Here is a 143791-nt window from a genome sequence, read left to right on the forward strand (position 1 = left end):
GCTCTCTCTGCCCAGGTCCAGGTCTTCAGAGAAACTAGAGGCCCCCGACTCTGCTACAGAGTAGACCACCCCTCCCCTACTTCCCACTGCTTGCCCACAGATGCGTCCCACATGCCCCAACCGGATCTTCTGTGGCCACGCCCCTTTCCTCCCATCCTTGTCTTCATGCTTCTTCTTCACCATGGCCCCCTCATGCACCTCCCCGACTTGTCCCAATACTGCCCCCCAAGACAGGGCACCTCAGATCATCTCTCTCCCTCAGCAAGTGTGTGCACATGTGCACACTCAGTTGTGTCTCTTTGCAACCCTGTGGATCGTAGCCCACCAGGCTCCTCTGTCCATGGGATTCTCCAGGTAAGAATACTGGAGTGGGTTGCCATTTCCTTCTTCAGGGGATCTTTCTGACCCAAGGATCAAACAAGGGTCTCCAGGGTCTTCTGCCTGCATTGCAGGCAGTCTTTATCATCTGAGCCACCAGAGAAGACCCTGACATGTAGATAGCTATATTTTCTAAGCCCCTGGGGTTTGACCATGGACACAATGTCTGGAGAGGTACTGGCTGGGACCCGCTGCATTTGAGCCATGTCACACACCCACAGACACCTGCTCTGAGCAGCATCCTGGGAGGCTCAGCTCACCTCCGAGAAAAAAGGAGAGAGCTGAGCCATTGTCACCCAGCAAAAGCACTGCCAAGTTCTTCTGTCATTCAGGGCTTAGAGAGGCTACCAGGGCACCAGTGTTCCCAGAAAGGGTTTGGGTGTGAATAGAAAGGGTTGCTCTGCAGACTCCTTGGGGCACCAAGCAACTCAAGGTGGTTCCTGGGTGGGGACTGTCTTGGGGAGCTCAGGAACGCAGAAGTTTAGGATCATGAAGAGCCTCAGATATAATGGGATTCAGTCCTGCTGCCATGCTCGAGGTTAGAGGGAAGTCCTGTTATTGAAGAATGAGACTCTTCTCAGATCCACAAGGAAGACACGGGGACCAGCTTTCTTCGTGGGAGGGTCCGCCTTGTCCATGCTACCCTCAGTGAGCACTCCTGGCCTCTTTGTTGGGAGAACCAGGGGGGTCAGAGTCTCTGCCCTCTCAGCCTGAGAGTCCCTGGGGATGAGGGGTTGTTGAGGAATCCCTTCCTCCATCAGACTCAGCCCCAGCTGCTGTTTGCCCAACTGTCAGCCTTGTCCTGGGCATCCTCCCCCCACCACTCCCTGGCCCCACTCCAGCTGGGTCCTTAATGAAGAGGGTCCACACAGACACCAGGCAGCTGCTGGTGGGACGAGCATCCTCTTGTGGACAGAGCCAGCCCTTGCAGTCACCACGGTATTTCCCACCTTGTTCTATGGAATTTCACAGAAGAGGGTTGTTCTAAGTCCCCACAGTAACTCCCTCACCCCTTCCTTGCCCCGGCTTCTTGACTACCCAGTCTTGCCAAATATTTCGCGTGTGGTCGCTTGAGTAATGTCCAACTCTTTGCAACCCTATGGATTGTAGCCTGCAAGGCTCCTCTGTCCTCCATGGGGTTCTCCAGGCAAGAATACTGGAGAGAACTGCCATTAATTCCTCCAGCAGATCTTCCCTGGGATCCAACTCAAGTCTCTTACGTCTCCTGAATTGGCAGGCAAGTGCTTTACCACTAGCCCCACCTGGGATGTCCAATATTGCCAAATATTGGGTTGGCCCAAAAGTTCATTCGGTTTGGCCAACCCAATACTTAGGAACCAAGCCAAAAGATATTAGACTCTCAGGGGTAGTCCCTGGATCTCCCTTGGGTCCCTGGTATCCCTGATGAGCGCCCGTGGTGCTAAGCCGAAGTGTTAGACTTAAGGTAAGAGGTTTTGATCTACCACTTCCTGCCTCAGCCAAGTTATTTATTTTCTGAGCCTCAGTTTCTCCATATGTAAAATAGGGCAAATCCCAGGTTCATTTATGTGAGGATCCCATGCAGCTCCTGGTGGCTCAGACGGTAAAGAATGTCCCTGCAATGCAGGAGACCCTGGTTCGATCCCTGGGTTGGGAAGATCTCCTGGAGAAGGGAATGGCAATCCACTCCAGTATGCTTGCCTGGACAGTACCACAGACAGGGGAGCCTGGCAGGCTACAGTCCGTGGGGTCACAAAGAGTTGGACATGACTGAGTGACTGACACTCTCAACACTTTCCCAGGCAGCTGAGCCCAATAATTGTCTTCTCCCTTCCCTCCTCTCACACCTCAGGGATCCTAAGAGCTGTTTATGCAGGCTCCCCTGTGGCGCTGTTCCTGGATCTGTCACCAGCCTTCCTGGCTGATTCTTTGGCTTCCTGTAAGTAACAGCAGCCACCACCTGTGGGGAGTCTGTGATTGGTCAGACACCAGGCCACTTGCTTATTTTCTGCTCTCATTGACTCAGAGATGGAACAATCAAAGCTTGGGGTAGTGGTGTGCCTGGCGCCGAACATCTCCCTGGGGCAGAATGCTAAGTCAGAGTTCTCCCGAACAATAGTAGTCCTTTCAACACGCAGCCCCAATATGAGTTCATTGGCTGCTAGGCTCTGAGGTTTTCTGAGAAAACCCTGTCACAGGGTTCCTCCTACCCAGTCAACCCAAAGCCAGAGACCAAGAGCAATGGTTTATTGAGTCATATGGCAATGGTGGGTTGTCTTTTAAAAAAGAAAGAAGCTTCAAGGAGAGAAGCCGGACATGGCAGGGAAACGACACTGAGAGGAAAGGGGTAGTTTGACTTAAGCTGAGGCTCATTTACAGTATTTACAGTCAGGCCTGGTGGGGGCGGGGGTGGGAGCTGTGGGGCCCAGAGAGGGAACTGTAGGCGGGTTTGTGTCAGGGTCTCTCAGTAGCTGTGGGTTTGGCAGGGCTGTTGGGAGCAGAAGGCAGGGTCCCCAGTTACATGCCTGGTTCTACTCTGGGCAGGGCTGCACCCCACCCCCCAGAGCCTAGGGCGGGGTGGGAGGGGTGCTTTGGAATGTCTGTCTCCAGCTGTAATGGGCTGGTCTGGCTGCCAAGGAGAGGGGTGGATTCTCCACTGCGGGGGAGCTCCTGGGATGGAATTGGTACATTCACAGCAGCAGGTAAGGGGAAGGCAGGCGGCTGACCACCTTGACCACCGGGTGGAGCTCCTGGTTGGCTGGACCCAGGGTTGAGCCCGTGACCAGGAGGGACGAGCAGGAAGAGCCAAGCAAGCTGCATAGAGAAGGTGGTGCCTCTCAGGGTGGCAGTGGGGGTAAGCCTGCGCACCCACTGTGGCTGCAGGCTGGGCAGAAGTGCTCACAGCCCATGGCCATTAGAGCGTGTCGACAGTGGAGCCACAGAGGCGCCTCTGTGCGCCCCAGAGCCCGCTGTGGGCCCCAAGGGCCATCTCTCTCCAGCTCTCTTGTCCACATTTCTCCTCCGATTCTGTCTCTTTGGAATGGGACAGTCTGTCCCCCTGGGACTCTTGTCCCTCATTAAGGAGTCCCGGAGGACCAGAGGCGTCTCCTCCACCATCGTCCTGTCTCTCATGGTTCACTGAATCACCCACACAGGGAGGGAGCCGCAGTGCTGGATTTGTGGTTATTTTTCATGTAATAAATAAAGATTCCTTTGTGTGACTCTCGGGGGCCTGTCCCAGGCTGAGTCCTCCCGTGGCTCGGTCGCTCCCACTGTCCCCATGGCAACTACAGATGGTCAAAGGCCGTGGCGGTGGTGGGCGGTGCACTCGGCCTTGATGTGGAACTGTAATAATATGGGGAACCTGGATAAGTTCAAAAAAAAAAAAAAAAAGAACAACAACACTGCCGGTCAGAAGAAAAAAATTGCACCATAGCCTCCCCCTGCCTCTGCTAACCTTTAAGACAGCGTGAGTTAATCATTGATCCCTCTGGCCTATCTGATCATCAAAGATTAACTCCTCTCTGGCCCTTATTTCCTCCTTCTCTAGGCTCACCTTTGAGTTTCTGGCCAGAAGGAGAACAGTGGCTTCTTGCCCCTCCCCTCCCCACGATTCCTTTGACCTTCAGCACCCTTGCATTGAGAGAGGGCAAGAAAGAGAAGTTACGCCTGGAGCCCTGAAGAATCAAGTACTGACTGGGGGATCGCTGGGTGTTCCCCGGCCTTGCCCAAAAGGCACAAGATCAGAGGATCTTAGGAACCAGCGGGGATGGAAAGCTGACTGCTCAAGGGATATGTGGATTTGAGAGCCTCCTCCAGGCTGCTCTGCACACCCACAGGATGGACAGCCAGGGGAAGTTCCATGGGGAGGGCACAGCTCTATGCTCTCATCTTTCTGAGCTGAACTGGACAAAAGGGTGGCTTGAACTCACATGGCAAACAGAGCTCAAGTCAGTCAGCTTCCTAGTCATTCCTGGAACATGAGGAGGTAACAGGAGGAGAGAGGGGGGATCTTGGGAATGGAGACCCTTGGGGTCAGCTGCACTGTGCTACGGCTTCTACAGGCTCAGGTTTGCTCCCAAACCCTCCAGGTCACCCCTTCATGGAGACTCCAGTGGGATCCCTCACATTCATTTATGGGGCTTGGTTTCCTGATTTCCTTGGTTTCTCAACCCAACCCCGGCCCAGGGGAAGAGGGGCCGATGAGAAGCCCTGCAGTCCAGTTCACTATCTAGACCTCCATACTGAAGGCTGCTGCCCACATCTCAAGCCAAATATCAGGAATATGGTGGAACAGAGGGTCTCTGTGTAAGGGCTTTGGGGCTGAATCAAGAGTATTTTCGAGCCACTTAGATGGTTAATGAGAGCGACAGGATGGCACTGTTTGCAATCAGCACGCTCCCCAGCAGGAGGGTTGCTGGCACTCCCCTAGGCACCCTCCAAGATGTGGAGGGGCACAGACACGTGCCCTCCCCGTGGAACTTTCTTAGCCTGTCCATCCTGCAGAGATGTCCCCTCCACCCCCGCCCTCCCAAAGCCTGAGCCCTGAATCTTACACAAAACAAAGATTTAACAGACATGGCCTCAGGACAGAGAAGTGAGTGATGCCCAGAAGTCTCCCCTCCGCCTCTCCCCCCAGACAACTTGGTACCCTGCCTTTCCCTGACCTGCTCGGATTATGAATAACACCTGTCTCTCCAGGCCCTCCATCGAACTGGGGATTCCCAGCTCTCAGACCACTTTGGTCCAACCTAGCACCTCCACCCACCCCGAACAGTGGAGGGCCTGTGACAGTCCCAAAGGCAAACTTACTCAGTAAGCTGGAGTTGGGGAAGCGCCAGGCCTCGCTGTAGGAGGAGTAGGGGGTGTGGCCGTAGGCGTTGCCAGAGTATTCGCTTCCTGTGGGAGGCACACAGTGAGAGACCCATGAGGTGGATTCACAGCCTGAGGGCTGGGTCTGGGGGATGAGGGTCTGCAGGGTGGACACAGCAAGCCCTGGGGGACAGACGGGGCCAGGGCAGGGACAGTGGGAGCTCAGGAGACCCCTCCAAGAGCCCTTTGGAGGCCCCTCCGTCTGCATTCCTTTGGGGGGCAGTGCCTTTTCCGTCAGGGACTGGGGGTACCGCCCTGACACGACAGCTCTCACAGGAACCCCAGGAGGTAGATGTTATTATGATGCCTGTTTTCCAGATGAGGAAACAGAGACTTGGGGATCTGTAGCTCACACAGCTGCAGGGTTTGGTGGAATTTGAAAGCTGTGCTGTGACTCCAGGTTCCAGGTTCTAACCATTTCTGCTGCTGCCTGGACCTTCTGTAGAAAGGTCTTTCCAGGAGGGGTCAATGTGAGTGACAGAGGTTAGAGGTCAAGGAAGAACTCAAGGGAGTATAAACTGTGCTGTTGTTGTTTAATCACTAAATCGTGTCTGACTCTTGCGACCCCATGGACTGCAGTCTGCCAGGCTTCTCAGCCCATAGGATTTTCCAGGCAAGAATACTGGAGTGGGTTGCTGTTTCTTTCCCCAGGGGATCTTCCCAACCCACGTCTCCTGTATTGGCAGGCGGGTTCTTTGTAGCCTCCTTCAATATGCTTTGTTACAGAGGGGAGAGAGAGAGAGAGAGAGAGAGAGTGTGTGTGTGTGTGTGTGTGTGTGTGGTTGGGGATGGGTGCAGAGGATGAAAGGCAGAAAAGGGGAGGGGCCTGGAGAGCATGTGGGGCCTGAGACTTCCTCTGAAGAGACTCTTGTCCCATCTCAAACCTGCCACTTGAAGAAAACTCAGCACACGACTTACACAAAGCAAATCAGATCACCTGTTTCTGTGAGTGGATTCTTGGCCTCACTAGAATTACTTACCAAAGAAATGACTTAAGAATTCCCTTAAATAACAAAGCAGACCACCGCAATTACTGCTGGAACTCAGACGGAGCTTACGGTTGGCAAAGCACTTTCCCACACTCGATGTTCCTTTACTCTCACAACTGGGAGGCGCCCATCAATAACGCCAATTTATAGAAGAGGAAACTGGAGTGCAGCGTGAGTAAGGAGTTAGCCTCAATCCCACAGATGGGAAATGGCAAAGGAGAAGTTGACCTGAGAGGTCTTCACTCGAAATTCCAGATCATCCATTTATGCACTTGGGAGACAGTTCCATCCACAAAGCCAGGTTTCCACCAATCCTGAACTCCAATGAATGTCCACACCGCCTTCCAGAATCTCATCTGCTGTTACAAGTCAAGTGCCTTCTTTGGCTCCTGAACTCATTCCCAGACTCTGGGAGTGGGGCTCGAAGCTGCCTGGCTCTGGAGCTGGCCTGCCTGGAGCCAAATCTCTGTGCCCCACTTCCGAGTTGTGCAACCTTGGACAAGTCACTGAGCTGCTCTGAGCCTTAGTTTCCTCATCTGTCAAATGGGGCAGATTATTGCCCCTATCTCATGGGGTTGTGGGGAGGATTCAATTTGATAACATACATCAAATGTTTATGGCACCACTCTTGGAACAGAAGAAGCAGGCAAGGAATGCCAGCGTTTATGATTTCCCCATTAGGCAGGCACAAAAATAAAGCTCACCAGAGCCCCGCATCCATCATCCAACCAGTGTTAAAGCCTGAGTTGGGGTCAGTGGGTGCTGATTTCCTGCCAGAGAGGTAGGCAATTACACAGGAGGAATGGAAGCGAGGAGGAAGAGCCTGAAGGAGAGGAAGGCTTCTGGGTCCTTGTCCAGGGCATTAGTGACAGGCAGTAACACAGGAAGTTCATTAGGGGCAGGGATTAATCTAACACAGGTCAGATGAACAACAAATACATGGAAGAAGAGAAAGGAGGGAGGAAAAAAAGCAAAGGGATTAAAAAGAGAAAGAAAGAAACTAAGAAATGACCTCATCCAACCATTCGTTTCAGAAATGAAGAAACTGCTGCCCAGAGAGGGAAAGACATTGCCCCAGGCCACATGCTCCCTTAGAACCTTCTAGGACCCCGGCCTCTGGTACCTACTCCAGTGCTCTTTCTTGTATTCACAATGTGATCTGCTTTGTGTACTGCTGGTGTACCCCACTCCTCGGTTTCAGTGCATCCTTGAAGAAAGCCAATTATACCTTAGCAATGCTCTCAGGCCTTGACCCTACCCCAGCCAATGCCAACCTCAGCCAGCTCCAAAGGACAGGAAGAAATGTGGAAAATCCACCGTATTTGCCCCTCACTGTGTCGCTTATTCATGCATTCACTCACTCGCTTGCTTGTTCATTAATCCAGCACACACTTGCAGGGTACCTATGTGCTCTTGTCACACAGTAGTGGAGGAGAGGATGGGGCTGAGGAGGTGGTACACCCCTAGGTGCAGCATCCTTTCACCATCAGGTCCGTCATCCCACCTTCATCCACGGCAGATGAAATGTCCTTGCTCTCACGAGAGGCCAACCTGTCCTCTTTGCTCTGCATCCTACCCCACTCATCTTTCCATGGATTGGGCCCTCATAATTTACCCCTTCTCTTCACTCTTTGTCAACATCTCCCTTTCCAATTCATCATTCCCCTAGTCAGCCAACAGGCTCTGCTATTTTCTCTTTTAAAAATCCTCTTCTTAGCCCACATTTCTCTGCAGCTCACAGCCCTTCTCTGCTCCATGGTCTCTGCCCTCACCTCCTCATCCCCCCTCCAGTCAGGCCAACGCTGATCCCTTCAAATCCCTACCACCTCTACCCTGATCACTCCAAAGGTCACTTGGCTGACTCTGATTCAGTTCATCACTCCCTCCCTGCCTTTGGGTTTCATGGTGCCAAGTCCCCTGGTTTGCCACCTAACCCACTGGCCTTTCCTGCTCTCTTACCTTGTTGGTTCCTTCTCTGCTATATCTCTAAATGTTGAAGGACCCCAGAGCTTGGTTTGTGAGCCTTCTGTGATTTTCCATCCACATCCTCTTTCTGGTGACCTTGCATAATCCCTTAAGCATTAAATAACAGTTCTGCAGAATGGCTGAAATGTATGTCCTAGTCTTTCCCAACTATAGATATACATCATGTGCCTACTGATGTATTAAACTGGTTATCTAGGAGGTGTCTCAATCCTAATATGGCCCAGTAGAATCCTTGACTTCCATATGCCAAATACTCTACCATTTCCTCTTCTGCTCTCACATACATACTTGCCACCACCACCCATGCCTTTTCCCAAACTTCAAACTTATCCTTGTTTCCTCTGTCATTAAACCCCTATGGCCAATTCACTAGTAAGTGCTATTGGCTCCACCACCAAAATACATTACACCCTCAATGTCTCTCTTCTCCTCCTTCCCTGCTACTTACCTGGCGCACGCCATTGTCATGTCCTGTATCAACCACTGCAACTGTCCCTCCCCTAAGTGGTCTCTAGGTATCCTCTTCTGGCCATCTACCATCTGATTTCCCAGTGACCCAGGTAGTCTTAAAATTTGACCCCCCCCCCCCCACCACCACTACCAATATCTCTTCATTGTGTAGTGCTTTTCACACTCACTCGCTGTTCTCAGTTATACTCACACTCTTCCCATGTGTGATCATGCTACACTACTAGTTCCTACCTTGGGGCCTTTGCACTTGCTGTTCTTTTGGGCTGGGGATGGCCTGCCCCAGTTTATCACTTGGCTGACCACTCTGAACACCTTCTCAGAGAGGCCTCTCCTGATCACCCAATCTAAAGTAGTTATCTTCTCTCCCTGCGGCTCTCCATTACATCATCCCATTTTATTGTCTGAACCAGAGTTTATCGCTATCTGAAATTATCTTGTTGATTCATTCGTTGACTTGTTTACTATACTTTTTTCTCCACTGTTAGACTGTAAGCTCCATAAACAGATGGACCTGGCTTGGTCACTGCATCCCATACCAGAGAATCTCAACTCCTATTTGTTAAGTGAAAAGTGGTAAATGGATGCAAGGACGCAAGGATGGTTGAAAGGGTGGGTGACAGAAGTATGGATAATGGATAAAAGAAAGGACAGATGTATGAAAAGGTGCATGGAAGGATGAATAGAGGGATAAAAGGTTGAATAGATGAACTAAAGGATGGATGGATGATGAAAGACAGATGAATGGATGGGAGAAAGGATGGGTGAAGAAAAGATGAATAGAAGGTTGAATTGACAGAAGAATGGATGAATGAATTGAATTATGGATGGATGAATGGAAAGATGGGTGAATAGATGAATGGATGGATGCATGAATAGAAAAATGGGTAGATGGATGGAAGAAAGGATGGATAATGGAAAGATGAATAGAAGACTGAATGACAGACTGATGGAAGGATGGATAAGAATATGCATGGATATACGGGGAAAATGTGTGAAAGATGAATGTATGGAAAGATGGAGAGATAGATGGGTGTATCATTCTATTGGAGTTGTTGTTCAGCTCCAAAACTGCTAAGAGGGCCATTAACAGTATTAACAGGGCAGGAACAGCAACAGCAACAATTAGAAGGGAAAACAGAAGATGAATAGACAAGAGAAATCTGTGCCCTGGTCTTATTCCTGTGTCGCTCTCTTATAGCTCATGTGGTTACTTCTGATATGATGGGAGGCAGCGTGGTGTAGCAGAAAGAATGCAAGATTTGAAAATCAAAACAATAGTGTGTGAACAACCCAGCCACTTAGTATGATTATGATTATGATCCCCAAGCACACCACTTTGCTTTTCTAAGCTTGGTTCCTTATCTACATAAACCTAAGATTATATCAATGCTCCAGTCTTATGGTGAGGATTCAATGAGAAATAAACTTATACCTACGAATGGCCAGGCACCCAGAAAATGCAAACAAATGATCTCTTCTGTCCTTCTCTGACTGAAGACCCCACTAGCATGCCTTGCTGAGAGCATTTTGTATCTATCTCGAACGCAGTTAGGTGCTCAATGAAAGTTTGATTTTAATGGAAGAAACCCCCTTCAATCAATCAGGAGATTGTAACCACTGGTAAGAAATGGACAAATACTTTTCTACCAAAAAAATTCCTTAAGAATTCATTTGCACCACCGAGTTACTAGGAACTAAGGGATGCGTTTAAATAACATTGCATTTTATAAAAACTAATTTGCATGAAACTTACTGGGTGCCCATCCACCTTGCCAGGCAAACCCCCTCTTGGAATTCACTTGTGGTCCACGGTGTACTTGTGTTATTATTATTTCTTTTTTCTGCAACACCCACTCAGGATGAGGTCTTTAGAGAAACCACCTGGGAGACTTTGATGAGAGGCCCGAGCCTCCCAGCTACCTCACAGGTCACACTCTGAGCCCCAGGAACCCTGTGCCCTGGGCCTGCCCCCGGGAAATGATTCATAATTAAGAGAAAAGCCCTGGGCTTTCTGTCTCTTCCTCCTCCTCTAAGCAGGCGGCAGGGAAAGGTGGAGAGGTTGGAAGGGGTATGGGGGCACTGACTGGAGCCTGGGATTGTGATTGAGAGGCCCCATTATCCACACTCTTAAAAAAATAACCGAATCTTTTCCTTTTTTATCTTGACCAATCTCATTTCACGCTCCAGAAGAGGAAGGGAGGGAGGGAGGGAGTCTGGGGCCAGGAGGGAGAGAGGAGTCAGTATTCTGTATTTTCAACGCTGCATTAAGCACATCGCCACGGTAACCAGGCAGCAACAAGTGCCAGCTCAGCGGGTTCCCAGGGAGCCCAGAGTCTCCTTCCCTCCCTCCCTCCTCCGTCCCCTCCCTCTGCCCAGGAGCGCCCGGCCCACCTGCCTCGCACAGGGCGCCCACAGTGGGTGGCTGGTAAAGAATAACCCCTGCTGGCGGGGGAGGGGAAGCAGGCCTGGGTGAAGGCCTTGAGTCTCTGGAGTCAGAGGCAGGTAGGCTGGTGGGGAGAAGCGGGGTCACAGATGCCCTGATTCAGAGCCCCTTTCAGAAGCTCCGGGTCCTCAGACCTCTCTGGGCAGTGCAAATGGCTCTGAAAGTGTCAGCTGCTCAGTCAGGTCTGTCTGACTCTTTGCAATCCTATGCACTGTAGCCCTCTAGGCTCCTCTGTCCATCGAATTCTGGAGTGGGTAGCCATTCCCTTCTCCACATAGGGATTGAACCCAGGTCTCCTGCATTGCAGGCAGATTCTTTACCATCTGAACCACCAGGGACCCTATGCATATGGCTCCATCCTATCCATTCTGAGGTTCTCCCTGTAGGGTTCCTAAAAGAATGAGATGCACCCAGAGAAACTCCCATTGTTCTCACTTGTCCAGACCTTGATACCCCAGGTCACTGCTGGGTGATGATCATCCTGTCAGACAAAGAGACCCCCAGGACTGTTGGGGAGGATTCCAGGACTGTCCAAGTGATGATGGAGACATACTCCCTGCTCATCTCACACTCTAGTACCTTTGGAATACTCAAGCCATGGGTCCTGACTGTGCATGGTTGAATAAATGTGAGGTGTGAAGAAGGATATTTCAACCATCTTCATCGCCATCATCACCAACACCATTCACACTCATATTTTTCAGAAAGGGTAAACCAGGATTCATTAGAGGTAAATGGGAGACCACAGGGTGCTTAAGAGCTGGGCTTAGGTTTACCTCCATTGTTCTAATGGCTCCCAGATGACTCCCTATGAAGGCTTACTGAATCACTGGAAGAAATAGCAGAGCTCTGATTTGAATGTTAGTCTGTCTCAGCCTCTCCCTTTGCATCATGATGGGAAATAGGGAGCCTTTGGGAAGAAGGGGGCTGAGCTGGAGGGAGAGTTAAGGGGCCAGGACTGCACTGGAGTTTTTTCTCCAGGTGTTTACAAGGAGCTGCATCCCTTGGTCCATCCTTCAGTGTCCTTCAGAAAGTCTATGCATGGGGCACATCCTACCTCTTGTACCCTCTTGCTCCACCTGTGGCCACCACTTCCTCTTTACAATGTTTCCCCTCCTGCCCAGCCCCACCCCTTACCTGCCACCATGCCTGCGATGGCAGAAGAGGCATAGCTGCCCTGTCCACTGGTGGGGATGTGGGGTGGGTATCCAGGCAGTGTGGGGCCCACCATCTCTCGCCCTGAAAAAATACAGCAAAGCATTATCAGGCAGGCCACTGTGGGCTCCTGTACTTACTGTCTTGCTCCGCGGAGGCTCTGCAAACCTGCCCTCTGCCACTCCCACTCTCTCCCAAGCCATTCTCTGGACTTACTTCCTCCCTCCCCTCTCCTTCTCTGTGCCCAAGCTCCTCTCTACTCAGTGGGCCTTCACCAGGCCACGGGCTCCACCATGTAGTGGTGGGGGGCTGGCTATTACAGGCCTCTATTATTCCCTATCCTCCAATTATTTTATTGACAAGAATCTTAGTCATCCATAATGATGTCATGGTACTGGAAGGAGGCTGGAGGCTATGTCTTCTAGGTCTTTGTGGTCCCCTGTGGCATTCGCATAGCAGCCAGCACAGTGGGCCGAAATAAACACATTAGAGGCCACTGGCCACTGGCCACCCTTTCAGCCCCAGCTCCCAGGAGAACCAAGGTCAAGGCCCTGTGAAGGGATGGCAAAGAGGCGGCTGGTTGGCCCATCACTGTCCTTTTCTGAACCTGTGGCAGACATTGTTAATCAATCACCACACTCTGCCTCTGAGCCAGAATGGGGTTTCTGCTCCTCAACCTGGCCTTGCGGGTGGATATAACATATCAGAGCTGCAAGGGACATGAAACATGTTGCCTATTCCTGACCTGGAAAGGACATGTGGGTTGACAGGCAGTGTTTACACAAGCCTGAACCACTGACATCTATCCATGCCATTCCTGAAAAGAACTATTTTCAGCAAAACAGACAAGTATCCCTCTCTTTGTTTATCTATAATTTGTGGGAAATCTGCTGGCCTTGGTGACACGGAGGCTGCTCTGTGAGGTTCTGAAGTTCTGGCTCTGCCTCTCCTCTCTCAGTCAAGCCTTCCCATTCTGGAGACCCCATTTAACATGTTGATTTCTCTCCATCCACACCACGTACCAACAACCACAATCCTCCCCCTACCCGTGTCCCTTCTTTCATGGCCCCCTATCTGGAAGGCCCACAAGATCGTCCCTCACCCAAGGATTCTTGACCAGGTGAAAAGACATCCCAATCTGCCCAGATATGAATACTGTCCCAGCATATATACAAAGAATGCACATTTCACTCTCTTTGCTCTCAAAACACCCCGTTTGATGATGAAATTATCTGGTTGTCTGAGTTCTTGGTGATGTTTATAAGGTAGATAGGAGGTTTGCCAACCTCATCCCCGTTGACACTTGGGGCCAGATAATTCTCCGTGGCGGGGAGTGGGGGGTGAGGGGAGGCTGTCTTGTGCATTACAGGATGTTGGACAGCATCCCTGGGGTCTACCCTCTAGATGCCAGTAAGTTCCCACCCAGTGCGACAACCTGGAATGTCTCCAGATATAGTCACATGACGCCAGGGTGGCAAAATCACCTCTGAATGAGAACCACTGGATTAGATTATCACCATTTTATCAAAATGCCTTTGCTTCTTTCCGCACTGGGGGCTGCCTTTTCTCCTAGGACTCACATGGATTCCCTGTGAGCCTCTGTCACCAGGTTACCAAGTCCACCCCACCACGGCACTGTTTGCCCAATTTTCCCTCCATCAGTCCCCCACCCCCACCCCTGGGGTTCTTCTTGTGTCAGACCCTCTAGGGGGTGCCTACCAACACTGGAAGAGAAGGTACCTCTCACGGAACCCTGTAAGTTGTCAATACAGCAGTAACTGCCTCCTTACCTCTATTTCTAGAGACTCCTTGAAGACAATTCATTCATTTGACAAATATTGATTAATCCTGATATCCTGGGCACTTTAAGAAGCATTTGGGGATATAGCAGTAAGCAAGAATGTAAATTAGCAAGGCTAGGCGCTAAGTCAAGGGAGGATAGACTGGGAGGGGTACTGGAGCCAAGCCTGGGGGGCTCAACAGACAAGACCAGGCCTCCTGGACTTCCACCCTTCCTCTAGGGGGAAGAGTCCAGAAATCGGAGGACTTCAGTCCTCATTCTGCTTCTAGAACTAATTTTCCAAGTGCCCTTAGACCAGCCACCTACATGCCCCAAGCCTCAGCTTCTTCACATGTAAAATGGGAAAAAAAATAAATAAAAAAATGAAAGTAGCCATACACACCTTATTACTATTACCATCATGTTATCAGCATCATTCAGAGTCAATTTCATGCCACAGGTGCACACTGATTCATGCAATGGACACATTCTATAAATTATTACATGCCAAGGGAAACCTTACAGAATAAATCTTATTGGAAAGGGCTATCGGTGTTCATGATTCAAAGCTGTGTGACTGTTTTGGTAAAAATGAACACCACTCCCTAAGTTCCTAATTTGTTTTGAGCATACTGTCTGGCAGTGGTTGGTGCTGGACCAAACAGAGTGGAACCCGCTGGAATTTGACAGATGCGTTCAGTTCACTTGACACAGGCCTGAACCAACGAGGGCTTGGCAACACAGGTGAGAGAAGAGGAGCTTCAGTATAATGAGAAGGAGAGGGGGACACAGGTAGAAAATTGGATCTTTCTTCAAAAAAGACTGCAATACCAGCAGCTCTCAGACTCAGCCCCTTCGACCCTTGGATGAAGCCCCTGGTACTACAGCCCACGAGAGGCAAGGAGCGGCATGAAGTCCATGTGGGCAGATCGAGGACAGAGGGTGGATGGGACATGAGTAGGAGCGTGATGGAAGAGGGTGATGGCTAATTCAGCCCTGAAGCCTTTTCCCTCTCCTATTCCCTCCCTACTTCCAAGAGATGGACAGACAGACATCTGGGTCTAGATTATGGCCAGGGAGGACAGTATTTAATTTCCCTGGCCTGCATCTTCTCATTTGTCTTATGAAGAGCTCAGTTAGATGAGAGATTGTACACTGGGTTCACCTAAACCAATATTCGATTGGTAGGGGGCTTCCTGTTGCACTGCTGAGAAGGATTCTGAAGCTGCTCTGCTATGACTGGGGTTGGGGGTGAGTATTGGCTCTCAGACCACCTATTAGCTGTTATTGGCCTAGTGCTCTCTGGGGCTCCCTGTGGTCCCACATTTCCTCTTCTCATGTTACTCTCATCTTGTCCTTTTCCATCACCAGGTCCTGCTGCTTCTTAAGCTCTACAGCTCAGGGGGAAAGAGCACCAGGACACAAGCTCTCCTTAAGACACAATTTAATTTAGTCACAGTTGCCCCCCTCAGTCCCATCCCATGAGAACTAGCCACTAAAATGCTCTTGGAAATTGAATTTCATCAGCTTTACTCCCTTGTATTCTGTGATTTTTAATCTTCATTTCTTCTCAGTCACCTAATTTTCTCCCAGTGGGACAGAGGTATCTGAGTCAGATGCTGGAGCGTCAACTCCTGGAGGCTTCCTCCCCTGAAACTTGGCCCCCTTGAAAAGCCGGCTGAGACTGTCTTCAGGACACCCTTCACCCTCAACTTCTCTGTTAGTCCCCAGGAAAGAGTGAAAGTGTTAGTGGCTCAGTCATGTCTGACTCCTTGCGACCCCATGGACTGTAGCCCACCAGGCTCCTCTCTCCATGGGATTTCCCAGGCAAGAATACTGGAGAGGGTTGCCATTCCTTTCTCCAAGGGATCTTTCCAACCCAGTGTTTGAACCTGTGTCTCCTGCATTGCAGGCAGATTCTTTACCACTAATGCTACCTGGGAGGCCCCAGGACTCTGCTTCAATTCCTTAAATATTCGGTTTCTTCCCCCAAAGCCAAGAACTTTACAACCTTCTTAGAAATGAAACTACAGAAGCCATAAGGTGGAGGAATGCCTTCACAGCCTATTTTCTGGACTTGATTTTTAAGGCTCTTCACCATAAGTTTATCTTTGGTTTGTAATTCCATCTCTCCTGCACTCAAATATATTTTCAAAATAGTTCTGTTTTTAAGAAGCTCATGTAGGACTTCCTCGGTGGTCCAGTGGATAAGAATTTACCTGCCAATACAGGGGACATGGGTTCAATCCCTGGTCTGGGAAGATTCCACATACCTTGGAGCAGCTAAGCATGTGCACCACAACTACTGAGCCTATGTTCTAGGGCCAGCAAGCTGCAGCTACTGAAGCCTGTGTGCCTACAGCTCCACCACAAGAGGAGCCACCGCAATGAGAAGCCAGAATCACAACCAGAGAGAGTAGTCCCCACTCTCCCCAACTAGAGAAATCACATGCACAGTGACAAAGATCCCGCACAGCCGCACAAAAAAAATAAATTATATATACACACATATATGTATATATATGAAAAGAAGCTGATGTAGACAAAGCTGCATATTAAATGACTGGGAAGTCGGGTTCTGCAAGAAAACACTAGCATCTCAGAAATGCTGGTAAATATCCTACGTATCGGTAGAGGCCAGCGTCAGAAAACCAGGACTTGGGGGAATTCTGAGGGTAGAGGTGATTTCAGACCATTTATCGGCTCCTTTGATGTCCGCCCTCTATGTGACCTCTTTTCAACTCCTTATCTCGCTCTGATAGCAAGGAGAATTTATGGCAATCCAGAAATCTCTTTGGCAGGATTAAATATAATTTTGCACAGAAGGATGGAGGCGGGTAACGGACTCTTTGATGATAAAGCCAAAGTCAGGGCTTCCTCAACAGCTGAGCTGGAGTCAGCCAGGGAAAAGACAGGACAAGGACAGCATCAATATTGCTCTCGGTCAGTGTGCTGGGACCCTAGACAGGGGCATCTGGGAGGAGAATTTAGGGGCAATCCTCCTGTCTCCCAAACCCTGAGATTTCTTCTTTCTTGGCTAATTAGGGAGAAGCTGAGACCCAGAAAAACCATCCTGAACATCGCATTAGCAGAGACTGTGCTGGGGAGAACTTGACCTGGTGGAGACTGAGGCAGGCAAACACCTGGTGGGAGGTGGTAGGCAGGGTCCAGTCCATAGGTAGCTACTCAGAGGAGGAGAGCTGGGGAGGGCATTCAGAGAGGTGATGACTATGGAATGAAAATTTACCTAGTCCTTCATCCTCTCCCCTGTCTGCAGCATCATTACCTTGCATTAATTTGGTCTTGGCTTTCTTTTTATTCTTCTAAATCAATCTCTTGCTCCCCTGGATAGGTTTCCAGCCCCCAGACTCTTGATATCATTCCCTTCCTTTTTTTTTTTTTTGGCCATGGTGCCCATGGCTTATGGGGTCTTAGTTTCCTGACCAGGGATTGAACCTGGGCCCACAGCAGTGAAATTGTGGAGTCCTAATCACTGGATCTTCAAGGAAGTCTCAAATTACTCCCTTCCTAATCTGGTTTCATCCTACCCCATCTCCCCAGTCTGCTCACTCTGGCTCAGCCACGTGGTAGACATTTAGGTTCAATCTTGACTGGATGTTGCAAGGGGACAGTCTTTCAGGAGCTCCAGGCCACCACCTGGGCTCAGCGTGGACACTAGCCATCCTGAACCCCTGTGCTGAGTCACAGGGCAGGCCCAGTTCTGTAGACTGTGGCCTTGACTTGCTTCCTGCTCTCAGTAACCATCTAGACCAAGCCTCTCCAAACCTGGGCCCTGCTTGCTCTTCCCAGAGCCCCTGCCTCTGTGCTGCCTCTTCTACCCTTAGGCTGGGCTCCACAGCCTTCACGGGGGTCACACCCTCCACATCAGCCTCACCAGGGTCTGTCTCTGGGGGCCCCCCGCCTGAATGACCACTGCGTGTCTGCTGCCTGCTGCTTTGCCCCATGCAAGGATGACCTCCCAGTCCTGCATGGACAATGGACACAGGGCATGTCCGTTAAACTAAGAGCTCGTAGAAGTTGGAAGCATCACCCCTGATTTGATCACATGTTGTCTGGAGGTGCGTGAAGCCCTTAAGGGAGGGGAGAAAGTAGGGGTGGGGTTTGAGGGTAGGGACTCTGCACTGGGCTGTTTCAACCACACTTCACACCAATGCCCAGGTCTGTGCTCTGACATATCTGCTTCCCACTGCCCGGGGTCCTTCTTGCTCCTCTCTGGCTGATCCTGCACAGCCTCTTCACAATTCCCAGTAAGTGAAGAACTGCTCCCCCACACCACATGCTTCACCCACACCATCATCCCTTACCTGCCTCTTCTCAGCCCTCCTGGCCATCGCCCACCAGATACACAGGCAGGCAGTGGTGCCCAGTGACTGGGCCCCTCCCCCACACACATTGAATTTAAGTCTCTCCGACTCTCCCCCTCCTCTCTCCCCTCCTAACCCTGTCCCATTTTCTCTGGCTGACATCACTTCATTCAGCTCACAGACTTTTCTTCTTTAATCACTTTGGTCAAAACAAATGACCCATCTCCGCTGACTTCACCCTCTTTTGAAATTCTGCACTGAGTCAACACTTTCCTCCTTGCTTCATCACTGCCTCTCTGCCCACACGCTGGGCTTCCTTTATGAACCCTCTACCTCTGTGCCCACCTCCTCAAAGAGGTCCTCCTTCATTAGACACGGGGATGCACAGAGGGGGAAAAAAACGTCCTAGGTGCCAGACAGACATAAAATGTAGAGACAGTTATAAGGAAGGGTCAATAGACTTGAATAAGATGACCTTGAGGTCCCTCTGGGTGGACAGAGGTCTGGTTCTTATGATGCAGTGATTTTCAAGTGCAAGGGCTTTCCCTGGGCAGAGCCCCTACTTCAGACAGAGCAGCTCTTCATTTGTCTGGTCTGGATACTTGGCTTCTTTCAAACTTTCCATTTCAAGAGTGTTGTGAGACCCAGCAAGCTTGAAAACCACTGGTCCAGAAGGGCTGGCCCACTCCTGGTTTCTTCCCTGGGTCCTGGTTCAATGCCTTGGACCCACTTCTGAAATAGTCTCATCTCTGTGGCCGTCTTTCAAATATCTGGAAACTGTTATCAGGCTCTGTTCCCTCCCTCACTCCACCTCTGCCCTTCTCCCTGCCTAGCCAAACACCTCTGACTTTTTCAGCCACTGCTCAGACTTTGCCTGGACGGGCCAATGTCCTTCTGCCCGGGAGATTCAGCTCTGCTGGGATCTGATCCACAGGGCGAACGCAGGGTGACATGTCACCATGTTCCTATTCAGGGATTTTGGCTGGGTCTTTCTCCCTGGGCCTGTTGCCCATCAGTGTAAGGAGAGATTTGAACTAAATGTCCCTAAGGTGCTTCCAGACTTCAGTTGGATGAGGGTTTTGATGAAAAGTCCCTGCTTCCCCTTCTCTTGAGTTGGTGAGTCACTCTGCCTGAGTTTCCTCCAAGAGAGACACTTAAGCTAGGGACACAAGAGTTACACTATGGGGACCCAATTGGGACTGACCCTCCATCCTTAGAAATTTGATCCAGAATTTGGCCCCCAAAGCCAAAGCCTTTCTCCCTCCAGAGTTTTCTTTTTTTCTTCTTTTGCATTTTTTTTACCCAGACCAAGGGTTTGGGGCTTTACTGAGTCTGGCTCCTGGTCTTAGGGTTCTGGCACTTTCATGGGGCTTTGGGTCAAGGTTTTGGAAATCCACCAGGCACCCCCACTTTCAAGCACCCCCCAGAGTACCTGCCCCTCCCATGGCCTGACTTTGCAGGCATGGAGGACCGCATCTTGGCGCCTCCAAAAGTGGTCGGAGGAATGAGGGAAGAGGATGATGGTGGAGAGGACTCGGGAAGAGAGTAGGGGCTAGACCCAAAGTAGGGAACTGGCGGCCGGCCGTGAGGACTCCCCCTCCCGCCCCCCGCGATGGCTGCAAGACCCGGGACCTCCCTGTCGTACCTGAGAGGAGGGCCTGGCCCGTGAACTGCCCGTACACGGAGGCAGCATGGGGAAAGGCATTGAAGGGCGGGACCGAGGCACCGGCTGGGACCCCGGAGCCGACTTGCTGCAGATCCAAAAAGGCGGAGCTAGATAAAGAGGAAGGGGTGGAGCTAGAACTGGACACCTCGGGGGTTTCCTGCTTTATGGCGAAGGGTGAATGAGGATCTGCCGGAGGGAGGGAGACAACAAGGAGAGAGGGGTGTGAGATGATGGGGCGGGAACATGCACAAACCAAGCCATGAGATGCGGGAGGGGCGGGGCGGCGAGGCGCGGGCGGGCTCCTCCCTGAGGCGGGGCGCGGGGAGTGGGCGGGGCTACGCGGTGTCACTCAGGTTGGGGGAGGAGGTGAGAGGGCACTTCTGTCTCCCTGCTGTGCCTCTGTGAGTGTAGACGCAGGTCGCGTGTGCCCCGCGCTGCGGGGCAGGCGGAGAAAGGGCCGAGGACAGAAGGCGAGACCCTCTCGACCCACCTGCTGACCGGCCAGCAGAGTCCCCTCTCCTCTTCAGGCCCAGGGCCCTAACACCTTCCTCCTCTCCACCAGCCAGCTCTGCCCGCCAGCCGGCTCCCGCATGGCCCAGGAGATTCTGGGCATCGTACCTGCCACCACGGGGTAGGTCTGATGAGTCGAGAGGTTGCGCCCCAAGGGTGTATTGGAGGGGGTCAGGGTGGCCTTCCCGTCGTCCAGGGCGCTGTTGAGCAAGGGCAGCGGGTAAAGACCCTGGGGAACAAGAAGAAGTGAGCGCACAGAGGCTGTGGGCGGCAGGCTCTCCTTTTAAAGCCCCCCCACCCCCGCCAGCCGGCTCCCCCTAGAAAATACCTGCTTCCTCTGTCCCCTCTTCCCGCTCACTCGCTCAGTCTTGACTCCACTTAGTCTGTTTAATCAGTTCTTATTCTCTGACTTACAGCCCTTCTGTTTTTCTCCCAGTTCTAGGGGCAGAACTCGCCCTCCGCGGCAGCTCTGGAATTCAAGGCTGGCTGGTGGCAACAGCGCCAGACACAGAAGAGAGTGGGTCCTTCCAAGGACCACACCCTGGCTGGATGCTGGGCCCCTTCCGGGTTTCCTCATCCTGTCTGGGCCCACGGAGGGCAAGATGCAGGGCTGGGGCAGTTAGCACGTGGGACTGTTCAGGGTGCTTTCCTCCTTTCATTAAAATATTCTCCAGATGGGAAATGGAGGCACAGAGCTGGTCAAGACACTTCTCACACTCCCACAGAAGTCACACTCCCCTGGTCTGACTTCAGGACCTATGTTCTCACCACTGCTCTGCAGTGGATAACATCATGACCACATCTTACATGTAAAGACAGCAGGCATTAGACATTGCCTGTGTTATCCTGATCCATTTCTCCCAACAGCCCTGTGACGTAGGCAAGCAATATTATGTCTGAGATGCTGAGAGCCTGAAGACCAGAGAGGTGAATGTCCTAGGTGAGTATGAAGTGGAGTCTAAATTGAGGACATCTGATCCTGACCCCTGCGCTCTCTCCTTCAGTAAAAGGACAGACCTGACACCTAAGCAAAATAGGTAGACTTCTTCCCTCTCTCTCCATATCCAAGCAAACATAAATGTGCACATTAAGCTTGAAGATGATATTTGTGGTTACTTTTGTTTAAAAATTCTTTATCAAGTACCCCCGGGGGTTTTCATTTTAGACTTCACTGAGCCTCCCCTGACATGAGTGGGCCATCTCCTCCAATGCTTCTTCCAAGAAGAACTTGTTCAATTAAAGGCAAGGGTACATCACCCCTCATCATGATACCCTCCCATCAGGCCACGAAACAGCACACACCTCTGCTCCCCACATGTGGATCACACATGTCACTAATATGCTCTGTGAACCGGTGTGCAAAAACCAAAATCAAGGCTTGTGCTCCATGGTTATATAACAGCTCTCTAAAGGCAATCGCTTTCAACGATTTGAGCTGGGTTCTCCAAGGAGCCACAGCAGTTTCTGGTTGCATGCCAGGCACTTATGGAAGTTGCAGTCAACTCTGGAGACCACAAGGGCACCATTATCCTGTAGCAGCAATTACTGACTAAATGGCACTCTGGTTCTACACCTTCTGAGGGAGCTTCCTGCTTCTAGTCAGGGTAGAGTTACTTAGAGCCTGGTTTCATGAAATTTAACAAAATGCCTGATTTCTAGGAAATGTAAGAAAAGTTTAAAATGTTTTGTGGACATGTTGATCTGATATAAAACACCTCCTCAAAATCCTGGTGGTGTTAGTCATGTCCAACATTCTTCGACCCTATGGACTGTAGCTCACCAGGCTCTCTCAGCACGGAATTCTCCAGGCAAGAATACTGCAGTTGGTTGCCCTTCCCTTCTCCAGGGGCTCTTCCTGACCTAGGGATTGAACCCAAGTCTCCTGTATTGCAGACAGATTCTTTGTCATCTGAGCCACCAGGGAGGTGAAAGTTGCTTAGTTGTGTCTGACTGTTTGTGACCCTCCAGGCCAGAGTACTGGAGTGGGTAGTTGCTGCTCCCTTCTCCAGGGGATCTTCCCAACCCAGGGATTGAACCCAGGTCTCCCGCATTGCAGGCAGATTCTTTACCAGCTGAGCCACAAGGGAAGCAAGCCACCAGGGAAGCCCCACCTCAAAATCCTATAGCTCTCCAAAATCTAACAATTCAGTGAAAAACAAACCTATAAATCAGACATTTCAGTAATGTTACCCCAAATGCCTTAAACATCTCAAGGATGATTGGATTTCTTATTGGGGTGGGATTTGAATTGGGGTGCAGAGGACACAATTCCTCAGGACTTGGACAAGTTTGAGCTCTTGTTCTGCAATCACCAGCTTAGTAGCTTTAGTCTCCTTGACCTCTCTGAGCCTTGGTTTTCTCACCTGTGTAACAGGCATAATAGATCTTCTTTACAAGGCTGATGCAAGGATTAAAGGAGATTTTATATACCTACATTAAACACCTAGCACAAAATGCCTAGTAACAAACATTCAATAAACAGCTACTTTAGAGTTATGTGAAGGGTCACAAGCTGCCCAGTTCTTGAGGCTCTGTCATCATAATATTCACATTGTGTTGATCTGTTCCTTGATGCACTTGTGAAATAGAGGAACAAGAGCTTTGCAGACTCCTAACTGTGCCTGGTAGTAAAAAAGCAACCAGAAATGAGCCCACAGAAATGTTTATGTTGAATGCTTTGCCCTTTGTTGATTTTACAGAAAAGATGGCCATGCTTTTGCCCCATCCTGAGGTCAGGTGTGAGGAACTGTGCTTCTCTCTCAGCTTCCCAGACCAGAGGCCCTTTCCTTGCCCAGCAAGAGGACACTGGGGTGTTCCTTTGGCAGCACTGGCAGCTGTGGGAAAGGCAAGGAGCCCCAGGCACAGGCTGGGTCCTCCCTGTCCTTCCACATCGAGCAGGGGAATGAATGAGGGAGGGAGTGATTGGCTGAGCAAGGCACTCAATCAGTAATGGTCATTACTGAACCTCCATCTCCTCAACTGTAGGATGAAGGAGTAGAGTAGTTGCATGGTTTTTAAGTTCTCTTTTTCCAGTCTTCAAATAAGAACTCACATAGGAGCACCATATTTAAAACAGGTGACAGTGGACCAGTCTGAATGAAACCAGGGCCTAGAGGTCTGAGCTCCACAAACTTTCACTTCTGTCAGCCCTCTCCACCCTCCTTGGCCCTAGTCCTCTCCAGGCAAATGAAAGACTGGACTGAACGGGCCCTGTGGGTCCTCTGGCTCAAGACTCTCCATTTGCATGATCCCCTATGTATGTATGCCAGTTTGGAGTAGGGTCTTGGGACGCCTTATAATCAAGCAAGGTCCCGCAGAGGGGTAGGGGAGCTCAGGAGTGGTTCTGCACAACCCAGTGGGTCTCAGCAGCAAGGTTTCTCTACCAGGACACTGAGCTGTGTGGGGTCCATATCTCATAGCAGGTTCCCGGCAGACCTACCCCTGTGGCCCCATTCCCCTCCTGCCCAGTCAACCCCGGCCTGGGGTGCCATGTGCTGACTCGTGGCTGATCGCCCTGCCCTCTCCCCAGGTCTGCTGACGGCCAGCCTTCTCTGAAGCCCTCCTGGTTGTCACAGCCCAGGCTGATAAAATCGCTGACGCAGATTGCCTGCCCAGCTGCGTTGTTGGCAAGGGCCCAGCCGCCTAGACGGTCACTGGCAGTGGTTCAGCCGGTGACTGGCATCGTCACCACTGTCCTGCTCAGATCTTAAAGGTACACGGGCTTGCCTCACTCCTGGCTCAGATGACACCTTGAGCTGAGAGGGATGAGCAGTAGAGAAAATCTTCAGCTGATTGATGTTGTTGGGTTAGGGGATGGGGAAGACACTGAGACTGTGGTGTTGACAGAAGATAATTAACAGAGGTGCAGAGTTATTTTTTGGCTCCTGGAGACACTTTGGACATCTCTGCCAGTTTTTCATAGAAGCCAACCCCTGATAAGCCATTTCACCTGTCCCGAACACTGGGAATAAAACTTTGCTTGTAGCTTGCATTTCTCGGGCTGCATTTCTCATTGCATTTACTCAGTCTACCTTTATTAAGCATCTGTTAGAGGGGCACAATGGGAGATGCTGGAGGTAAAAAAGATGCCTTGAGATGCTGCCCTGTGCTCAAGAAATGTGCTGTATCTTGACATCTCTGTCCGCTAGGCAGTGACACTACCCCATGAGTTCTGGGGGGCGGCCCCTCCCACCCCGGACATGCAGAAGTCTGGGAGAGTGAAAATGAAGCGTGTCTGAGGGGCAGGGAAGAATTCATGGACCAGGTGAGGCTTGAGCTGAGTCATACTAGCCGAGCAGTACTTTTCCAGGCAGAGAAGTGGGAGGAAGGCATTCAGCGAGGAGGGCACACCGTGTGCCGGGGCAGAGAGGTGTGAACAAGAGGAGCGAGAGCATGGCAGGCACAGGGGTGGGGAGGCGTGAGTGGCGTGAGGCGGGGCTGGAGGTGCTGGTGGAGGTCATGCTGTAAAGGCTGGAGCTGCGACTTTATTGCTGTAGGACCTGACCCTGCTATCTGGGGGAGACACTGTGGCAGGGGGATGGCACGGTTGGTTGCATTGCTCTAAGCTCAGAGGCTACAAGTGAGGGAAGGCAGGGGGCTGGAAGGATGAGCAGGAAGATGCTGCTAGCGTCTGGTGAAATAATGCCCATGACGGCCTTGGAGCTGCTGGAAGCATGTGCCCTGGGCCCATCAAGCAACTTCTAGTTGCTTCTAGAATTGCCAGTTGATTAGGGAGCTTTCAGAGACCATGTCTTGCTCTGCCCTCCTCCCTCCCTCCCAACTGTCTGCTCGCCTCCCGTGCCCAGCTGGCCCCTCACCTGCTCGCCTTTGGTGTGGCTGGGGGAGGCGTAGGCCTCCGGGTAGTGCTGCCGATCAAAGGGGCATTCAAGCGACTCGAGGTGGTGCTGGCTGAAGGTGTCCGTGCGGAGGTGTTTGCGGGGCCCGCTGCTGCTGCTCTGGGAGTCAATGCTCAGCCGGCAGCTGTCCTGGTCACCTGGCAGGCATCCCCCGGCAGGGAGAAAGCTTTCAGGGGGCTTGTCGACCCATTGCCCAGGCCAGAGTGGGGAAGCAGACTCAATTGGGAAGAGGGAAGAGCAAGACTTCCGGGTGGCTTAGAGACAATCCACAAAGTCCTGGGCCTAAGGGGGTCTCTGTCTCATCAGTAGTAGTAGTATTAGTCACTCAGTCATGTCTGACTCTTTGTGACACCATGGATTGTAGCCCACCAGGCTCCTCTGTTCATGGGATTCTCCAGGCAAAAATAATGAAGTGGGTAGCTGTGCCCTCCTCCAGGGGATCTTCCTGACCCAGGGATCAAACCTATGTCTCCTGCATTGCAGGCAGATTTTTTACCACCTGAGCCACCAGAGAAGCCCTGTCTTAGCAGTTGCCCTCCTGCACCCCCAACCTACCCTCTGGTCCCCCCAGCACTCACTGTCATCCATCTTCCTCTTGCTGTCGCTGCCAGGCTGGGCGATCCCCAGGAGCCCATTGATGGAATAAGTAGAACCCAGAGAGTCCGACTGTGGAGATTCTGGGGGCGTCACAGCTGAGCTGGGGACTGCAGTGGGGCAAGACAGAGGGTCAGGATGTGGGCCTGACACCCCTCAGAGCCCCTGACACCACCACAGAGGAGTCAGGGGCCCTGCCTACTGGTGCCAGGGTTCTGGCTTGTGTTGTTTCCAGCCCTAAACATTTCAGAGAATCTTCCCTGGGATTCCAGCCAGGTTTGGGCTCAGTTCGAACATATGGGTATGTCTGTGTGGACATGTTTGTGTGCAACTCTGTGTGTGTACATGGATGGGAGTGTGTATGCAAGGGGCAGAGTGTGACTGTGGGACCCTCGGCACTCACTCAGCGTGTGTCCTGGGCTCAGGGACTTGGTGGCCACGCAGCTGTCCATGGGAAGGTTGAATGGCTGCTGCACTTTAGTCCGGATGATTCTGTAAGGAAGAGAAGAAAAGCCCTTATAGCAGAAGGAGACAGGGCTTCCGGCTGCCCCAGCTCCATCCACCTTTTTGAGATCCCACTTGAGTATCTATAGACATTCAGCCCAAACTCAGCTCATTGTTCTTTTAGTTGCTAAATTGCAACTGACTCTTTGCAACCCCGTGGACTGTAGCCCACCAGGCTCCTCTGTCCATGGGATTTTCCAAGCAAGAATACTACAGTGAGTTGCCATTTCCTCCTCCAGGGAATCTTCCTGATGCAGGGATCGAACTTGAATCTCCTGCATTGCAGGTGGATTCTTTACCCACTGAGCCATCCGGAAAGCCCCAAACTCAACCTGTCCACACTCAAACCCACGACCTTACTCCTCACGCCTGGTCCTTCCCACTGTTCCCATTCCATGATTAGCCCACCGGTCACTCAAGGCAGAAGTACAGGTGGGTCTCAGTATCTGCCTCCCTCCCTCCTCCATTGAGCCGTCATCAGGTTTGGTAGATTTGACCTCTTAACTCTCTTCAGCATTGATCCCTCTCTGCATCTCACTGCCACCACTAAACTCTACCTCCAGGGTCACTCACTGGCCCACTCGTATCTGCTCTTGACCCTTTCTAATCTTTTCTTTCTATTGCAGCCAGACTGGACTTTCTGAAATGCAAGTCAGTCTCATGGTTAACATCTCGTGCTAAGGTTCTTGCCACTGCTTATAGGTGAGAGGTAAGAATACGTAGCATGACCCCCGGCCTCTGAGGGGCAAACAGACTTTATTCACATCTCCACCTCAGTCTACCTTGTGCTCTCCCCTTCCCTTTACCTGCTGGCTTTCTTTTCAGCTTTTCTTTTCTTTTTGGCCATGCGGCTTGTGGGATCTTAGTTTCCCAACCAGGGATCCAACTCAGGCCCTCAGAAGTGAAAGTGCAGAGTCTTAACCACTGGACTGCCAGGGACTTCCCTCTTTCAGCTTCTTGTATAAGATCTTATTAGCCACAGGGCCCTTGCACATGCTCTCTCAAGCTCCTTTCACTCCCCCTTTCACCTAGGTAACTCTTATTTGTTACTTCTTACTTGGGACATCTTTTCATAACCTCCCTAAACCAAGCCACCTGACACCAGCTCAATACCCTCATATTTTTCTCCCTAGCCAGACTTAGAACTGCGTGGACATCAATTAGGACTTGGTTAGTGTCTGTTTTCCTACTGGACTGTAAGTGCCACACAGACAAGACTTGTGCATCTCCATGGGGTACATGTGTGCTAAGTCATTTCAGTTGTGTCCAACTCTGCAACCCGACAGACTGTATGTTCCTCTGTCCATGGGAGTTCCAGGCAAGAACACTAGAGTGGGTTGCCATTTCCTACTCCAGCCTTAGGGCCTACACATGAGTAAAGTATGTGTGAATGAATGAGTGAGTGAATAACTGACTGAGGTGGTGACTGAATGACTAAACAAATGAGTGGATGCTTGAATGAGGTCCAGGTTAGGGGTCTTGTGTCTCATGCAGGAAAGGCTTGATTCAAGAAGTTTCTTTTATTGAATGAAAGAGGATGTGGTATGTGGGGAAGGAAACTGCGAGAGTACAGCCCTGGGGAGGGGGATACGTTGAGGTGGGAGTGGGGATGCTATAGAGGTATGGTACCTACCCTGGGCCCAGGGCACTTCCAGCCTGACTCTTCAGCATGCAGCCCCCTCCAAGGTTCTGTTCCACTCAAGTCAGGTCTCCATCACGATTCCCCCAAAGCCCAGGGACCCCAGTCCCCGGCTGCGGTGTCCGTCTCACCTGTTGATGGAGCTGACACTGGGCACAGTGTCGTTGTCACACACACCCTCAGCCAGGAGCCGGTCCCGGATCTCCCAGGCGAACATGGTTGGGTTCTGCCGCTTGTAGTCCCCGATCTTCTCCACCACCTTGGGGGTGGCCACCTTAGGCTTTGAGCCCCCTATCACTCCAGGCCGGATGCTGCCAGTCTCGTAGTACCTACTCCAATAGAGAACCCCAAAGAAGTACCCAGTAAGCAGGTGGGGATCTTTGGGCAGCAAATTAGCCAGAGGCTCTCGTTCCCCTCTGAGGCTGCTTGGGGAAGGGCCTGAGGGGGTGAATGGTGACCCCCAAGGGTGGTCTCTGGCACCATGTTCCTGTCACTGCCTGTTTCCCTTGCATGGGTAGGTTTATGCTGCTGCTGAACCAGAACGCTCTTCAAAAGGCCTCACCCTGGGATGCCTGGTTTCTCTCTTTCCTGTCATCCCTCTGCACCTGAACACCTTCAGGAAACACCTTATGGAGCACAAAAGATCCCCCTTCTAAGAAAGGACATTTTGAGTGTGCTGTGTGTGTATATACAGGCTCAAGGTGGTGGCCGTTTGCTCCATCCAGTTTTCCTTGGCCGAAGCATGACTGACTGTTCTTGACCATCCTGGTTCTACCCCTCCTTCCCCAGAAAGCCAGCTGGGGTCATTGGGCCTTCTGCCCTGACTTTCTGGTTTCACCTTTGTTCTCCTTAAAACCCCTCCAACCCCCCTCCACCCCACCCCACAGCCCCGGCCACTGGTTTTCCACCAGGTTACATGGTTCAGGTTGAAGCTGGTCCTCATGGACTCTGGAACGCCAGCCTGGCTTGGAGCCCTGGCCATGTCCAGCTCCCTAAGCTAAGCCAGCTCTCTCGGGGTCTCCCCACGCCCCATCCCCCATCCCCCAACCAGCTGCTTAGGCAGATCAGTGACCTGTGTCAGGATAGCCTACCTCTCCTCCTTGGGGAAACTCTGGTCTCTTCTGTCATGAAATAAAACCTCTTTAATATTCCCTTTTGGGTGTCACCATCCACTAGCACTCAGCCCCTCTTGGGGTGCTGCACCCACCTGGGAAACCCCTCTCCTGACCCCAGGAGACCCGGGGACCACAATTTTCCCTGATGACTCCCACCAGGGAGGCAGGGCTTCCCACGTTTAATTATAGGCCTTGACCTCTTTGAACCAGAACTCCTCCTGAATCTCACTTATGGGTTGGGTAAGGGAGACACTGAACTGACACAAAGCCCAGAAAACCCTGCACATGGGCACTTCCACTGGAGTGGCCCTCCAGGCTGGACTATGCTTTGCTGCTCCTGGTCCCTCCTGAGCCTTTAAGTTAACAGTTCTTAACTCTGGCTGCAGAAAATTAGAATCTTAGGGCTTAACACTATACCCAAACTTGGGCTCATTCCCCTGAAGTTCTGCCTTAACTGGTGTGGGCCGGGGCTTAGACATCCATTTATTTTCTAAATTAAGATTCCCCAGATGACTCTACTGTGCAGCCAGGGCTGTGAACTGCTGCTCCGGAGTTGGCGTTCGTAAGCGTCACCTAGTCATCTCCTAAAAATCACGGTGTCCGGATCTGGCTCCCAGAGAGGGTGCTGCAATGGGCCTGGTCTGGGCCTTAGGATCTGCATTTCATCAAAACACCCCAGTGCTTCTGTTGCAAGTGCTCTGGGAGTTACAGTTCGAGAAGCACAAACTCAGACATCCCTCATGCTGGAGCAAGACCTCAGGAGCCACCTCTGATTGCGTGTCCCCTCCCTGTTGTTGTTGCTGTTCAGTCGCTCAGTCGTGTCCGACTCTTTGCGACTCCAAGGACCGCGGCATGCTAGGCTTCCCTGTCCTTCACCACTCTCAGAGTTTGCTCAAACTCGTGTCCATCCCTTGGTCTCAGCAGGGGGAAATCCTTTTGGGAAGATTCTTCTGCTTTAGGAACAAAGAAGCCTATAGAAACCAGGACATGGGGCAGAAGAGACCACGAGGGAGGGAGAAAGGAAAGGAAGGAGAAATGGATGAGGGAGGAAGGAAGAGCAGGAAACACACACAGACGAGCAGCAGATGGGCGAGGCCCGGAAGCCCTACCACATCCTGTTCAGATCCTGGAACCCAGGCCGGACACCGGAGTGGACCCGAGTCCCTGGGAGGGAAGGGGGTAGGGGTAAATTTTGTGCTTACCTGCCAAGGATCTTGCTGACACAGCCATGGCTGACACGGAGCTGGCGGGAGATGTCGCAAGGCCTCACGCCCTGGTGGGCTAGGTCCACGATGCGCTGACGCACCACTTCAGGCAGGGGTCTGCCATTCACAAAGGCCCCTCCCAGCTGGTTCAGCCCTCCGTGGCCTGAAAGACAGTAATCCGGGGGGACTGCTGTCAGGGCCACCAGGCAGAGAATCAGCCGGCATATGGGCCTTGGCTGTTGAGAGCCCCTAAACTTGAGCTCTGTTGGTCACATCCCCTGGGGATCCTGCTGTACCCCTCTGCTTCCCGCCTCTGAGTGGGGGCTAGCTCAGGGTGGCAGGGGCAGGGATGTATGATGCCACTGAGGGGCACATTCTGGGGACCTTTTGTGTCTGCTCAGCATTCTTTCATGGGCTTCCCAGAGGGCTCAACAGATAAAGAATCCACCTGCGATGACGATACACAGGAGACACAGGTTCAATCTCTGGATCAGGAAGATTCCCCTGGAAGAGGAAATGGCAACCCCCTCCAGTATTCTTGCCTGGAGAATTCCATGGACAGAGGAGCCTGGCAGGCTACAGTCCATGAAGTTGCAGAGTCAGACATGACAGAGTATACACACGGTCTCCTCTCAGACCCTCAGCACCTCACTCCAAATGACAATCCCACCATCTTCCTCTACCCTCTGGAAAGTATCTAAAGAGTTGAAGATTCAGGTTCTGTCTTCCTACTCTGACGCTGAGCTGTGTGATCTTGGGGAAATCTCCATGTTTTCTCTGCGTCTCTGTTCATCTCTAAAATGAGGGCATGGGACGAAGAAATCAGTGGTATTTAAGTTTCTTATTCTCATTCTTCTTTTGAACTATAGAGCTAGATTTCTTAAGCACAAAGACAATGAGAAACCCAGACTCAAAAGAATAAAAGCAGAGCTTCTCTGGTTGATCTAGGATAGAGCAGGCCTTGTCCTTGGGCTTCCAACTTGAGCTCTGTTCGGAGCACTGAGAGGCAGGCAGAGGCCTCACTGGCCCATGTTCTGGGGCTTCCAGGACTGACGTGCCAGGCAGTGGGCAGTGGTACAGAATGTGGACACACTGTGATGTGCGCCTGTCTCCTTAGGTGCCTTCCTGACTTGGCCTCTACCCTCCAGCCCCAGCCTGTGTTTCATTCTGAGCCCATCCACCTATTCTCAATGCATATTTATTGAGTACCTACTATGTGGCAGGCACTGTACCAGCCCTCCCAATGTTGAGTTGGATAAGGTAGATGTGATTCCTGTACTTGCCTCATGGGGTTCAAGTGAAGAGTTAGACCAGCTCGTGGCCATATGGCATGGCCACATCTGGGACATCAGAAGTGGACCTGAGCCAGGACTGGAATTTGGACATGAAAGGGGTTATGGGAACCCTTGGAGGGGACCAAGCCCAGGCTCAGGGGACCAGAGAAAGGTTCCTGGTATTGGTATTGGTTTAGTTGCTAAGTCCTGTCTGACTCTTGCAACCCCATGGACTATAGCCTGCCAGGATCCTCTGACCATGGGACTATCCAGGCAAGAATACTGGAGTGGGTTGCCATTTCCTTCTCCAAGGGATCTTCCTGACCCAGGAATCGAACCCAGGTATCCTGCATTGCAGGCAGATTCTTTACTGACTGAGCTATGAGGGAAGCCCTATAAGAGTTCCTGGAGAAGTCTAAACTGAGGCTGAAGATAAAGAGGCGTCAGACTAGAGAAGGAGATGAGGAAGAAAACTGTTCCAGGTAGTGAGAACAGCATGTACAAAGGCTTATAGGTGAGAAGGCATCTGTTAGATTTATTAACATACTCAATTCTCTAAAATCCCTAGATTCTGGGTGGGCGAGCTTCAGGCCCGAGGTCTTCCTTTGGCCAAGGAGGAGACCAGGGCTTAGAGAGTTACAGTGAGCATTCATGTGACTGATGTGACTCAGCCTGCATGATGGGGGGTCAAGATCTAACCAGGAACAAATGCTCCTGTTGGGGCTGCTGGGAGAGCCCTGTTCTGTGGCCAGAACAGATCCTGGAAACTTGGCCTTGGCCCTACAGTCCCACGCTAGAGATGCCATGGTCCCAGCATGATGATGTGGTGATCTGGCTAGGATGGCAGAGCCCCGGGGTGGGAGTCAGGGGGAACAGGTGGGCGGGTGAGGAGGAAGAGCCATTGCCAGGCCTCCTGTGTCAGCCCGTTAAGGACAATTTATGGCTGAGGGCTGGACGTGCCTCTGCTAGGCACACTGTGCTCATTACTGCCCACTGACTTAGCACATTCAGAACTGCCTTGCAATGACCCCTCAGGGGCTCAAGCTGTCTTCAGCAGAGCGGTCAATGTCTGTTTTTTTTAAGAGGCTACAAGTGCCTCTGGCCTGGGCACTGAGTCAGGAGGAAAAGCCCGCTAGCCAAACACCTGGCAGGAAGGACGCTATGATCCATCTCCCTAGTGGAGGCCACTGGGTGACCTTGGACACTGCTTCCACCTAGAACTGCTTCCAGTTCTAGGCAACTTGCCCTAGCCAGTGTTTCCACCAGGGCCAGGAAGACATCCCAGTGCTCAGCAAAGGGGCCTGAGCCCGCTTTGGAGAGGGCTGACTTCTCACTGGCCACAGGCAGTCCTGGAGAGTGGCTCAGCCTTTCCACCCTCACTCCATTCCTGAGGCTTTTGGCTCTTCTGGGTCCAGACACTGAACACAAGGGGGCACCAGAGAGCCACCCAAAGGGACAAGACTTTGAGCAGCTCATCTTTGTCCCCATTTTCCAGAACTTAAGACTGCCAAGCCATCTAGGAGCTTAGGTGTCCATGCTAGGCCCACTACATCTGAAAGCTAGCGTTCCTACAGGTGGAAGTCTTCACCCCTAGAAAGGCAATTGGTTAAAAAAAATCAAAGGCTATTTTTTTGGTAGCATGAATTGGGAATTGTGCCTTAAAAACAAACCTATCCTGTTTCTCCGTTGAAGCTGTGGGGGATCACTGTCCTAAATCTTCCTGAAGGGCTTGTTGATCGATATCCTTAGAGACTCAAACTCTCTGGAACCCGCTGGAAGGGTTATTTACTAGATCAGCTGGCATCTGTGTGAAAGGGAAGATGTACTCATATCTCTGGCTCTTAAACTGTGAAGTCCTTGGTGATTTATTTCATTTTATTGACTTCTGAGTTCTTTATATTACCGTGCAAAGGGTGTTGGGCTAGATACCTGTGTTGACTCTGCCTATTTTAATTTCTTTTTTCAGTAGTTTCTTTTATTCTGAAAAATTGCTTGAATTCTTTTGAAATATTCTTTAAATTTCCTTCTGAAGAGTAGTTTCTTCCCCCCCCCCCAGGCTTATTATTATTAATTTGTTTATCCCTTCATGTATACAGTATTTTACCATCTAGTCATTTTTTAAATATAGTAGGTCCTTGTTTGTTACCTATTTTATTTATTTACTTTTTTGGCCACGCTGCATGGCACGTGGAATCTTAGTTCCCCAACCAGGAATCAAACCCACACCCCCTTCACTGGGAGCACAGAGTCTTAGTCACTGGCATACCAGAGAAGTCCCTAGTTACCTATTTTAGATATAGCAGTGTGTACATGTCAATCCTAAACTCCCAATCTATCCCTACCCCCTTACCTCCTTGGTAACCATAAGTTTTTTCTCTAAGCCTGTGAATCTGTATTTGCTTTGTAAATAAGTTCATTTGTATCAATTTTTTAGGTTCTGCATATAAGCAAAATCATATGATATTGTCTTTCTTGCCATATGTTTTTTATACATTTTTTAAGGGTTACGCTTCATTTACTGCCTGTTTTAATTTTATGATTTGAGAAAGTTGGGTTTTTTTTTCCAAGCATATTGTTTCTATCCACTTAAGAGCTAAACAAAACGTCCTGCAGTGTCTGATGCTGACTTCAGGTGATGGCTGGTAAAGAAAATTTCAGAGAAAGACTAACTGCATGTACACCCCCCACCTCAGCCCCATCTTCTTAGAATAATGGTTTTTATTGTTTGTATATTACAGTTTTCATCTCTTTTGATCTCAACACATATATACCAAGTGGGAATATGCTTAGTCTTGAAGTCTTGTCTGACTCTTTGTGACCCCATGGACTGTAACACACCAGACTCCTCTGTCCATGGAATTTTCCAGGCAAGAATACTGGAGTCTGTTGCCATTTCCTCCTCCAGGGAGTCTTCCTGACCCAGAGATGGAAACTGTGTCCCTTGTGTCTCCTGCATTGGCAGGTGAATTCTTTACCCACTGAGCCACCTGGGAAGCCCATATATACCAAGTAGTGAGTATAAATCAGAACACTGGGAAAGTCACCTTGAACAAGACAGGAAAGCTGGCCCTCGAGGAACTTTCAATCTTTGGAGAGATGCAGTCAGATAAATTGAACTTCCCTGGTGGCTCAGATAGTAAAGAATCTGCCTGCAATGCAGGAGACCTGGGTTCAATCCCTGGGTAGGGAAGATCCCCTGGAGAAGGGAATGGCTAGCCACTCCAGTACTCTTCCCTGGAAAATCCCATGGACAGAGGAGCCTGGTGGCTACAGTCCATGGGGTGGTAAAGAGTCGGACACAACTGAGTGACTAACACACATGCAATCAGATAAATTTGGAAGCATCATGTTAAGAGAGAGGTTTTTAGGAAGAGGTAAGTCAGATGCCAGAGGAGCCCTAAGTGGTCAGAGGGAAGCTGTAGCACAGAATGACTGGGAGGTAACCAAGAGAAGAAGCTTCCATAGGAAGAAAATCCACACACAAGGCTTTGGTGCTGTCAAGACATGGAAAAACATTTACTATAGCTGTCGGAGAGGCAGGGTGGAGGGTGTGGAAAGAGCCTGCTGGCTGCAAATGGAGACAGGCCTTATGGTTTGAGGTTTGGAGCCGAGTCCTGGTCACCCAAAGGCTTTTGTCCCTCCTGTGTCCGGTGTGGGGGAGTGGACGCCTTTGGGCGAGTCACCACCAGACTAGCAGCCTAGAGGTGGGCGTATCCTTCCTTCCTGCCCCAGGGCTACCCATCATTGCTGACCACCTGTCCATGTGGTTGTGGACCAGGTGGGCTCTCAGGCCGGAAGCCAGGAATGAGTAGGAGCCCCTGGTTGGGCGGGGGTGGGAGGTGGGGAAGGTATGACCCAGGAAGAGGTTTGAGGCTTCCTGAACAAAGGCCCTTTGTTGGTCTGGAGGTCGTGGGGGTGGAGGAAGAAGATAAGACAGCCTGGCTGGACATAAGTGGGTTCTGACTGTGAGATCCTCAGACAAAGGGATGCCAACTTGCCTGGGGACAGAGAACTCTGAGCCTATAGTGAGGGGACAGAGCTCTACAAAGTTCTGGGTGAAGCCTGTGGTCCAGAAATGTATACTTGGAAAAGTGACCATTTGGAGAGATCTGAGGACTTTCTTTTGTCATTCTTCACTCCTTAACAGGGCTCTGAGGAGTAAGGATGGTAGGAGGAAAAGAGAAGGGGCTTCCCAGGTGGCACTAGTGGTAAAGATTCCACTTGTCAATGCAGGAGACACAAGGGACATGGGTTCCATCCCTGGGTCAGGAAGATCCCCTGGAGTAGAAAATGGCAACCCACTCCAGTATTCTTGCCTGAAAAATTCCACGGACAGAGGAACCTGGCAGGTTACAGTTCATGGGGTTGCAAAGAGTCACACATGCATGAGGACAAGAGAAAAGTCATTGCCCCATATTTCTGTTACATGCACAGATACTCAGACCCTTGAGATGTAGGATAATTTCCCTGTGCCCCACAATCTTTTTTCAATTTTGATTTAATTTTTCTTGGCCACGCCACATGCACAGAATGTGGGTTCTTAGTTCCCAGACCAGGGATTGAACCCATTCCACTGGAGTGGAAGCGCAGTTTTAACCACTGGACCGCCAGGGAAGTCCCTGAGCCCCATAGCCCAAGTCTTAGTCACAGCACTTCTTGCACTGGACAGTACCTTGATCTGTTTAGATTCTTTTATGAGCTCTCAAGGACAGGAATCCTGTCTCTGTCTACCTAGCACCTGTTACAAAAGTTTAATTAACACTTTGGTAAATACACGTGGCAGAAAAATGCTTTACAAATGTGTGGGGGGCTGTTGTGATGGTTGGTGAGTGAGTCTTACATTCCCCACTGTAAGACCCCCAAGTCCCATGGTTGGGTACTTTCCCCGCTTTATGTTCTATTTAATTTCTCACATTGCTGCCTAGCCCGAAAGCGAGAATGGTTCGATGTATTGTGCTGTGAAAATTTCCACTTGACTATCTGGAGATTTTTGTTTCAGCCTAAAAGAACTGTCAAGATGAGCATATGAGCCTTGGAAGGACTACAGTGGAGGGTGCATCGGCTGCTTTCGGGTGTCCTGTAAGTCTCGCTGTACCCACCTGTCCTCCCCAAGGCATGGGTCCCCAGCCTCTAGGATCTAATGAGTGATGATCTGAGGTGGAGTTGATGCGACAATAATAGAAATAAAGTGCACAATGAATGTAATGCACTTGAATCATCCCAAGACCACCCCCTTACCCTCCACTCTGTAGTTTAATTGTCTTCCAGGAAGCAGGTCCCTGGTGCCAAAGAGGTTGCGGACCATAGCCTCAAGCATGGTGGCCATGCTAGAGTTACCCAGTCTCTGACCATCTCAGCCGCATGATGTTGTCTCCCCAGCACACTCACCTGCGGGCCTGTTCCTGCTGTAACCTCGCAGCTGTTCCCTTAGGCTCCATGCCTTTCTGGCACAGAAAGGAGTAAAGACCAGGACCTCTGCCTCAAATCACTGCCAAGGGAGACGCTCCAGGGCCGTGGAGACCTGGTGTTCCAACCTCTTGTCCCACCTTCCACCCTAAGTCTACATGCTGAGTCCCTCCGGTATCTATGAGGTTTAGGTTACCTGGGCACATTAGGCCCTTGGACTACAACAAGGGGCCAGTATGCTGAGAAGCAGCAGTGTGCATCTGGTTTTACCCTGGACTTGCTGCGTGACCTTGGTCTCTGTGCCTTGCACTCCTTCTCCCAAGGGTGACCAGAGAAGAGAGACAGTAGGTTGGTAAGGCTGCTGCTTGTTCCTCTCATCCATCTCTCACTGGTTCCTTCCACCTGTGCCACAACTCTGTCCGTCAGCCTCCTATGTCTTTGTCTTTATATTAATTGTGCGTTCTTAGTTGCTCAGTGGTGTCTGACTCTTTGCAACCCCATGGACTATAGCCTGCCAGATTCTTCTGTCCATGGGAATTCTCCAGGCAAGAATTCTGGAATGGATTGCCATGCTCTCCTCCAGAGGATCTTCACAACCCAGGAATCGAACCCAGGTCTCCCGCATTGCAGGCAGATTCTTTACTGTCTGAGCCACCAGGGGAGCCCAAGGAAGAAGTAACTAACTTTATATTACGTCTCCCTTTTTTTTTTAACCAGGCCCATCCCTTGGACCTGCAAACAACTAAATTCATCTATGCTGCCTCCCCAGCATCTGCTTACAAAACAAAACCAAACCTCCCCTCGACTAGGAAACCTCTCTTTCTTATTGATGTCAACCAGATTTCTCAACAAGTGGTCATACTTGGCTGTTCCTATGTCCTTCCCTTCATCCCTTGCTATTCAGGGATCACACCGTGATATGCCTTATCCTTAGCAGGTGCTCAGATGCTAGGAAGTTGGTGGATGGTGTGTGCTGAGTTATCCCTCTTAAAGAGTCTTCTATGACAAGGCTTGGCACTTGGTCCCGGTTACTTGTGTTTCTCTTTAATGGGGTTCTCTTCCCTGCTTTGTTCTATGTTATCTACTTTTTTTCAGGCTTCACTGAGGTCTCAGTGATGCCTCACTGTACACCATCATCCTTGGTGATCCCACCCTCTCTCCTTTTACCTTCTAACCCTGTACTGATGGGATCCAGGCATCCAGCTATCTTCAGTCCAGATCTCTCCCCCATTAAAAAAAATAATTTTTAAAATTTATTTTTGACCACACTGGGTCTTCGTTGTGCTGTGTGGGCTTTTCCTTAGTTGCAGCAAGCAGGAGCTACTTTCTGGTTGCTGTGAAAGGACTCATTGCAGTGGCTTCTCTTGTGGCAGAGCTCGGGCTCTTGGGCATGTGGGCTTCTGTGGTTGTGGCTTCTGGACTCTAGAGTGCAGGCTCAGTAGTTGTGGCTCACAGACTTAGTTGCTCCACAGCATGTGGGATCTTCCCAGATCAGAGATCAAACCCATGTCTCCTGCATTGGCAGGCAGATTCTTTACCACTGAGCCACCAGGGAAGTCCTTCCCCCATGTTTATATTCAAATTGCTATCAGAAATTTCTGGGTGACAGAGGCACCTCCTCTAAGACTGTCTGGGTTGGTCACATTACCACCCGCCATGCAAGCATAAAACCTGACCTTCAGCTTCATCAGAGGCCAGCTTCTACCATACTGTCTGCATTACACGCTCAGAGACCTTGTATGTGACCTTGGAGCTCAGTGTGTCCTCCTGTCTTGGGGCCTTTGCACACGATATTCCCTCTCCCTGGCTTCTTCTTTTTTAAAAAATATGTATTTCTTTATTTCGTTGTGTCTGATCTTAGTTGCATCATGCAGGATCTTTTATTGAGATGTGTGGACTCTCTAGTTGTGGCTCAAAGGCTCCAGAGTGGTAGGCTCAGTAGTTATGTCCATGGGCTCTCTTGCTCTGATGCATGTGGGATCTTAGTTCCCTGACCATGGATCAAACCCATGCCCCCTGCATTGCAAGGCAGTTTCTTAACCACGGACCACAAGGGAAGTCCTTGCCTGGCTTCTTTGTCTCTGAAACCCTAATCTCTAATGTAATCCTTGATGCACAGTAGGTACCCAATAAATGCTGGTTGAGTTCATTCCTGGAAGGAAGGAAAGAGGGAGGAAAGAAGGGAGGGAGGGAAGAGAGGGAGGCAGGAAAGAAAGCAGGCCCAAAGCAAGCTGAGTGAAGCCCACACATTCTTTGCTTTCAGCAGAACTCTGTCTCTTTCAATGACACATACTCTTAGACATGAGTTGTTTTAAACAGGAGGCCCAGACATCATGACACAGGAGAAGAGAGGTCTGCCTTCCTTCTGCAGGAACCATGGGATGAATGCAAGGGCCTTTCAGTTGGCTTTCACATCCAACCTTCAAGGTCATCATTAAGGTGTGACACTTGTCAGGCTTACACCTTTGCAGGGAGCATAATGGCTCACACACACCCTTGTCGTTTGGGCAGGACAATTCTGTGAGATAAATATTCCTGTCATCAGTTTACACCAATAAGAAGACTGTCACCAACTCAAGACTTTGGGTTCCAAATTGGGAGGCCTTTTTTCCCTAACCCTGGCCATAGAGGGCTATGGAAAATGATGAGTGGTTTACAATGCTGGTGGGGAGATTTCTACATGCACCAAAGGAAAGAGCCACAAGACCTGGCTCCAGCTAGGAGGACCACAGTTTGATAGTAAAAACCTCCTCTCCTGGGAACTGGGACATCCCTGACTCAGAGACCCACTTGATAAGTTTGTGACTCAGGGCTGTGGGGTGATATTACCCTTGATGTCTGTCCATAAAAAAGAACCTGGTTCCCCAGACCTCATAGCCAAGGAGTTCAGCACTGTGTTTTGGGTTCAAGGCCAAGGATATGACCAAGGCAGTCCTGGGATCCTGTTTCCTCTGACCTCCTCTGGCATTAAGTACGGCATCAGTCAGGAGCTGATCATAAAACACAAATCTGTTTCTAGGTATTTCAGCAGAGGTGCTTGAATAGAGGGACCTGTTTATCTAGGTGGTTGGAAGCTTGTAAGAACAGAGAGGAGCACTGGGATAACCTTGAGACAGTAACTGTGGGAAGATGCCCCCATTCCTAGGACCAGGGTAAAAATGGAAGAGGTTGGACTTATCAGAACCTTGACACTTTAAGGACGGGCCAAGGGGACTGGGCTCGGACCTCCAAGGTGATGGTAACTCTTGGCTGCCGCTCGTCCATCTGAGGGGCACAGGAGGCAGGGTTCCTGGAGAGTTTGTCTCTGGATCACCTGCTGCTGGTGAGGCATGCTGACAAGAACCACATGCAATAAGAGGAAAGCCCTGTCTCATCCTTCAGCTTTTTAGCCCTTCTGTGTGGCACGCTTATCAGTCCTTCATAGAAGCCCAAACTATAAGAAATTTGCAAATCTGTCCTCTTGCTCAGATGAGTGGGGTGAGGTTCATTGATTCATTTATTTTCATCCACTGAAGCTGTATAGGGTAGAGGTTAGAAGAGCAAGCTCAGGAGAGAGACTGCCTACATACAAAGCCCTGTTCCTCCTCTGATTTTGGCATGAGCTTCACCTCTCTCTGCCTCTCTTCCTAGGCGTGCTGTGTGATCTACATAGTGTTGCGTGCTATACACGATGCGTGTATAGCACTCAAAAACATTCTCCATTATCATCTGACCATCACTGCTCCCAGGCCAGGCATGGCTCCAAGCTCCGGGGATGTACAGGGATTAAGACAGGCGGATCTTCACCCTCTTGGAGGTTATAATTTTATGGGAATAGTTTTAATTTAATGAACTTATTTCTCTGCAGGTGACAAAGCTCTCGCACCCCATCTACCCCATCTTCCTGCCTGGATCAGTTTCTGCTTTTCCTCCTTCAAAATCCTGAGTGATGAGCAAAAGGTGAGGTTGTAGAATTCCCTGAGGGACAGGAAGTTATCCCAGCTCCTCTCTCCCCTCTTGGGTTCCCTGGCTGGGTGGTTAGTCACTGATTTCTGGGCTTATTCTTGTGATTCCTTCTCCTAGCCTATTGGCCACTGTCCCTCCTGTGGGGCCTTCATGCACTTTAATGCAGCCCAAGAGGCCCCCGGGTTGTAAGGTCATGAGGACCAGCTCCCAGCCCCCTACACTCTGATGTTTTGGCAGATCTGAGGGTCTCCCAGAGCCCTTGGAATGAGAGGTAAGAGGTCTGGCTTCCTCGGATGCTCTTGCCTTAGATCAGCCCAGAGGTGGGAGGGTGTAGCCCTGTTCTTTCATCTCCAACAGGGAGAGAGGACTGGGAGGGGTGGAGGGAGGGAGACAGAGGGAGGATAAAGAGGATCCCCTGTATTAGTCTCTAACTGGGAAAGAACTAAGCTTGGCTGGTATTTTACCAAGATTTTCTTAAAAGAATAAGAAAGAGGGGAAGGAGAAAGGGAGGATGGGCTACTTTCAGTATTCACCGCCCTCCCCCTAGAGTCAAACCTAGACAAACCTAGTTTAGTTCAGTTCGGTAGGTCAGTCGTGTCCGACTCTGCGACCCCGTGAATCGCATCACGCCAGGCCTCCCTGTCCATCACCAACTGCCGGAGTTCACTTAGACTCACGTCCATCGAGTCGGTGATGCCATCCAGCCATCTCATCCTCTGTCGTCCCCTTCTCCTCCTGCCCCCAATCCCTCCCAGCATCAGGGTCTTTTCCAATGAGTCAACTCTTCACATGAGGTGGCCAAAGTCCTGGAGTTTCAGCTTTTAGTATTAGTCCTTCCAATGAACACCCAGGACTACGTCAAGGCTATATATTGTCACCCTGCTTATTTAACTTATACACAGTACATCATGAGAAACACGGGGCTGGAAGAAGCACAAGCTGGAATCAAGATTGCCGGGAGAAATATCAATAACCTCAGATAGGCAGATGATACCACCCTTATGGCAGAAAGTGAAGAGGAACTAAAAAGCCTCTTGATGAAAGTGAAAGAGGAGAGTGAAGAAGTTGGCTTAAACCTCAACATTCAGAAAACGAAGATCATGGCATCTGGTCCCATCACTTCATGGGAAAGAGATGGGGAAACAGTGGAAACAGTGTCAGACTTTATTTTGGGGGGCTCCAAAATCACTGCAGATGGTGACTGCAGCCATGAAATTAAAAGACGCTTACTCCTTGGAAGGAGAGTTATGACCAACTTAGATAGCACATTAAAAAGCAGAGACAAACCTAGAGAGTGTATTAAAAAGCAGAGATACCACTTTGCCAACAAAGGTCTATATAGTCAAAGCTATAGTTTCTCCAGTAGTCATGTATGTACCTGAGAGTTGGACCATAAGGAAGGCTGAGTGCCAAAGAATTGATGCTTTCAAACTGTGGTGCTGGAGAAGACTCTTGAGAGTCCTTGAACAGCAAGCAGATCCAACCAGTCTATCCTAAAGGATATCAACCCTGAATACCATTGGAAGGACTGATGCTAAAGCTGAAGCTCCAATACTTTGGCCACTGATGTGAAGAGCCAACTCATTGGAAAAGACCCCCATGCTGGGAAAGATTGAGGGCAGGAGGACAAGGGGATGACAGATGACGAGATGGTTGGATGGCATTATTGACTAAATGGACAGGAGTTTGAGCAACCTCTGGGCGATAGTGAGGGACAGGGAAGCCTGGCATGCTTCAGTCCATGGGGTTGCAAAGAGTCAGGTACAACTGAGCTGAACAACACAGACTGAACAACAACCCCCGCCAAGAATCAATGCTTAGGAATAAGACTGACAGCCAGGGGAGTGAGAAGGGCTCACTCTGGAGCCAGGCTGAGCTCTCTATGTGCATCTTCTCATCCAGTTCTCATAACAGCACATGATCCCCATTTTACAGATGAAGAGGTGTGAGCAGAGACTGTCTGTAACTTGCCCAAGGGTGCATCGTTACCAAAGGGCAGAACTGAGACTCCAGCTGAGGGCTCCCAGGTGCCCCTGGCACTGCCCCTGGCAGCGTGTGGCCATTCCAGATGGACAGTCAGAACTTTCCCTGCAGGCGAATGTGTCTTCACATCACCTGCCAAGCATGGGTGCATGGCAAAGCCCACTTCAGAAGCCTCTCTGGGTTTTTATGCTGTTGAGGTTGAATTTTTCCTTTTTTACAAGTTTTCTTTAGCCAGAGAATGAACCAAATTCCATTATATTTCCCCCCTCTTCCACACTGGTTTGTCCTCCTCCATGTCTTGATTGCCATCCACCTCCACTCCCTTTCTGCCCCCAGTCCTTCCTACGCAGGTTTTTATTCCTCTGTCCTCAGTCTTCTCCCATTGTCTTGCTAGTTTTTCTTTCCATCCCTTGCTGATGGCCTCTGCTCCTCTCAGCCCCTTCCCTGCCCCAGTTCCCTCCACTCCTGTCCAAGATGACAGACTCCTCCCCTGCACCTCTCCCCCAACTCATTCATGCCCAGTTTTCCCTTCTCTCTACCTTCCCCCCTCCCCTTGCTCTTCTGGCTGATTCCCCCTCCCTGAGCTGTCTTGTCTTTATTGCCTGCATGACTGCCCTGGTTCTCTAGCCCATCTTCCCCTCAAAGGCATTCGAAGCTCTGCTGTTATTCTTGTATTAGCATTGAACCCATTAAAGCTAATTTGTTTGCCCTAATCTCCATTTATTTTTCCCTAGTTGATATTAGATTTCCCTTTCTATTGCTCCAGCATGATTTTCTCTTTGTCTTCCTAATGGTCCACACACCACCCCCCCTTCTTCTATTAATCTGGTTGGCTTCACTGTGTGGTTTCAAGGCCTTTCTCCGCCTCCCCCAGCCCTGAGATTAACCCTGTCACCTCTCTCCCAGGAAGGGACCCAGGGCTTGGATTTCCAGGGATGGAGCTCCTGTAAATGTCAGATAACATCTTGTTGTTATCATTTAGTTGCTAAGTCATGTCTGCCTCTTTTGAGACCTCTATGGACTATAGCCTGACAGATTCTTCTGTCTATGGGATTTCCCAAGCAAGAATACTTGTGTGGGTTGCCATTTTCTGTTCCAGGGGATCTTCCTCACCCAGGGATTGAATCCAGATCTCCTGCATCACAGGTGGATTCTTTACCCCTGAGCCACCAGGCAAGCCCCCTAAATGACCTCTAAGCTCCCTCAAAAAAGTATTTGATGAGAGTTCCTGCCTTGTCCTGAAGCCTGTCTGGAAAGCTCAAGAATGTGGGATCTGGAGAACTGGAGGCAAGTAGAATGCAATAGGCTGTTCTGAGCCCTGAAAGATCACCCAGCCCAAGGGTTTCCTGGCTATCTTCCCCTCTGGGGCTGTCTCAAGTTTTCTGGAAGCCTCTGCAAGCTTCTCAGATCCCATAGATTTGTTGTTACTGGTGTTCAGTCTCTCAGTTGTGTCCAACTCCCTGCGACGCCACAGATTACAGCATGCCAGGCTTCCCTGTCCTTCACCATCTCCTGGAGTTTGCTCACACTCACGTCCACTGAGTCGATGATGCTAGAAGCCAAACAGCACTGGGCCACTTTCTCCCTGTGATTAATATTGGGCATTGTCTCTCCTCCATCCTTGTTTCCCAAGCTGGGGACACATTCCTTCCCCTTCCTGAAGAGCGGAAGCTTCCTCTCTGTGGATGTGGCTTTGGGGTGGCTAAAACATACCCTGCACCCTGGCCATCATGTTACCAAGGACAGAGGACTGCCTGGACCACCTCTCAGAAGCCTTCCCTATCCCCTACCCTCTTCCCCTCTGACTGCCCTGGTCCACAGCCCTCCATCTAAGTCTCATTATTGGCCTTTCTTGGGGCCAGGGCTCTGCCTGACCCCTGGACACCTAGCTCCTGGAGGACAGGTATAGTGTCCTATCCGACCATCTAAGCTTGCATCACAGGAAGAAGACTGGTGCTTTCCACCCTGGTTGCCTGCTAGAGTATCTGGGGTATTCAGAAACTTTCCATCCCCGTCAGTTCAACCAGAATCTCTTGGCACAATGTCCGTATTTTTAAAAAAGTTCGTCTGGCAATTGCCCAAAGTTTTGTTTTGTTTTGTTTTTGCCCAGAGTTTATATCCACTCAGTAGATGGTCAATAAATATTTATTGAAAGCATGAATTTATGGATTAAACACAAACTTCTGGTGAGAGGCTGCAAATGGAACTTGCCGGTACTTGCTGGTGGTTGCCTAGAGGTCATTGTCAGCTCCTTCCTTCCCACTGAGCCTCTTAGATGCCTCCAGATCCCTGGAATCGCACACCTGGGGCTGCAGTGGGAAGGACCAGGGCCTCTGCATTTCGGAGAGTGGGCACACTCGAGGCAGGCATGTCGGCACTCACTGATCCCACCCGTAGGAGCCCAGCATCTGTACCAGTCACTGTGCTGTGCCCTCAACTCCCCCTGGGGTCAGGGGCTTACGGATATTAATGCTGTTTTTCTTTTAGTAGTTCTATATTAAAGCAGTTTTCAGTTCATTAGATTTCAATTCAACGAAAGCCCACTCTATGCCTAATAATATTCCAGGCTGTGTGTATGTGGGGAGATGGTTTCTGAGTAGAAGACACAGTTCTTGCCCTTGAGAAACTTACAGGTTCATCATCCCTGATACCCAAAAGAACCTTAAAGATTTAAAATCTGTTCACAAGCACTGTCTCCTTTAATTCTTTTTATAACCCTGTGGAAAACCTGTGGTGGGGTGTATGCGTACATTTCTCTGTGAGTGTGTGTGTCTGTGTGGCTGTCTGTGCTCCTGTGTATGTCTGTATGAGTGTGTGAGTGTGGCTGTTTGTATCCCTATGTGTTTATATGAGCGTGTGTGTCCCTCGGTATATATGAATGTGTGTGTATATGTGGCTGTGTTTTTTTTTTTTAATGTGGCTGTGTTCTTGTGTGTGTGTATATGAGTGTGTGGGGGTGTGTCTGTGTCCCTGTGTGTATATATGTGTATGTGTGTGTGGCTGTTCATGTCTGTGTGTATGTGGCTGTTTGTGTTCCTGTGTGTTTATATGAGTGTGTGTATTCCTTGGTTTGTATGAATGGGTGTGTGTGTGTGTGTCTATTCTTGCCCTTGTGTGTGTGTATATGAATGTGTGTGGGTGAGTCTATGTCCCTGTGTGTATATATGTGTATGTGTTTGTGGCTGTTCATGCCCATGTATGTGTAGTTGTTTGTATCCCTGTGTGTATGTATAAGTGTGTGAGTGTATGTCTGTGTCCCTATGTGCACGTGTGTGCGTGTCTGTGTCCACGTGTATGTGTATGAGTCTGTGTGGGTGTGATTGTTTGTGTCCCTGTGTGTGTATGAGTGTGTGTCTGTGTGTGTGGCTGTTTGTGTCCCTATGTGTACGTATGTGTGTGTGTGGCTGTTTATATCCCTATGTGTATGTGTGTGTATGTGTGTGGCTGTTCATGTACGTGTGTGTGTGGCTGTTTGTATTCCTGTGTGTGTGTGGTGTGTGCAGGTGACTGTTTCTGTCCCTGTGTGTATATATAAGTGTGTGGGATTGTGTCTGTGTCCCTGTGTGTGTGTGTGTGTGACTTGGTTGTGGGAGCAGGAGAGGTCTTGGCTGCCCTGAGGAGTCAAACAGGTTGGAACAAATGAAGAACAATGGCTCTTGTGAGTCTGACACATTGAGCAAAATCTGTGACAAAACTGCGTATCTGTGGCTTCCACACCTGTCAACAGCTGGTTCCCCAGAATCAGAAGCTGCAGCAAAGTGGATTACACACTCGACAAGACTGCCTGAGGAGACAGGAAGGCACAGGGGGCAGACTCAGCCTGCAGGTTGTGGTTTCAGGGAGGAAACAGGAGGGGCGCTGAGAACTTGGAGACCAGGGTCGCGCCGGCTCTGGGGCCCTCCTGTCTGCACTTCGGTTTCCTCATCTGGCTTGAAAGGCACAGATCATCTCCACTGTCCTTTTAGTCCTGACATCCACAACTGCAAGACTGCAGGCCTGAGAATAGAGGCCAGGAACTATTAATACTAGAGGCGCGGGGGCAGAGAGAGCTCTGTGGGGGGGCTTTGGGCAAGTTTTCCATGGGAGAAACTCCCATAGGTGGCCCTGAGGCCACCTGTGGGAAGATGAAGGGAGAGGCACACAGTGGGCCCTCAGGCTGCTCATGATCTGAGTGATGGCAGACAAAGATGCTCTGCTGACCAACGATGGAGGGGGACATGCGCGAGTGCCAGGCTGTGGGCCACATCTGAGAGGGTCCCCAGCCAGGAAGGGGAGGTCACCGGCCTGATGCCACAGACTCACTTCATGGCAGAGCCCAGGCAGGACTCACGTTTTCTGAACCATGTTCCCATTCACTACAGCCCAGGGGGCCCTGTGGGATTTCAGCACCATCTCAACTGGGCCATCTTGGCCGACAGTGAAGGAAGATGGCAGTGCAGATGACGCACAATGTATTCTGAGCCCAGGCACACCCTGGAAGAGTCCTGGTCCTTTTACCAGTTTGCTTGTCACTTGATTTTCTTCTGTGGGGAAACCGAGTCTTGAAGCTCTTATCCATGGGTTTTGAGTTTGGGAAGTAGAATCTCTTCCTCCATGGGATTACGGAGCTTTGAGCAACAAGAAATCCCCTCAAGAACAGGTGTCACTTCTCCTCCCTTCTTTTGTTAGTGTTATATTTGTTTGTTTATTTACTTAGGCTGTGCTGGGTCTTCATTGCTACATGCAGGCTTTCTTTGGTAGTGGTGAGTGGGGGCTACTCTCAAGTTGGGGTGCACGGGCTTCTCATTGCAGTGGTTTCTCTGGTTGTGCAGCACAGGCTCTAGGGCGTGAAGGCTCAGTACTTGTGACACACCAGCCTAGTTGCCCCATGGAATGTAGAATCTTCCCGGACCAGGGGTTGAACCTGTGTCCTCTGCATTGGCAAGCAGATTCTCAACCACTGGACCACCAGAGAAGTCCACTTCTCTCTCAGTCAGTCCCAAACCAGGGCTTCTACAGCTGGTATCACTCAAACCCAAAGAAGCTAAAGTGGGGACTGAGCTAGACCTACCACCAGCAACACTCAGACTGTTACACATTGAACTGTGCTCCCCCAAAACTCACACGTGGATGTCCTAAGCCCCAGAATTTCAGAATGTGACCTTATACGGAAATAGGGTCTCTGTAGATGATCAAGTTAAGGTGAAGTCATCAGGGTGAGCCCTAATTCACTGTGGCCACATCCTTTCAAAAGGGGAAATTTGGACATAGAGAGAGAGAGACATGGGGAGAATGCCATGAGAAGATCAGAGTGATGCTGTTGCAAGCCAAGGAACACCAACCATGGCCAGCACATCACCAGACACTAGAGGAGCAACACAGAACAGATTCTCCCTCTCAGCCCTCAGATGAAACCAACCCTGCCAACATCTTGACCTCAGACCTCCAGCCTCCAGAACCGTGAGACCATACACGTCTGTTGTGAAGTCCCTAGTTTGTGGTACTTTGTTACAGCAGGTCCAGCAAACACACACACAGATCAACAAGATTCGAGCTCTGAACAGACACAGCAGGCTTGGGGAAGCCCCCTTGTAGTTGAGGACACCACCTTGGATATTAAGGAGGTGGCACAAGCAGTAAAGAGCTCACTTGTCAATGCAGGAGACATAAGATATGTGGGTTCAATCCATGGCTCAGGAAGACCCCCTGGAGGAGGGCATGGATACCTTCTCCAGTATTCTGGTCTGGAGAATCCCCTGGACAGAGGAACCTGGCGGGCTACAGTCCATGGGATTTCCAAGAGTCGACTCGACTGAAGAGACTTAGCACACACAGTTAAGAGCAAAACTGAGACTGCACCTGAGTCTGACCCACTGCTGTCCATATCCAGATGGGAGATCTCCCAGGAGAGGAGTTGCCAGCACACAGAAGGACTGACTGTCTCTTCAGAAGGCTGGCATGAGAGGCTCCACATGGGATTAACTTCCAGTTGGGACTTGTGGTGGGCTGACTCCAGATCACTGGTTCCCTGATGCTGATCTACAGTGGCAACATGGGAAGAGAGTGAAGCAGGTAGATTCCAGGGCACCACACTGGGTAACAGAGCCCCAGGAGCCTCTGATGCTAAACTAGAGACCACACTTGAGAAATATTTGTAGAAACCAAAAGGGTTTTCAAAAGGGTTCTTTCATTTAGCAAATATTTATTAAGCATCTAGCATATATCTTGCTTATTTAGTCACTAAGTCATATCCAGCTCCTTTGGGACCCCATGGGTTGTAGCCTGCCAGGCTCCTTTGTTCATGGAATTTTTCAGGCAAGAATACTGGAGTAGGTGGCCATTTTGTCCTCCAGGGGATCTTACAACTCAGGGATCGAACCCATGTCTACTGCATTGGCAGGCGGATTCTTTATCGCTGAGCCTCCTAGGAAGCCCCCACCTCAGTCCTATAGTAGCCACTTACTATAAAGAACAATAGGAGAGTAATCACCGTAATATCATGTGAAAAGATCAAGTATATTTCAGATTGGGAAAACTTCATTGAGAACTTCAGATGCACACCTTAGGTCAACTAGGAAGACAACGAAGCATGTTATAAGAGAATTATGTGACAACTACCATCATGAAACTATATGGAATCCTCACTCCCTATATGATTTTAAGAAAATGCTGGGGATGCAGAGACAACTTAAAGAGATCATATTCTAGCTCAGAGGCAGGTGAAGTGGGCAGTCAGACAGGGTGGTCACTAAATGTGAGGGTATCAGAGAGGGAGGGTCTGGTTTGAGGAAGTCTTGTTGTTGAGTTGCCAAGTCATGTCTGACTCTTTTGGGACCCTATGGACTGTACCCGCCAGGCTACTCTGTCCACAGGATTTTCCAGACAAGAATACTGGAGTGGGTTGCCATTTCCTCCACCAGGGGATCTTCCCAACCCAGGGATCGAACCTGCATTCCTGTGTTGCAGGCTGATCTTTTACCACTGAGCCACCCAGGAAGCCCAAGGAAGTCTTGGGTTGGCCAAAAAGCTTGTTTGGGTTTTTCTGTAACATGGAAAAAACCGAGCAAACTTTTTGACCAACCCCAAAGAACTTGAACAGGGCATTGTGAAGGGGAGTAAGGGGGTGGGGACAAAGTTCCAGGCAGCCGCCACTGACTGGGCAAAGGCACATTGGTGGCAATGTACATGGTGTATTTTGGAAACAAAGGCTAGTTGGCTGAAACATGAGTTTGCATACGGAAATAGTGGGAAATAGGGTCAGAGGGGTGAGATCAAAGCTTCTCGGATTGTTCACCAGTGGTTTGCCCACAAATGCCTGTTAATGACTGGATGCAAAAGAAGAGTTAGCAGGACTCGAAGATGAATTTGGAAAATCACCAGACTCAGATTCTCTGTAACAGGACTGGAAAAGGAGGAAAACCAGAACATTTTGATAATGTGAATCATCTAGTGATCACAGACCATTGCCAAGCTGTTCCACTTAATAAAAATACCACAAAGCCCAAAGAAGACCGAGTAAGTGGGTATGTGGCTCTAACAAGAGAACTAAAAGGAATTTGGAAATCAGCAACAAGAGAAATGTGAAGTCCAGCTAGCAGAGGATGGCAGTTTCTATGCACAAGTGAAAAGCTCCCCACCCCCCATGCATATTGAGTGCACTTGACTCAGGCTTGGTGATGGCAGGGTTAGAGTGAACTCCTTCATCTGGCCCCTCTCGTCCAAGCCCCACACCGTCTGTCTGAACCCACCTGTCTTGCCATTGCTGTCTGCTATGGGCAGGGCTGACCCCGAGTCCTGGAACCTGCCCACACTCCTAGGACATCACATCTCTGCTCCCACTGGTCCCTCCTGAGTCCCTGGTGGATTTCTGCCCCTGTCTCAGGAAAGGCTCCCACCCGCCATCCACTCACAGCCCAGCATGCCACCATCTCCTAGCTCAGCATTTTGTGCCTCTCTGGACTGAAACCCTCACTCTCTCTCCATGCTGTGGCTAAAAGTCCAGTTTGCTTTCCTCTCTAGAATGTCAGCATAAATGCAGAAGCATGGTTCTTGAGCCCTGTAATCCCATAGCTAAACTCCATGCCTGCCATACTGAAGGACTCAGTGGATGTTTACTTACTGAGCTGAATATTAATGATGCCCTTTGAGACAGGAGTGAGAACTCCAGGCTTCTGTGGCTGGGAATGTAGGTTTGGGGAGAGCACATCATAAGAACTGGGAGTAACTGAGCATGATTGGTGGGGGTGAGGTGAGACACATGTGCCAGGCACTGCCCGGCAGGTACAGGCTTGCCAGGGAGTCAGAGTCAGAGACGAAGGGACTACAGATCCACCCTTAGAAGCTACAATAAAACCTGGAGTGATGCAGGCACAGCATCCACAGGGAGACCCACTTAGAAGTGAAAGAGGCCAGGAGGAGCAGAGACAGGTGTGTCATAGGAGTAGAGGGCAGGGAACAGAAGCACCTCTGGAGGGGGGACAAAGTGGTCCGTGCATCTGAAAGGAAGAAAAATATATCATGATTTCTATGGCTGGTGTCATGGGCTGAATGTTTGTGCCCATCCAAATTCATATGTTGATGACCTAACCCCTAATATAATATTTTTAGGTGGAGGCTTCTGGAAGATGATTAAGATCAGAAGAAGTTGTGAGGGTGGATGGCTCATTATGGGATTAGTGCCCTTGTAAGAGGAGGAAGAGACACCAGAACTCTCTCTCTTCAGTCTCCTGCACTGAGGAAAACCCATACGAAGACACAGCAAGAAGGCAGCCATCTGCAAACTGGGAAGAGCGCCCTTATCAGAACCTGACCATGCTGGCACTTCCCCCTAGACTTCCAGCCTCTAGAGCTTGAGAAATAGATGTCTGTTGTTTAAGCCACATAGTCTGTGGCATTTTGACATCAAAGCCCAGGCTGACTAAGACAGGTGACTGGGATGGAAAGGTCAGAGGTGACAGGATCTTCAGAGAAAATCTTGAGCGAAGGTGACACGGCTCTAGGTGTATGCAAGGGAAGCTGAGAATGAGACAAAGGAGCAACTGCTCAAGGTGTGATGGGCGAACAGACGCAGGCAGCTGAGTGCCAGGAGACCCCAATCCAGTAGCCTGCCTTTTCTGTGTATGTCCTTATGGTCCACAGAGTGACTGGGTTCCTTAAATGACTGATACATACGTGCTATATTATACCAAGTACCTGGAAAGAAGGGGGTTTCTAAGGGAAAGTAAAGATGAGAGGAAGGGGCACATCTTTTCTTTAGATGGTGGCAATGTAAATTCCCCATTGATGTGCTCAGGATGCTTTCTGACACAGGCATGGGGACCTCATCATTTCACAGAATTGGGGTCACTATGTGGATGTCAGACAACACCAGTCTCATATTGACCTCAGCTGTTCCCGAGGGATGGGGCATCTGGAGGGTCCCACACAGTGTTCTCCCAGGAACACCACAGCTAACTCAACCTAGCGAAATTAGAACATGCTGCTAAATCAACTCCTGGCTTCCCAGGTAGTAGAGAACCTGCCTGCCAATGCAGGAGACATGGGCTCAATCCCTGTGTCAGGAAGATCCCCTAGAGAAGTAAATAGCAACCCACTCCAGTACTCTTGCCTGGGAAATCCTATGGACAGAGGAGCCTGGCAGGCTAAGTCCATGAGGTCGCAGAGTCAGACAAGACTTGAGTGACTAAGTACACATACATGCTAAATCAACTCCTAGGACTTAAGAAAAGTGTGAGGTAGTGGCCACTCAGATCAGATCAGATCAGTCGCTCAGTCCTGTCCGACTCTTTGCGACCCCATGAATCGCAGCACGCCAGGCCTCCCTGTCCATCACCAACTCCCAGAGTTCACTCAGACTCACGTCCATTGAGTCAGTGATGCCATCTAACCATCTCATCCTCTGTCATCCCCTTCTCCTCCTGCCCCCAATCCCTCCCAGCATCAGAGTCTTTTCCAGTGAGTCAACTCTTCACATGAGGTGGCCAAAGTACTGGAGTTTCAGCTTTAGCATCATTCCTTCCAAAGAAATCCCAGGGCTGATCTCCTTCAGAATGGACTGGTTGGATCTCCTTGCAGTCCAAGGGACTCTCAAGAGTCTTCTCCAACACCACAGTTCAAAAGAATCAATTCTTCAGCGCTCAGCCTTCTTCACAGTCCAACTCTCACATCCAAACATGACCACAAGAAAAACCATAGCCTTGACTAGACGAACCTTTGTTGGCAAAGTAATGTCTCTGCTTTTGAATATGCTATCTGGGTTGGTCATAACTTTCCTTCCATGAACAGTGGCCACTAGAGAGGAAAAAAAATACTCCTTTAACTCAAAGGTATTTTATCCATAATTGTAGTTTTTCCTGCCACCATTACTCATTACTCATCATATCCACAAGTGGGTACCTCTGCCCACTCCGCAGGGAAACATTGTTTGAGAATCACTGATTTATGGAAGTTATACAAATGTTTGTTGATCAAATGCATGAAATATTTCCGATGTACCACATTGTTTGTAATGACGGGTTCCTGTGGTGCTGCAACAAGCATGGTGTGGTGCTGTGCGTCCACGAGACTGTGGTTCCCGCTCACGTTGCACCTGCTAGTTTAGTGCACAGGGCATGTGTGTTCCTAAGGTTCCAGGGCGGGGCTCCCAGGGATTCTGAGCAAGGACATTCTCGCTGTCTGAGCCGAGGAGCCCACCAGGGACAGTCTTCCGCCAGCTGTCTTCCATGTTGTCATCCTTGGGGAAGCAAGAGGTCAGATTCTTGAACAGGCAAGTCCAAGTCCTGCTGCTGTTGCTCACAATCTTGGTAACCCTTTCCCCACTTGGGCAGAGTCACCATGAACCCCAGAGCCTGAGTATTTCCAGCAGCTCTGACGCTGGCCAGACAATCAACCTGTGCCAATGACTGACTGCCCTTGGGTCTTATTTGAAAACAAGGTCTCTGCAGGGCTCCACAGCCACAGATGTCCCATAATCTAAGTTGTGTGGGGGGGCTGGCAGAGGTCATGACTGGACAGTAGAGTTTCTCTGCTCAGACTTCAAACCACAGATTTCAAGAACATGGAGTTTACAAGTCAGTAACTGCAGGCTAGACTGACCAGAATTGATGCTCAACATACTGCAGGCTCCCTGGACCTCTTGGAACCTCACTTTCTTCACTGTGTCTAGAATCATGCACTCAGTCAGTTCTCATCAATTGCTCCCGTAATTTCACAACCACGTCTCTTGGGGTCTCTGACAGCAGAGATTTCTTTGGCCGTCATTTTTATCACTCCCAAACCAAGGAAAGTGTTCTGTGCACACACATGTGTTTATGTGTATGAAAGGGTGAGTCTTGTATGCATGCATGAATGTGAGAGTACTTGTCACCCATGTGTGTAAGAGTGTAGGTATAACTGGGTAGGTGTGTGTATCATAGACTGTGGACCAGGGTGATGACAGCCAGGAATCCAGGGTACAGAATTTAAGAAGGCACTTGCTCTCAGGGCTGATTCTGTCCTTTAACGAGCCCAAGAGTGGGGCCTCCTTAAATTTTGCACTTTGCATGCTTTGGTGACTCACTCTAGTCTCAGCCTTGGTTGTGTGATGTGTCTGTATGTGTGAGTCTCTGTACATTGGTGTGTATGGGAACATGTGTATGCGTGTGCATACATGTGGGTGTGAGTATGAGTATATATGTGTGCACTTGTGTCTGTCTTGGCAGCTGTCACTGGGCTTTGCCCATCCAGTCAGAAACTAGGGGGCCCCTTCTTCTCATTCCCCTGGGTCAGCCTTCACTCTACCCCATGCCACCCTTCAAAAGGGAGCACCATATCACGAGAGTCCCAGTTATAGACATGGAGCCATTCCTCTGCCACTAACCTATGTCATCTGGGACATGGCATAGTTGTCTGACCTCAGTTTCCTTGTCGGTAAAATGGGGCAACAGGGCCTCACCCTCCTGGCCTTGAACAACTCTGGTCTAGGTAGCCAGTTTGATGGAACAGAACCTACAAGGCTTCTGTGACATGCCATCCTCAAGTCTAGAAGGAGAGAGGTATAGAAACAGACATTCTTATACAAAGTAGGCTGCGAAACCTGCCATAAAAATAAGGTACTAAAGGTGTTGGGGAGAAGGAGAGGAACCGTGGAAGGCTCTAGGGAGAGGTGACATTTGAGCAGCATGGGTTGAGGATCGCTGAGATGTATGTATCATGGATGTGAGGTCCAGCAGGCCCCCCAGCTGCCCACTGAGGCAGGAATCATGGGTCTGCTTCACTGGTGAGGGGCTCCTGAGGTCACACAGGTGCCCACGGTCTGAAAGGGGATTCAGACCACATATGCTGAGCCTCCAAGGACCTGTATCTTTGGCCACCTCCATCCAGGGGGAAGGGGCTTCCCTGGTGGCTCAGACAGTAAAGAATCTGCCTGCATTACAGGAGACCTGGGTTCGATCTCTGGGTTGGGAAGATTCTCTGGAGAAGGGAATGACAATCCATTCCAGTATTCTTGCCTAGAGAATCCCATGGACAGAGGATCTGGCAGACTACAGTCCATGGAGTCACAAAGAGTTAGACACAACTGAGTGACTAACACACACACACAAAACATCCAGGGTAAAGTGGTTCCCAGGCCTCTATGCAGGGCAGACTGATGAACACACAGAAAACAGTCTGTAAACAATAGAAGGCTGTGTGCAATCGTGTGTACACGGTAGGACAGTGAGTGACTTCCCGGGAGGTGGGGACAGAGAGCAGCGTAGGCAGGGGCTCACCACGCTCCTGCCTAAGCTTTCCTGGGGAGATGGACACCTTCCAGCCAAGCCGACCAGTCAGACTCCGAGGAAAGCAACTGTGATGAAGCAATCGGTGGCAACTGTGTGGCTCCAGGAAGACTCTAGAGAGGGTGACACTCAACAAGAGGGTGAACCCCAAGACCCAGAGCATGTCTGTTCCAGTTGGGGCACCATCCAGACAACTCTGAGGCCAGCAGGAGATGAGCGGCTTGTGGGATCTCTGGGGTGTTATCATATCTGGTGATGCAGGAGACCCCGGTTCCATCTCTGGGTTGGGAAGATTCTCTGGAGAAAGGAATGGCTTACCCACTCCAGTATTCTTACCTGGAAAATTTCATGGTCGGAGGAGCCTGGTGGGCTACAGTCCATGGGGTTGCAAAGAGTCGGACACAACTGAGCGACTGACACTTTCACTTTCATATCACCAGAGAACACAGGGACTGGAAGGACCCAGGTCTTGTCACTCTGCCCAAAGGGAGATGTCTCATAAAATCTGCAAATCTCTGAACACACGGGGGTTAAGCATTAGATGTGTCCAGCAAAGTTCTGATCTGGTCCACGCTGTTTGCACCTACAATTCTGCAACATTTTGCTACAAGCTGGCCAGGCACACAGAGCCCCAGTGTAGACCGTCATGGAGTTGACTGATGCAACACAGCCTCACATGCTGCCTTTCTTGAACAGTGACTTCTCCAGAGATCAATCAGACTCCAGAAGGCCAGATGAGGTTTATCTGTTATCAGCAACCACATGATTGTGCTGGGGTGGCTATTGGCGATAAATGACCTTTGGTGCTCCCACTGCTTGGGTTCTTAGTTTGCAATTCTCGTCCAGACACTGAATTGTTTTGTCTGATTATTTTCAGCCCTGGTACTGTGTGTTTGACCCCTTTGACAGGGAATCACAAGACTTTAGCTCCCTGCCCCGAGATGGTGCCTCTCACCCCTGTCATTTGCCTGGACTACCCTGGCACTGGGTGCCACCAGCAACGGCATGATGCTTTGCATGTGGCAGGTAGCATCCACAAGGGCTTGTGAAATTGGATGAAAGTTCTGACCTTCAGATTCCAGCTTGACCTCAGTGCCTCTCCTGCCCCAACATCCTCCCTCCCCCAGCCTCTTCCTCCAATTGGAAGTCACAGCCAGCTGCCCCAAGGACTTGTCAGGAAATCACCCCATTCCTGCCATCTCCACTTTGACAGTCATCAAGAACAATCTCAGGTTCAAGAGAAAGAGCACAACAGAGCTGGAGTCAGAAATATCTTGCTTAGCTAATTCCAGACTTTTAAATGTCAACCAGGGTTTGCTATGGTGCCAAAGCTGGATTACTATTACACAAAGTAGGAAAATATCAGACAGAAGGTAGGGGTGGGGCTGGAGACAAGGAGAAAGAAAACAGAAGATTCATGGATTCTTTTTTTTTTTTTTAACGTATGGTTCTGGATCAATTAGGAATCAGGACTCAAGGTATGCAGGAGATGTGGGTTCTATCTGGGTCAGGAAAATCCCCCTGAGGAGGGCATGGCAACCCACTTCACTATTCTTGCCTGGAGAATCCCATGGACAGAGGAGCCTGGCGGGCTACAGTTCACGGATTTGCAGAGTTGGACAGAACTGAAGCAACTGAGCGTGCACACACGCACTCAAAGCACATCTCCCTTTGGTCCTATCTCAGCTACACACACATCACAGATGCACGCTCACTCTAGTTCATCCTTTTTCTAAGGCCAATTCTACCAAAACCCTAGAATGTTCTGGATGCCAATATAAAGTCCACAGACAGCCCATTCTATCATGAACCTGCTGCTTCCCCGATGATTGGGTTTTCTGGTAAAAGGAAACAAGGACTTCTTTTTCAGAGTGGATTGGGGTAGCAGCTGATCATAGCCACAGGCCTCTGAGTCAGCATTTTTCATGAATCCTTTCATTTAATCCAACACCCCTAGACTGAAGGTCTATGATTTTGTCCAAGTAGAATATTAACATGTCTGTCCTAAATCTTTTTTTTCCCCTTAATTTATTTTTATTATTTCTGGCTGTGCTGGCTCTTCATTGCTGCGCCGGTTTTTCTCTAGTTGTGACAAGCAGGAGCTACTCTTCAGTTGCGGTGCTGGGGCTTCTCCTCTTGCAGAGCACAGGCTCTCGGGTACGTGGGCTCAGTAGTTTCAGCTCCCAGGTTCTACAAGGCAGGCTCAATAGTTAAGGCACACGGGCTTAGTTGCTCTGTGGAATGTGGGATCTTCCTGGACTAGGGATCGAACCTGTGTCTCCCGCACTAGAAGGTGACTCTTTACCACTGAGCCACCAGGGAAGCCCTGTCCTAAATCTTAACTGGAGCAAAATTTTGACACAGGGTTTCGAGTTACACACAGAGAGTTTCACAGGAAATGCTAAAACAGTGTCATGTTTGAGCATCTGTCCTGGAGAATTTGGGGGGACTCTTCTCCCCGGGTACCCATGTATTGGAATGGGAAAATTCTTGAGTAGTTGCTATGTGCCAGGTGAGGAAACTGGTTTCACTTTCAGTGTTTCCTAGAAATCCTGCAATATGCCTGTCTTTTATACAGAGGAAACTCGTCCCCAGGGAGACAACTGACTTGCCTAAAATCACACAGCAAGAAAGCAGCAGGGTCAGGCTCACGGGCAAAGCCTCTGAGGAGGCACCCCCAACCGCCTACAGAGATGGAGAGGCGTTCATTCACAGGACCTGGCTTCACCGTGACTTCAAAAGTCCTTCGCCCTCTTGACACCTCACAGCTGCCCCTGAATTGATCTGAGGAATAATAGTTCTCTCAGAGAAGCTAAGGAATCAAAATGCAACACACACAGTGGGCCCTGGGTGTGTGCAAACATGCAGTTCATACGATGACAGCAGATTAAGCTGTTTGTCCCTCAAATGCGTCACCCAACCAGCTCCTGACCACTCTGCTATGTGGGCCTGACAGTACAATACATCCCAGTGGACTAATTAGCACTAACGACTCAGGTCACTCCAAGGCCACTTAGGGAAACAAGTGCAGAAGAGAACACGGAGGAGTGCTGGAGCTGAGGACAGGAGAAAAAAGGAACAGAGTTAGAAAGGAAGGGGGGGTCCATCCATGTCTCTGCAAAAGGCACAATTCGTAGAAGACTGTCACACAGAGTAAAGTAAGTCAGAAAGAGAAAAACAAATATTGTACATTAACACACACATGTGGAATCTAGAAAAATGGTAGAGATGATCTTATTTGCAAAGCAGAAATAGAGACACAGACATAGAGAACAAGCGTATGGAAACCAAGGGGAAAGGGCTGGGTGGGATGAGTTGGGAGATCTGCGATTGACATATATACACTGCCATGTATAAAACAGATAACTAATGAGTACTTACTGTATAGCACAGGGAACCCTACTCAATGCTCTGTGGTGACCTGAATGCGAAGGAAATCCAAAAAAGAGGGGATATATGGATAGGTATGGCTGATTCACCTGACTGTATAGCCGAAATGAACACAACATTGTCAAGCAACTATACTCCAATAAAAATTTAAAAAAGGAAGAGAGGGAAGAAGTAGTTTTCTCTCTCCATGTCTTTCTCTGCTTAAATCAAAGATGGGTCTGCTTCTGAGAAATGCAATCAGCCAGGAGCTGGGCAGTTGCATTCCACAGCAAAAAGGGACAAAACAACTCCCTTTCCAGCTCCTGGTACAAGTGGAACCTTGGCTGAAGCTCCAAAGGAGCAGATGACTTAATTTTGAACTCTTGAGTGAGAGGAACCCTCAGAAGCAGAAGAGGGAATGAACCTAAACTTAGGGAAATAAGATCTGGTATCTTAGGGGCTCCCCACTTGCTGCCCGTGGAGAGGGCACCCAGCAACCATCCCTGACTTTGTGGTTTGGTCTTCCCAGTAATTCTGAACCTGTGTCCATCATTTCCACTAATCTATTAGTCTCTGAAATGTAGCCAAGCAGGCAGGCCCAGTGGGGTTTGGAGATGCCAAGGGAGCAAGTTCCTTGATGGTCTACAATTTATGGAGGTACTTGTGTGAGTGTTAGTCATTCAGTCGTGTCTGACTCTTTGCAAGTCCATGGACTGTAGCCCGCTAAGCTCCTCTGTCCCTGGAATTCTCCAGGCAAGAATACTGGAGTGGGTTCTCATTCCCTTCTCCAGGGTATCTTCCTGACTCAGGGATCAAACCCGGGTCTCCTGCATTGCAGGCAGATTCTTTACCACTAGTGCCACCTGGGAAGCCCAAAGGGTCATGCTCTAGGTGAGACTTCAATTCACAACCTTGGCATTGCTCTGCATGTACTGCTGTATAAGTACCGTGCGTTAACAGATTGCACCGCTGGAGCTCTGAGGTTCTCGTGGGTAGCCGCTTTTTTTTTTTTTTTTTGATGCAGGTGGAAACATGGCAGCACTGGAGGGGATGTGTTAAAAGAAAGCTCCCTCTCTCTGCTTTTCCTGAGTGGCTGACCATCTTCTTCCTCCTCACAGGACCTCCAGGAGGGACATCCAGATAGGGACCACCGCCCCCATTTTGCAGATGGGAAGACTGAGAATAGTCTGTTTTAACTGAGTTGGAGCTTTAGGGACAGAGATAAGGAAACCAAGCCAACAGACTGATGGTTCTATCTGTCTCTATTGGTAAGAATCCTTGAGCCTCCTGACCCAAGATGCTGGCCTAAGTTCCCTATAGAGTTGCAGGCGTGAAGCCATCTAGTGATGCGGGGAGTTTTGATGAGCTGGACTTCGAGAAAGAAGGCAGTGGAAAGGGAGTTGCAGACACATCAGCCTCACTGAGCACGAATGCTCCTCTCTTCTGTAAAAATGTCCATAACACACCTGCCTGGTGGCTCCTGAGAATTAAACGAGATGATGGATATGCTCTCTCCCAGCAGAATTCCACACCTGTAATAGCCCTCAGAGATAAAATAATCAGAACTTGCATTTACCAAGGGCTCACTAAGTGCCACGACGTGCTCAGCACTGTGTGGTGCATCTCTTTCTTTGGATGTGAATGAGGCATGGGCAGAGCTGCCGCGGCTGTGGGCAGGCTGTGCGGAGCCTTGATGATCCTTGGCATTTTCCATGGGATTCAGGACCTCAGGAGGATCCTCCAGCATTAACACAGAAACAAGACCCACGTGTCACTGGAGGATCCCTGAATTTTCCTCCCTTTGATCTGAGACATGCCACGGCAAGGAGACACTGGTGTGTACCCAGGCCCTTTGTCCTTCGTGGGGAAGAAGCCCCAAAGTAAAGCCCATACTCAGTGACCAACGGTGGTTTAAAACAGAAACCTTTCTACCACGATTTTTCTGATCCATAGTGCCGGTAAGAGACATTTGCTCATGTGGCCCACCTGACCAAGGGAGGGGTCTGGAGGGGTTTTAAGAAACCCCCAAAGACTTGTCAGCCCTGACTCTGGACCTCAGTGACTAAACATAACACAACATGTTTAGTCGCTCAGTCGTGTCCGACTCTGCAATCCCAAGGACTGTAGCCCACCAGGCTCCTCTGTCCGTGGGATTCTCCAGGCAGGAATACTGGAGTGGGTTGCCATTTCCCTCTCCAGGGGATCTTCTGGACCTAGGAATCGAAGCTGGATTTCCTGCATTGACAGGTGGGTTCTTTACCACTGAGCCACCAGGGACGACCCAGTATATAATTAAGACCACAGATAAATAAGGAATTGTGGATGCTCCTGCCCACTCCACCGTGATCCAGAAATTCTATCCTAGGGTCACTCACCATGGACTGGAGGAACCGAGATTCCCTTGGGAGGGTGAAGTTTTCAGGAACCAGGAGACCTTTGGACTGTGCTTTCTATACTCTTTCTTCCAAAAAAGAAACACCTAGCACCTCTGTTGGAAGCAGGCATCGAACCTACTTCCTAGGCAGAATGTCTTTTTAACTCCGTTTCCAAAAGAACCTGAGCCAAGGTATTCTAGAAAGAATCCTCCCCACCAAAGAGCTCTGAGTGGGAGGCTGCATCCTCCTCTATTTTGACGGAGCTTTACACCCCCAAATTGTATCTCTGAAGGGAGTGAAGGCTCCTGGGGGCTGAGACACAGTCTTTCGCCCAATCTCAACTAAAACAAAAGCAAACTGTAGCCTGGAATGGGAGGGGCACGTTCCCCTCTCCCCTCCTTTTAAAATCATCTCCCCCCCCCCCCCCCGCCTTAAATGAAATTGTGTCTTTTATCTCTTTGTGTACTCAGAACCTCGGAGCTCAAAGCTTTCTCAGCGCAACTGAGAAGTCAGTACCTCTTGGATTGATAAATAGAGCAGCTTTAAAATGCTTAGAACTGAAGACAGACCAACTGTGGCGAGAGAAAGTAAACACATCCCCGCATCAGTCAACCCTAGCAAGCTCCTCGCTGAGATTACAAACTGCAGTTCCTGCCTGAGCTGGTGAGGATGCTGGAACAGACTGGGGTGGGGTTGCGGTGGGCAGAGCCACAGAGCAGCCTCCTCTGCTTCTTAGTCATGTCCCAAAGGAGATGGGTCACCTGGGAGTCCTCTCAGGACCCGGTTTGGATGTTCCCAAGCAGAGCCGGCTCTGCCAGCTGGTTTCATGCCCAAAAATGTCCCAAGAGAAAAAGGAACCCCACTTCCTTCTTTTGATCTCAAGGAGTTTCTCTTCCTTACCCCTACTCTCTCTGTGTGCAGGTGAAATTCGCCAGTGAGAGAACTGGAATTTTTCACAAAATAGACTGTGATTGCTACATAATTTGATATGAATATTTGAGGAACTTTTCCCATGAAAAATCCATACTTTAAACACTCTCCCCCCAAACATACACACACAAATTGTTTTTATGAGAACCAATTAATAAATGCTAATTCATCCAGGCATATCTCCACTAAATTACTCTTTCATTTAATTGCAGGGGAATTTTCCATTACTAAACTCTCCCTTGCTGATTTTTTTTGCATTATTTATACATTATTTCAGTTTCACTAATAGTGAGGTTGGTATGCGATATTATCTGCTGTTTGTAAGTTTTAAATTTCTTTTCATTTAACATGTTTCCTCATTCTTGTCGCTCCACGTAATCTGGGAGAAACATCATTAAAAGCAGACAAGATTTTAAACATAAATGATGGAAACAGGCACTGGCTGAACAGAACCTGACAGGACAGTATCTTGTCTGATGAAACTGCTCTGATTTCAGGCACGCATGGGTGTCCGGGAGCGTGTGTCTCCACTTTGGATTAATGTGGAAATGTTTTCCTATGTCAGTGAGTCACAAGTCAATCCACGGAAAAGATTGTGGGTTCAGAACTAGGAACAATCTCAGGAGCTTTAATAATAAAAATAAACAACACTTAAATCTTTTTATAAGCCACCAGAGCACAATGTCTCTTTTCTTGCTTCCTTTTCGTGGGCACCAAATCCAAACTTTGGTATCTAGACACCCCAAATTCAGACCAGCCACTCCCCAAAGATCCTGCCTTTTTATGCATGAAAAAGTGGGGGTTCTGGTGATGGTGAGGGGTTAGGGACTGTGGTTGAGATCATATTCAAAAGGACGTGTTTTAAAGTAGAATTTTGATTTCCTTATACTGAATGGCAAAGTTTCCAAGTACCTGGCCACCTTCATTTCTGAAATGAGTTCTTTCTTTTTCCTCTCCAATCACCTTCTTCCCTTCTAGGCTCCCCTCCCTCATTGTCTCCTTTCAGTGTCTTTCTTTTTCTCTTTAGTCTCTCCCTTCTTTTTCTTTCACACGAACACATTCTAGAGGATGTGAATGATTAAACTGTTTACTCCAAGGTTTGAGGTTTAGGTATGAAAAGTCATGTCACCGTAAGTAAAGTTTCACCTTTATACCCAACTCTATCAATAATTACAGAGCAAGGATGACGGTTAGTAAATCTTTCTTACAATTTGCTCTTACAAAAATGATACCATTTATTCTGAGTGTACTGAACTCCCTTGATCTTACTTTTCACAAAAATTAATTACAAAGCTGAGTAACCTCCAAAATGAAGTCAGTATATAAAGGGATGTATATTCCTGGGAAAAGGCATACACATAAAACACATGCCATATTAAAATTCAAGATTCGAGGCCGTAAATAGAAAGTTTTGACATGTAGTTATAATGGTAGGTGTTCTCCTCTGAACCAAAATATCTCTTAATAATTAAATTTCTGAGATTGATTTTTTTTCCCCTCCACTTCCTTTGTGCTCTTCAGTAAAATTAGGTACAGTCCTTTTGGGTATAGACTGATAAAATTAATTAACTTTCCTTCCACCCCGAAAATGTCCCAAATAAATGCTTCCAATAGACATCAAAAAAGTGTCAATTAGAAATAATTACTTCTTATCAATCAGTGGGGCAATTAAAGTGACAAAGCTTGAAAAGATACTTATCTTAAAACTAATTCACAAGGTAGCTAAATTATCTCCTAATTAACTTGCATGGAGGAGGGTTGGAGGATGGACCATCTCCAAACAAAGATGAATTGAGGAACCCCAATACCTCTTTATGTTCCTCAAGACCTTTTCTCATCCCTAGACCTTATTTTCAACCCAGGCAAGAAACCTGGGAAGAAAACAGTTTCTTGGCTTCCTTTGCTCCTTTTTAAAACCGAGAGGAGGGTATGGGGGGCTTTCCATCTGTGATCTAAGGAAGTTAGAGAAACGCTATTTCCTTAATGGAAAGTCGCATCTTCTTGAATAATATATTTTCAGGAGTTGGGGGAAGAGGATTTCTGAAAAGTTACTGTGCATAACTTTTAATAACAACCTGCTTGCTTTTTTTTTTTTACTGAGCCCTCTTCCTCACGCATGTAGTACTGTTTACATTCTAATACTTATGTGGCATCTTTTACTCTTTAAAGAAAAGTTCTTGCTCAGGATCTCTGTTCCTTGATGCTACAAAACTCCCGGTGGATTTTACGGACCGTTCATCCCATCGCTGACCATCGGCAAATCAGACTCATTCACTCTTCGCTCTCCACATCCCTTCAGAATAAAACAGTAGGGAGGAAAAAGGAAATTTTAAAGATCCCTCTGCGAAGCAAGATCAGCCGGGGGTGAGCCGCAGTGGCGGGGGCGGCAGAGGCCGCGCAAAACTTTTCTCAGCGCGTTTCGTTTTATCTGAAAAGGTGCGCTGGGCCTCGCTCCCGCGAAAACGTCCCGCCGGCCGCCTTCGCCCCATTTTGCTCCAGGGAAAAGCTTCAAGAAGGCTTCTCCAGGCAAAGTCCAGGCAGAGCCATGAACTCAGAAAGGGAGAAAGAAGGAAATCTCTAAGACCAATGAGGGAAATGGGCTTATAAAAAACTGGAGGGCTCAGCTTGTGAATTTAGCTCTAAATACAGACAATGGTGTCAAGTGATTAGAAAGACGGAGGGTCTCTCACTCAGATTTACCTAGAGAGGATTTGGAAAAGAAACAGGGGACAGCCTTGAATCTTTTGAGCTATGCTTTAAACAATTTTCTTCTGTTTCATTAGCATTAAATTAAACTATAGGAGAAAGCCTTTCTCCCTCTCTCAGATTTATTTTTTTTTATTCGTTTTGGGGAGAGGATTGAAGAAGTCCCCTCTAGACAGAGAATATACTTCCGTCCCAGGCCCCGCCTGCGATAGGGGCGAAACCGCTCCCTCCCCAAACCCAAGGGCGATTGCTTCCGAGCTAATGGAAAAGCAGGGTCTCCTCATCTGGGTTTGGGGCTGATTAAAAATAAAGTAAAAATAAATTGTGCCCTTTCTTCTTTCCCTCTTGATTTCCATGTATTCTAACGAGCGCTTCCGTAATGACAATCAGTAGTGAAAACAAAATCCAGCCAACCCGAGGGACCGCGATATCGTCATTTCTCACGCAGCGACAGAGAGGAAAAGGTCTGGTCCAGGACTGTAAATTCGAGGACCGAGAGAGAGCACCCACTCTTATCATCGCCAGAGCGGTCAGGGGAGGGTCGGCGGTGGCTTAAGGGTTGGGTAGAAAGAAACCCGGAGCGGAGCAGAAGCTGAGGAACCAGCCTGGCGTGGGATCTGGCACCTGACGCCGCGCCGCGCGCTCGGCTTGGGAGACCAGTCCTGATTCCGAGGCGAGGGTGACGTGTGTCGTTATACCCGCATTAGGCTAAAGACTAACAGACCAAAACCTGGTCCTGATCCCAGAAAGTGGTCAAGGAGCTTTTGTGACGCCTGGGCGCTGAGTAAGGAGAGCCAGGCGCTCCGCTGGGTCTCCTGGCTCGCCGACCCCGCCGCTCCCGGGAGCATTGGTGAGATTTCCACTCCGCTCCCCCGAAGGCCGGGCGCCCGCAGAGCGGGGCCAGGACCGCGGTGGCCTCGCTCACCTCCGGGCACCGGGATTGGGAGGGAGCGTGCTGCTGACTCAGTCTCCGGTGGTGGAGCGAACCCGAAAGAGAAACCTTCGGGCGTTCACCGGGGTCCCCGCGCCTGTGCCGGTGGATCCTCCGCCTCCAGTCCCGGAGCAGCGCGGCGCTCTGGGCTAAATTGAGATCTCAGCCGCGCGCAGCGCCCGATGCGACCCTCCTTATTATAACAAATGTCCCGCTTGCCGAGCGGGACTTCATATTCGCCGAGAATTCATCTGAAATATTGATTTCCTTTCACTCCACCGGCCCAAATCGATAGCGTTGCGCCCTGGCCCCATAAATCGCCTTCCCCGCGGCTGGCCCGGCTCCATCCATCACCGCGGGCCGGGCCGTGACTCCGGCTCGCTGTCCACACTTGCTGAGCGCCCGGCGGGCCATGCCCACTGTGCCGACCAGCCCCAGCCCTGCGGCTCCTTCCTGGCACAGACCACCCCGACCTTAGCCCGGAGGTCGCGGAGAGTCGGCGCCGCGGCTATGGACCCCGAGCGCTTTTGAAGGCCGTGGACCCGGATGCCGGTGGGGAGCGGGATTCGGCCCGCGGAGGGCTCAGTCCTCGCCCGGCCGGATGCCCCGCACGCGGGTCCCCTTCTGACCGGTGTTGAGCAAGGAGTCCGATAGCCCTCCAGTGCGCTCACGGCTCCCGGGCCCCGGACCGCGGGCTCCTCTCGTGTGGGCTGGAGAGGTGCGCGGGGCTCAGGGTCCCGCCCGGGGAGCCTCAGGAGACAGCTGCGCGCACCCGGGGACGAGGGCTTAGAGGTCGGGAGCAGGGGAGCTGCAAGTCCAGCAGGGGCGCGGCGTAGGGCCTGAGAGCGCGCAGGATGGCCACTCTGACGGGCCAGGCGAAAGGCGGATGGGACACGAAGGACACTCCTCTGACCCCACGGAGAGCTCCTCGCCCCTCACGGTGGTCCGCAGAAACCCAGGCCTGGGGAGGTCGGTTCCGCCGGGCCGAGGGGGGACCTCAGGGCCCAAGAGAGTGGCGAGGCGGCCGCTGCGGAGAGCCAGGCCCGAGGCGTTCCCAGCTGCGCCCCCACGCAAGGGGTCCAGTGAGCCGCGAGCCCCACCGACCCGAGCGCACGCACGGACGCACAGCGACGCGGGGGCTCCGGGGGTCCCCGGCCACGCCGCGTTCTTACCGGATCTAATGGAGTTGTGAGGCATCCCGGAGAGTCGCTCGCAGCCCGCCGAGGGCTCAGGGCTTCCTCACGCAGGTCCGCGCCGCGCCTGCCGCCACGCCGCTGCCCTGCACAGACCCGGGGCACGGGTATGAGACTCCGGCCCTCCGCCTTAGACCTCCTCCCCAGGCCTTACCCCAAGGCTTTCATCGTCAGGCAGGGGTCGCAGGATTTTCAGGCGAAGAGTGGCCAACCTCAGGCCGGCCTAACCCATGCGCCCGTCCGGAAGAGCCGGCGTTGGGGTCCGCTGGGCAGCGCCAAACTCTAACCCGCTGCCCTCCTCTCGGCTGCCCCAGCCTCATCCAGTTTAACTTGAGAGAGAAAAGGCTGCTGGGCTTCCTGGGACCCTTTCCCTTCTCGAATCACCCCTGTCTCCCACTCAGCTTTCAGCCAACCCCTGGGCGGCATACCTGGCCGGCCGGCCACAGGCCCTCACTGCCCGGGTCCGCCCTCGAGGGTGCCCTGGACCCCGTGTCTCTCCTCCTTCCGAAGTTTGTTCCCATCCACCCGGCATCGCCGACCGGTTTTATCCCGCCAGGGCCCGGAGAGATGGGTCTGGAGAGGCTCGCAGGCCTCCGATTGGCTGGCTGGGTGCGGGAAGGGGAGGATTTTGCAAGGGGGACATGGCTGAGTGGACTCAGGAGTTAGAAACATTCGCTGGAGCTTCTGTTTCCAGTGGAGAGAGGAGAGAGAAGCAGCTGAGCCCTAACTCAGCAGGCCTGGAAAGATCTGAGGAGTGTGCGATGGAGGCTTTAGAGCTTGAGGACAGGGGTCTCTGGGAACCTCTGGGGCCAGTGAAGCCCGCCACCTTTCTTGCTCCCTGAGGAATTTGAACTTGGGGGAAGAGTTCAGAGGACAGGCCTAGTTGAGGGCCTAGATTGCCTAGATTACAACTCAACCTGGAAGTATGTTAGAAAGGGACAGGGTGAGCTGACCTTTGACTTGTCTGCAGGAATCAGCAGCCTCAGGGGAGCAGGGGTAAGAAGGGTTGGATAAGAAGGGCTCTCTGGGTGGAAATGAGAAGCCCTTGGTGGGGGCGAAAACTTCCTCCCCTTCATTGCTCTCCTCTTCTGTTGAGGAAGCAGATACAGGGATGGCTGTGTGGGTGAACCAATGTCCTACAGCGCCAGCGGGGTGCTCCCACACTCAGGCCTGCTCTGGACTCAGGGTTACAGCTGGGGGGAGAGTGATGCTTGTAACTGGGAAGGGCTGCTCTGGGATGCAGAGGCCAGAGCCACTGGGGTGAGAGGGAAGGGATGAGGCAGAGAAAACAGGGGTAATGCAGGAGTGTGTGTGCACGTGTTTGAATAGCACACACACACGCACACACATACACACACACACACCCCACAAAAGCTTTCAGGTTAATCCATTTCCTCCTCCTGCCCAGCCTTGCTTTTTCTGGATTTAGCAGAAATGAATCATTCTATGAATAGAAAAAGAGTATGTATGTCCTGAAATGGATCCTCCACCCCTACATGTGACTTGAAACAAAAAACAATTGGTGCTTTATTGTTTTAAGTGCTTCTCGAAAATTGTTACTTAAGATTGTTCTGTGGTTTCACAATGTTCAGATATTCTGCTTCTGTAGTCAGACCTCCCCCTAAATCCACTCTCACCCTAGAGAGAGAGAGAAAAGAAGGGTGTCGGGATGAAAGTGGACCTGGGTATAGGTCCCACAGACCCCTCTGCCTTGCCTCGGCCAGTTTGCTGCTCTGGTGCCTGCCCTGTTGTCTGTAGGGGAGCTGTGGAGTGTGGAGGCCTCTCAGAGACTGTCCGCCCAAGCTCCTCTCCTGCCTGGGGTTGGGGGAGGGCAGTGCTCCATCCAGGGTGAGCCTGACAAGCCCTCACCCAAACAGTTCTGCAAACCTCAGAAGATCTGTCCAGGCCGAGGGGCTGACAGGTACCAATAACCTTAAAAATGCACGTATTCAGTCTTGCCAATGCTTTCCTCCTGTTCAGCAAAACAAAGCCCCTTCTCCCTCTCTGCTTTTAGAAAAATTTCTCAGAGGACAAAAACAGCAAGTTATTGAAACATTCAGGTCCCAGTTGTGAGTTTGTGTTTTAAAAAATTCATTTTAATATGACAACTTAATCTGCATATCTGCACACCTGAGAACAGCCCGTCCTCAGACTGGGATGACAGTGGGTTACCAGGAGGAGGCACCACGGACGAGTTCTTCCAAAGCCAAGAGCCAGCAGGCAGTGAGAACACAGTGAGCTCCTTTGCCTCTGGGTCTGGTTCTGCTTTCTAATTACAATGGGAAATAAGGCTTGGGTTCCCTGCTACTTTCTAATTCTTTTCAACCAAGGCCAAGGAAATGGTTATTAACCAGTATCCTGACTTTTTGCAAAATGAAGAAGCTGAAAAAATATATATATATATACATATATAATTTTCCCAGATGGTGCAGTGGTGAAGAATCCACCTGTTAATGCAAAAGATGCAGGAGATGCAAGACTTGGATTTGATCCCTGGGTCAGGAAGTTCCCCTGGAGGAGGAAATGGCAACCCACTCCATTATTCTTGCCTGGAAAATTCCATGGACAGAGGGGCCTAGAGGTCTATAAACCACATGGTCACAAAGAGTCAGATGCAACGGTGCATGCATGCCATTTGCTCTACAAAGTTTGTGTGTGTGTATATATATATATATATATATATATATATATATATATATATAATTATATACATATAATTTTTTAAATGGCTTTTATCACAGTTTTTTCTCAAACAGGAAAATTCCATGATCCTTTTAGCTAAGCATGAACATCTCAAGCCTTCCTTTGATGTAATTACAATTTCCAAATAAATTTAGCATGCTGACTAAGATGCTCAGAGCAATGGAAAATTTAGGACATTGTTTCAAAACCCAACACCTTCTCCTGCCCTTCTCAGATTTGATGTCCATAAGCCTTTCACACCGAGACTATCATCTGGCAATCTGTGGTTTAAACCCAGTTATGATTTTTTAAACACAGTGTTTTCCCAAGAAAATGTAATTAGTTGCCGATATGAAAATCAATAGGGAAGAGAGAGTTAACTTTGGTTTCCTTTAAAAATCTGGCAGATGTGGCCACAGATCTGAGTGTTTCTTTGTGGAAATGAATTGTCTTGTGGTTCAACATTCCAAGACGTTAATATACATCCCAGGTGGCTGCCTAACCCCCGTGAGTCTTCTGAGATTTTTAAATTCCAAGTTGATCCACTGAACCTTCCAAAGGGGGTCTGTCTTTCCACAGTTCAGCTGAAATCCACTCAGCTGGGGATGAGACCAAGGACATTCCCTAGATGTGGGATTTGGGGTGCTAAAACACCCAACTGTCGTGGGGAAACCAGAATGAGTTGGTCATGTCAGCTAATAGTAGGGAAGAAAGGTGGTCTGGGGTCTTTTATAAGAAGCTCAGAGTTTAAACTGTCTCTGGGTTGGGTGCACATGGAATTCTGCAACCTGCTGGCTCAGGTCCTTGAACCCCAGAGTGGTCCACAGGCTTCTCTCCCTATCACCTCTCTATATCCTAGGTGAGGGGACCCAAGACCTCTTCCATCCAGAGGAGGAGAGCCCAGCCCCCAACAGTCTTTGGGGAGATCCTTGCCCCCTGCTTACCCTCTATGCCACCTTCCCCTACATGGTAAACAATCCCAGGACTAAAGAGCATCCTTTGGGAAAGAAACAGCAGCTCCCTACCCTGAGTTAGAAGGCTAGCGTGTCAGCCCTGGCTGTGTGAAATGGGACCATTCCTTTTCTCTGAATCTTACTTTCTTCTGTAGCATATGGGTGGGGGTAGCAATGCGAATGAGGGGGTGAGGAGGGTGAGACCCACCTCTTAGCCTTGCTGTGAGGATGAATAGAATTATGAACATAAGAGGCCTTTGAAAACTGCAGCTCTGTACAAAAGTTAATTATTATTAGACAACAAAGGCCGGGCAATACTTCCAAGAAGGGCAGAGTTAAAGCTCCTCTAAAATTTTGCTGTGCAAGTCGGTTCCTTTCATCCTTTCCCAGCAGCACTGTGCATTCGTCAAACAGCCATGTGAGCCACTGGGTGATGGACAGGTGAGCTGTGGGGCAGCAAAGGGCCAGTGAGCATGCGCTGATGCTGTGGGTACAGGGTGGGTGTAAGGAATGCTCTGGGGCTGGGGTGTCTGTGAGGGGTGCAATGAATAGTTTCTGACCCAGAAAAAGGACAACAGAGTCAGTGCATATGTGTGTGTGGGGGGGGGGGGCGGGGGGTGGGCGGCACCAGGGCAGAGCTTTGACGCCCTGAGAAGTGCTCAGGGCACCACTGTCTCCCCCTTCCTCACTTCTCAGACCTGTCCAATTGTGTCACAGCCAGGTGGGATTTTTACCTTGTCCCCCATGCCTCAGGAAGTGGCCAACAGCATGCCCTGAGGCCTCCTGGTGGCTGTGCCAGAGATTCAATCATTAATTACCCTGCACTCCTCCTCTCCTCCCCCAACCCTCCAGGCTTTCAAAACCCAGAAATACAGATCCTGGCAGGGGAAAGGAAAGTGGAAGGCAGTTTGGAAAAAGCCACCCTTGGCATCTGTCCAGTTGCTTTGGGGGTTGGAGATGTGTCCTGGGCACAGGTCTCTGGAGCTCTTTGCCTACCCCAAAGCACCTGGTGGCTGCTACCTGGGCTGGTCAGGAGCGGGAGACTTGATATTTTCAGGGTTTAATAAGAAAGAATCTCCTTTGGGGAAGCAGAGAGAGGTCAGATTTTTTTCCCCCTGCTTTTAACAGTATTTTAAAAAGTTGTAAATAATGACCTAGGTTCTTTGCCACCCATTTTGCAGATGAGAATACTGAGCCCCAGGAAAAGCAAGTACAATTTCCAAGGTTACCCAGCTGGTAGGTGGCTGACTCAATGTCCAAATAAACACAAGGGACCCAGGTCTGGCCTTAGATGTTAGAAATTCTGCTCACTCCAGCCTAGTTCGCTCATTCCCCAGCACCTACACTACCTCCCATCAGAAAGGAAGGTTCTGGATCCCAGGGTGTGGTCAGGGTGAGATCAAACTCCCAGGGCCAGAGAACTTTCCTGCCACAGAAGAAAAGTGCAGCTCACCAGGCAGGAATGCCCTCCCTTTGGCCCAGCCCCAGAGTCCAGCCCAGAGCAGAGGGGGTCAGGACACAGGAATCCTCTTAGGTGGATGCCAGGGCACTGAAGTGGGCTGTCCTCCTGACAGCTGTCCTTGGGGAGGCGCCAAGGGGAAAAACCAGGTCTGAGACTTTTTTCATCAGATTCAGGGTTGGTTTTGTTCTTTGTGGCCTTGGAAGGCCAGAGGTGTCTGATGTTGGCACAAACCATAGAACAGAGCCTGGTAGTGCCCAGGGCCCTGATGAAAGGATCTGAGACCCTTGCGATAGGGTGGGAGGAGAGGGGAGAAGCTGAGGGGTAGAGAAGGAGTTGGAAGGTTTAACTTGCCTCTTGCCTCCAGCCTTCACTGCCTGCCCCCTGGAAGGCTTCCCACATTCTAAGCTGAGTAACCCTGGGCACTTTGCCATGCTTTGGGTCTTGGCTAGGCCCAAAACTCTCTTCCTGTTTAGACCTCTTGCATTCTTCCACAGACTCTACAGCCTTTGACTCCCCTGCATTTGGAGGAGCAGAGCTTTGGCCTCTCCGTTTTTGGTCTTTAGGCTCCAGTTGTCCCAACAATGTGGTCCTCTTTGGTCCCCATAGGAGGAGGGGACACACCATTATGTTGATGGAACGCTGAACATGCATTTCCTTCTAAGAACAACGGCTAAATCTACTATTATTTACGAAGTATTACTAAATGCCAGAAACTGTCAAATGCCTTACATTTAACCCTATTTATTTTCCACAACAGCCAGCGAAACTGAGTTTTGGGGAAACATGGGCATAGTGGCTGCTCTGGATCATCCCATGGCTGGGCAGTGGAGCCATGATGGGAACTTGGGCTCATCTAACCTGAGACAGCCTTCCCTCCACTTTCCCACAGGCTGTTTACAGGGCAGAACAGCTTTAACAGCTCCAAGAAAGCTATCGGAACAAACTAGGAAGAAGCAAACTAGAAAAACTGTTTTGTTTGTCAGTTTCAGGGGCCATCAGTGGCTTAATAGGAGAAAGCATGACCCTTAGTAATGAGATTTACACTGCCGAGATTTACAGACAGGCCAGGTAAGTGAAAGAATGAAAAAAAATTAAGGTGGAAGTCATATTGAGTCTTACCTTTCTCCCTAACTGAGTTTTCATGCACTTAGCAAAGTGTGGACACAGAACACATTTGTGGCAATAATGAGTTAATCATCTACCTATGGATTTCCCTTTTTATTTCCCCTGTGTTTTGAGCTTTATTGAGGTATAATTGACAAATATAATGACAAATAAAATTGGCAAATAAAATCATAAGATATTTAAGGCGTATGTCACAGTGATTTGATATATGTATACACTGTGAAAGGATTCCCACCATCTAGTTAATTAACACACCCATCATCTCATTCATTCGTCTGTTTATTTTGGTGAGAATATGTAAGTTCTACTCTCTTGCGAGTGTGTGTGTGTGTGTGTGTGTGTGTCTGTGTATTCAGTCACTTAGTCGTGTCCACCTCTTTGTGACCCTATGGACTGTAGCCTGCCAGTCTCCTCTGTCCATGGGATTTTACAGGCAAGAATACTGGAGTGGGTTGCCATTTCCTCCTCCAGGGGATCTTCCCAACCCAAGGATCAAACCCACATTTCTTGCATCTCCTGCATTGGCAGGCGGATTCTTTACCACCTGCGCCACCAGTATATAAAACAGTGTTATCAACTCTAGTCACCATGTTGTATATTAGATCCTCAAGAACTTATCTACAAAACAGAAACAGAGTTACAGATGTAGAAAATAAATTTATGGTTACTGGGGGAGAGGTGTGGAGGAATAAATTGGAAGATGAGGATTGACATACACACACTACTGTATATAAAATAGATCACTAATAGGAACCTACTGTATAGCTCAGGGAACCCTACTCAATAATCTGTAATAGCCTATATGGGAAAAGAACCTAGAAATGATTCACTTTGCTATACTCCTGAAGCTAACATAGCATTGTAAACCAACTATACTCCAATTAAAAAAAAAATCTGTATCTTTTCTGAAACTTCTTAAAAAGTTCTTTCCATTTGTAGGCATGTGGTCTTTATGTAAGGTAGCATGTCCTTTTTTTCATCCTTAATGCCTCTCTTTTGAAGTTGTGGGCCTGATGATTCCTGTTCACTTCATCCACATCGCCTCTCTCCTTACAAACTTTCATCTTGTTACTCTGAAACTTTAGTTTTTCAAGTAGAATCACTTCTCTCAGGCTCACTCTGGGGGGTTGGGGGAGAGACCCCATAGTCCTAGAGAAGGATCTTTTCCCACTCAGATCCTGACACGTGCCCTTCCATCATACAGAGAAAGGGTAGGAGTCACCATTCTCTTCCAGGCTGGGAATCTGATGCTGAAATGTGATGCTCTGGCACCACTCTGTACAGGTTGCGTGATCTTGTGCCAGGCACCCAACTTCCCTGAGCTGAAGCTTCTAAGTCTGAGAATTGAGACTAATAAGGGTACTTCTCTCATATTGTTATGATGCTTAAGTCAGACAGAGCACTTGGAGCACAAAGGATGCTCAGAAATGGTTACTAGAATGGAAACAAAACTAGTCACAGGCACGTCCCTATCAATCCAGTGGTTAAGACTCTGCACCTTCCCTGCAGGGGGCGTGTGTTCCAAGTTCTTGGTCAGGGAACTGAGATTCTGTATGCCTGCCTCAACAAAAGCAAAAAACCTAGTCACAACACAGGTGATGGAGAGTATTACTCATGGACCTCGGGGGGTAGTGTCACTGTCACCATACTCAGGACACAAGGAGACACTGAGAGATTCCTAAGAGCAGTGGGGGAATGGCACTGGGGAGGAGAATTGAACTTGCAGGTTCCTGGGAAAACCGGAGCACAAGGTCACCAGGTACATGTGAGCTGCTTTGTCCCTTTCCCCCCTCATCTGTGCTGTGCACCCACGCTGGGCTCCCTGAGACTGCGCTCATAGACCAGACCAGCTCTGCCAAATTCTTCAACCAGAGAACTCTCCTCCCCGACTCTGTTCCTGTGACTCCAGAACATAAGACATCATTCCTGGAGGGGCAGGCACGGGCCTCAGCTTCCCTGGTGGCCGGGGTGGAGTGGGGTGGGGAGAGGGGAGTTTGGCAGAGATATCTGATCTGTCACTTTCAGATTTATTGATAAGCCAGTGTCTTCTCTAGTTTTCTTTGTTTTTATTTACTTACTTTTAGCTTATACATATAATAGGTCATAAATAATTTAAACAGAAATGATAAATGTCTCCCTTCTTCCAGCCCTTAGCCCGAGGTAACCCTGTTATCTTTTCAATATTTGTTCTTCTATTCATACCTAATGTCTGTAACTGTAGAAATAATGACCTCTGTTTGGAGTGTATGTTTTAGCATGTGTAGTAGCATACCAGAAGTAAGTTTCACTCTGCCTAGTAGCATACAGAAAGTGTTTTGCTCTGCAAGTTGTGTTTATTCACTAGTATCATCTGAAACATCTTTGCATTTCAAGACTGACACCTCTGCCTTGTCCTTTTGAACTTTTCCATCAGGGTCCAAAATGTGAATGGGACAGAGTCTAAGCAACTGTCCTCCTTTTGATGGATATTTATTACTCATCTGGGTTCTCATCAGAACTGTTCAATGAACTCTTTGTGTATGTATGTGGATATTTTCCTGGAAAAACTGAAACTGACAAGTGGGATTATGGGAGCACAGGGTGGGGTGGGCACCTTTAAAATAGGGATGAACTACTTGGCTTCCTTCAAGCCTAGTCTGGCTTCTCTTTTCATGACCCTTGAATATCCCTTTCAAGATGGAAGGTAAGCAGGTCAGGTGAAGTAAGAAGGTACCTGTGAGATTTCCTCATCCAGGGTCATTGGCATCCTCCATGGTGTACAGATGTTGCTGGGGAATGTTCTTCCTCCCAAGCACATTTTGGACTGCCCCAATCTAATCAGGGAATAATTGCATTTCTGCTCACTGGGATCAAAGCCACCTTCATAGGTCAAATTGGGTGACTGAATTCAGTGTTACATTCTCTCCTTCAAGATTCAAGAGAGAGCTGGACTCCCATGCTTGGGACTCAGTCTCTCTATTCTGGAGCCTGAGGAGTTGGGAGAGACCTGAGTTTATGATACAGTCTTGCTCTGAGCTGTGTGATGTTGGGAAAGTCACTCACCCACTCTGATTCTCAGGTTCTGCATACTTAGAAAAAAATGCGTATAATATTCACATCCTATCAGCAGGGTGGGGTGAACTGCAAACTTTTAAGAAATGTGAGGAATGATGGATTTGAAGCAGTTATGATATTGAATATAATGCCTGGATGACTTCACCAAGATAGCCCTTTCTCTTTCCCTCCCTCCAACCCTCTTCGTATTCCTTCTTTCTGTCCCTATTCCTGTGACCCCAGTGCTTCCTTTCCATGTATTTAATTGTACAAATCTTTATTGAGCATCTGTTAAGTGATGAGTACTCTGCCGAGACCTGGGAATACCATGCTGACCAGAACAAGAATCATGTCCTGTGGAATGAACAGACAGGTCTGAAGGCAGGTGTGCTGCCTGCTGTGATGGGGTGGGGAGGAGAGTGGGAATTATAAGCAGCAAAAAAATCTGGAGGGCACCTCATAAAATCTTAGTTGTTCAAAAAGGACCTGTAAGCAGAGACCCGAAGGAAAAGGTAGAACCAATCAAACAGAGAAAAGGGAGAAAGTAGAATAATCTGACATAAGGAGAAAAAAATAATGCATGTGAAGATCCAGAGACTGGGGGCAGGGGGAGGGGGTTTGGCAGGCGCTCTTAGGGAACCAAATTCACTATAGCAAGAAAGCGTGCATGCTCAGCTGCTCAATTGTGTTCACATCTTTTGCAATGCCATGGACCATAGCCCACCAGACTCCTCTGTCCATGGAATTCTCCAGGCAAGAATACTGGAGTGGGTTTCCATTTTCTTCTCCAGGGGATCTTCCCTACCCAGGGATGAAACCTGTGTCTCCTACACTGGTAGGTGGATTCTTTACCACTGTGCCACCTGGGAAGCCTGCAGTGGAAAATAAAGTGTGATTATAGAATTTGTGTGCGCACATGATTGTGCACAGGTATGGTGAGGGCTGAGGGATAGGACTGGGAAAGTGTGCAGGGTTGGATCAGAGGAGTCCAAAAGGAATTTGGACTGTATCCTAAAAAGCAAAGTGAAAGTGAAAGTGAAGTCGCTCAGTCCTATCCAACTCTTTAGGACCCCATGGACTGTAGCCTACCAGGCTCCTCCCTCCATGGGATTCTCCAGGCAAGAGTAGTAGAGTGGGTTGCCATTTCCTTCTCTAGGGGATCTTCCTGACCCAGGGATCGAACCCTGGTCTCCCACATTCCAGGCAGACGCTTTAACCTCTGAGCCACCAGGGAAGCCAAGGGACATCTCTAAGTAGATTCTAGTGGGGGAGGTGGGGAAAGAGTGGCCAGACTCCTGTTTTAGAAAGTTCTTCCTGGTGCAGTGTGAGAAAGACTTGGAGGAGTCCAGGTTGCAGGTGGGGAGAGGCTCCGGTACCATAATTCCCTTTAGGCTGATGGGAGCATCAGAGGTGGAGAGAAGGCATGATGGGGATGGGGTGGTGGAAACATTGTCATGGTCACCTGTTGACTCTCAGTTTCACCCTGGGTCTGGTGGTGATAGGTTGCAGTCCTATGAAAACCAGGTTGAATGTAAGTGCTAGCCCTCTTATCTTCCTATGTTTTCTGGAGGACTCAGACCTAGGTTCCCCCCAAAAGGGAAGACACATTTGGCTCTTCTCAAAACTTCCCAATGGCCCAGGAGAAGTTTGTCTGGTGACAGATCAGACAAGAGAGAACGGAGATGTTGGTCCAGGACCCAGACTGTGATTGATGGGCTGATGGGAGGGAGAGGAAGCATGCACTCAAAGTTGCTGAGGAGTTTGGATTTCAAATCCCGCTCTGATCTGGACACAGATAGTACCCTTGTGACTGAGTAACAGAGAAACAATGACCAGGAGAGAGTGGAGGGGGGAGGGTGGTTGGAAAGTTATATAAAGAATATCTGCCTCTATGTAGGACAGGAAAAGAGAGAGAGAGAATTGGTTGAGAGTCAGGAGGCTGGGCTTCCCTGGTGGCTTAGATGGTAAAGAATCTGCCTACAATACAGGAGACCCAAGTCTGATCTCTGGGTTGGAAAGATCCCCTGGAGAACGGAATGGCTACCCACTCCAGTATTCTTGCCTGCACAATTCCTGCCAGGCTCCATGCACAGCCTGGAGCCTGGAGGGCTATAGCCCATGAGGTGGCAAAGAATCAACACAACTGAGCAACTAACACACACAGGGTCTTAGACTTGAGACTGAGGCTATGGGATGTTGGGGAGGTCACTGGCTTTATCTGGGCCTTGGTGTCCCCAACTTTATAACTTCTATGCAGAGTACATATTGAGAAACGCTGGGCTGGAAGAAGCACAAGCTGGAATCAAGATTGCCGGGAGAAATATCAATAACCTCAGATATGCAGATGACACCACCCTTATGGCAGAAAGTGAAGAGGAACTCAAAAGCCTCTTGATGAAAGTGAAAGTGGAGAGTGAAGAAGTTGGCTTAAAGCTCAACATTCAGAAAACTAAGATCATGGCATCTGGTCCCATCACTTCATGGCAACTAGATGGGGAAACAGTGGAAATAGTGGTAGACTTTATTTTTTGGGGCTCCAAAATCACTGCAGATGGTGACTGCAGCCATGAAATTAAAAGACGCTTCCTCCTTGGAAGGAAAGTTATGACCAACCTAGATAGCATATTCAAAAGCAGAGACATTGTTTTGCCAACAGAGGTCCATCTAGTCAAGGCTATGGTTTTTCCAGTAGTCATGTATGGATGTGAGAGTTGGACTGTGAAGAAGGCTGAGTGCCGAAGAATTGATGCTTTTGAACTGTGGTGTTGGAGAAGACTCTTGAGAGTCCCTTGGACTGCAAGGAGATCCAACCAGTCCATTCTGAAAGAGATCAGCCCTGGGATTTCTTTGGAAGGAATGATGCTAAAAGCTGAAACTCCAGTACTTTGGCCACCTCATGTGAAGAGTTGACTCATTGGAAAAGACTCTGATGCTGGGAGGGATTGGGGGCAGGAGGAGAAGGGGACGACAGAGGATGGGATGGCTGGATGGCATCACCGACTTGGTGGACATGAGTCTGAGTGAACTCTGGGAGTTGGTGATGGAGAGGGAGGCCTGGCGTGGGGCGATTCATGGGGTCGCAAAGAGTCGGACACGACTGAGCGACTGAACTGAACTGATTGAAGTGGGAGGTGGAAAGTGTACTGGCTTTCAAGTCCCAATGAAAAGGAATATTTCCTAGAAATGTGTCCTGAGCAAAAAACACTCAATATCTCTATGCCATAGTTTTTCATTTTCAGTAGAAAGTTCTTCAGGATATCTTCCTCACTAATCTCACTGGGTTGGCTCTTATGAACTGGTGTGTGTGGAAGTACTTTGAAACCCTAGAAGTCATAGTAATACTGTAGACTGATACAAACTTTACAGTAAATAAAGGCTACCTTATCCATTTATTTCATTGAATATATTCATCAGTATTACCTGTATTATTAGTATTGTTATGTGTATCTACGACACAACAACACATAATGCTAAGTATACTATATATGATACAATATATATTGCTATTTGTTGTTGTTTAGTTGCTAAATCTAGAGAAGGCAATGGCACCCCACTCCAGTACTCTTGCCTGAAAAATCCCATGGATAGAGGAGCCTGGTAGGCTGCAGTCCATGGGGTCGCTAGGAGTCGGACACGACTGAGCGACTTCACTTTCACTTTTCACTTTCATGCATTGGAGAAGGAAATGGCAACCCACTCCAGTGTTCTTGCCTGGAGAATCCCAGGGACGGGGGAGCCTGGTGGGCTGCTGTCTATGGGGTCGCACAGAGTCGGACACGACTGAAGTGACTTAGCAGCAGCAGTTGCTAAATCATGTCTGACTCTTGCAACCCCATGGACTGTAACCTGCCAGGCTCTTCTGTCCATGAGATTCTCCAGGCAAGAATACTGGACTGGGTTGGCATTTCCTTCCCCAGGGCATCTTCCTGACCCAGGGATCGATCCCAAGTCTCTTGCATTGCAGGCAGATTCTTTATCACTGAGCCACCAGGGAAGCCTGTAGATGCTGCTGCTGCTGCTGCTGCTGCTAAGTCGCTTCAGTTGTGTCCGACTCTGTGTGACCCCATAGACGGCAGCCCATCAGGCTCCCCCGTCCCTGGGATTCTCCAGGCAAGAACACTGGAGTGGGTTGCCATTTCCTTCTCCAATGCATGAAAGTGAAAAGTGAAAGTGAAGTCGCTCAGTCGTGTCCAACTCTTAGTGACCCCATGGACTGCAGCCTACCAGGGTCCTCCATCCATGGGATTTTCCAGGCAAGAGTACTGAAGTGGGGTGCCATGCTACTCCTGGCCTAATGGCTATTTGGAATTTCCAGCTGGTAGCAGAAGGGCCCTGATGCTGGCAGTCCTGAGGGCCTGACTCTATTTCTCACTTGCCTGGTCACTTGGGGTCAATGATTTCCTCTAGACAATTTTGACTCTGGGATTTGAGAGCTGGGTCTAGGGTGTTGGGCCAGGGCACAAAGTCAGAACTATTCCAAAGAACAGAAAAGCCCCTCTCCTTCTCCAGGTTCCTGGTGCCTTGCCCTAGCAGAGGCCAGGTGAGGATGCCCCTCCTTTGCTTGGGGAGGAGAGTGGGGATATGAAAAGAGGGGCCTGAGCAAAGGGTGAGGCCTGATAGGCTCAGCTCCACCTCTCCCAATCCCCCAACCCCACCACCCCAGCAGCATGGCAGACTTGCTTTAGATCCCTGTTCCTCCCACTGGCTGGGGCTCCAGGTGCCTTCCTTTTAATTAAAGGTACCTAGCCTTCCACTCTCACCCTGTTTATTTAACTTATATGCAGAGTACATCATGAGAAACGCTGGACTGGAAGAAACACAAGCTGGCATCAAGATTGCCGGGAGAAATATCAATAACCTCAGATATGCAGATGACACCACCCTTATGGCAGAAAGTGAAGAGGAACTCAAAAGCCTCTTGATGAAAGTGAAAGTGGAGAGTTAAAAAGTTGGCTTAAAGCTCAACATTCAGAAAACGAAGATCATGGCATCTGGTCCCATCACTTCATGGGAAATTGATGGGGAAACAGTGGACAGTGTCAGACTTTATTTTTCTGGGCTCCCAAATCACTGCAGATGGTGACTGCAGCCATGAAATTAAAAGACGCTTCCTCCTTGGAAGGAAAGTTATGACCAACCTAGATAGCATATTCAAAAGCAGAGACATTACTTTGCCAACAAAGGTTCGTCTAGTCAAGGCTATGGTTTTTCCTGTGGTCATGTATGGATGTGAGAGTTGGACTATGAAGAAGGCTGAGTGCCGAAGAATTGATGCTTTTGAACTGTGGTGCTGGAGAAGACTCTTGAGAGTCCCTTGGACTGCAAGGAGATCCAACTAGTCCATTCTAAAGGAGATCAGCCCTGAGATTTCTTTGGAAGGAATGATGCTAAAGCTGAAACTCCAGTACTTTGGCCACCTCATGTGAAGAGTTGACTCACTGGAAAAGACTCTGATGCTGGGAGGGATTGGGGGCAAGAGGAGAAGGGGACGACAGAGGATGAGATGGCTGGATGGCATCACTGACTCGATGGACGTGAGTCTGAGTGAACTCCAGGAGTTGGTGATGGACAGGGAGGCCTGGCATGCTGTGATTCACGGGGTCGCACAGAGTCGGACACAACTGAGTGACTGATCTGATCTGATCTGATCTGAGCCTTTCGCTCAGAGAGGGCAGTGGCACCCCACTCCAGTACTCCTGCCTGGAAAATCCCATGGAGGGAGGAGCCTGCTGGACTGCGGTCCATGGGGTCGCTAAGAGTTGGACACGACTGAACGACTTCACCTTCACCTTTCACTTTCATGCATTGGAGAAGGAAATGGCAACCCACTCCAGTGTTCTTGCCTGGAGAATCCCAGGGACGGGGGAGCCTGATGGGCTGCCGTCTATGGGGTTGCACAGAGTCCGACGCGACTGAAGCGATTTAGCAGCAGCAGCCTTCCACTACACTGGCCTTCATTTGCATGGGATCCTACCCTTTTGCAGTTTCAGTATCATAAGGAGCCAGGAGCTTCACCGAGCATCCTTGAGCTGAGCCCTGGAAGGTGAGGCAGAGCCGACTCCCCACCCCCGCCCCCGCCCCCGCCCCCACCCCCATTTGTTGCGTGCTCCTCTGGGCAAGACAGAGGGTGGAAGGGTCGGGGGCGGGGAGCTGCCAGCTTTCTAGCCCCTTGGCTGCCCCGCCTGACTTGGACCCGGGCCAGCAGAAGCAGAGGCTTCAACTTCCCAAGCCCCTGCTGGCGTGGCCCCAGTCCACCTCAGTCCCTGAAGCCAGGGGGCATGGTCCTCTGCACTTCTGCAGTCTTGGGCCTGATCCTCGATATATTGAATCCACAAGGAAGGCAGGTGTTTGCTGGATCCTGGACTGAGTTCCTGTGGTCACAGCTCCTATCCTTGAGACCCCATGGACTCCTTGGTAGCCCACCAGGCTCCCCTGTCCATAGGAATTCCCCAGGCAAGAATACTGGAGTGGAGTGCCATGCCCTCCTCCAAAGAGTGAGACAAAGAGTGAGACTTGGTATGCAGGCACAGGCACATAGCTCCTATCTGGAAGAAACTGATCGCTGATCTGAACTGTATTGGAGATTACCCAAGCCACAGGAGGTCTCCACCTGAAGGGCACTGGAGTTCAGAGAAAAACAGGACTTGAGCTGCTAGTCAATTCCAGACACTTACTGATTAGTATTAAGAAGATGATTCTGATGCTTAGACCCAGCAGGCAAATTAACCAAGGTCACGTAGATGGCTTAAGCCCAGGCCCACCATTTCTCACTCAAGAGGAGAGCAGGCTCCACCTTGGGTAGAGGAGACCCCTTCCTTCCAGGTGCTCCGGCTCTAGTGAGAAGATAAGACGCAGACAAGGGAGACTCTAGCTTGAGGTCTTTGCTTCTGACCCCACACTTCCCTCTGCCTCACGGCTCTGGCTTCCTCAAGACCTGAGTTTTCTTCATAATCTCCCACCAGCCTTCTCAGCACCCTGCTCACCTGAGTCTCCTCCATCACCAGGCCTGTACCCAGCTTTCCTCTCTTGATGCCCTAAGGTTTCAAGGCCAGGGAGACAAGAATAGGGTCGACCTTCTTCTGTGTAGCAGCCCCTGTATTTAAAGAATAGTTGTTATCCCATTTCCCAGATTGATTCTGAAGATTCACCTTCTGACTTCTGTGAACTAGCTCTTCCTTTTCTACAAATCCCTTTTCATTTCCTTAAACTAGGAGATGGGAACATAGCAAGGGGTACTGGGGGTTGCTCTGATTTTTTCCATGCAGTGTCTGATACAGAATAGACAACAAATGATGAATGAATGGGGCTTCCCAGGTGGCGCTAGTGGTAAAGAATCTGCCTCCCAGTACAGGAGACTCAAGAGATGTGGATTCCATCCCTGGGTTGCGAAGATTCCCCTGAAATAGGAAATAGCCACCCACTCCAATAATTTTGCTTGGAGAATCCCATAGGCAGAGGAGCCCTGTGGGCTACAGTCTATGGGTTTGCAAAGAATCGGACACGAGTGAGCACATACCCACTCTTAAATAATGAATGAGCTTAGAATTAGACTCACACTTCCACGTTAGAGGAGGAAGGAGGCATGCACCAGAATGCAGAAATGTTCAGAAACCCCTATTCACTGATTCATGTCCCAATAAACCTGTCATATTTCTGGGATCCTCTGGGGGCTGTTATGAAATCAGGTCCTCCTGCAGTGCTCCAGAGGAAGTCAGTCAATATTCCCACTCACTTTATCCTATTAAGCTTCTGGAAGTGGGAGGCCGAGAGGTGGCTTTGCCTTCTGGAATCACCCAGTCAGTCAACACCATTCCAGGCCCAGGAGAGGGCAGGGTAAGCTCAGGATTTCCTTTAGAGGTGTGTTTTCTGTGCAAAATTTTAGTGCCTCATTCCTCCTCCCTACCAGATGGTGAAGCACATGGAAGATAAAAGTCTTTCATTAGCATTTTCCCAGCCATGCACCCCAGAGTGCAGTGAGCCACCCCCTTTTCTCCCTTGCCGTGTGTGTCCTGCTGAATCAGGGGAGGTGGGCAGGCTCCTACGAATGATGACAATGACTGTCACCCACAGGGCACTTTCTCATACCACTCTGGTAAACAATTGCTGCAGTGAGTACTGATCTGTTTCACAGATAAACAAAGTGAGGAGCTTATGGGCTAACATACCCAAGGGCCCCTAACTATGAGTGTTGGAGCCAGGGCGTGGCCCCAGACCTTCTAATTCCTGAAACTGGTTTGGGTGTCCGTGTGGAAGACCGTCTGGAAGGCAAGTGGAGCCTTGGCAAGACCCTTGTATCTCCAGGCTTTGGCTTCCAGGACGAAGAACACTTGAACAGCTTGCTTAAAATGACCCTAAATGGGTCTCTTCTCTAATTAAGGCACAATGACTCCAGAGATGTATTAAAACACGTGTTTGTCTTGAAAAGAATGTGACAATATCAATCCAAAGATCCATCAGACTTATGATCAAACACTGGGCCATTCGATTAGCTCACTGTCACCCCAAAGCAAAAGAATGATCCTCAAAGGGCAGATGTTTAGGTACAACTTGCAGGAGGTGCATGGCTGACAGAAAGATTATAGTCTTAGGTGGCATTCGTGGTAACAGGGCATCCAAGGTGCAAGTGTTGATATTCCCTCCGCATTCCTTGTGAGTCACATTGCCCCTGGGTTATGTGTTCAGTTCTCTTTTTAAACAATATTTACTTATTTATTTTAATTCATTTGGCTCTTAGTTGCATCACACAGGATCTTTCATTGGGGTGCACAGACTCTCTAGTTGTGCTGCTTGGGCTCAGTAGTTCCAGCTCCTGGGCTTAGTTGCTCTTCGGCAAGTGGAGTCTTAGTTCCCTGACCAGGGAACCCATGTCCCCTGCATTGCAAGGCAGATTCTTAACCACTGGACCACCAGGAAAGTCCCTGGGTTCAGTTCTAAACACAAAGGAAGAAGGTGAGAAACAGAAACACGGGATCAGAAGAACATAAAGAGACTCTAAACCATTCCCACTGAGGATGAATGAAAAGTAGGGGATATTTTACCCAAGAAGAGAAGGCCATGGATGAAATGGAAGCTGTGGCAAGGAACTGATTCTACCCCCTCCCCCCGACATCCCGGCTTCCCTCATCGCCCCCCACAGCCCCACCAAGGATATAAGGGAGAAATCTTGGATGTCAGTCTTCAGCCCAAGTCCAGTCTTCAGATGACCACAGGTTTGCTTGACAGCTTGACCATAACCTCTAAGAAACCCAGAACCTGAACTACTCAGCTATGGAGCTCCTGGATTCCTGACCCTCAGTAGCTGTGTGAGATAATAAAGGTTTGTTGCTCTAAGTTGTTAAGTTCATGATAATTTGTTACACAGCTCTGGATAACTAAGACTTTACTCTTCTACCTGCTCTGAGAATCTACGCTTGGCCCCAAGAGTGTTTCATCATCAGGCAGCTCAGAGGATATCGTCATTGCTAGAACAAAAATAGAATTTTTTTATTCTTCCTTTAAAAAAAAATTCTCAGTTGACTTCTGTGAGTTTTAAACCTGCCTCTAGCTCTAATGTGGAGATTTGGTGAATTAACACATCAATTCTTTCTGGGCATTTTAAATGTAACTGTGATCCAATTCCCTAAGGGAGTTCTCCCAGAGTCTGTCCTGGAGACATCAGGGATGTTCCTCTGAGTCCAACAGTTGCTTTATTCTGTGTTGGCTGGATCTCTGGGTGAGTCAAGGAATTGTCCTGGGGGGAGAAACAGCACGTCCTTTCCGAGAGAGAAGTTGGAATAAATGAGAGCTGCGGGGCTGGAGGGCAGTGGTTGAGGTCGATGAGGCTCATCTCTCAGAGTCAAAGAAGAGAGGAGGTCCATCAGGTATAGAGTCTCAGTCCTGCACCTCACCTGTGTGCGCATGTGTGCAGCTGTTCATTCCATCCACCACCTTTCAAAGAATTAAGAGGCCAGGACCACCACTGGCAGAACGTCACAAGGTTTGTTGGTTTTTCCCCCCTAGTTCTGACTTCCTTTTACTGGAAAGGGCAGGGAACACAGTGTGGATTGAGGAAAGGAAGGGGGCAACAAACACAGAGTCCCTGAGAACTAAGGCAAAGGAAGAAACAAGTCCAGGAGAAGCTGGTCTGGGTCTGTGAAGGGGTCGTGAGTGTCCTTCTGGGATCCCGGGACTGTCCTCTGCGGGCTCTTCCCATTGGCCGGACTCTGCCTGTAATTCAGGCAGGTGCCGCTAGGTGGAGAAGTGCCTGGATTACAATGTTTGCCTTGCATGGTTTCTCATGGGCATGTGTAATTGAGAAGATAGATGCAAAATCACGCTCAAAATTGTCCACAAAAAATCACAAAGTGCTCATTACAAGAGAAGAACTCCTCCGTTAACAGGTATTGTAAATGCATTTACTTATCACTTATTCTCTCCAGACCCCACCTTTAAAGTGTAAAAGGTAAGCAAAGTGATTTCTAATGTCCAATTCTAGGATTCCATAATATAACATTTGTGATAAGATTTATCTTAGTTATCTTTTATTTCTTCTACCTCTTTAAATCTTGGGGCCAGATTTATATTCCCCACCCCTTCCTTTCCCACAGTTTACTTGTGTTATGTCTCATCAATAACCATTTGATGTCAGTTTCCTCTACTTCTCTCAATAAGAAGTCTCTATATTTCCGCTCATCCATTCTCCTTTCTTTGTTTTACAGGTCGACCTTGAAGATACTGCAGGTTCAGTTCCAACACAACTCGAATACCACAAAAAAAGAGTTGTACAAATGTTCTGGTTTCCCAGTGCATGTAAAAGCTTATGCTGACACTCTACTGTAGTTAAGTGTACAACAGTATTGTCTTAAAAATGTACACAGTTTGAAAATACCTCATTGCTAGCCATTATCTAGTGTGTCATTTTAAAATAGTCACATCAAAGATCACTGATCACAGGCCACTGTCACAAATATAATAATGATGAAACAGTTTGAAATACTGTGGGAATTACTGAAATGTGACATGGAGACATGAAATGAGCAAATACCATTGGAAAAATGGCACTGATACACTTGCTTGATGCAGAGTTGCCACAATAATTGGCAAAAAATGCATTGTTTGTGAAATGCAATACTGTATGCCTGTATAAGCCACAAATCTTGAGTGCTTTCTTGGGTCTCTCCTTTATCTCTCTTGTTTGGTGCCCTTCCATTGAGTCATCCCTCCATTTACAGACTTGATGACACCATGAGTTTTGAGATTTGACATTTTGGCGAATACAGACTGAATGAGGCAATTCAGGGGCATTTACTCACTGTCGGATAAATCTTGATTGGTGGGAAATGAGATACTGGAGGGGAGCAGTCCTCCTTTCAGTGTGTACTTCAAGTTTTGATTTCTCTTTATGTCTCTTACAGAGAAACTCAGCTGTGTGTCTTCTTAGTCTGCTGTGAGGTTGCCTCTAGCACAGTATTGCATTTCATCAAGTGCTTCACATTTTCCCTTGCCCTCCTTCAATTTTTTCCTATCCCTCACTGTCCTGGGCTTATATCTTTCTCCCATCTAAAGTGTCAGCTCTTCAATCCTTGCCTCAGGCTCTGCTTTCTATAAAATTGATGCTAAGATTGTTGGCATCAGAGAACAAAGTGTCCCCCTCCACCTCCTTGGTGAGACCACTTCTGTCACTTGGGTTCTTGATTCAATCTCTTTCTGCCTCCTCCATGCTTCATTAAGTAACCATTCTTCCTTTTTTTTTAAAAATTTGAGGTATAATAGGCATATAAGGAGCTTCCCAGGTGGCACTAGTGGTAAAGAACTCACCTGCTAAGGCAGGAGACATAAGAGACTTGGGTTTGATCCCTCAGTTAGGAAGATCCCCCAGAGGAGGGCATGGCAACCAACTCCAGTATTCTTGCCTGGGAAATCCCATGTACAGAGGAGCCTGACGGGCTACAGTCCATGGGGTCGCAGAGAGTCAGACATGACTGAAGTGACTTAGAATGCACACAGGCATAGAAATTCTTCCGTTGTTTTGAGTTTCTAACTTCTCTCTCTCTCTGGATTCCTTTCTCTCGCTCTGTGAGCATACTCAAGGATGTCCATTAAAAAATAAGCATTTCTTTTCCTAAAAGTGTTTGATTCTATCTCTTCATGAACAAATTCTTATTATATTCCCTGCCTGTAAGAGTCTGCTAGGGCCACAATCACAAAGTACCATAATTTGGCTGGTTTAAGGCAACAGACATCTACTTTCTTATGGTTCTGGAGGCCAGGATTCTGAAGTCAACGTGTTGGCAGCTTCATGCCTCCTCTGAAAATTCTAGGGGAGGATGCTTCTCCAGCTGTTTCAGCTTCAGGTCACTTGAGCAATCCTTGGGTTATGGCCACGTAACTCTGGTCTCCGCCTTTATTCATGTGGCTGCCTGCCCTCTGTGTGTCTATGTCTTCATAGTCTCCTGCGTCTCATAAGAACACCAGTCATATTGGATTAAAGGCCCTGCCTTTTTTTAAAATTAGTTTTTATTGGAGTATAGTTGCTTTACACTACTGTGTTAGTTTCTACTGTACATCCAAGTGATCAACTATATATATATATATATACACACACACACACACACACATACATATATCCCCTCTGTTTTTGATTTCCCTCCTATTTAGGTCACCACAGAGCACTGAGCAGAGTTCCCTGAGCTATACAGTAGGTTCTCATGGTTATCTCTTTTATACATAGTAGTGTGTATATGTCAGTCCCAACCTCCCAATTCATTCCATGCCCCCTTCCTCCTTTAGCATTCATGTTTGTTCTCTACATTTGTGTCTCTATTTCTGCTTTGCAGATAAGACCATCAAAGGCTCATCTTTTTTAAAATTTTGTTTATTTTAATTGGAGAATGGTTATTTTACACTATTGTGCTGGTTTTTTGCCATACATCAACATGAATCAGCCATAGGCATAAATTTGTCCCCTCCATCCTGAACCCTCCCTCCCACCTCTCTCCCCACCCATCCCTCCAGGTTGTCGCAGAGCACTGGCTTTGGGTGCCTTGCATCATGCATTAAACTCCCACTGGTTATCTATTTTACATATGGTATATGTTTCAATGCTAGTCTCTCAAATCATCCCACCCTCTTCTCCCACTGAGTCCAGAAGTCTGCTCTTTACATCTGTGCCTCTCAAAGGCTCATCTTAACAACCTCATCTGTACTTGATTACATCTGCTAAAATCCCACTTCCAAATAAGGACACACTCCCAGGAACCAGGGATGAAGACTTCACCATATCGTTCTGGGGTACACAAATGTTCTCCCTTCCTGTGGATGGGTTTCTTTCCATGCCTTGTTATTCACATGGCTCCCCTGAAGGTCATCAGTGTCAAATTCAATGGCTCTTCTCAGGCCCTAGCTTTGTGACCGCCCTGCAGTATCTGTCATGGTTACCTTTTCTCTCCTTCCTGAATCCCTCTGCTGAGCTGATGTCCAGGTACTGTGCACACTGGTGGCTCCTTCCATCTTCCATAGTGTTGTGCATATATCTTCTTCTATGTCTTTTCCTTCTCTCCCCATCTCTGCTTCAAGGTGCATTTTAATGCTGGGGCCTTGGTCATATTCTCTTAACTCACTCTCTCCTCTGGCCTGTACCCAACCTTCATGCTTCAGTACTCTCTTCAAAGTATTGAATAGATAACAAATATATCTCTCTGGTCTGACTGTCTCCCAAGCTCAGGGAAAGCATTGCCTCTTGGAAATCACTGAAGAGCCTCCAAGGTGATATATCCCAAAAACAACACATTCTCTTTACACACACACACATATTCCCCTGATCAAAGAAACAATTATTTCTCTTCTTGCCCTCCCTATTGCTGGTATTAACACCACCACCCTCCTGATCCTTATTTTCCATGCATTCACATCAGTCTCTGTGAAATTGTTCTGAGGTTTCCAGAAATACTGTGGCACTTTGATCTTGGACAGGCTCCACCAGAGGGAGTGGGACCCAACCAGTGAGATGTGCCTTATTGCCGTTATTGTGACCCCAGCTTTAGACTCAGGGAGTCAAAAGGCCAGGGAAAGTCTGGTCTATGCTTGATTCTGTGGCTGATACTCTAATAGCCACAATAGCAAGAGCATGTGTAGCAGACCGCTTAAGCATATGGATGACTCTAGGCCTGGTTTCAGATGCAAGGAAGCCTGAGGGCACCCTCTCTTTCAAATGCTGCTTGTTTGGGGATCTATGATTTTTGCACTAATTCTGCAATTTTTTTCAGAGTATCTGGTAGAGAACCTCACACACAGCCAGCTTCCTATAAATGTTGAATGATAGAATTTGCCTGAGTGCTTATCTCAGCCATAAAACCCAATACACTTGCACTCAAGGGTCTGTAAATAAGCAGTTAATGCTGTTTCATTGCAACTCAGCTCCCCAGAATCTTCATTCCAGGCATAGCCAGAGAGCATAGTAACAGTGATGATTAAGATTCTGGCTGAATATTCATTGGAAGGACTGATGCTGAAGCTGAAGCTCCAGTACTTTAGCTACCTGATGCGAAAGAGCTGATTCATTGGAAAAGACTCTGATGCTGGGAAAGACTGGGGGCATGAGGAAAACGGGGTGACAGAAGATGAGTTGGTTGGATGGCATCTCCATTTCAATGGAGACAAGTTTGAGCAAACTCTGGGAGATGGTGAAAGACAGGGAAGCCTGGTGTGCTGCACTCCATGGGGTCGCAAAGAGACAGACACAACTGAGCAACTGAACAAGATTCAGGCTGGAGGGGACTGGAAAGCTGACCCTAACTCTAACTCCATCGATAAGGAGGCAGACATTTGGAGACAGTCAGGGACTTGCCTGGGACCTACTCTCCCTTTCATGCTACCTGCCTTTATTTACTCTCCCTTTAGAAAGGATAGCACTGGGCTCTGATGACCATTGCTGGAGCAGGCAGAGGGGGCCCTTCTACGAGCTCACTTGCCTGCAGTGTGTTGGTGGGGGGAGGCGCCACCCCATTGCACAGTTTTATCCTGTGACATCCACCCACTGCATCACGGAAATATTGCCTGGCAGCCAAGCACCTCAGGAAAACTTTAGGGAGTCTGTCCTGGGGTGAATCCTTGGAATCTGGAAGGCTCAGGAGAGGGAAGAAGGAAGAGAAGGAGTATTTCTGTGTTGTCACGTTTTGGGAAATATAAACCTTGGGCTACGTCTGGTTCATGTGGAGCCCAAGTATATGTTCTGTTTTCAAGGACTCTGCTGGGACCTTATGACTTCTTTCAATAAAGGAAACCTTGATGGACTTCCCTGGTGGTTCAGTAGTTAAGACTCCTTGCTTCCAATGCAGGGATCATGGGTTCCATCCCTGATCAGGGAACTAGGATCCCACACACCAAGTGATATGGCCAAAAAATTCAAAAATAAAATAAAAGAAGCCTCATCGGATAGTTGGAAATTTGGTCAGTCACATACTCAATACTTCTTTGTTGAGGACTTATTGTTGTTGGGGGCTTTGTCATGATATAGCAGTTCATACATAGTGAGATGGACCAGGAGTACAGGTTTTGTTTTGTTTGATGTAAGATAATTTGTTTTATGAGAGTGAGAGAGAGAGAATGAGATGGGTGCCTAGACGTGACCTGAGGTCCAGGCTCTACACTGAAAGCCAACAGATCCAGGAGATGCTGTGTGGTCTGGGAAGGCCTTCAGAATCACGGCTGCTCATGCCCAGAGCTGGTGAACAGGCCTGGGCTTCAGGTGGAGTCCAGGCAAGGAGGACACAGGCTACAGGCATCTCAGAGGAGCGGCATCTCCCCAACATTCAGATCACACTGTTACATGAAGTCTTCGCGGTCTCAGTGACCTTGTTCTCTGACACTCAGTACTTATTGCCTGTGGCCTCAGTGGGCCGCTGTCACCTAGGCTGGGGTGTCAGAGGGACTTCAAGACTTTTTGTTGTTGTTCAGTCATCAAATCGTGTCCAACTGTTTGTGATCCCAGGGACTGAAGCATGCCAGGCTTCCCTGTCCCTCATTATCTCCCGAAGTTTGCCCAAGTTTGTGTGCATTGAATTGGTGATGCCCTCCAACCATCTCATACTCTGTTGCCTTCTTCTCCTTCTGTCTTCAATCTTTTGAAAATGAGGAGCTAACCAGGTGACTTACCCACACAAAATCCCACTGGTGTCCACAGCAGAGCCAGGATAATACAAATCCGGGGTCTCTGTGTGCATGACCCCCCACCCCCACCCCAGGCTGCCATCCCCTGCACCTGCCACCTGCTTCCTTCCCATCAAGGTTGGCAGTGCCCATGGCTGTAGGGACATTTCCTCCAACTCTGTGCTGGGGATAAGTAAGCAGGGGTGCTGTCTGGCTGTGAACCTTCTCTACACCAGGCACGATCTAAACAGTACCTTATTTGACTCTCCAACAGCCTGATGAGGCTCCCCAGGTTTCTTACGGCTGCAATTAAGGCCCTTGAACTCAGAGGGGTGTCCAGTGTGTCCTCAAATCACCCAGACACTTGCAGCGCCACTGGTGGGGCTGGGAGGGGACCCCAGACGCCTGGGACAGGCAATTGGAGATGGCCTGGCCTGAGAGTGATACATGGACAGCGTTGCCTCCTGACAGGCAGAAGATAAACAGCCCTCCGTTAAACCTCACTTAATGCTGATATTTATAAATTTATTCAGCTTGTGTTTACTGAATCGAGAGAATGCCTAATAACATAACGTGCTTCATCTCACATGCTCCTCCTAATGAGAATGCAAGTATTGCTTAATTTTTTCTTAACATTTCATTTGCTTTCCACCTCCCCCACTTCCTCCTCTAGCTGTTGGCTCAGTTTTCCTCTGTTGCCAATTCTGGAAGGCTTTGGCTTCTGGGGTGCTGGTGAGGAGAGGGTCAAAGTGGACCTGGGGCAGTAGTTGGATGGAGCCCTGTTACCACGTGCAAGTTTATCCCATGACATTGGTGCTTGTGGTATCCGGCTGCTAGAAGGATGGAGCGTGCTGAAGGGGAAATGAAAGCCTTTTGTATTTTCTGTGCAGTTTGCAGTAGCTGCAGGCTTTGGGTCAGGGTTGCAGTATTGAGGGCTTCAGGACAGAGGATTTAGAACAGAGGAGAGAGGCATAGTGTCCTCGGCTCTGGAGAGACGTGGAGGGTGGTCAGAATGGCCATGGGAATATAGGCAATGTTTGAAGGGTTGTGCTGTGGCTGTGTGTGTGTGTGTGTGTGTGTGTGTGTGTGTGAATGTGTGCATGTATGTATGTGAGTGAAAGTTTCTCAGTCGTGTCTGACTCTTTGTGACCCCATGGACTATAGGCCAGAATACTGGAATGGGTAGCCTTTCTCTTCTCCAGGGGATCTTCCCAACCCAGGGATCGAACCCAGGTCTCCCACATTGCAGGCGGATTCTTTACCAGCTGAGCCACAAGGAAGCATGTATGTATGAGTCTTTGTGTGTGTGTGAGAGAGAGAGAAAGAGAAAGAGAGAGACCTCACTTTTACCTTAGTTTGATCTCCCATTATGAGTTTGTTAAAATGAAGTTACCCCTAGCTGCTTATTGCACTAAGGTCAACTGTTTTACTTCCCAGATGGCTCTAGTGGTAAAGAACTCACCTGCCAAAGCAGGAGACATAAGAGATGTGGGTTTGATCCCTGGGTTGGAAGATCCCCTGGAGGAGGGCATAGCAATCCATTCCAGTATTCTTGCCTAGAGAATCCCATGGACAGAGGAGACTGGTGGGCTATAGTCCATGAGGTCGCAAAGAGTTGGACACAACTGAAGCAACTTAGCATGCAACTGTCTGGCTTCTGAAAGGGCAGTTATGGATATACCAGGCAGTCTTCACCCAAGAGTGAGGCAGGGAGAGATGGTCAGAGATTAGCAAAGCTCAGGAGAGCACTGGAAATAGGGTGAGGGTGGAGGAAGCTGACTGGTCTCTTCTGGGCTTCCTTGAGATATGCTGAGTGGGCAAGAGAGGGGATGGAGGAATGAGCTGCCAGGTTTCATGGCCTGAAGTGGGGGTGATGGTAATAAAGAGATGTCTGGAACCAGGGTGGGGTGTGAGGAGAGCTGGAGTTGTGGAGGAGGAAGCCTGGGAGAGATGCTGATGGGTGATGGGGTGGAGGGGGGCCATGAAGTGGGCATTCCCACCATGACGGGGACACGGCAGGGAGATGACTGATTCAGGAGACTGGAAACAGGATTTGGGATGAGAAACTGGAGAGGAGATGGGATGCTGGCCTTCCAGGGGCCTTTCCTGCAAGCTCTCCAAACTGGCTGGTCTGTGGTCCCTCCCAACTCCACCTGCAATCCTCACCTCTCAGGTGTTTCTTTTTTTCTCTCTTCCAAGCAACCATATCATGTAACTGAAACTTTCTTTTTAGTTTAAAAAACTGAGTAACCTTCAATAGTAACCTTTAAATATTAAAAAGCAGAGACATTACTTTGCCAAGAAAGGTCTGTCTAGTCAAGGCTATGGTTTTTCCAGTAGTCATGTATGGATGTGAGAGTTGGACTATAAAGAAAGCTGAGCGCTGAAGAATTGATGCTTTTGAAATGTACTGTTGGAGAAGACTCTTGAGAGTCCCCTGGACTGCAAGGAGGTCTAACCAGTCTGTCCTAAAGGAAATCAGTCCTGAATATTCATTGGAAGGACTCAGGGTGAAGCTAAAACTCCAATACTTTGACCATCTGATGCAAAGAACCGACTCATTGGAAAAGACCCTGATGCTGGGAAAGATTGAGGGCAGGAGGAGAAGGGGACAACAGAGGATGAAATGGTTGGATGGCATCACCGACACAATGGACATGAGTTTGAGTAGGCTCCAGGAGTTGGTGATGGACAGGGAAGCCTGGCATGCAGCAGTCCGTGGAGTCTCAGAGAGTCGGACACGACTGAGAAACTGAACTGAACTGAACCTTAAGTATAAAAGTTGAGTGGAATAATTTATACTTTCCAGTTGTAACCTCTACATATCCAAACTTATGTGTGTCTGTGTGTGTGTGCTCAGTTGTGTCTGACTCTGGGATCCCATGCCCTGTAGCCCGCCAGGCTCCTCTGTCCATGGGATTTTTCAGGCAAGAATACTGAGTGGGTTGCCATTTCCTCTTCCAGGGGATCTTCCCCATCCAGGGATCGAACCCAAGTCTCCTGTAACTCTTGCACTGGCAGGTGGACTCTTTACCACTGAGCCACCTGGCAAAAGTGAGAGTGAAAGTCGCTCAGTTGTGTCCGACTCTTTGTGACCCCAAGGATTGTACAGTCCGTGGAATCCTCCAGGCCAGAATACTGGAGTGTTTAGCCTTTCCCTTCTCCAGGGGATCTTCCCAACCCAGGATAGATCCCAGGTTTCCTGAATTGCAGGCGGATTTTTTACCAGCTGAGCCACAAGGGAAGCCCAAGAATACTGGAGTGGGTAGCCTATCCCTTCTCCAGCGGATCTTCCTAACCCAAGCCACTTGGGAAGCCCCATCTAAACTTGTAGAGAGCTGTAAATGCTTCTCTTATAATTCAGTGGATTGCCCCTCCCCACATTCCTGACTCTTCTGACCTTGGACGAGACACAGGCCTCTTGTGGCCTCATAACCTGAAGCTCTGGTCCTACCCTGGGTGGCAAACTCTGGTCTGTGCATCTTCCTCTGGGCTGGCAGAGCAGGATGCAGGCCTGGCATGGATGATAGCCACGATGGGAGAAGCCCCCTCAGCCTTTCTTTTCTTTGAGAGGCAGAATGAGGCTGTCTTCCCTCTGCTTGGCATCTTGGCGGGGAGGGGGTTCAGGCCTCTTGACATTATCCAGGAAGTTGGGGTTGCCATGGGAACCCAAGAAACTGGAACTTCTATGGTGAGGATGGAGGCTCCAGGTGAATGTAAAAGATCCCTAGGCCTTCTCCCAGGGGAGGGAATTCCAGTAGTGCCTATCACTGGGTTTGTGCCCTACATGGTCCTCTTCCTGTCCGGGTGCCAGTTTTCTGTCCAGTTAAGGGCAGGTGGTCATCAGGTCTATCTATGGCTTAATTTTCACAGCCACCTGCCAGGCAGTCTAAAGCATGCTGTCCTCGCCCCTGCCCGCCCAGAGCAGGTCAGGCAGGTAGCATGGACATCAGAGGTCCTGGATATTGAGCACCTGTTTTAGGGGAGAGTGGGGAAGCCCCAGACCCAGCCTCTGTCACCTTCTGTTTCCAATCACCCAGGTTCTGACCTCTCCCCATGTAGCCTGTGTCCCTTCGGTGCTTCCACATCGGAGATCCCTCAGGATGGCCAGCCATCCCAGGCTCCTCTCTGCTCTGCAGCAGGAACTTCCTCTTGATGACTCCCCCTACCCCCATCCGCACTCCGCCAGGCCTCCCTCTGAGCCCAGTTCTGTTTGGGGCTCCTTCAGGAGGAGAGGGAGGGGACAGGGGCTCATCCCTCTCTTTTGTGCTGCCTCTCCCTCCCACTTCCGCTCCCCTCGCTGCTCCCGGTGACCTTTCACCCCTTCCTTGGATGTCCCTCAAAGGCAGCTCCTGTGGTTAATAACTTCGGCTGGCAGCCCCACACAAAGCAGGGGCCGGAAACCATTGTCCTGGGGACAATGGCCGAGCCGCCCAATAATGAGGCGGCCGCAGTGTTGTCTGACGCCCTACGTTGCCCTGGCAAAGGGGGAGGGGCGGTGGGGCGCGCCGTGCCCCCACCTCCTGGAGCTGAATTATTCCTGCGCACACATGGCGGTTCCTCTTCCCCAGGAGGCAACAGACACCTGTACCCTGCAATCAACCACGTGTCTTTGCTATTGCAAACTGGGTAGATGTCTCCAGTGACATTCCAACATACATCACCGTGGCTCTGGCTTATTTTTTTGTTCTCGTGTCCTGAGTCGGGGCACCATAGAGTTTAACAATAGATTGGTTCTGGCAAATCGACAAGGTTGGTGAGATCTCAACCTGTTCCTGATGGGAAGCATGCCATGTCGTCTGGGTTCAAGGCTTCCCTCCTCCGTTCCTAGCTGTGTGACTTTGAGGAAGCTGCTTAACCTCTCTGTTACTGGTGTTCAGTCCCTAAGTTGAGTCTGACTCTTTGCGACCCCATGGACTGAACACCAGGCTCCTCTGTTCTCCACTATCTCCCAGAGTTTGCTCAAACGCATGTCCATTGAGTCGGTGATGCTATCTATCTCATCCTCTGCCGTCCCTTTCTCCTTTTGCCTTCAATCTTTCCCAGCATCAGGCTCCTTTCCAATGAGTCGGTTCTTGGCATCGGATGGCCAAAGAAATGGAGCTTCAGTTTCAACATCAGTCCTTCCAGTAAATATTCAGGGTTGATTTCCTTTAGGATTGACCGGTTGGATCTCCTTCCAGTCCAAGGGACTCTCAAGAGTCTTCTCCAGCACCAAAAGAAAGCATCAATTCTCTGGCACTCAGCCTTCTTTATGGACCAACTCTCACATCCATACATGACTACTGGAAAACCATAGCTTTGACTATACAGAGCTTTGTTGGCCAAGTGATATCTCTGCTTTTGAATATGCTGTATAGGTTTGTAATAGCTTTTCTTCCAAGGAGCAAGCATATTTTAATTTCATGGCTGCAGTCCACAGTGATTTTGGAGCCCAAGAAAATAAAATCTGTTGCTGCTTCCACTTTTACCCCTTCATCTCTACTAGCAGAAGTGGGATAGGAACCAAGGGGAGGGCTCTCAAAAGTTACCCTACAGGTAAGTACCTGCCACATCCAGGGTCTATCCTGCCCTTGTCACCCTTGCATGGGGACATGAACTTCTCCAGTTGTGCGAGTGGCTGCCCCTCAGTTATAATTTGACTTCCTTTTTATGCGGACCCCTGTCTTGCATTCCAAACCAGACTGTAAATTACTCAGGGCCATGATGTGTCACATGCTGTTCCCCCATCTCTCCCAATTCTGCCATCCGCACAGTGCTGGGCACTCAGGGTGGGGGAATCCCAGCGAAGCCCCGAGGACTGATGGCTGAAACTTACAAGAAGCTCTAGAGTAATTCTTAGCCCTGCTGTACACTAGAATGACCTGGAGAGGTTTAAAAATATACAGGGATTTTGACCTACTTGGTATGAGCTAGGCATTGGGACTGTGTGTTGTGTGTATGTGAAACATGTAAGAATATTTTTAAAAACTGGTTAAAAAAACCAGATTTGTCTCCTTGGAAAACATACCAGCTCACTTTCATGCTTGAGCATGTTAGCCCTTCTCTAGGGGAAAGAGTGGACAATGTCCTGAGACATTTTTCTTCTTTTTTTTAAACTTTGGGCACACCACATGGCTGGTGGGATCTAGTTCCCAGACCAGGGATGGAACCCATGACCCGCTATGTTGACAGCACAGAGTCTTAACCACTGCACCTCCAGGGAAGCCCTCTGAGACATTCTTTATATCTTTGAACACAGTGTTCTTCCTTACAGCTTTACTGTTAGTAAAAGATTTAGGTTTAGGGACAGTTTTCTTTTGAAGTCAACTTTATTGAGGTATAATTTGAATATAATGAAATGTAGTACAGTTTGGACATATATGTACACATGTAGAACCACTGTCCCAATCAAGATACAAAATAAGCTGTATTCCCAGAAAGGGCCCTTGTGGACATGAGATTTTAAAAGCTTCCCAGATGATTTTGGGGGTACATCAACATTTGAGCACTGTTGGGGCTCCAATGCTCATGTCCCAACGGTTTCTGCTTTGCAATCACAGAGAGGTTGACCAGGACAGCAGTTCTCATGTTTCAGCACACACAGCATCACCTAGGGATCTGGTTGAGGGCTGATTTGGTCCCAGGTGAGCATGGGACTCTGCATTTCTAACTAGTTCAGCCCACACTTTGAGACTCTGATTCCAGGTCTCTCATGTCACAGATGAAGCTCTGAGCATGGATATGGGTGCCTTAAAAACCTTGGTTTCCAAGTTCCTGGCCTAATGACAGTCATGCCCTTCATCTTCCAATCTCTCTCTCTCTTTTTTATCTCTACCTGAACCCCAAATACCAAACAAGAGGCACAGCCATGATAACAGTTGTCTTCTCTTTCACTTTGAGTGTTGTCACCCCTTTCAGCCCACCCCCACCGGCTCTGGACCCCCATGAATCACTTCCCTGGGAAAAGACTTCCTTTTTCTGTCTCTTTCTGGATGATTGATTGGTTCACTGTCTATCAACACCTACCTTCCCCATTCCATTCCCTCACTCAATATGTATTAATTCAGCTTAATGAGCAAGTGCACTGGCCAGGCTTGATCACACCTTTGAGGATGAAGATCAGCCAGAACCTGTGGTTCAGTTAACCCAGAAGGAAATTGATTAACACTATAGATGGGCTGGGAGAGACCTGAGTGGTCCCTCGGCTTGATCCCCTTATTTTACAAAAAGCATTTAGGTGAAGCCATCCACTCCTAATCCCAGCGAGGAGTATATAGAGTAGACCTCACAGAAGAGGAGGGGTTTGAGGAGGACTAAAGAATCCGCCTTCAATGCAGAGATCCTGGTTCAATTCCTGAATCGGGAAGATCCCCTGGAGAAGGGATGGGCTACCCACTCCAGTATTCTTGGGCTTCCCTAGTGGCTCAGCTGGTAAAGAATCTGCCTGCAATGAGGGCGACCTGGATTCCTTCCCTGGATTGGGAATATCCCCTGGAGAAGGGAACAACTACCCACTCCAGTATTCTGGCCTGGAGAATTCCACGGACTGTATAGTCCATGCGGTCACAAAGAGTCGGACATGACTGAGCAACTTTGACTTTCACTTGAAAAAAGTATAGGAGAGGCTGTGAGAAGACGAGGAGGTGGGGGTGTGTCCTGGCTGAGAGCAGGAAGGAGACACTGCTGATGGAGACTGAGCCTCATTTTCTCAGAAAACTGGGAAGAGGTCCTCCACACTTGGCTGCCCAGACGACGGACATGACCGTCAGGCTGCCAGGAGGTCATCCCTGCTGGGACGTGAGAGAGGATACTATGAATAGGTTCTCCCCTATTCAACTGCCTTCTGAGCACTGTCCTTCTGGGAGCACAACCAGGGTGTGTGCCTGGGTGGCCTGGGGATGAGGTCCCTGGAGATGCTGGGACAAGAGGAGAGGAAATGCTTGGTCTGGGGGGACTTGTGTCTGACTCTTTGTGACCCAATGGACTGTAGCCCGCCAGGCTCCTCTATCCATGGAACTTTCCAGGCAAGAATACTGGAATGGGTTGCCGTTTCCTCCTCCAGGGGATCTTCCCAACCCAGGGATTGAACCTGCATCTCTTGAACCTCCTGCATTGGCAGGCGAATTCTTTTACCACTGTGCCACCCGGGAAGTGCCAGGGGTATCTAGGGTTATGTTTAAACATTAGCAAGGCTATCACATAGAGTTAATTAGTACTGTGGACTTTGGAGAGAGGTGTGTTTCACTTTGCCTTTAGGCAGAACTAGGTTCTAACACCCCTCCCCAGACAGAATCACCTGGGGTGAAAGGGATTTTCAGTTCCTGAATCTGGACAGCTGTCAGACATCTAAGGTTCTCTGCCTACTCCCCGAGCATCCACCAGGGGATGTCAGTCATCTTGGTGGCCTGTGTCTATCTTCATGGCTGAGGTGCAGCCGGCACAGCAATTCCCCTGTGGCTACCTGGCTGAGAGCAGAGGAGCAGGCATCCATTTTCTCCCAGAATAGATCCACACACAGAATTAATGGCTGCAGGCAGGAATCCTACTCCTGAGCCCATATTCAGAAAAGATGACCACTAATTCAAAAAGGTACATACATCCCACCCCTCAATGTACATAGTAGCGCTATTTACAATAGCCAAAAACTGGAAGCAACCTAAGCGTCCATCACCAAATGAATGGATAAAGAAGATGGAATATCCATAAAAAAGAGTGAAATAATGCCATTTGCCACCACATAGACAGACCTAGAGATTATCATACTAAGTGAAGTAAGTCAGGTAGAGAAAGACAAGTATTATATGATAACACTTATATGTGTAATCTAAAAAATAATACAAATGAACTTATTTACAAAACAGAAACTGACTCATAGAAATTAAGTATATGGTTACCAAAGGGGAGGGGATAAATCAGAAGTATGGAATTAACAGATACACACTACTGTATGTAAAATAAACAACAAAGATTTATTGTGTAGCACTGGGAACTATATTCAATAACTTGCAATAATCTATAACAAAAAAGAATATATATATAATGAAATGGAATCACTTTGCTGTATACCTGAAATAATACTGCAAATCAACCATGCTTCAATTTTAAAAAAGCGGTTGGTGCTAAAGATATGGAAATGAGAGTTAAGAGAGCAGCACAGCTTGTCTAGGAAGATCATGAGGGTCCAGATTGCTGTGGATTGAGTGTTTTGTAGGGTTTGGGGAGGATCAAATGAGAGTGGAATGTGGCCATGACCAGCCCTGGGAGTCACCACAGCCTTACTCCGGCCAGCTGTGTGTCCTTGGTTATACCAAGCGTAAATTTCCTCTTCTGCAAGATTGACCTCAAGATATTTAAGGTTTCTTCTAGCTTAGACACACTAGAATTCAGTGGTTTTAGGGATTCAATCCAAACTCCCATGCAGAGGTGAAAATTGGGGCTGAGCTGGATCACCTTAGGACAGTGGTGGGGTCTGTGTCCAGGTGTGCTGGCCATGGGTACTCTGGGAGTGTCTGGAGGGAGAGAGGAGAGGACAATTAGGATGATGCGAGATGGGAAAGAAAAAAACTAGATTGCCCTCAGTCCCTTCAGCCAAGCATTGCAGAAACTTCTCCTGCCTGTCAATTGTCTGCTGCAGACTTGGAACATCCCCACAGGATACTGCGGGGGTGGACTAGCCCGTGTTCCACAAAGCAGCAACGACTGCTGGTTAATTACGTGGACAGGAGGTGAGGAGCGCAGCTGTCTTTGGAGCAACTCACAAGGAGTTGCAACTTCTGCAATCAGCTCCCGGCCACATTTGGGGAGCAGGCATTTCAAGTCCCAGGGGAATGGCTCCAGAGGGCTTGTCCATCCCACACTGCGCCTGAAATCCTTGCTCTCTGCTGAGAGAGTAGAACTTGCTCCCTTTTCTGGCTCCATTGCCCAGGGAAGGACGTGGCAGACAGTCTGGGTGCCAGCACTTTGCTCAGATCACACATTCCTCTCTCCACCTCAGGTCTTCACCGCTGAAAAAAGTGCCTGAACCTCAGCATGAATGTGTTCTTAGGAGACAATGAACAGCTGAAGAATCCTTCTGATCAGCGGACCTGAAGGATGCTGCAATGCAGCCTTCAAGACGGAAAAGCCAGGATACCAAACACCTGTCTCTTTCCCTCTCAGATCCCAAAGCACTTTCCCAAAGCACTGGCCTCAGAATATGTCTTAACATGTGACCCCAGTCCACACAGTTGCTACATTCAATGAACCTTTGACCATCTCTGGTAGACAGTTAATCCTGTAACTAGCAAATGACCTTGTCTGGAGAATTCCATAGACAGACAAACCTGGCAGGCTACAGTTCATGAGGTGGCAAAGGGTAGGGCATGACTGAGGACTACAGCAACCAAACACACAGGTATTACAAGACCTCAACGCAGCTACACATATGTAAGCATCATGCAAACTGGGGGGCTGAATGGAGTCCCCATGAAAGCCCCTGGACAGTTGTGAAGTGCAAGCCACACGGTAGATGTTATTATAGTCCGTGGAGGGGGACTGAGGTTGAGGCAATGATGGTCACAATTACCTTCTCAGGTACGATGTACTTGATTTTTCTCAATCCTGAGAAAAATCACCCTGCCTAGTGGGTGCTATTCCTTTCTACTTTATGCAGATCATGAACCATGGCTCAGAGCACACAAGACCAAGCTGGCTCAGAACAAGTGGCAGAGGTGAGACCTTGCATCTAACAATCTGTCTCAGACCATCGCTGCATTCCAACCTCTTTAGCCAGGGGTTCCCTATATTGGGGGAAAATAAAATGCATCTGGGCATTCAGTGGAAAAACAGGAATGTGAAAAGTTAAAATGTTTTGTCAGCCCACAAAAAGACTCTTGGGAAGGGTCACCCCCTCCTGAAGTGGGAGTGTGAGATTGGGGGCAGAGGAAAAAAGTTTAGGAGCTGAAAAAAACTGGTAAAAAAGGACTGTGGCTCTTCCTCCCCAGAGACCATAACAAATAGGCCATAGCAGCCATCAGTGGCGATAATCAGTGGTTCGCTGCTCATCAGAAACCAGGGTGGGCTGCTAAAATATCGACCAAGGTCAGCCTAGGCATCCCACTTCCAGAAAATCTGCTTTTCCAGAACACAAACTTGTAGTCCAGGATGGCTGGGAGTGCCTGGTTATTTAGTCATCTTAAATTCCTTGATTCCTCTCATGGGCCTTTTATGAATGAATCTCCCCTGTGCATTTACAAGTGGACTTACGTCATTGATATAACATCTCAGAGTGCCGTATAAAGGTATGTGCACTCCATGCTCAGAAAGTGGCTTCTTCTTCCTGAGAGGGGCCATGAGCTGTGCCTCCTTAGGTCCCAGCTGACCTGAAATTTGTGACATGGCCGAGTAAGTGTGTGCTGCTAGAGCTCCAAACTTCTTAGCTCCATCCAGATTCTTGTACCTGGAGATGGCTGTTCTTTACTTCTCACCTCTTTCTGGCTTCTGGCTCCAGCTGTTCGCTGGCACCCAGGTTATAGGTGGTCATCCCTCTGGCTGGAAGCCTGATGGTGTTTCTCTCAGGCTCATCTTGGCTTCCCTTTTGTATGCATGCCATGCTCACCATTTGGGCTTTGTCTGCTCTGGACTCTGTGCAAAGTACCCCCTTGGAAAAGAAATCTAGAAATGTGCATGTCAGACCCCAGGACTGGGATGGGATAGACAGGAGCTTGTGGGGTTGTAGACAGAAGAGGACTGATGGAGACATTGGAACCTCAGCTCCCACACCCAGCCTTTGTCATGTAACTCGAGTCCCATCGTTTGCAAAGTGGGGACAGTCATTCTTCCTCATGGATTGCTGTTGGCAGTGTTTGCAAAGGATATGGCACAGACTTGGGACATGTTTCATGAAAGATGGCTGGCACTGCTGTATTTGCACTGTGATTTCTATTAAACTGTGACCACACACTCCCTTGAGGGCTAGATGGTAAGGCGACGTGGTGAGAGAGGCGATGCCTGCTCTACCAGACAGACAGGTAGACCCAGGAGGGCCAAGGCACAGGAATACACTCAAGGGGGTAGAGACAGGATTTCTGGAATTATCAGTGCTGCTGCTGTTGGAGCTTCACATGAACCTCATTTGTCGTGGACCTTGGACCCTGAGATGCTAGGAGCTCTATGCAGATCCCAGGCCAAAGATTTGGCATTGTGAGCACTCTTTTATATATATATATATTTATTTATTTGGCTGTGTTGAGTCTTAGTTGCTGCATGCAGAATCTTCCAGTGTCTGGACTCAGTAGTCGTGGTGCACAGGCTTAGTTGCCCTGTGACATGTGGGATCTTAGTTCCCCAACCAAGGATTGAACCCACTTCCCTTGCACTGCAAGGTAGATGGTAACCACTGGACCACCAAGGAAGTCCCCATCACCATTCTTTTTAAAATTTGGATGGTCTTACCTCCAACAGATCTTTCTAATGATCCACCAGTTTGCTTCCAACTTCTTATAAGGGAGGATGAAAGTTGTGAAGGAGTTGAGGAATCTGAGCCTTGTATGTAAGAACAATATTCTGAATCTTGCTTAAGATTCCCGAACCAGTCAATCACAGGGTAGCTGAGATTCTGCATGTCTACAAGGAAAGGAGACATCATCTTATTGCCGTTTTAGTAATTAAACAATGAGTCTGAAAGTTGAATATCCTGTGTCTGCATTTGCCCTGAATCCTGGAAGGAATAGAATTGCCAGGGGGGAAGCAGAAGGAGCAAACTTTTGTGGGGACTCTGGGGAAGGATGTGGGAATGTTCAAGGACTTCTGAGGTTGGTTTCTTTATGACATCTAATTCCACTTTCCTCATTGATTCAGACAAATCACTTGGGTGCTGTTCTTGCATTTATCAGTCATGATTAAGGTCAATTTTTTGGCTCACAAATAGAATGACTGGAGAAATAAGGGTATAAGAAAAGGAAGTATGAGGAGGAGGAAAGGCAAACAGAACAGGGAAAAAGGGGAAAATACAGATTTCTTTAAAGATGTTGAACCATCATTGATTCAATAAGCAATATAGTTTAGGGTCTTCTTCACTTTGCTCCTGAAGGAGAGAGGCAAAGAGAGAGAGAAAGCAACTTGTTCAGGAAGAGAAAAGAAGCAGTGGAGAAACAGCAGGAGGTGGACAATTTTCCTGCCTTACATTAAAGATTATGTTCACACTGGTTGGATAGATCAGTGGTGGGCTGTGGGCAGTTGGCAGAAGGAATGAAATATTTGTAAGGTCAGATATTTATAATTCGAGACTATATGTACCTGAAATTAAGGGTTATATGCTGGGGAAGGGTGTATGGTGATGAGAGTACACTGTCCTATTATTATTATTATCACTTGGTAGATGTCATCCCATTTTATATCCATTGATTGATTGATTTTATTCCTTCACCCAACACACATTAATCGAGCCTCCACAATGTTCAACTTCTTGGGGTTCAGTGATGAGTACAAACAGACGGCCTGTCTTCTCAGGAGCTGATAGTCCACTGGAGGAGATAAACATGAATGAAATCATCACCCAGATGCATATACATCTGCATGAGTGATAAATGCGTGCAATGTGGTCTTTAAAGGAAGCATTGGACCCGGCTGTGCCTGCAACGAGACTTCCCTAAGGAAATGATGCTTGAACTGAGATTTGAAGGACGATGGATGCCAAGTGGGCTGAAAACTGAGAAAAAGCAAGCGGGCACAGTGAGCAGCAGGCATAGCAGCCATGTGGTGGGAGGGTCAGCCCTGCTGGGGTGGGACAGAAGAAAGTGTGGGGAGGATGGGGCTTAGGAGGCAGCCCTAAAAAGGAGCTACAGAGGGAAACTGAGGCTCAGAAAGGGTGAGTGGTTTGAACAATATCACAACACAGAAAAAGCAGACCTGGGATTCCATCCTTATGGCTTGGAAAGTCAGTGCTCCCTGGTGAATGTTTTTTCACATTTAGGTACTTTGTTCAATTGAGTACTTGGGGAAGGCCACCTTATTATCCTTCATTAAAGCACTAACAATATTATGTATTGCTAATCAAGCACCTAGAACCCACGTGTAACACCGTGTTATAATGTCTTATAGCAACATGAGCATTGATTACACAGTACATATAACCAGTCACATCCCTCCTGAACTTTCAAACATACGCATCTGGAGCTTTTCTGGTTAGTTATACCACAACAGAAAAATAAGCTTGGCTCTGTTAAATCGAAAAGCACATCTCCAGGGACATGTGCACGTGATTGCAGCCACTGCCAGCCATGTTTTGTAGGACTGTATTGATCCATTTGCAGACATCTTCATTCTACACAGTAGACATGTTCTAGAAAACGTGTCTCTAAGCTGAACTTGGGCAACTCAAAACCTGTAGGTAACTTGAAGAAAGAATCCCTTCTTCCAGAATCAGGTTTAACGCATTTACACATTTGTGTGACAAATTTTCTTAAAGCAGGACCTACCTGGAATATTCCAGGGCTGACTGCTGAACATTATATAGACTATTTCTGTCTTTATGTAAGACGGTAGGTATATAGATTGCAGGTCTATATTATATATGTTCCTTTTTAATTTTTTGTTTTTATTAAAAATTTTTATACAATTTTTAAAGGCTACACTCTGATTACAGTTATTACACAATATTGGCTCTTTTCTCCATGTTATACACACATCCTTGTAGCCTCTTTTGCACCCAATAGTTTGTACTTCCCCTTCTCCACCTATAATTACCCGTCCCCCTCTTCTCTCTATGGGTATATATTTTCCTTTTATTACTTGGTAAGAGTATATAAGGGCTTGCTGGACTCAGTGATAAAGAATCTGCCTGCCAATGCAGGAGACTTGAGTTTGATCCCTGGGTCGGGAAGATCCCCTGGAGAAGGGAATGGCTATTCACTCCACTATTCTTGCCTGGGAAATCCCATGAACAGAGGAGTCTGGTGGGCTACAGTCCATGGGTTCACAAAGAGTCAGACACAATTGAGTGACTAAACAAGTTACCATATAGAGTCTCTATATAATGATCTATATGAATGGAGTGACTTTGTCTTTCTGTACTAGGTTGGAAGGCTTCTTGGCAGAGCTAACACAGGATGATAGAAGTTAGGTGGCTGACCTTCAATGTCTCCTTCTGTCCAGCCACACGCAGCATCCGTAACGAACTGCCTTCCCCCTGGCAGGATGTGCCTTGTCCTAAAAGCCACCTCTCACCACAGCCTCCAAAGTCTTGCATTGGTTTCTGAGCTGCCTACTTTCATCTTCACAGCTCGGCTCCTTACCTCTGTGACCTCCAAACCCATGGCTATTACCTTGTGGGTTTTTCTGGGCCCTTTGGGTGACCATGGGCCAGTCTTTCACAGCAACCAACCTCCACTTTTCACCTGTCCCAGTGGACAAGGTGAATTGTTCTTGTTTAGTTGCTAAGTTGTGTCCAACTCTTTGTAACCACAAAGACTGTAGCCTGCCAGGCTCCTCTATCCATGGGATTCTCCAGGCAAGAATACTGGAGTGGGTTGCCATGCCCTCCTCCAAGGGATCTTCCTGACCCAAGGGTCAAACCGGAGTCTCCTGCATTGGCAGGAAGATTCTTTACCACTGAGCCACCTGGGAAGTCCTGGGCAAGGTGACATGATTGATAAGTTAAAATGGATCTACCTTGTCTCATGTCTCCTTGATGGAGGGCTGGGGTGTGAATGGAGTAGGGGTAGAGATGATGGAGAAATCGCTTTGGAAGCCAGACCACGTGGGTGTGAAGTTTGGTTCCACTAATTACCTGTATATGACCTTGGAAATTTATCAACATTTCAACTCCCTGAGCCTCAGTTCCTTAGCTATAAAAATGGTGAAGACAATTCTGATCTCACAAGGATGTTGTCAGGATTTAGCAAGATACAGTATGCAAATCCATGATAGATGGTAACACCTGATAACTCATTTTATTAAGAATAGAGTGGCGCACAATAGGACAATTTTGATTTTGAGGGTAAGCTGCGAGTTCTGCAGAATTCTGTCAAGGCCAAAGGACAAATGAAGAGTCAGGGCTGAGAGATGGTTCTCAAATCTAAGTGGGGCAGATACTGAGCAGATTGAGCCATTTGAGGGGACTTTCCTAGCAGTCCAGTGGTTAAGACCTGGCACTTCCCCTGCAATCCTTGGTTAGGGAACTAAGATCCCCCATGTTGCACAGTGCGGTCAAAAAATAAAAATAAAAAAAAATTAAGCAGCCTGAGGAAGGGTGGGAAGCAGTTGTCAGATGAGGCTGGAAGGGAGACTGCAGGCTTTATTCACTGACCACAGACATCCTGGCCCCAAGGGTGACTGTGGTGGTCTTTTAGGGACCCTGGGGTAGTCAGATTGGAACACACTTCTGTGATTTAATTCACCTGCTGTATCTCTTCTCTGGCAGGCAGGGCAGCAAGTTCTAGGACAAACGAAAATCACTGCCCATTTAAAAAGCTACCCCAGCAGTGTTGAGGGCAGGGATTACATTAAAAAACAAAACAACAAAACCCTTTAATGATTCTTGTTTTCTAAATTAATTTATTTTTAATTGAAGGATAATTACTTTGCAATATTGTGTTGGTTTCTGTCATACATCAACATGAATCAGCCATAGGTATACATATGTACCCTACTACTTGAACCTTCCTCCCACCTCCCACCCCATCCCGCTGCTACTGCTGCTGCTGCTAAGTCACTTCAGTCGTGTCTGACTCTGTGCGACCCCATAGATGGGAGCCCACCAGGCTCCCCCGTCCCTGGGATTCTCCAGGCAAGAACACTGGAGTGGAGTGCCACTGTCATAAAAAAATCCACAAACAATAAATGCTGGAGAGGATGTGGAGAAAAGGAAACCCTAATTGTTTTTGAATACAGAGGTTTGCGATGGAGTTTCCATTGGGCTCATGATGAAGGTGTGACTTCTGTGTTGTGTTGGAGGTGGGGGCAGAAAGCCCTCTGGATTCCTCTTTGGGCACCAGTTCTACCCCAGAAAGCCTCCTCCACCATCTGACTGGCCCAAGTTCTTCCAACCCTGAGATGGTTTCATGTGTCACTCAGTTGTTCTCACTTCAGCCTTAATGAGTTTGAGTCTATGTCACTTTGACTAAAATGGCAGTTACTCATTAGCTCTTTTTGATTCTAAGGCTGAACTTCCACTTGACTCCTTGGTAGCATTGGCTTCAGCGGGTCCCAAGTTTCATGCTATAAAACTGTGATGGTTTTATTGACCAATTAACATAGGTTAATGATGATTGTTTTTATGAAAGTTGGCAGGTTACCCTCTGGACAGCAGGCTGAACAAAGTCATCTCAGTCTTAAACAGAGATCGTAAAATGTTAGAGGTGGAAGGGTCTCAGAAGTCATGTAGTCCAGCCCTCTCATTTAGCAGGGGAAAGAACTGAGGTCTGGAGGGGTTAAATCCTGGATTTAAAAGGCCAGCTGGATAGAGAGTCATGGAAGCAGCAGGAAGGGCAGGCTTTTATCTTACATGGTTTGATAAAGAGTCTCTGATCTCTTTCTTATAATCACAGAACTTAGGCCTTTCCAATGCAAAGATGATGCTGTGATTGTAAGGCTGATACTTTGAGGAACTGAGTATTTTATTTTATTATTATTTTTTGGTTGTTGCTTTTTTAAAAATTGAAGTGTAGTTGGTTTAGAGTGCTGCGTTAGTTTCAGATGTAGAGCAGAGTGATTTGGTTACACATATATTACATGCTGCTGCTGCTGTTTAGTCACTAAGCCATGTCAGACTCTTTTGCGACCCCATGGACTGTAGCCCACCAGCCTCCTCCGTTCGTGGGATTTCTCAGGCAAGAATACTGGAGTGGCTGCCATTTCCTTCTCCAAGGGCTCTTCCCAACCAAGGGACTGAACCCATGTCTCCTGCTTGGCAGGCAGATTCTTTACAATTAAGCCACCTGGGATGCCCATAAATATATAGGCATATATGTATATATATTCTTTTTTTCAGCTTTTTCTATTATCATTTATTACAATGTATTGAGGGCTTCCCTGGTGACTCAGCTGGTTAAGAATCCGCCTGCAATGCAGGAGACCTACGTTCAATCCCTGGGTTGGGAAAATCCCCTGGAGAAGGGAATGGCTACCCACTCCAGTATTCTGGCCTGGAGATATCCATGGACTGTATAGTATATATAATATATTGAATATATCAATAGTTTCCTGTGGAAGTTAGTTTCAATTTAAAGTTGTTTTTTTTTAATCTTCACTTTTAAATTACTAAAGTGATGTTTTATGTTTAAACTAGTAAAACCTCTGGAACTGGATGTTGTAAAGACTGAAGATGGAACATGGAACCACCTTGAGTAGGAAAACAGGTTTTCCAGATGAGGACAAGGTTGGCTAACTAAGCGTTTGAAGGCCATGGTGCCAGCTCTTAGCATCTCTGACACCAGAATCTTTTGTGTGTTTAGTCACTCAGTCATGTCCAACTCTTTGTGGCCCCATGGGCTGTAGCCCATGAGGCTCTTCTGTCCATGGGATTCTCCAGGTAAGAATACTGGAGTGTGTTGCCATTTCCTTCTCCAGGGGATCTTCCTGATCCAGGGATTGAAACTGAGTCTCCTGCGTTGCAGGCAGATTCTTTATTGCTGAGCCATCAGGGAAACCCTAAGAAAAGAAAGAATTATTTCCAAATCCCATTGAAGCTTCCTGGTTCACAAAGAGTCTGTAAAGACTGAAGATGGGACACGGGACCACCTTGAGTGGGACAGCAGGTTTTACAGATGAGGACAGGGTTGGCTAACTGAATGCTCCAAGGTCATGCTGCCAGCTCTTAGCATCTACTAGAATCTTTTGCAGACTCTGGTAAAGTCTGCTGTTCCTTCCTGGGCTCCGCTCACCTCTGTGGCAATTCCTCCTCTGCTAGGGAAAAATGACCATGGGAATCTGAGGTCCCCCAGTTCTCAGAAACAAAAAAAGAAACACGGGAGTACATTTCCATTAAACTGCATTTCAGCCAACTGCATCCTAAATACCTCCGGTTCCAGGCTCAGAGCCCCCAACTTCCAGCCATCCCCTGGCTCTGTCCTTACCTGGAAGCCTCACCAACCTCTTGGCTGGAGAACCCTGGTACTCCCCCTCTGCTCAGCAACCTCCCATTTCCAAAGGGAGTCGAGATGCTGATGGATTTCTTCTATCTTGCTGGATCCTGCTCAAGGTTGTCGATCTGAGACTCTTAATCATCCAGATGAGTTTGCAGCTGTTATTTCTCATCAGAAACACATCTTCAGCACTATCCATAAAGTGTTGGGTTCCACAGTGTGCTGGCGAGACAAGCATCTACCCCCAGGATGACAATAGAAAATTCAATCTGCTTCCTGGGTCCTCTTGTCAACCCTTGGGAGAGAGAGGAGAGGTGCAGAGAGCTGCCTGACTTTGTTGATAGATTCTTGTTTCCACCTGAAAGCTTGTCTGAAACCTCTTTCCTTCTTTCTTCCTCCTTCTCTCCTCCCCTCTCTCCCTTCTCTCTTCTTTCTTTCTTTCTTTTCCTTTCCATTTCTTCCCTTTAACACATTCACTGAGCACCTACTAAGTATGAGGTGTTATCTGGGGGGATGTTGTGGAGGAAGAGGATATGAAAGTTAATAGATTCTGGTCTCTCTTTGGGAAGAATTTGTAGAACTGAACTGCAGAGAGAAAGCAAAGCTGTGCATGGATGTAAGTGTGCAAAATGCCTTCACAGAATCCACAAAGTATCCCTGGAAGGTATACACAGAGTAGGGTGTTTCCCCATAGTATGGTGTTTCCTCCTCTAATGCAAGTGGAGGTCTGAGCACCTATCCAGCAGGTGTGGCATTTAGCCACCTCTCCAAGGACAGGCGCATTGAAGCTGAGCAGAATCAAAGGTGGCTTCTCCCTGGCTTCTCTGCATCTGGAAAAGGCCTTTTTAAAATAGTTGAAGTAGAGTTGATTTATAATGTTGTGTTAGCTTCTGGGGCACAGTAAAGGAATTCAGTTATATATTATTGTTCAGTTGCTAAGTCGTGTCCGACTCTATGCGATCCCATGGACTGCAGCATGCCAGGTTTCCCTGTCCTCTACTATCTCCTGGAGTTTGCTCAAATTCATGTCCATTGAGTTGGTGATGCCATCCAATCATCTCATCCTCTGCTGCCCCCTTCTCCTCTTGCCTTCAATTCACTGAAAGGACAGATGTTGAAGCTGAAGCTCCAATACTTTGACCATATGATGTGGAGAACCAACTCATTGGAAAAGACCCTGATGCAGTTATATACGTATATGTATACATATGTGTGTGTGTGTATATATATATATATGTATAATTCTTTTATATATACATATGTATAATCCTTATATATACATATTCTTTTTCAGATTTTTTCCATTAAGGATTATTACCAGATACTGAATATAGTTCCCTGTGCTATCCTGTAGGACCTTGCTGTTTAGTTTGTATATAGTAGTGTGTGTCTGCTAATCCCAAACTCCTAATTTATCCCTCCCAACCCCATTTTCCTTCTGGTAACCATAAGTTTGTTTTCTATGTCTGTGAGTCTGTTTCTACTTTGTAAATAAGTTCATTTAAATCTTTAAGATTTTACATACACGCGATATGATGCAATATTTGTCTTCGATTTACTTCATTTAGTATGGGAATCTCTAGGTCCATCCACATTGCTGCAAATGGCATTCAGTTCAGTTCAGTTCAGTCGCTCAGTTGTGTCCAACTCTTTGTGACCCCATGAACTGCAGCATGCCAGGCCTCCCTGTCCATCACCAACTCCCGGAGTCCACCCAAACCCATGTCCATTGAGTTGCTGATGCCATCCAACCATCTCATCCTGTCTCCCCATTCTCCTCCTGCCCTCAATCTTTCCCAGTATCAGGGTCTTTTCAAATGAGTCAGCTTTTTGCATCAGGTGGCCAAAGTATTGGAGTTTCAGCTTCAACATCAGTCCTTCCAATGAACACCCAGGACTGATCTCCTTTAGGATGGACTGGTTGGATCTCCTTGCAGTCCAAGGGACTCTCAAGAGTCTTCTCCAACACCACAGTTCAAAAGCATCAATTCTTCTGCGCTCAGCTTTCTTTATAGTCCAACTCTCACATCCATACATGACCACTGGAAAAACCATAGCCTTGACTGATGGACCTTTATTGACAAACTGATGTCTCTGCTTTTGAATATGCTGTCTAGGTTGGTCATAACTTTCCTTCCAAGGAGTAAGCGTCTTTTAATTTCATGGTTGCAATCACCATCTGCAGTGATTTTGGAGTCCAGAAAAATAAAGTTAGCCACTGTTTCCCCATCTACTTGCCATGGAGTGATGGGACCAGATGCCATGATCTTCGTTTTCTGAATGTTGAGCTTTAAGCCAACTTTTTCACTCTCCTCTTTCACTTTCATCAAGAGGCCCTTTAGTTCTTCTTCACTTTCTGCCATAAGGGTGGTGTCACCTGCATGTCTGAGGTTATTGAGATTTCCCCCAGAAATCTTAATTCCAGCTTGTGCTTCTTCCAGCCCAGCGTTTCTCATGATGTACTCTGCATATAAGTTAAATAAGCAGGGTGACAATATACAGCCTTGACGTACTCCTTTACCTATTTGAAACCAGTCTGTTGTTCCATGTCCAGTTCTAATTGTTGCTTCCTGACCTGCATACAGATTTCTCAAGAGGCAGGTCAAGTGGTCTGCTATTTCCATCTCTTTCAGAATTTTCCACAGTTTATTGTGATCCACACAGTCAAATGCTTTGGCATAGTCAATAAAGCAGAAATAGGTGTTTTTCTGGAACTCTCTTGCTTTTTCCATGATCCAGCAGATGTTGGGAATTTGATCTCTGGTTCCTCTGCCTTTTGTAAAACCAGCTTGAACATCTGGAAGTTCACAGTTCATGTATTGCTGAAGCCTGGCTTGGAGAATTTTGAGCATTACTTTACTAGCGTGTGAGATGAGTGCAATTGTGCGATAGTTTGAGCATTCTTTGGCATTGCCTTTCTTTGGGATTGGAATGAAAACTGACCTTTTCCAGTCCTGTGGCCACTGCTGAGTTTTCCAAATTTGGTGGCATATTGAGTGCAGCACTTTCACAGCATCATCTTTCAGGATTTGAAATAGCTCAACTGGAATGCCATCACCTCCACTAGCTTTGTTCATAGTGATGCTTCTTAAGGCCCACTTGACTTCACATTCCAGGATGTCTGGCTCTAGGTGAGTGATCACACCATAGTGATTATCTGGGTCATGAAGATCTTTTTTGCACAGTTCTTCTGTTTATTCTTGCCACCTCTTCTTAATATTTTCTGCTTCTATTAGGTTGCTACCATTTCTGTCCTTTATTAAGCCCATCTTTGCATGAAATGTTCCTTTGGTATCTCTAATTATTTCATCCTTTTTTATGGCTAAGTAATATTCCAGAAATGGTCTTTTCCTTCTCCCCCCTCTGAGGCATCAGCGAGATTCTGGAGCTGGCCCTATGGGTGCCTTTCCCCACCTTTCCAAGGCAGGCCTGGCTGCCCCTACCTGCCAGTAGCCTTCTGGGCCTTCATTCCCCTCAAATCACAGCAAACTGAAGTCTGCCTCAGTGCTTAAAATGCATGCAGACTCCTATATTCAGAAAGCCTAGAAAAGACAGTATTTGTTTTAAAAATAATTGCTTTAAAAATGTGAACCACATCAACAAGGAAGTTCAATTTTTAAAAAGGAAATGAAAATAGCCTCAGTCAGTTCAGTCACTCAGTCATGTCTGACTCTTTGCGACCCCATGGACTGCAGCACGTTAGGCATTGTCCATCACCAACTCCAAGAGCTTGCTCAAACTCATGTCCATTGAGTCTGTGATGCCATCAAACTATCTCATCCTCTGTCATCCCCTTCTCCTCCTGCCTTCAATCTTTCCCAGCATCAGGGTCTTTTCCAAGGAGTCAGTTCTTTGCATCAAGTGGCCAAAGTATTGGAGTTTCAGCTAGAGCATCAGTCCTTCTAATGAATATTCAGGACTGATTTCCAAAGCAACATCAACATATAGAATTTCTAGAGAGAAATAGCACCATTTGGAAGGATTTGGGAAGCAGGCTTCCTAGGTGGCACAGTGATAAAGAATCCACCTGCCAATGAAGGAGATGTGGATTCGATCCCTGAGTTGGGAAGATCTCCTGGAGAAGGAAATGGCAACCCACTCCAGTATTCTTGCCTAGAGAATCTCCATGGACAGAAGAGCCTGGTGGGCCATAGTTCATGGGGTCAAAAAGAGTCAGACAGGACTGAATAACTAAGGATGCACACTTCCATCCGTGCATCAGTCTGGGAGGGTTTCCTGGAGGAAGCGGGCTTTCAGGACTGAAAGAGCAGGCTCGGGCTGGAAGACTGGGTGCTCATTCACTTCACTGGGATTTCTGGAGGGCAGAGACCACGCACTTGGTACCGCTTCCTGTGGTGGGAGGCCCGGCACAGCCGTGAAAGAGCCATGAATGAAATGTGCAAGTGACAGGTGAAGGCTGGACAGGACAGTAGAGGAAGCTGAGAAAGAGGGTGAATGAAAGGGGCTGAGAAGAGGGGCTGGGGTAGAGCCAGACTTTGTGTGCACCTTACTGAGGGCTTTGAGGCAGAGCATGCTGTCACACGGGAAGCCGGTTCCAGGCTGCTGAGGAATTTAACAGCCTACCAGGGCTTTGGGCGAGGGTAATGAGAACAATGGGCCCCAGGAGTCCAGGAGTCTAACAGTGGCTCTGATTATAGCATCCCCATGACCTTGGGCAGGGAACCTCACCTCTCCCATCTTGCTCATCACCACATCATTGTGGATGGCCGCTGTGTTCACCTCCTCCTTTTTTGTTGTCGGGTACCCTGGAAACCCAAGGTAGATTTTCTCCTTGGTCATGAGGCCAGATCAGAGCTGAGCCTATGGTTTCAGCCTGGGAGGAGAGGCCACAGCTGAGGGAGGAGAGGGAAAGAATGTAGACTGAGGTCCCAGCACTGGGACAACTGAGACAGAGGCCAGAAGCTACCAAGTTTGGCAACTGATTTATTATTGAGGAGTCAAGACAAAAATAAAGGGAAATAACAATAGTAGCCACTTATTGGGTGCTTAATTAATATATATTACCTATCACATCCTAGTGGGTATTATAATTATTCCATTTTACAGATGGGAAAGTTGAGGTTTAGGGAGGTAAAATGATTGCCCGGGGTTAACACTGTTAATAAGTGGTGTGCAGATGTTTGCTCAGTCATGTCCGATTCTTTGCAACCCCATGGACTGTAGCCTGTCAGGCTCTTCTGTCCATGGGATTCTCCAGGCAAGAATACTGGAGTGGGTTGCCATTTCCTCCTCCAGGGGATCTTCCCAACCCAGGTATCGAACCCACATCACCTGCATCTCCCGCATTGGCAGAGCTATTCTTTACTGCTGAGCCACCTGGGAAGCCCTTAATAAGTGGCAGAGCTGGAATTTTAAAACTTGATTTTTCAAATCCTATCAGAGCTCTTAGGCACTGCTTTAACCTGCCTTCTTTAAGTCGATTCACTTATGAGGCTTCATCTCTGTTTTTAGACAGTATCATGTCATGGTTCCTCATGAGGGGCAGGCTGAGGGGGCATCGTGGCCCTTAGGGTTCAGGCCCTGGCATCAAGGATCCTGTGCACAGCAGGCTGGGCAGGCAGGGCCATCAGGAAGGAGAGCTTGGGATCTGACGTCAGAAGAGGGTACAGAGGAGGAGGCCCTCTCATTTGTAAAGTGCTTTCCAGCTTTTGCTTTAATTGATTCTCATGACAGCTCTGGGAGTTAGGCATGGAGCTTTTCTTCAATTCCCATTTTCTAGCTGAAGAACCTGAGGCCTGGAGAGGTGAAAACAATTGACCAGGGTCATCCAGCTGGTGAATGGCAGATGGCAGATCCTGGTTCTCTCTTGCCTGAGCAGTGCTCTTTGTTGGGGTTCAACATGGCGTCTCCAGAGGATGTTCACTTTGCTGGAGGGTTAAAGAGTCCGGGAGCAGAGCAAGCATGGCCGAGGTCCTAAAAGCTGAACTGGGAGAGGTTTTGAGGCACATGACCTTATCCTCAAAGCCCCAAGCTGGGCAGAGGCCTGGGGACTCAGGGTCTATCTGGGACCGGCATAGCCTGATGCCCAGGGCTAGAAGACAATGCCAGTGGTACAGGATCCAGAAAGGAAGGAGTCACCCCAAATAGAGCCCCCTGTGGGATCCTGTCCCCAGGATCTCAAGAGTAAAGAAAAGGCAGGGTAGCCTTCGCAGGTTTGGGGCTCTCTGCTATCTCTGACCTTGGGTATTAGGAGCCCCTTGATCAACACAGGCTGTTCGAAGAGTAATGTTGATGGGCAGGTTGCCCTGCCCTGGACCGCAGTGGAAGGAATATGTGCTTTGGAGACGGACAGCTTGGGGGTCAAACCCCAACACTGCCCCTTTGTGGATGGGTGATTTTGTGTCTTAGTTGCCCTTTCCATAAAATGCGGTAACAGTTTCTTTACTGCCATAAAATATGAATGAGCGAATACATATTCATGATATTAGATGAATTCATTCATTTTATGAGCCTTCTACGTGCCAATGCTGGGCTAGGGGCTGTGGATAGTTCTGCGATCCACATAGACAAGAGCCCAGCCTGACAGCGTGGGTCCCCATGAGTACCACTTTCCTCTTCTCATCTGTAAAGGTAGCGGAGAGTTCTCCTCTAGAGCAGGGCGCCCTCCCAGCAGCCAGGGAGGAGGAGGCGGATGGGAGGAGGAGCAGATCCTGGGGCTGGGGATGGAGTGGAGGGGACAGCTCTGTGGTCCTCCTTATCTGACTGCCCTTGCCCCAGAAACCCGGAGAGCTTGACAACGATGATCTCACTAGTGTTCAAAGCTTCCCAGGGGAGACCGAAGGCAGAGCAGAAAGCACTGGAGTGTGCTTGTGTTGACAGCTGAAGGATCAGAGTGGCTGGCTGGGGATCACAGGCTGTGGGGGTGGCACGGCATTGCAGAGTCTGAAGGTTTTTGCCTGTGGCCATCAGGCCAAGTTCACAGACTGTAGACACTCAAATGAGGCTCCCTTTCCTAATCAACAGCCTGCACTATGGGCCAGATGCTTTTCTAGGTGGCTTACCCTCCTGGTGCTCCCAAGCCTGGGAATGGGGATTATTGTTCCCATTTTCCAGATTAGGAAATTGAGGCACACGGGAGTCAAGTGGCCACAAAGCATCATCGCAATAGTCCAGATTCAGGTTCACCTCTCCGTGTTTAACACACGCACACACGCACTAAGCAGTGACTGGAGACTTGCTCTCTACGCTGGCTAACACAGTGGACTGGGAGGACCCCACTTGACCTCCATCCAGTGTCTGTCCACCTGGAGCAGACAGCGGGGACAGAGGTGGGGAGTCAGACCGCAGGTTCCCCAACAGTGCAGGACACAGGAGGTGAAGGAGGACACGGGGCGGCTTTGCTCACCACCCTCATTCCGGTGGTCTGCCTCTTGACCAGACATCTCAGGACTCCTTTGGATGCATTTTCTTCTCGTGTTTAGCTTCATTCCGCCCTCCCGCCCCCACCTTCCTGATTCATCCTTTACTCTCTTTTCCTTCTCCCTTTTCCCCTGCTTTCTCTCAACTTCCTCGCCCCTTCTCTGTCCCTCTTTTTCTCTCGCTTTTTCTACTCTTTGTCTCTTTATCTCCTTCCCCCCTTTTCTGTTTGTTCTTCTTCCCCGGGTGCCCCCTCCCCACACACTCCTCCTCCAGCCCCCTCCCCGCCTCGCCTGCATCTGCGCCTGCAGCTCCCTCCGCCCTCGGCCCCGCCCTCCTCTCGCCCAGCCTCCCCCCTTCCCTCTCTGCGCTCGCTCTCTGTGATTTATTACTCGCCCTGCTGCTTCTGACAAACTATTTGTAGGAAAATGAGATTTGGTCCGCGCTGGATGGCTCCTCTGGGAGGCAGGCGTGGGGGTCGGGTTCGGAGCCCCCGTGCGGGCCCCCCCACCAGAGCCCACGGCGCTTACGGAGCTCTTTAAGATAAATGAGCAAAATTAAGAGACTCACTGGGGGAAGAAAACACTGGATGGCAGCGAGCGAGAGCGGATGGTACATGGTTTCCGCCCAGAGATTCATCCACGTGCACCCCACTGGGGCCTCCCCCATCTGCCGCAGACTCCAGGAACTCTCTTCCCCAAGAAGAACTTCCAGACCCCGGGGCGCCTTTCTTCCTCCCCCCTGGATGTGGTCGTTGAAAAGGGCAGAGACCTTTCTAGAAGGACGTAAGCAACAGATGGGGCTGGAGGAGCAGGTCTCTGGGGGTGCTCAGGAAGAAACCAGACAGAGGCGAAGAGGTGGGGAGGGGACCGAAGAGCAGGTGGATGTCCGAAGGGCTGGAGTTAGGCTGTGAAATCAGCTGTGGTGGGTGGGTGGGTGCTCATGGACCACCCACATCTGACGGCCAGGTTACTTCAGCCATACCCAGATTCCATGGAAGCTCAACCAGTTTCTTATCTTGATCACAGGCATAACTCAGGACAGGACACAGAGGCAGTGGAAGCCCTTGACTGAAGCAAGCCCCCAGGCCTCACCTCCAAGGCAGGGGTTTAACACTTCTGGTTGTCTGGGCAGCAAACTGTAAGCTCCCTGAGAGCAGGTGGGAGATCTTGGGTTTTCTTGTGGTACCTTAGGGCTGCAGCAGCAGCAGCAGCAGCAGGGCTGCAAGGGCTTCCCTGGTGGCTCAGAGGTTAGAGTCTGCCTGCAATGCAGGAGACCTGGGTTCGATCCCTGGGTTGGGAAGATCCCCTGGAGAAGGAAATGGCAAAATGCTAAAGCTCAGTGGTTAAAAAAAAAAAAAAGAAAAAATATCTGCCTGCCAATGCAGAAGACACGGGAGACACAGGTTCAATCCCTGGGTGGGTAATGAACTCTGAAGGAAGGCATGGCAACCCACTCCAGTATTATTGCCTGGAGAATCCCATGGTTGGAGGAGCCTGGTGGGCTACAGTCCACAGAGCTGCAAAGAGTCGGACATGACTGAGCGACTTCACTCACTCATTCACTCAGGGCTGCAAGGAGATCAAAGCAGTCAGTCCTAAAGGAAATCAACCCTGAATATTCAATAGAAGGGCTGATGCTAAAGCTGAAGCTCCAATCCTTTGGCCACCTGATGTGAAGAGAGGATTCAGTGGAAAACACCCTGATGCTGGGAAAGATTGAAGGCAAAGGGAGAAGAGGGCAGGAGAGGATGAGATGATTAGACCGCATCACCAACCAATGGACATAATTTGAGCAAACTCAGGGAGACAGTGGAGGACAGAGCAGCCTGGCTGCTACAGTCCATGGGGTCGCTGAGTTGGACACAACTTAGCCACTGTAGGCCCTAAATACTATTTGTGGACACAGTGATTGCACCAACACAAGACTGTCTTTCAAACTCAGGGCTTCATTTTCAACTCCCATGGGATGTGCCCTGGAGCCAGTTTTTCAGGACGTGTTTTTCCTTATTTTAAAAACAATACATTTTAATGGATGCAGTATCTTCTCTTATCTCTGGGAGAGCAGTAATTATTCTGTAACTCTGTTTTGTATTTATCTGTTTTTTTTTTCTGTTTATGAAGTCTTAATTTCCCTTTTAGTAAACAAGAAAGAATTCTTTCTCAAAAATTAAAAGTTGAAATGTAGAAGTTGAAATAAATTAAGTAGGAGGGCTGAAAGATAATGTGAAAAAACCCCAGTACATTTATTGTTCTGTCAAATGTGAAGAAAATAGAGATAAGCTTGGACAAGAAAAGAAAACTCACCTACCAGTTCTTTAGTTTGGTGTCTGTCTGAGTTTGAAAAGAAAAAGGGTCATATTGTACATATTTTTGATATGCTTTACAATGTTATATTGTGCATCCCTTTTTATGATATTCACTATTCCTCTAAATGGAAACAGTTTATCAATTGTATGTTTGTATGTTCCATGTATGGCTTCTTTATTAAGAACAAGGCACATGTTTTTTTCATTTTGATTATTTCCAAATTTTCACTGTTATAAAGCGATGCCAATCTTAGTATGGTGCAGATTATACTATTTTTTTTTGTCATAGTCAGTGATAAAAGTGGTAATCTCTGCTCCTTCCTGGTTTTATAAGAATAAGACATGACATATTTAAAAGTTAACAACTCCAGGAGTTCTGATCTGACAGCCCACTGTGGATCAGTTCTTCTAGAACTTTTCAAGGTTTCAAAGACCACCTGAATCTACCCACCAGGACAATTTGAGAATGTTCTGCCAGCAAGAGAGGTAGATTAGGCTTTAGCTGTTATAAGAACCAACAAAGATACAGTATTTGAAGAAAAGGATTATTCAGCTTGAATCCTTGTAAAGTGAAATAAAAGTGAAGTCGCTCAGTCGTGTCCGACTCTTTGCGACCCCATGGATTGTAGCCTATCAGGCTCCTCCGTCCATGGGATTTTCCAGGCAAGAGTGCTGGAGTGGATTGCCACCAGGGGATCTTCCCGACCCAGGAATCGAACTCAGGTCTCTTGCATTGCAGGCAGACGCTTTACCGTCTGAGCCACCAAGGAAGTCCTTGAATCCTTGTAAGAAGTCTGCAAATAAAACGTGAACCAAATTAATTATATACTTTTGAAATCTACTAATTTCAAAGTGTCCTAAAATGTAACACTTGAAAATGGTGGCATCACCCTAAGAGTCTAGTGGGTCTAGTATCATATGAGTGGAAAAGAAAGGGATTTGAAGTGTAAAGATGTTGGGGAAAAATTTGAAATTCACTGGACTTTGCTGGTGGCTCAGTGGTAAAGAATCTGCCTGCCATTGCAGGAGACAGGGGTTTATGGTTTTTCCAGTGGTCATGTATGGATGTGAGAGTTGGACTGTGAAGAAAGCTGAGGGCTGAAGAATTGATGCTTTTGAACTGTGGTGTTGGAGAAGACTCTTGAGAGTTCCCTGGACTGCAAGGAGATCCAACAAGTCCATTCTGAAGGAGATCAGCCCTGAGATTTCTTTGGAAGGAATGATGCTAAAGCTGAAACTCCAGTACTTTGGCCACCTCATGTGAAGAGTTGACTCATTGGAAAAGACTCTGATGCTGGGAGGGATTGGGGGCAGGAGGAGAAGGGGATGACAGAGGATGAGATGGCTGGATTGCATCACTGACTCGATGGACGTGAGTCTGAGTGAACTCCGGGAGTTGGTGATGGACAGGGAGGCCTGGTGTGCTGTGATTCATGGGGTCACAAAGAGTCGGACACGACTGAGCGACTGAACTGAACTGAACTGGGGAAGATTTCACGTGCCATAGGGCAACTAAGCCCATGCAAGATACAACTATTGAGCCTGTGCTCTAGAGCCCGTGCTCCATCGACGAGAGAACACACCACAAAGAGAAACCTGCACACTGCAATGCGAGAGTAGCCCCCTCTCTCCAAAACTAGACAAAAGCCTGCGAAACAAAAAAAAGACCTAGTGCAGCCAGCAAGAAAATAAATAAAATTTTATTTAAAATAAAATAAGTACATTTTTATTTAAAATAAAATAAGTACACTTTTATTAAAAAAACAAACAAACTTTGGAATTCAGTGACCAACACAGGTAACCCAAGTTACTGGGCACTTTTGAGGTGAAGGTCGTCTCCCTTCCTTGGAGAGTAAGGTGTCCATCTTTATGTCTCTCTGTCAGCCTGGAGTTTGCAGGTCTCAAGAACGCTGATAGCTGAGGCCAAACAATCTGATCATTTGCTCCTTGAGTTTGTGCTGTCCTCAGCATTTTAATTATAAACAAATACACTGATTTCTATGGATGCAACATTTCAATCTACTTCTTGGGGCCCTTAAGGACACCTTACATCACTTGTTACAAACTTCAGTTTCCTGAGTGGGAGGAACAGTAATGACAGGAGAGGAGAGTCCATGAACTATTTTCAATATTTGAAAAAGTATGTGGATTACCTACCATAAATCATCATGGGGTAGTACAATGTCAATTTCTTTGCTTTAAATTAATTTCTACCAACTTATGATATTTCTTTTTAAAATTTATTTATTTTTGGCTAAAAATAAATATGGGTCTTCCTTTTGCTCCAGGGGTTTCTCTAGTTGTGGTGAGCAGGGGCTACTCTGTTGCAGTGCAAGGGCTTTTCATTACGATGGCTTCTCTTGTTGGAGAGACAGGCTCTAGGGTGCTCAGGCTTCAGTAGTTGCAGTGTGTAGGCTCAATGGTTTTGGGGTATGGGCTTAGCTGCTCTGTGGCATGCAGGATCCTCCTGAACCATTGATTAAACCGGTGTCCCCTGAATTGGCAGGCAGATTCTTAACCACTGGACCACCAGGGAAGCCCTATGATACCTCTACTTATTATCTCAAATGGATTGCTCTGATTAACATTTTTCTAGGTCTTTGATTAATATATGGAAGGAAGAGCCAATTGTTTAATAAACTCAATCGTTTTTTTCTAATCACGTAGGAGTTCATGGTGGGTAGTAAAGGGGGTCTCTGATGAAAAGAGCTTGAGAGGCAGAGTAGAATATTATCCATGGCTCTCTCACTACTGTGCTGCTGCCATTGAGACAAAACCTGCCCAAATAAGTGTGTGCGTGCTCAGTTGTGGCCAACTGTTTGCGACCCCGTGGACTGTAGCCCACCAGATTCCTCCATCTATGAATTTTCCAGGCAAGGATACTGGAGTGGGTGGCCATGCCTTCCTTTAGAGTTTATTACCCACCCAGGGATTGAACCTGCATCTTCCGTGTTTTCTGCATTGGCGGGCAGATATTTTTTCCTTTCTTTCTTTTTTTTTTTTTAACCACTGATCCACTAGGGAAGCCCAAATGAGAGGACTCTCTTGACCTTGCAGTTGACAGCATGGTGGGGATTTCCTAGGAAAATCCATTCAAATCTCTTTCTCCCTCAGATCATGAAAGAGAGAAGTGACATCTATTGCGGGTGGGTGGGTGGGGCAGAAGGCATCCATAATGACTGGGGAAGAGGCATGAATATGACAAAAATAGGGATCTCAGCCAAAAAAGATGATTCATGACTGACTCAATCTGGAGGCCCCTCACTTCATTTTATTAGTAAGAAAAGATGCGGTGGAGGATGTGGCGGGGGAGTGGGGGGGAGAAAAGAAATTAAAACACTGTGATCCCTTTAATATGGTCCAAGATTTACTCTGCATAATCCAGCCATATTTTTGATAGGAAATTCACGGCTCCTCTGTTCCCAGTAACAGAACGGTGATCTTTATGGGGCCGGCGTGAGGAAGCTGGCGGGTACAGCCCCCGTCACATTAAACTGTCTCAGTGAAGAGGCAATTTGTTTGATATTAAGAGTTATAAAAATATCAGCACAGAGCAGTTATGCCGGGGATATTGCACAAGCCAATCTGAATTTTAATGTAGTGTGAGCAATAAGCACCGTATTTCCTGTGCCCACGCCACACTCCCTCTCTGCAAATATTTGAAGAGAAAAAATAGAGGTTTGGAGTGTCTTGCTCTTTTCCACTTGAGCCTCGTGCGGACTCATCCTGCACCAGATGAGTGGGAGCTGGCAACGGGTTTTTGAGGTACCTAGGAGCCAGCAGCATCCTCGAAATTGTTAGCAGAGAGAATTAGGAACATGGCCACATGGACTGACTTCCTCCATCCCTGTTCACGCCCCTCACTCAAGCATGCATCTCATCCCAGTGCCTCCCAGGGCTCAGCCCCCTCTGCCCACTAGCCTCTTAGGATTGTCATCCCAAGTATGCTTTATTTTTCTTAATTCAATGGAATGCCAGTTCCCAAGCATCCCGCCTCCCTTAGTCGTCTAAATCCACCCTAAAATGTCCTTCTTATCTTCTCACCACGCCCTGGTCCCATCCCCAGTTCGTCTAGCTCCGTGACCTATAGGTACAAACTGTGACCTCTCCTCTCTGTCTCCTTCTATCCGTCTTCTCATTATTTCCATTTACTGTCATTCCTCTTCCTTCACCTCCCAGTCACCTCTTCCCTGCCTCTTCTCCCATAAATATCCATTCAGCCTTACAGATAGATCTTTCTGAAACATGCTAACCAATTAATTTCACTTCCACAGGGCGCCTACTTCACATTAGGCACTGGGCTGAAGGAGACACAAACATGAATAAGACTGTTGGTCTCTGCTTTTCAGGGATGCACCGTGTGGTTGGGGGAGAGGTGGGAGTGTGGAGTGGGGTGGTGATGCTAGATAAGCACTCTGGTCATTTTCTTTTTTTAAATTAATTTTTAATTGGAGTATAGTTGATTTACAGTGTTGTGTTAGTAAATCAGTCATTGATCGTTTCTAGATTGTGGGTGCTCAATCATGTCCAGCTCTTTGAGACCCCATGAACTGTAGTCCACCAGGCTCCTCTGTCCATGGACTTGTCCAGAAAAGAATACTGGAGTGGGTTGCCATTTCCTCCTCCAAGTGATCTTCCCGACCCCGGGATCAAACCCATGTTTCCTGCATCTCCTGCGTTGGCAGGCGGGTTCTTTACCACTGCACCATCTGGGAAGTCATACATATACTTATATATTTTCTTCTAAACTCCATTCCCATACAGGTCATTAAAGAACACTGAATAAAGTTCCCTGCAATACAGTAGGTTCTTATTTGTTAACTTTTATATTGATATAGTCCCCGGTGGCTCAGTGGTAAAAGAATATGCCTGCCAATACAGGAGGTGCATGTTAGATACCTGGGTCAAGAGGATCCTCTGGAGAAGGAAATGGCAACCCACTCCAGTATTCTTGCCTGGGAAATCCTATAGACAGAGGAGCCTGGCAGGCTACAATCCATGGGGTTGCAAAGAGTCAGCCACAATTCAGTGACTAAGCAACAACATATTAATATAGAGTAGTGTGCATATGTCAATCCCAATCTCCCAATTTATCCCTCACCGCCTTCTCCCTTGGTAACCATAAATTTGTTTTCTATATCTGTGACTCTATTTCTGTTTTGTAAATAGGTTACTTTGTATCATTTTATTTTTTTAGATTCTGCATATAAGCGATACCATATGATATTTGTCTTTCTCTGTCTGACTGACATCGTTCAGTATGACAATCTCATTCAAAGCAGAATGAGATAAGAAACCCGAGAGAGATCCACACAAAGGCAGCCGAGGACCTAAGAAGAGTCGGTCAAGCAACTAGTCCTCCAGAAGGGGCGGGGGGCGGTGACACAGGTGGCATTTGGAGAATTATATTTCAGACAGAGCAAAGGAAGGCTTGGTGGGAGGGATTCTTGGGGAAATTTTAAGAAAGATCTAGCCACCTAGTTTGGCTGAAGAGGCTCAGAGAAGTTCAAGGGTATGTCCAAGCTAATGAGAAGTAGACTCTGATCTAGTTCCCAGGGTTGTCTGATTCCCAATTCAGAACACTTTTCAATGAACAAAAACAGGGATTCTCAAAGTATGATCTGGAGCCCCTGGATTCCCTGAGACCCTCTCAGAGGGCCTGTGAGGTCAAGGCTACTTCAAAATCATTAGCACCTGCCTTGCTCACTTGCTCACAAATGTACAATGGGTTTTCTTTTCTTCTTAATTAATTTATTAAAAAATTTTTATTGTAGTAGAAGTCACATAATACAAAACATGCTATTTTAACCATATTCAACTACACAGTTCAGTGGCACAACGTACATTCATATTGTTGTGCAACTCTAAAGCATGTATCTCCCAAGTTTTTCACCTTCCTAAACTGAAACTTCGTCCCCATTGAACACTAAGTTCCCATTCTCCACTCCTCTCCTCCCCAGTCCCCGGATCCTGACATCCACCAATGTACTTTCTGACTCTGTGAATTTGACTATTCCAGGTACCTCATATAAGTGGAATCAAACAGTATCTGTCTGCACCTAATGTATATTGGGGGCTTCCCTGGTGGCTCAATGGTAAAGAACCTGCCTGCCAGTGCAGGAGACGCAGGCTCAGTCCCTGGATCAGGAAGATCCCTGGAGAAGGAAATGGCAACCCACTTCAGTATTCTTGCCTTGGAGATCCCATGGACAGAGAAGCCTGGTGGGCGACAGTCCATGGGGCTGCAAGAGTCAGACACAACTTAGTGACTAAACAGCAGCAACAACAATGTATACTGGGATACATTTTTAAGGTTAACTTAATATAGGTATGCCCTGCACACAGATTTGTACAGTGGATCTTCTATAGTACATTTGGAAGATCTGAAGAGCTCAGGGGGCCAACATTTTCCAAACAACCAAGACATAATGTTACAAATCACGCTTGGGAGAAACACCCACTCAAGGTGCAAATGAGCTCAATTGCATCTAAAAGTAAGAGGATACAGAAACCTTGTGGATAGGGTTTCAGATTCCATGTCACAAATAACCTTTAAGAAACTACCATTTGTTGAATTGTGAGGTTGTGTCAAAGAAGAATGCCCTCAGTTATCTGAGAAGGAGATTAATATTAACTCTCCCCCCTTTCAACTACATATGTGTGTGAAGCCAGAGTTTATTCAATACTCTTCAGTCAAAACAACATATGGCAACACTGAATGTCATAGCAGTTGTGAGAAGCCAGCGTCTTCTATTAAGTCAGACCTAAAGAGATGAGCAAACATGGATAATAATGATCTTTGGCTCACTCAGTTTGGCTCACTCACTCACACATTTTTCATAAAAATATATTATCTGTATTAGCATGAATGAGTTTATTACTACTTTTAAATGAATTTAAAAATATATATATTTTACATGTGCCACTTTTGATTTATAAGATGACTGTTGATACCTCTAACCTACATAAACAATGCTCTTGGGCTGATAACTTTTTAGAATGTAAAAAGATCCTGAGATCAAACTTTGGAGAACTGTGGGAACAGAGCATATCTCTAAAAGCTTATTAGTTGCAGGTTTGATTGAGTTTGGCTTAGAAATAATGAGCCCACTCCTCGTCTCCCCCTCCCCACACCTCACTCATCTCTTGCTCTCATACTGCCCCCATCATTCACTGCAGCCATATCCTTGAACCCCTCCCCTCCGTCTGGAAGTTTCCTTCCTCTCCTTCCACCCGATTTCCCTTTCGCAGCACCTCCTTCACTTTCCGCAGATGCCGGCTCCAAGCTACTCACATTCCTCAAGCAGGCCTCCCTTTCTCCATCGACTCTTATCTCCATCACCTCCAACTCCCTCTCTAATGTCTCCTCATTCTTTAGCAGAGAAGCTCCCTGTTCCTTCTAGGCTTTATCGAAGCCATACGTGCTCTTCATCTTTTTTCCTCACCAGCTTCTTTTCAAAAGGCTTTATTTGCTGCTGTAAGAAATGTCGGGACCTATGCTAAGAATCAAGCTTTTTCTTTTTGGAGTCATGCGACACACTTCCGGATCCTCCCAACCCAGCCTCCAGCCAAGGAGGATGATGTCCCAGGTACAGTGGACTGACCCTGGACTTGGAGGCAGAGCCCAGCTTTGCCATATATTAACGAGGACGCTTAATAGCAACCAAATCACTCCACTGCTCTGAACTTTAGGTCCTACTTTCTTAAAGTGAGTGTAATAATACCTTGAAGTATTTTTTTATGAAAATTACATCAGAGTATGTGGCAGAGAGTCAGTCCTTATGAAGATCTGCCCCTATTATCAGAGAAAAACATGACAGCAATCAAGAAACGTGGCTTTTACAAACGAGTTAATTATTTGTCTTGATAATTATAAATTAAAGTAAGCTATAACCTACATCCAGCTTCCCTGTTGGCTCAGTGGTAAAGAATCTGCCTGCGACCCCATCAAAAAATGGGCCAAAGAACTAAACAGACATTTCTCCAAAGAAGACATACAGATGGCTAACAAACACATGAAAAGATGCTCAACATCACTCATTATCAGAGAAATGCAAATCAAAGCCACAATGAGGTACCATCTCACCCCGGTCAGAATGGCTGCTATCAAAAAGTCTACAAGCAATAAATGCTGGAGAGGGTGTGGAGAAAAGGGAACCCTCTTACACTGTTGGTGGGAATACACACTAGTACAGCCACTATGGAGAACAGTGTGGAGATTCCTTAAAAAACTGGAAATAGAACTGCCATACGACCCAGCAATCCCACTGCTGGGCATACACACCGAGGAAACCAGAATCGAAAGAGACACGTGTACCCCAATGTTCATCACAGCACTGTTTACAATAGCCAGGATATGGAAGCAACCTAGATGTCCATCAGCAGATGAATGGATAAGAAAGCTGTGGTACATATACACAGTGGAATATTACTCAGCTATTTAAAAGAATGCATTTGAATCAGTTCTAATGAGGTAGATGAAACTGGAGCCTGTTACACAGAGTGAAGTAAGTCAGAAAGAAAAACACCAATACATATATATGGAATTTAGAAAGATGGTAACAATGACCCTATATGCGAGACAGCAAAAGAGACACAGATGTAAAGAAGAGACTTTTGGACTCTGTGGGAGAAGGTGAGGGTGGGATGATTTGAGAGATGGCATTGAAACATGCTATCTTATTAGCATTGAAACATGCTAATATTTCACATATTACCATATGTGAAATAGATTGTTAGTCCAGGTTCGATGCATGAGACGTGAGAGGGCCCCTGAGGGATGAGATGGGGAGGGATGTGGGAGGGGGGGTTCAGGATGGGGGACACATGTACACCCATGGCTGATTTATGTCAATGTATGGCAAAAACCACTACAATATTGTAAAGTGTTTAGCCTTCAATTAAAATAAATCAATTAATTTACAAAAAAAAAAAAAAAAAGAATCTGCCTGCCAATGCAGGAGACTTGGGTTCAATCCCTGGGTCAGGAAGATCCCCTGGAGAAGGAAATGGCAACCCACTCCAGTATTCTTGCCTGGGAAATCCCTGGAGAGAGGAGCCTGACGGTCAACAGTCCATGGGGTTGCAAAAGAGTCAGACATGACTTAGTGACTAAACAACAAATAACCTAGATTGTTAGTTCTCAAACCTTCACAGACAGCAGAATCACTTGGGCAGCTTGGATATAGGGAGTCCCCCCAGAAATCCAGATTTGGTAGTTTATGGGTGGGGTCCACATGCATATATTTTAAATGAATTTTAATGTACATCAAACACTGGACAAGATATTTCCTAAATTGTTCTGAGTCTCACATTTTCTCACTATTTTATGGGACTTTCCAATTCTTAAAAATCTGCCCAATTTGTAATTAAAAATATTGAATGTGTTTTCATATGCCTCATATTTACTGGTTAAAGGGCTGACAGTATTTCATCAAGTTCTCGTAACCAACACTCTCCCACCCCCACCACATCCCCCTTTAACAAAGCAAGGTATTCAGGGAAGCCAGGGCAACTTGGGTGCTATTTGATGTTGCTGAACCTTTATTTCTTCTCTTTAAAGCAAGGATAGCCATATCTCATGAGGATATTATGAGAATTATGCAGACTAATGGAGGCCCTGTATAATGTGCCATCCAAATGCCACTTCTGATTATTTCCTTCTGTGCAAAACTTGTTGGCCCACTGATGAAACAGAGGAATTAGAATCACCAGTCTCCAAGGCATCCACTGTTTTTGAACCACTCTGAACTACCTATGACTCCAAGCACTGTGATGGCTTAGGATGGGCTGGGGGATTGGGATCTAGGGGCTGACTTCCTGCCACATCTTTCCTCTCCCAACCAACCCCCTTCAAGCAGTGTCTGACCAAGCACTGTCTGTACTCAAATGTGCTCAATGCTTGGGAAGCCCTGGTGTTTTGTTTTTCTTCTCCCTACTTCACTCTTTGGACTTGTTTGACGTACCTTGACTTGGAGGATACTTTATGTAATCTGAATGCTCCTTCACTTCACTGCCTGCGGGTGCAATGAGGTCACAGTGATCTGTGGGCCTGGTTCCTGGTACTGGAGAGTTCACTTCTGGGAACTTGAGTCCATCCTTCCCCCACCCCTCCTCCCTCACCCTCCCATGGCTCCTCCCATCCATCTCAGGCAGTGCCTGGGGTGTCATGGTGCTCTCGTGAATCTCTTTGCTCTCCTCCTCTGCTGATGCCACTTGCTTCTTGGCTGTGCTCCCATCGTCACTCTGCTCAGGTGATCTGTTGAAGGCAGCCATCTCCACTTGCTCTGGATGGCTATATGCTGAGCATCTGCAAAATGGGAGAAGAAGAGGTTCCTCTCTTGCTACATGACTTCCTTATAAGGGATCAGCACAGACTTGTTTGAACCCTAAGACTTTGCAGCTCATTTAACTGTGCATACATGCTCAGTCACATCCCACTGTTTGTGACCCCATAGACTGTAATCCACCAGGCTCCTCTGTCCATGGAATTTTCCAGGCAAGAACATGGGAGTGGGTTGCCATTTCTCGCTCCAGGGTATCTTCTCGACCCAGGGGTCAAACCTGCCTCTCCTGCATTGGCAGGTGGGTTCTTTACCACTGAACCACCTGGGAAGGCATAGACACAGCCTTTTTTTCTGCAGAAGAGCATCCTGGCCACCAGCAGGGCTGGACTGACTGAGCACACATAGTGGTGGCCTCACACTGTGCAGAGCCGTTCTATCTGCTGCTCAGGCCCTGTATCCAGATTGATTCAGTGGTGACTGGAGTTCCTCACTGCAGTCTGACTTCCATGAAGACCCCATCAATGTCACCTGTGTATGTCCAAATCCCAAGTTTTTTCTCAGGAAGGGGATTAGCCCCACATACATCAGTCAACACAGATAGACTCTGAGCAGTGTGGGTGGTCAGAGAGTGCAGGAAACCCAAGGAGTCATCCTGGACGTACAGTTATACCCAGAGAGCATGCTAAGGTGGGTAGACATCCTCTCACCCATTCTCCAGGTGAAGAACACTTTTAGGTAGGTTGAGGATTGGAGTTTGGGGGTGGTATTGAAGAAAATAAGCTGGGCTTGCCTCTGGGGAGACATTTTTCTTTCTTTTTGTTTATCTGTTTATTTGGAAGATAGCACTTCATGGTAAACACTGAAGGGAACAGGAACTTTGAAGTGTTTTCTAGGCAGAGGTAAAGAACAAAACCTGGGAAGTCTGCAGCAGCAGGAGGTGCATGAGCCAGGACCATCTGTTCCCATGAGAAGGTTTTGAGATCACCAGTGATTCCCCATCATGGCCCTTTCCCCAGTCGTCATGTGGATGTCACTCAGTGAAGGGCAGTGGTCCAGAATCAGGAGAGAGGGACAGAGAATGGGGGATGTGAAGGCAGCAGAGAGGGGATATGTTTTCAGATTGGTTTTGAGGGTGAAAGACACTTGGAGAATTAAGAAGGGCCTGGAAATTACTGTGCTTATCATGGAAAGACAGGACACAGATGGCCTGTCTCCCCTAGGAGAAGCCAGTGTAGGGGTCAACCATCCAGTACTCACTTTGGAGCACATCTGTATCAGGGAAAAGGCAGGAGTGATGCTGGGTGACGTCATGAAGGACACCTACTGAGGCTTCCTGCACTGAGGGTTCACCTGGCTCAGGAGTGGGGATGGGAAGGGAGAGCTTGGAGTTTGGGAGCCCTTGCTGAGAAAGAACAGGCGGGACCTAAAGAGGGAGTAAATGCCAAAAACAAAGAGAAAAATGAAGAGCAATGATGGTGCTATCCTAAGGCTAATTGAGCTGCCAGCAATCATAGGAAAGGTGGAAAGGGGCTCTGGTTTGGAAGGAAAGATAACAAGCTCTGCTTTAGACAAGCTTTGTTACAGGGGTTGGAAGGTCACCCAAATAGCGGTCTTGCGTGGACAACAAGAAATATGAGATAATAGAGGACCAAGGGGTCAGGGTTTGAGATGGAGATTGAAGAGCTATAGAATAATGAAACAGGGCAGAGCTGCCTAGATAATTCATTTTGCTGCTTAAGAAGTATTTGTTGGGTGCCTACTATGTGCCAAGCATGGATCTGAGACCTGGGGATACTGCAATGAATCTGGCAGGGAAGGCATCTTGAGTGATTTGTGTGAATGAAGAGAATAAGCGATGTCAGGTCCAGGGGAAAGAGTGAGCATCAGACTGGGAGGTCAGTCTGGGATGCAGGAGGCCAGGAGAGGAATGAATAGCATGATGGATCATTTAGGGCCCCAGTTGACCTGCATGTAATGGGAATTCAAATGAAGTGGCCTAAATAAAGCAAGGGTTTATCTATCTCTCCCAAAGCAAGGAGTGTGGGTATGACAGCTGAGCACTGGAGCAGGGACTCCACCAAGTCACTAAAGACCCAGGTATCCCACCCCTCCAAAGCCACATTGGCAACTGCCCACATTGTGTGGTTTGAAGGTCAACCATGGTTCCCTCTGGCTCCCAACCTCAAAATTCTGCATCTCTTCCTTCTCTGGTTTAAGGCTGTGTTTCTCAAAGTGTGTTCTGTGGAGCCCTAAGGAACTGTGGAGGTACTTTAGAGGCAGCAGAGGGGGCTGGTCCTCAGACACACTTGGCTACATAAACATATTTGACACATGCCCCTAAAAAGGAGTGTTTCCTGAAGACCAGATTGCCTGAGTAGCTCTTTCCTAGAGTGAGCAGAGGCTCATCTGCTGAAACTACTATTGCCAGAGGTATGCTCTACTCAGGCCCCTGCTGGTATATGTGTGTGTGTGTGTGTGTGTGTGTGTGTGTGTGTGTGTGTGTGTACATGTGTATGCATGCACTCTGCTCACCCCTGACTGACTGGTGTGCATTCACCTGTCCATCTCTCAGTGCCATGTGCCTTTTCTCCCCTCAGTGACCTGAGCCCTTCTTTCCCTAAAGACCTCTGCATGCTGTCACCCCAAAGCATTCCTTACCCATTTCAAACCTGGGTCTACTTTTAGATTCTTACCTTAAAACATAGCACCTAAATCCACTTAGGACTTGAAGTTATGAGGTGTTGGAGGTGTGTAGGGAGGATCAGAAAGGGGAAGGGAGAAAGGAAGTCTAGAGAAGAGGCAAGGGATGCCAAGACATGCTTGGCTGGGTGGAACTGCAGTTGTAAGACCACAGTCCTTGCTGCTTATTTGTCCTATCACTTTGGAGAGTGTTGGAAGGGACCTCACATTTCTTGAAAGAGTAAATTCTGGGGCCATCCCTGGTGGTCCAGTGATTAAGACTTCACCTTCCAATGCAGGGGGCATAGGTTTGATCCCTGGTCCAGGAGCTAAAATTCCACATGCCTCATGGCCAGAAAAACCAAAACATAAAACAGAAGCAATATTGTAATAAAGACTTTAAAAATTCAATAAAGACTTAAAAAATGGTCCACATAAAAAATTTTTTTAAAAAAGAAAAGTGCAAATTATATGCCTGACACTGCTCAAGCCCCTTGAGCAAAAGGGGCATCACCTCATCTTTGTATCAACTTTACGCTCATTTTATGGACAGGGAAACCGGCCTCTCTTTATAGATTTAGCCTACTGTGACAGCCAAAAGAGAGCACAGATAAGAAAACCTTATGAACTTCAAATGTTATCCATGTGCATTGGTCGTTGGCACTGGCTAACTTTCTAATTCTTGGGCTTCAAAATCACTGCAGATGGTGACTGCAGCCATGAAATTAAAAGACACTTGCTCCTTGGAAGAAAAGCTATGAAAAACCTAGATGGCATATTAAAAAGCAGAGATATTACTTTGCTGACAAAGGTCCTTCTAGTCAAAGCTATGGTTTTTCCAGTAGTCATGTATGGATGTGAGAGTTGGACCATAAAGAAAGCTGAGCACCGAAGAATTGACTCTTTTAAACTGTGGTATTGGAGAAGACTCTTGAGAGTCCTTTGGTCTGTAAGGAGATCAAACCAGTCAATCCTAAAAGAAATCAATCCTGAATATTCATTGAAAGGATTGATGCTGAAGCTGAAATTCCAATACTTTGGCCACATGATGTGAAGAGCTGACTCATTGGAAAAGACCCTGATGTTGGGAAAGATTGAAAGAAGAGGAGAAGGGGATGGCAAAGGATGAGATGGTTGAATGGCATCACCAACTCGACGGACATGAGTTTGAGCAAGCTCCCAGAGTTGGTGATAGACAGGGAAGCCTGGCATTGCTGAAGTCCATGGGATTACAAAGAACTGGACACCACTGATCCACTGAACTGAACTGAACCTTTCTAATTGACCAGCCTATGGAAACTCATTCACCTTCCTTCTGCCTCCAGTCTGATGATTAGCAGAATGAACCATGGAGGGGAGAAGGTGATGCCTGTAGGCCAGGGAATAATAAGATGCAATGGCTGTCATACAAGCCTCTAGACAAGCAGTGTGGAAAATTAGGCAGACTCAGGTCTGAATCACAGGTGCATGCTATTACTCTGGCTGGTTACTTAATCTCTCCAAGCCTTAGTTTTTTCATCTGTACAATGAGATCTATAATAGGACTTGCCTTGTGGGGTTGTTGTGAGGAGAAAGTTAATGAATACACATAAAGAACTTTGCAGTGTCATATAGAGAAGCCTCCGTGGCTGTTAGCTTTGGTTATAATTATTTGCAAATGGGGAAACTGAGGCACACTTTCCCCAAATCCAGACTTGGGAGGGGGTGCTTCACAGACTTGGAACTGAGATCCTTGGAGTTCAGACTGATTCATCCCTCTTCCTCTCCTGCTCATCACCTGGCTCCCTGGAGCCCCTCTGTTGTTTACACATGTCGTGTGGGACGTGCCATTATGGGAAGGCGTGTGATTGAGTCTTTATGGCCTGAGGAGGGTTTGGAGTAGAGTTTCTCGTCTCCGGGTCTCATTTCCTAGTCAGACAACATTTATTCTACTCCTCACTTTTCTCAGTGGCCCCCTGCCATCCCCGCTGCCCTCTCCCTTTGTGAAGCGTCTGTTTGCATGCTTAGCTTTAAGAAGAACAGCTGGGAAATTCTTTCCATCCAGATTTCCAAGATTAGTCATTTATAACTGTCTCAAAAGCCATCCAGAGGGATGAAATTTCTCTTATTTTTTTATAGACCCCATTGAAAAAATCCATGAAACTGTCTTTGAGACAGGTAAGCGTGAGTGAAGAATTATGAGAAAGAGAGAGGCAGAGAGAAAGGTGTTGTTCAGTCACTAAGTTGTGTCCTACCCTTTGTAACCCCATGGACTGCAGTATGCCAGGCTCTTCTGTCCTCCACTATCTTCCAGAGTTTGTTCAAATTCAGGTTGGTCGAGTCAGTAATCCTATCTAACCATCGCATCCTCTGCCGCCCTCTTCTCCTTTTGCCTTCAATCTTTCCCAGCATCAAGATCTTTCCTAATGTGTCAGCTTTTTGTAACAGGTGGCCAACGTACTGGAAAGAAAAGTGGAGGTGTGCATAAGTAAGTTTCTTTTTTTTAATCCTTTGTTTTGGCTGTATCACATGGCATGTGAGATCTTATTTCCCTGACCAGGGATCAAACCCATGCCTGCTCTAGTGGATACGAGGGGTCCTAACCACTGGACCACCAGGGAATTTCCAAGTAAGTAAGCTTTTTTCTGGAACAATCAGCCACTATGGGTTTGAGACAAAGCCCCATGGGGCTGATGACTGGCCCCATTGTGGAGACCCCCCACGAGCAGTGAGGCAGAGACACTGACCCAAACTTGAGACAGGCTAGGACAGGACACAATAGGTGTGGAGTAGGGAGTAGGTGGGGTGTGTCTCTCAGGACATGGGTCTCCCAGCAGCTTGGTCATGGTACTTTCCCCAGAACTAAAATGTGGGCACTTTTCTCTACTACCCCTTACCGAAGGATTTGAATGGAACTCTCTTGCCTTGGTGACTTCCAAAGGCCGCAGGAAAATATAAGCCACTCACTTGCATTGTGTGCATATGTGCTCAGTCACCTCAGTTGTGTCCGACATTGGCAACCCCATGGACTGTAGCCTGCCAGGTTCCTTTGTCCATAGGATTTCCCAGGCAAGAATACTGGAGTGAGTTGCCAATACCTGCTCCAACTCACTCGCGTTAGCCATTACCGTTTCAACCTAGAATAGCATACAGGACCAAGAATATTTGATTCTGAGATGAGCAGGAAGCCGTGGGGCTGAGGAAAGAGATGGGTCTGAGTCCAGGGCCAGGTGTGGAGGCATCTCAACATCTCAACATCTTGGAGAAGAAGCGTGCTGGACCATTGGACAGGCAAATTTTCTATGGTCTTCACTTCCTCCTTGTATCAGTCCAATTTTTTCAAGACAGAGGGGCTGGAAATGGAGGTGGGTTAGATTGTGGAGCAGATGAAAAAGGAAAGAAATTAGGATATTATAAAAAGATTAGTGTGTTGAGTGGGCTTCCCTGGGGGCTCAGTGGTAAAGAATCTGCCTGCCAATGCAGGAGACCTGAGATCGATCCCTAGGTCTGGAAGATTTCCCTGGAGAAGAAATAGCAACCCACTCCTGTATTCTTGCCTGGATAATCCCACGGACAGAGGAGACTGGCAGACTACAGTCCATGGGGTCACAAAAGAGTTGGATGTGACTTAGTGACTAAACAACAACACTGTGTTAAAGGGAAAAATCTAGAAGACATAATCTGGAGGAATTCATATTTGATGGCAAAAAGTCAAGGGTTCCAGAAATAGCACAAAGAAAAAAGAAATATTGGTTGTGCCCAGGCCACAGGAACAGACACTCAGACGTACAAGACTGGTGCTAAGCAGAGTTTTTGGCTGGACTAACAATGACCAGGGGTTTGCCTTCTTAGAGATCCTTTAAAATTTCTTTCTGTTGATGTTGAGGGACCTCTATGGAAGGAAGAACTGTTCTGACATCCTTGAGGTGGACTTTGAGCTCTGCCTCCCACTCTCAGCAACTCATCCTCAGTGTCCTTGACCCTCAGGGCTGAAGCCAAGGCTCCCAGGTGGAACCTCTTGTCTGTAGTGGGTGGATGCCCCACTCATAGAACCTGAACTTGGAGAACAACATGGCTGTAAGTGTCATGAGTTGGATCTGCCAGTGTTATTTTATTTTTTCCTCTCCTGGCCTGCACGATCACCCTCTGTATTTAAACACAGTTGGTTGTATAAAACAAGTTTGCCTCATAAAACAAATTTCTTTTCTTTGGAAGAATTTGTACAAGATTATTGTTATTTCATTAAATGTCTGGGAGATTTCAACAGTGAAAAAAAAATTTTTTTTAAAAGTTAAAATAACAATGACAACAACAACAGTTAAAGAGTGTATTCTCAACGTCTTGACTCTCACCTCTCTGGGGGTTCAGGTGCTGACACCTGAATAATAATTTTGAGGCTTGCTGCTTTTGAATTCTGCTTCCTCATGCAATCTTTTCCTTCTCTTGAACATTTTTGTACTACCAAAGGGGTAGTATCTGCAGGCATTTCAGTCTGGGCTACTTTAGTGGTGCTGCTGTCTGTTATTGATCTGCCATCTCTGCTGCTCAGCAAGCATCTTTGCTTACTTCCCACCCCAAATGACAACACTGGGGGTGCTGTTATCTGAAACCACTGCTCAATCACTAATGCTCTTAGGAAGTGAGAACATTGTACCCTCTGTGCTCAACTGGGGGAAATCTCCAGGTAGGGTTGCCTATATTCGCAAAGAATCAGAATTTACTGAAATACCTTTTTCAACTTAAAGACACACAGACCTATTTTTCCCTTGTGTCCTCAGGGTAGCTGAGCTGGGACATAACCCATGCTGCACAGGATATTACCATGACAGTCCAACCCTTGGTGCTGCTGCTGAGTCTGAAAGACTTTCTTCCTAATGGTGAATTATCTTACCAAGTCCCCATCATTCCTTCCTACAGATGAGCTGCCAAAGGGAACCACCCAATAGCTCATCAGACATGTCTGTTGTACCTGAGTCTGCTCTGGATTAACTGCAGCTCCCTGTTATTCCAATTAGCAGCATTGACTAAGGAGAGAGCCCAGGCTCAGAGCTCTCTTGAGGACCAACTCCGCTGAGAACTGGTGCCAAAGAGAGTTATTCTGACTTATCCTGACAGTCCTGTGAGGTCCAGGACACTTTTCCTCTTCTGTGGGTTTAATGAACCATAATGCCTGGCAATACATGCTCCTAAGTTCTTACACCAAGTTATCCCATCACTCAAGATCTTTATCCTTCATGGAAATTCTTCCTTCTCTCTTATACAGAGGGGGATCTCAAGGTCCCACAAGAGACAGAGAGATTTGCTTCAATTGTGCTCAGTCACTTCAGTCATGTCCGACTCTCTGCGACTCCATGGACCATGACCTGCCAGGCTCCTCTGTCCATGGGATTCTCCAGGCAAGAATACTGGAGTGGGTTGCCATTTCCTTCTCCAGTGATAAAGTGAGTGAAGTGATGAAGTGAGTGAAGTGAAGTCTCTCAGTCGTGTCGACTCTTTGCGGCCCCATGGACTGTAACACAGACTATAATACAAGGTGGGCTTCCCTGGTGGCTCAGTTGTAAAGAATCTCCCTGCCAGTTCAGGAGACCTGAGTTTGATCCCTGTGTTGGGAAGATCCCCTGGAGAAGGGCATGGCAACCCACTCCGAAATTCTTGCCTGGGAAATCCCATGGACAGAGGAGCTTGATGGGCTACAGTCTATGGGGGTCACAAAAGAACTGGACACGACTTAGTGACTAAACAGCAGCACCAACAAATAATGCAAAGAAGCCATGATCAGGTACCAGAATGGATGTTCCTAAGAGAAGGCAAATATCCCCCCTCTTATTTTAGACCCATGAAGTCACACAAAGTACTTACTTCTTGGTCACTTATTACCTGTGGGCCATGCATTTGTCCCTCATCAGATTCTTATCATAACATCTTCACCACCTGTGATTTTTCCTCTCTTTTCCTTCCTTCCTGTATCCCTTTTTCTATCCTTCCCCTTCCTTCTATTCCACCCCCCGCTAGCCTTTCCTACTAATTAAATACTTACTCTATACCTTACACTCCACTGGGTACTAGAGGGATGAGAGATGGGTAAGACATTGTCCTTGCCCTTGAAGGACAAGCACATCATACAATGGGAAGGCAGATGTGTACACAATTAACTATAATAAAATATGGCGAGTGATATAATGAAGTTCTGCCCAAAGTGTCATGGGAGCACAGAGGAGGGGGTGCAGGAGCCGCCTTAGAGGTTATCAGGAAAAGCTTCACTGAGAAGGTGATTTTTGAGTTGCCTTTTGAAGAATAGGGATTTTTTGAATAAGAATTTTCCAGATGAACAAAGATGGGAAGGGCATCTTCTAGGCAGGCGGGCGGGGAACAGTGGGAGTCTGTTATGGCCAGAGCAAGGCACATGGCTGCGTGGTAAGGGTTGAAGAAACGTAACTGGTTATAAGGGTGTGATGGGTTCTGAGTGTCATACTTAGGATAGTCAGTGTGTAATGGGAAGGCATGCACAGGATGTTTCTTTCAAGGACATTTTTTTTTTGCTTCAGTTTTAAGTGATTTATTTATTTATGTTTGCGCTAGGTCTTCATAGCTGCTTGCAGGCATTCTCTAGTTGTAGCCAGAGGGGGCTACTTTTCATTGTGGTGCACCAGTTTCTCATTTCGTTGGCTTCTCTTGTTGCAGAGCACAAGCTCTAGGCACTCAGGCTTCAGGAGTTGCAGTTTGTAAGCTAAGTTACCCCAAGTGCATGTGTTAGTCACTCAGTCCTGTCTGACTCTTTGCAATCCCGTGGACTGTAGGCCACTAGGCTCCTCTGGCCATGGAATTATCCTGGCAAGAATACTGGAGTGGGTTGCCATTTCCTTCTCCAGGGGATCTTCCTGACCCAGGAATCGGACCCAGGTCTCCCACACTGCAGGCAGATTTTTCACCACATGAGCCACCAGGGAAGCCCATGGTATATGGGATCTTACCGGACCACGGATTGAACCTGGGTCCTTCACTTTGGCAGGTGAACTCTTAACCAGTGGACTGCCAGGGAAGTTCCAAAGACATTTTTTTGGAATGGAAAGGCTAACAGAGTAAGATTCAAGGTGGGCAGGGAAAATGTGTGTGTACTAGTGGTTAATCAATTAACTGGTCAAATATTTATTAATGGCCAGTGTGCACCAGGATCTGTGTTACATACTGTAAAAGTGCAAAAGAAGCATCATGATCAGATCAGAAGGCTATGAGCGATTCACATTTAGAAATATTTGAGGGTAAAAAGAGAAAGTACAGTACAAGACTGTGTGGTCGAATAGATGTGGGTCAAAGGTGGGAGAGAGCAGAGACGACTGAGTGGATCTGAAGGATCAGCAAGAGGCATTCTTTGTTCCAGAAGCCACATGGGCAAAGACTTTGCATTGAGTGTGTGTGGATAGTGAAGAATCTGGCCTGTCTGGACACATGCTGGGGATGCTGGGAAAGATGGGTACAGATGTGAGGTCAGGTAATGGAGGGCATTGAAGTTCAGTAGAACAGCATAGAAATTCTGGGTAGGGAAGAACTTTTTAAAGCCCTTTTAGAAAAACTCTTCCTGCCTCATCAATCCCACATGTGGATCTCTTCTATAATAACCCTACCCGTGATCATCAATCTTTGTTGAAACATACATAGACACAGGAGAACACAATTTCACCTTTGGATGTCTCTGACTGTTGGAAAGTTCTACTAAAATCTAGCTCATGATTTCTTGTGTTCATGTGTTCCAGAAATGTCCCTCTGTGTTTGTCAACTTCTGATCCTTCTTGGCTGTAGAGAAGCTCTTTAGATTTTCAAATTAAGCTCAAATGTTTAGCCTTCCTTCTTTGAGTTTGTAAACTCAATTTCTTCAATCACTTTTCCACAAGCAGGCTAGGATCTCCTCCCAGTTTTGACTAGTGCTACTGCTATTCCCTTGAGGCTGATTCTTCTTTGGGGTGGGGTCTGAGCAGTACTGTGTAGTCTGGACACAACTGAGTAGGTGGGGCCCTGTGCTGTCACTCAGCCGTGTCCGACTCTTGGCGACCCTATGGACTATAGCCCGCCAGTCTCCTCTGTCCATGCAATTTTCCAAGCACGAATACTGGAGTGGGTTGCCATTTCCTCCTCCAGGGGATCTTCCCCACTGAGAGATGGAACCCACATCTGCTGCACTGGCAGGCAGATTCTTTACCACTGTGCCACCTGGGAAGCCCTAGGTGATGATATAATATTAATGACTTAGTATTAATAGATATGTTGTTTTGTGAAGATGAGTCCAGTCTCAGAGTTCAGGATTGGTGGCAGGTGAAACCTGGGGGTCCTTAGCAGAAATCTAGGTATCAGGGCTGGATCAGGGTGATTCTTGGTCCAAGAATGAATAGGAAAGAATTGAAGCCAGGGGACATTTCAAAACTGATACATGAGAGAAAAGACAATGATAACTCTCAGTTTTCTGTTCTGAGAACTTGGAAAAATAGCAAATGTATGGGTAGAAACAAGGCTTCTCTGGTGGCTCACACGGTAAAGAATCTGCCTGCACTGCAGGATCATTTCCTGGGTTGGGAAGATCCCCTGGAGAAGAGAATGACAACCCACTCCAGTATTCTTGCCTGGAGAATTCCATGGACAGGGGAGCCTGGTGAGCTATAGTCCATGGGGTCGCAAAGAGTCTGACACGATTGAGAGACTAACACACTGGCAGAAATGAGGTGGGAGAAGTGTGGTTGACCACAGGGATGAAACAAAACGTGACCCAAGAGCTGGGCACCTGTACTGAGGAGTCCAGAACTGGTTGCCAATGTGCCCTGAGAGCCCAGGAGCATGATTAGACTAGAGACAGAGGCTTGTAGTCACAAAAGACAGGAACCTGGATAAAAAGTAAAAACACACAAAGAAGGAGTGAACTCCCAAGAAAGATGCCTGTAGAAAGTCCACGGTGTGCAGACAGCAGGAACAAGATACCCATGAGGGATACAGGCAGCGAGCTGTCAGAAGGAGAGCGGTGTACAGGATGCCAGAGGAGTAGAGGGCTTCCAGAAAGGAGTGGTCAGTGACATCAAATGCTCGGGAAGACAGAGGAATGAGGCCACCTGTCTTACCCAGGGAGAGAAGGGGGACTGGTCTTAGCAGGATGGTGGGGGCCAGAGCAGCCCTGGAGGAGATGCAGAATGGGCTATGTGATTACTCCTTCCCCACACCTCCACACTAAGCCCTGCATCTCCCCAGTTCCCCTCAGCTCACCAATGGCTTCACTGTCTACCTTACTATCTGCTCTCCCAATTTTCATGTTGGAGAAGACTCCTGAGAGTCCCTTGGACTGCAAGGAGATCCAACCAGTCCATTCTAAAGGAGATCAGCCCTGGGATTTCTTTGGAAGCAATGATGCTAAAGCTGAAACTCCAGTACTTTGGCCACCTCATG

At 48.2% G+C, this 143791-nt stretch overlaps 1 protein-coding gene and 1 long non-coding RNA gene across 6 annotated transcripts; one reads left to right on the forward strand and one right to left on the reverse strand.

Annotated features, from left to right (window-relative positions):
- Window positions 1-2585: 2585 nt before the first annotated feature.
- On the reverse strand, window positions 2586-67853 carry PAX8 (paired box 8). Of its 5 annotated transcripts, none has more exons than XM_027555472.1 (12): window positions 67745-67852; window positions 67296-67402; window positions 30465-30630; window positions 28279-28476; window positions 26408-26496; window positions 25989-26114; window positions 25372-25547; window positions 20663-20783; window positions 20024-20230; window positions 12256-12357; window positions 5170-5256; window positions 2586-3721 (listed from the first exon to the last, which is right to left on the reverse strand). In XM_027555472.1, the coding sequence occupies exons 2-12, from the start codon at window positions 67318-67320 to the stop codon at window positions 3645-3647; spliced, it is 1374 nt and encodes a 457-aa protein (XP_027411273.1). In that variant the 5' UTR covers window positions 67321-67402; window positions 67745-67852; the 3' UTR covers window positions 2586-3644. The 5 variants fall into 5 exon arrangements, with proteins under 5 accessions (XP_027411273.1, XP_027411272.1, XP_027411274.1 ...); XM_027555471.1 differs by having other exon boundaries at window positions 28279-28479; XM_027555473.1 differs by lacking the exon at window positions 12256-12357 and having other exon boundaries at window positions 28279-28479; window positions 67745-67853.
- On the forward strand, window positions 20281-21652 carry LOC113901278. The gene is made up of 2 exons (XR_003513381.1): window positions 20281-20675; window positions 20991-21652. It is a non-coding gene; the product is annotated as an uncharacterized LOC113901278 (long non-coding RNA).
- Window positions 67854-143791: the final 75938 nt, after the last annotated feature.

The sequence above is a fragment of the Bos indicus x Bos taurus genome, chromosome 11 (assembly GCF_003369695.1).
Source record: "Bos indicus x Bos taurus breed Angus x Brahman F1 hybrid chromosome 11, Bos_hybrid_MaternalHap_v2.0, whole genome shotgun sequence".
NCBI classification, from domain to species: domain Eukaryota; kingdom Metazoa; phylum Chordata; class Mammalia; order Artiodactyla; family Bovidae; genus Bos; species Bos indicus x Bos taurus.

Coding starts and splice junctions, on each gene's coding strand:
- PAX8 (XM_027555471.1), bottom strand. CDS start 67,320: ATGCCTCACAACTCCATTAGATCCG. Junction 30,631..67,295: donor TCACAACTCCATTAGATCCG/GTAAGAACGCGG, acceptor ACTGTCTTTCAG/GCCACGGAGGGCTGAACCAG. Junction 3,722..5,169: donor CCCCAACTCCAGCTTACTGA/GTAAGTTTGCCT, acceptor GAACTTATCCAG/GTTCCCCATATTATTACAGT.